Source organism: Camellia sinensis, chromosome 14, assembly GCF_055761805.1.
Source record: "Camellia sinensis isolate YWXY chromosome 14, ASM5576180v1, whole genome shotgun sequence".
Lineage (NCBI taxonomy): Eukaryota > Viridiplantae > Streptophyta > Magnoliopsida > Ericales > Theaceae > Camellia > Camellia sinensis.
This window is the reverse complement of record NC_138974.1, coordinates 32,899,392-33,043,570: the sequence shown is the minus strand read 5'-3', so window position 1 is coordinate 33,043,570 and position 144,179 is coordinate 32,899,392. Positions and strand designations below refer to the sequence as shown.

Genomic DNA, 144,179 nt, shown 5'->3' with positions numbered 1-144,179 from the left:
ACTTCAGGATGAAGTTGCCTACGTATCCCGAAGATGGGAATCAAGCCTTACGTAGTTCAGGCTTAGGTTCACTCGAGTATTTTCACTCTCTTTTTACGCTCTAACTTTTGCTAAGGTCGCCCTTTGCGGGTTTTCAACCTTGCGAGCTCAGTTTTTATATTTTCCAATTTTTTGTGCTCTAACTTTTGCCTAGGTCGCCCTTTCAGGTTTTCGGCCTAGCGAGCCTCTCAGGGGTAATATTTCTTCAACTTGTCCATGTTGATCAGTTGGGAAAATTCCAGACCATCTAGGTCCATCAGAACCACAGCTCCACCTGACCAAATAGCTTTAATGATGTAAGGACCAGTCCAATTGGGTCTGAACTTGCCCCTTGGGTCGTGGATAGGAGCTCGGTTGTCCTTGAGCACCAAATCTCTTTCCTTTAGATTCCTGGACTTAACTTTCTTGTTGAAAGCCCGGGCAATTCTGCGCTGATAACCTTGAACATGGTACAGTGCTTTCAGTCTTCTCTCATCAAAAAGCATGAGTTCCTTAAACTTGCTCTGCTGCCAATCTGTTTCGGCTATTTGACACTCAGCCAACACTCGTAATGATGGAACCTCAATCTCGATAGGTAGAACGGCCTCCATCCCATAAACCAATGAATACGGAGTCGCTCCGGTAGAAGTTCTGATTGACGTCCGGTAGCCCCACAGAGCAAAGGGCAGCTTATCTGGTCAATCCCGGTAGGTTTCCACCATCTTCTGCAGTATGTGTTTGATATTCTTGTTGGCGGCCTCGACCGCTCCGTCGGTTTGCGGCCGGTATGTGGATGACTTATGAAAAGCCACGTTGTATTTTTCCAACAAGCTAATCACTTCCTTCTTGAAGGGAACCATTATCTGAAACGACCTCGTTCGGGACCCCATAGCGACAGATGATGTTATTTCTGATAAACTTCGCAACGTGCGATGCCTTCAACACTGCATAAGACTGGGCCTCAACCCACTTTGTGAAATAATCTATCGCGACCAGGATGAACTCATGCCCATTCGACCCCTTCGGAGTGACAGCCCCGATCACATCAATTCCCCAAACTGAAAACGGCCATGGCGAAGTCATGTTGTACAGTTTCGACGGCGGGATATTCATGCGATTTGCATGGATCTAACATTTGTGGCATCGCCGAACAAAACTAACACAATCCTCCTCCATGGTGGACCAATAGTAACCCTGTCTGAGGATCTTCCGTGCTAACATTACTCCGTTCATGTGTGCATCGCATTCCCCTCCATGGATGGCTTCCATTAGATGTTTCGACTCTTCGGCATTAACACACAGCTTATGCATTCCCAGATGACCTCTCTTATACAGCTTGCCCCCACAGATGATGAACTGAACGGCCATTCTTCTGATTGCCCTTTTGTCTTTGGCGTTCACCCCTGGCAGGTATGTTTCCTTCTCCAAGAAATTCCAAATGTCGTAATACCAGGGGTTTTCGTCCTGAACCTCATCTATAGCAGCAATCGACTCGTAGGCAGGTGTAAATTTCTGGTCAATGATGACTGGACGCATCCGGATTCCAAATGGGATGTCTATCATGGAAGATAGAGTTGCTAAAGAATCTGCGAACCTGTTGTTCTCTCTTGGAAGATGAGCAAAGTTTAGCTTTTCAAACCGAGGAATTAACAAGTCCAAGGTCTGGTGATACATCATCATTTTTTCTTCTTTGACCTTCCAACCTCCTTTTGCTTGAGACACAACAAGGTTTGAATCCCCGATGACGTCCAACCGTCTTGCTCCTAGTTCCAGGGCCGCTTCTAGACTGGCAATGCATGCCTCATATTCTACTTCGTTGTTTGAGACTTTGAACCGGAGTTTGAAGGCTAGAGGGATGCGGGAATTGTCGGGTGCTATCAGCAACACTCCTATCCCATACCCGTACTGATTTGACGCTCCGTCAAAGTACATCGTCCAATACTCGTCGTCGATGTGCAAAATGGCTTCATCTGGGAATAAGTATTCAACTGCTTCACCTCCTTCCACTGGATGATCGGCTAAGAACTCTGCCACTGCTCTTCCCTTGATTGACTTGCGTGTCACATATTTCAGGTCGAATTCGGAGAGCAACAGCAACCAACGAGCTAGCCTACCTGTAAGTGCCGGTTTCTCGAAAAGGTATTTGATGGGATCCAGTCGTGAAACCAACATTACGGAGTAAGCTAGCAAGTAGTGCCGCAGCTTCCTAGTAGCCCATACCAAAGCTAAGCAAGCCTTCTCCAGCGGAGTGTAGCGGGTCTCGTAATCTAACATCTTCTTGCTTAGATAGTAGATGGCCCTCTCCACCTTATCCTCTGATTCTTGTGCAAGCATGCAGCCTATTGTAGTCTCAGTCACTGAAAGGTACAAAATCAACGGTTTCCCCGGCTGTGGTGGCGACAACAAGGGCGGGTTCTGTAAATATTTCTTGATCTGTTCAAAAGCAGCTTGGCATCGGCCGTCCCATTGGAATTTCTTTCCTTTCTTCAGGAGGCCAAAAAGTGGTTCACAGGTCAAGGTTAATTTCGAGATAAACCGTCTTATGAATTGCACTTTACCCAGAAAGTCTCGCACCTCCTTTTCAGTCCTTGGTGGTGGCATTTCTAAGATGGCCTTGATTTTTGAAGGGTCGACCTCGATGCCCCTTTGTGTAATCAGAAATCCCAGCATTTTTCTTGCTGTAACACCGAACGTACACTTCTGAGGATTTAGTCGCAACCGAAATTCTCTGATCCTTTGAAAGAACTTTTGCAAGGCGGTGTAGTGGCCCTTTCTTTCTTTGGACTTGACAATCATGTCGTCCACGTACACCTCAACCTCTTTGTGGATCATATCATGCAATATTGTAGTCGCGGCCCGTTGATATGTAGCTCCAGCATTCTTTAATCCAAACGGCATCACTCTGTAGCAGTAAGTCCCCCACGGGGTGGCGAAAGCAGTCTTTTCCCTGTCTTCTGGTGCCATCACTATCTGATTGTAACCTGAGAAGCCATCCATGAACGAAAGCAAAGCATGTCCCGCTGTGAAATCCACCAACTCATCAATATGCGGCAAGGGAAAGTCGTTTTTCGGACTAGCTCTGTTTAAATCCCTGAAATCCACGCACACCCGGTTCCTGCCATCCTTCTTCGGCACTGGAACGATGTTGGCCAACCAAGTCAGGTATTCGGACACCAGCAGGAAGCCTGCATCGATTTGCTTGGTGGCCTCTTCTTTAATCTTGAGAGCCCAGTCCGGGCGGATCCTTTTGAGTTTTTGTTTGACAGGTCGGGCCTCGGGGTCAAGGGGGATCCGGTGCTGTACAATCTCAGGATCGATCCCAGGCATGTCTTCGTAAGACCACGCGAAAACATCTTTGAAATCTTTTAATAAGGCGACTAAGCGCTCGCGTTCCTCCGAAGACAACGTGGACCCGATCTGGACCAGCTGCGGGTCCTCCTCAGTACCAATATTCACGGTAATGATTTCATCCATTAAGGGTTTGACAAATCTCTCATGCTCCTGCTCAATTAAACGTTGCAAAACCGGAGGAATTTCTTCCTCGTCGTTTTCATCAAAATTTTGAAAGTCTGAGTTTATGCAATAAATTAAGGGCACAGAAAAGTACTCAGAAACCACAGTTACTTGATTCTCATTAAGCACATCCAAATCGTCCGAATTCTCAGTTACAACAGACTCAAACGAGAAAGAATAAGACGACCTGGACATAACTGTGGCATCCGGGTTATCATCCCCAAGATTACCGGACTCAGACTCAGTCGAGCTGGAACCTGATTCCGATTCACAAGATTCGGTGGAATCAGATTCCGGCTCACTACCTGACCCGACGTTGCTGGACAAAAACCCCTCATCATACTGCCAAGTGAGAGAGGGTGCGATAGATGCATCCAAAATAGTTGCTGGTAGGCCCGCAGCCGTTTCATCCCCAATCACGGAAATCGAGAAGTTATCCCCCAAGCACTTATGGTCGATCGGTGGATCTGAGAGTAGACTTGCCAGCGCTACCCCCATTTCAATTTCAGCGCCTTCGGAATCCACTGCCTTACACTGCCCTATATCAGCTGATGGGTCTGTCTGCTCTTCGGCAATATCATCCCCGAGTAGTTGCAGGTCGAAGAAGCTCTCGAAACCTGGCACGCGCTTCTTCTCCTCGTTTAGCCACGGCTTTGGGAAGCCGCAAAACGGAAAGTCCTCCCCCTCCCTGACGAAACGTCCATTCAGGGTACCCCGAATGGGCCTATGCATTAATTCGAAAGGCTTCCCAGCCTGCTTTGCTCTGGCTCTTCCGGCGATTTCCTTACCCTTCCTTACCCAGTCCTCTTTGGTGGGCATATAACCCAAGCCAAAGGTATGAGGATTGTGTGGCACTTCGGCCAATGCTGCGACGCCCTTCCGGCCGCTCCTTCCTAATCCCATCCCGGGGATGTGTTGTAACTTGTTCATGAGGTAGACGGATTGAGCACTGACGTACACCCCCTCATTCACAGCCATAATATTCTGCACCACTCGAGCCTTAGCCAAAGTGAACCCTGATAAGAACACATTCTCAGTGCCATGCTCGATTTCCAAGACTGGTGTGGACACTTCTGGCGGCGGATGGATTGATGAATTCCCGAAGACAATAGCCACCCCCTTCCCGTGAGGGTACTTCAACATCTGATGTAAAGTGGAAGAGACTGCCTTTACTTGGTGCAACCACGGCCGCCCCAAGAGTAGATTGAAGGTTGCGGGAACGTCCAAGACATGGAATTCAATGTTGTGTTGTCCGGGACCAACCTGGGTTTGAATTTTGACAGTCCCCATCACTTCCCTGCTAGTATTATCATATGCTCTGATCACCTGAGTAGTCAGCACGAAGTCCGCGGGCTTCAACCCGATTGCATACGCTGTTCTGGCTGGGCAGACATTGATGGCGGACCCGGTATCAACAAGTACCACCGGTATCCACTTGTCTCTACATTCCATGGAAACGTAGAGGGGTTTGTTGTGATTTGTGCCCTCAGGTGGTAGTTCTTTGTCTGAAAAGGTTAATGCCGGGAACCTCCTCCCGGAAAAACCAGCCCAACCAGCTGTTCTGGTGTAGTATCTATAGAGAGTTTGGCGTTGTCCATGGCAAATAAGACAGCCTGTCTGTGTACTCACGACGCCATAAGCAGTCCCCAGATGGAGATGTCTGCTTGTATCTTCTTCAGTTGTTTTAGTACAGCTTCCTCTTCGATCTGCTTCTCTTTCTGTCTCTCGGCTTCTTTGTCCTTTCCAGATGCCTCGGGTTGGTCTAGGTGCGGGGGCTTGAAGTACTGCCCGCTTCTTGTCATGTGATCAACCTCATTGAGGTACTAGGTGTCGTCTGGTTGACTGCTTCCCCAGTCTTCGTCTGTGTGGGCAAGACATAAGTCATCGTCTTCCCACCACATTCCGTTGGCATTCAAAAGGCACCTGTCTAGCTCGGGCATGTTTGTACTCACAGCACTTTCAGCCTGCATGCTCACAGCATCCTCTGTTCTTGTGCCCACAGCACTTCCGATCCCCTCATGGATTTTGGCTTTCCCGGTTCTCTCAGAACCCTGTTGTTCTACCTGCGTCAGTGCAGTTTGTTGTTCAACTTTCCTTGCATTTACAATGCTTCTGTCCTGAGCGAAATTCTTTGTACCGGCGCTCTTCGGCAATGCATTCTGACTTTCGGGGTTCCGGCCATCACTGGTACTCTCGCCCTGCTTGGCCTTGTTCTGGTTGAAATTCTACAATGTCTGGTTGATCATCTAACCATCCGGTTACTTCTGCCGACTCCTCATATTCAAACCAGTTGACTGCTGCATCCCCTGATTCTTGGTCACTGAAGAACTGGACGTTGGCAAGGCTCTCTTCTACAGCCGTCAGATTGTCCGTTCCTTGTTCAAATCTGTCCTCCTGAATCACACATAGTTGTGCTTTTTCTGGCAGCCCTACACTTAGCTCAGATTGGCCCACTGACAGGATGTACTCACTTGGGTCGTAGGTTCCCCAGCAAAGTTTCCAGATTGCTCAAACCCTGTCTCGACCATTTCATCCTCCTCTGCAACCTCTGTTGCGTTGTCTTCCACAGTCGCCACCACTGGCTCAGGTTGGGTTGTAGAGATGTCTAATATGCACAAGAAGTCAGTGCAGTCGGGAAGGAGCATCTCCGGCTTAGGTAGATGGGTAGGAGTAATATAGATGCTAGGATCGTAAGACACGACCCCAGTCTGGATAAGATTGACTCTTTTGGGAGGTGGAACTTGGTTGTGTGTAGGGAGTGGATTGGTTGTGACGTTAGGTTTCTCTGGAGGTAGAATCACATTTTTGTCAACGAGGTCTTGAATCTCGTGACGCAGCCTGAAACATTGGTCAGTATCATGACCGTGCTGCTGGTGATATGCACAGTACTTGGCTGGGTTGTGAGAAGGTGGAAGTGGATTTGGTAATGGCCTCGGCTCCAGGGGTTTTAGATGCCCTTTTCTGATTAAGACCCCCAGAGCCTTAGACAAAGGCATGTACAGTGGGGTGAAGGTTCTTTGGCCTTTGGGCTGGTATTTAGTGGTTTGGGTATTACTTCCGGATGCACCGGAGAAGGGTGTGGCTGCCACGGGCCTTGGAAGGGGAGGGGGAATGGTGGCGACCATGCTGACCTCCGAAGCTCTTGCGGTTGCAGCGCCATTCGGGCCTGCGTTATTGTTGCGGTTAAATGTTCTCCGGGGTTGCTCCTTGTCCTGGTCAATCAGACCTTGCTTCATCGCATCCTCGATTTGTACCCCCATCTCATGTAGATCCGAAAAGGTGGGGAAGGGGAGTACAATCATCTTCTGCATCAATTTTGGTTGGAGGTTACGCACAATCATCTTGATTTGGTCCTTATCAGTGGGCCTCAAAGTCATCATCGATGCCTTTGCCCTCCACCGAGTTACGAAATCTGAGAAAGTCTCTTTAGGCTCCTGCCTCGCTGTTTCGAGATCATGAGTTGTAATCTCGATCTGGGTATTGTACGAGTACTGTGCGACAAAGGCCTCGACCATTTCATCCTAACTTCTTTTTACCTCATCTTCCAACTTCGCGTACCAGATAGCGGCAACACCCGACAGGGTTCGGCCGAACAGCGAAAGCTTTTGTGGTCGGGTTAGGCCCATTGGCCGCAGTATATCTGAGAATAACCGGAGGTGGACCATGGGATCCCCGGATCCGTCAAAACGATCAATCTGCGGCATCTTGAATCTATCTGGCAATGTTACGGCCACATCGGTATATCCGTCCTCGATATCCGGAATAGCCTTTACTCCTTGTGATTTCTTGAAAAGCTTCTCGAGCTTGCTCAGTTTCAGAGCTGTATGGTCTATTTCGAACTCGAAAGGAGAGTCCGGGTGGTTGGGTGTATGGGTCTTGGACAGTTGAGGCGGAAGCGGGGGCGGAGCTAGCCCCGTTGGAAGGTCTGTGTCCTCTTGGATGTTCTGGACATTGGGTAAGGTGTTCTGGGTGTTTGGCAGGGCATTCTGGACAGTAGGTGCCTGCTCGAGTAACGGGACCCCTGGTGGAGGAGGAACTTGATGTGAGGCAGATGCTGCATTTTGCTGTTGCAGTCTAGTGATTAGCTCGGCCTGCTGAGCCATGACTGTGGCCTGCTGTTTAGAGAACTCTGCTTGGCGGGCAGCGTCCTCCTGCATTTGTTTCATGCTCTCTTGGAGCTAGCGCATCATTTCTTCCATCCTGGCAGTATTCTACTGATCTTGCTGACTGACTGGTATGTGTATCTCTATGGCAGAAACTGACACCTCAACCCGGCTATTCCCTGCTAGGGTAAACCACTGCTCTGGTAGCCTTTGTTCAGACGCACTACGCCTTCTCGGCCTTCTCCTGACAACGGGGGGTAGAGAATGGAACACTGGCTGTCCGTCAATCAGATCCTCAGATCAATTGAGTCGACGACCTCTTGTCCAAAGTGCTTGGGGAATATCTACTGGGTCGGAAGCAATTGTGCTAAAACCCCATGTCCTAGCAGAAAGATAAATAAAGCAATAAAGAAATAAACAATCAGATAAATGAACAGTATAATAGCTAAAAATAAATACACAACACACGGCTGGGCATAACAACACACGGTCGATAAGCTGAATACACACTGTCCTCAAACACTGATCATTATCCCTAAATCGCTGTCCTCGAAAATTGAATCTCTGATACCCGTAGATAACTGATTCTCAAACACTAACTGATGCCCGCAGGCCTGGTGCCCAAACTCATAAACTGATACATGCATTTTCCCTGTAGAGACGCACTCCTACAACACATAACAGATAAGTGAGAGCCAAAACACCCTTATGTTGGGGTAGGGTTTCCCTGTCCTATTTTGTCAGGAGCTAGGGTTTCACTACGCACGCAGCGGTTTCAAACAACCTAAATCGGGTAAGCAACCTGTCCTAGCTTGGAATGGTCACTATGGATTCCGAATATGCACTAGGTCGAATGGTCAAAAGGGTGCCCCGGTAAAACCGGGGTTTGTGTTCCCATACTGGCAGAGCCCACAACCGGTCAGCCTTATGGTCATGTCTTGACAAGACAAGCCTCCGGCAAACCGTTCAGGAATAGCAGATGGCAAACTGTAGACACCCCATTTTTGACCGACCTTAAGACTCAGACGTCACCGATTGAGCGCTTGGTGATGTTGCATAATGTGCTCGTTCAGAAGTTTCAGAGTCGCGGCCGTAAGCCCTGCCTCCGGACTTCCGAACCCTTTTCTGTGCCTTGTCTCGGTTTGCGAACCAGACTCGGTTTTCTCTGTTTCTTTTCCTGAGGGGAGGGAGAGGTCCTGTAGACCATCTCTCAATGTCCGTAGGCTATATTTGGTGGCCGTAGGCCATTTTTCCCATTTCGGAGTCCGGTTCCCGGTTTTCGGAGCCGTCAGGCCGTGTGCCTCGGTTCGGGACCGCTTAACCATCTCCTATTGCTCTGATTTTTGGCATACATCTTATTTCATCCATTTTGAGGGACACTGGGGGCTGAGAAACCCACTTCGAGGTCGAATACAATTTTCGGTGCTTAACAGCCCATTTTCGGGACCCCGAACTGCGTGTTTTGGCCCCGGAACGTTCGTTTTGCAACGGTTTTTGTTCATTTTTGGCAGGTACCTCTGTTTTATCACAAGGAAGGTCACTGAAGGGTGGGAGGCCAGCAATTGTTGCAGCAACCAGTTATCTCTCCTTCGGGGCCTCCCGGCGCCCGTTTTTGCAACTTCCGGGCTAATGTTGAATACCTTAGAGCTAGCGTTGCCAACTTTCAACCACGTATCTATGATCTACACACCTGAGAGGCCCCTAAAAGTTCATGGCCGGCCATTAAGGTCACCTGACCCTTTTGACCCCTTTCTTCCGGGCTAATGTTGAACCTCTTGGACCTTTTTTCTTGAATTTTGAACCACATATCTGTGATGTACACACCTGAGAGGCCCCTAAAAGTTCATGGCCGGCCAGTAAGTCAACTTGACCCTTTTGACCCCCTCTTTCCGAGCCATTGTTGAACCCCTTGGGCCCACTTTCTTGGAATTTCAATTACATGGTTGTGTTGTACACACATAGGGCTACCTCCCCAATACCTGGCCGGCCAGAAAAGCTGGTTGACCCTTTTGACCCCTAGCCGGCCGGCTAGGGGGTGTGGCCGGCCGGCCACCTCCAGCAAAAGTGAGCGGCCGGCCGTGCTCTCCTCACTGTACCCTTTCCAGCTGTGGGGCAATATCCCCCAGATATTTTCTGTATCCGGGGGATATTTTGGGAGAGAGTTTTCCTCTCCATTTGACCCCCCTTTTACACCCCTTTCTTGACCATATAACCAGCTGAGGGTCTTCTTCATGAGGGTTAGAAAAATTCTTCTCCAAGGACAAACCCTAAACTCCATTGTCTTCATCTTCAATTCTTCAAAAAACCCTAAGTCTATAATCTTCATTCCTTCTACACCACCAAGCTCCACCACCACCATCTCATTTCCAGCAGCTAGGAGGGATTCTTGAAGGCTAAAGAAGCTGCAAATCAACCCAAGAAGTAACAAAAGCTTGGATCTTCAAGGGTAAGTTACACTTTGATCCTTTTGACCCTTTCCTTTGATCTATTTCTAAGCCTCATTTATTTTTGGTTTCAAGCTTCGGCCCTAACTGAAAAGGGCCATATTTTGAGCTCATATTCACTTCTCATTAAGGGCTCAACCTTGTTTGAGCCCTCCATAATATACTTGCTTCATTGACCATGTTGTATGTCATAATTTTGCATGCTATTTTTGACCCATGAGCAATTTATTTTCGAGCATGTTGTAAACTGATATGAGGCATATTTTGAGCCCCTCTTCAACATTGGAGAAGGGCTCAACATTGTTTGGTGTTTCCATATGTCACTTGTAGTTATATCCCCTATTTAGCCCCATTTTTGCATAGATTAATAGCCCTCTTGGCTTCTGTTTTTGGACCTTGGTCCGAACTGAAAGTGGTCTTATTTTGGCCTATACTTCATGTTTCATTCACACGTTTTTTCTATTTGGTGATTATTTTATACACTTCATGTTTTAGCACCTTTTGGGCCTTATTTTGCATCATATTTTTAGCATGTTTGTATACTGATTTTGAGGCTGCCATATACTGTAAATGTTCATATTTTTGGTCCATCTTCAGTGTTGTAGAAGGAAATTTTTCAGTTTGAGTTTTGCTTATACCACTTGCTTCATTACCCCTCTTTTGGCCCCTATTCTTGCATGCTATTTTCGCCATACCTATACTTGCTGTTTGGCCATGTTTATAACTGGAAAAGTGCTTATTTTGGGACTGTCTAGCTTCTGTCTTTGCATTGCATGTCCATGTTGTGCATGTTTAGTATGGCTATAGGCCATTTCGGATGCCTAATGTTGCATTTCGGGACATTTCCTTGCATTTCATATCATTTCGCTTCATTTCGGGATCGTTTTCCCCATATTTTGTTGCTGAAATTTCATTAGCATGCTTGCATATCATTTTTGCCATCTTTCCATGTCATTTTAGCATCGCCTCGGTTTGCGTGCCCGTGTGCACGCATTTCGAGGCACTCCATTTTTATCCGACGGCATCCGATGTGAGTGTGGCTGAGGCTCACTTATGTTGGTATAAGCCCATTTGTCATTTCCATGTCATTTTAGCATCGCCTCGGTTTGCGTGCCCGCGTGCACGCATTTCGAGGCACTCCATTTTTATCCGACGGCATCCGATGTGAGTGTGGCTGAGGCTCACTTATGTTGGTATAAGCCCATTTGTCATTTCCATGTCATTTTAGCATCGCCTCGGTTTGCGTGCCCGCGTGCACGCATTTTGAGGCACTCCATTTTCATCCGACGGCATCCGATGTGAGTGTGGCTGAGGCTCACTTATGTTGGTATAAGCTCATTTCTCATTTTCATTGTATCTGTCATCGCCTCAGTTTGCGTGCCCGTGTGCACGTACTTCGAGGCATCTCATTTTCATTGTATCTGGCATCGCCTCGGTTTGCGTGCCCGTGTGCACGTATTTCGAGGCATCTCATTTTCATTGCATCTGTCATCGCTTCGGTTTGCGTGCCCGTGTGCACGTATTTCGAGGCATCTCATTTTCATTGCATCTGTCATCGCCTCGGTTCACGTGCCTGTGTGCACGTACTTCGAGGCATCTCATTTTCATTGCATCTATCATCGCCTCAGTTTGCATGCCCGTGTGCACGCATTTCGAGGCATCTCATTTTCAGCATTCCATCATTGCCTCGGTTTGCGTGCCCGTGTGCACGCATTTCGAGGCATGTTATTCCATAGCATTGTGTATGTTAGGATTGTATATTAGTTGCATTTCATGCATACCATGCATATTGCATCATGTCCGGAATAGGAGTTAGCCCGGATACGGGAAACGAGGTACATTTCGTACTCCGAGTGACGGAATGTGTCTCAATTCCCCCAGTCACCGACACTCCGGATTACCCATGATGGAGTTAGGTTTTAGCTGTAGTTTCATGTGCATTCATCCTATATTGAGTTGTGCATTTCGACTCCTCGGCCATCATGCCTCGGTATGCGTGAATGGTGGCACGAGGATCGAGACATGCATATATTTGTGCAAATACATTGCTATGCCCCTTTCCTGCTCTCTGTTGCAGCAAAACGCAGAATCAGCAACTTTTTGAGGCTTGGCACGCATTTCAAGAAACAGGTGTAAACAGAGGCTAATTGGGGCATTCCGGTGGATTTCCGCGCAAGACAATCCGGACATGCATCATCCATCAGAAGCAAGACAGTCCCTGGCTTGCACGCCAGTTTATTTGCTTTCTAGTTAATTCATTAATTAATTAGAATTCTGTAATATTTTGGACTGTAATATTCTTTTATTTTGGGGACTGTAATATTTGGACTGTATTATTTATTTGGACCCTCCGAGTGAGGGCATAACTGTGATAAGTGTGGGTGAGTGTGATGTATGTCTTCCAACCCCACGTCTTTCTCCCTTTTATTTATCCGCTTTTGATGGTTAGATTAGGGCATATTTTAATTAGCATACAGTATGACAGCATATTTGCATCATTCATCTGTATTACATGCATCGGGCTCGGCGCATCATACTAACTGCATTGTATTTTCAATTCCAAATTGAATACATGTTAGTTGTAGCATTCCATATGCCATCTTAGAATAGCCGAGCCTGCTATAGTTGCATTTTTGCATGTGTTGCATTAGGCATTTTTGTATGTTTAGGATCATGCATGATTTCTAACATAGTTTCTGTTTTGGCTTGGAGTACTCGGTAAGTTCTATGCTTTAGCATCCTTGCATGCGTGTGAGTGACTGCCATGAATAGCATGCTTACCATGAGGCTATATGCTTATGTGATAAAACTGCCTGAATGCCTGTGGGTGAAGGTTGGGTTATTTGAATTGGAGCAAATCATTGACTGTGAGTTTTAAGCCCACTAGATAGTGGCAAAAATCATGTTTTCTAAGCCCACCTGAGGGTGGCAAATCCACGTCTTAGCCTACTTGCGAGTAGCACCATCAAACCATTTTCAAACAAACAAACATTGAAATGTTTTGTTCCAAATCAGGCGATCCAGTCTATACTTATATGCTGTGTGCATCACATAGTAACCTAGGCTAATAACCGGATTAAGAACTCACAATGTTTTCAAAAATTGATATCATGGTTAGTAGAGGCCGGTCTATGACCGGGCGAGCGGGGGTGCTCACGAAGTGACCTTCCCCAATCGTACCCAAGTTCCCGAGCCGAGGCAACTTTGGTGATGACGGACACGTGGCCTTTTGGCACCGAGTCAGGGTTTCCTAAATTTCCCAAAATAAAATATTTAGGTGGCGACTCTGTATCTGGCAAAGCAGTCCATGTTTGGCACTTCTTTCAAAAATCTGTTTTCTTAAAACGATTTGCCGGATTTGGACTCTTTGGTTCAGATTTAGAACCGTGACTATAAAGTCGAGTCCGAGCTGTAGCGAGGTCCCCCCGCGGGCTTGTTACAGTTTCTGGCGACTCTGCTGGGGATTTAGAGAACTTGACTCGAACTCATGATATCTGTTTTTGACTACACTTGTGTGATTCTTTGCATTGCATTTGCATTGGTGCGCCTAGGACACCGTGTTTGCCATCTGCTATTCCTGAACGGTTTGCCGGAGGCTTGTCTTGTCAAGGCATGACCATAAGGCTGACCGGTTGTGGGCTCTGCCAGTATGGGAACACAAACCCCGGTTTACCGGGGCACCCTCTTTGACCTTTCGACCTAGTGCATATTCGGATCCATAGTGACCATTCCAAATTAGGACAGGTTGCTTACCCGTTTATAGGTTGTTTGAAACCGCTGTGTGCATAGTGAAACCCTAGCTCCTGACAAAATAGGACAGGGAAACCCTACCCCAAACATAGGGGTGTTTTGGCTCTCACTTATCTGTTATGTGCTTTAGAGTGCGTCTCTACAGGAATGCATGTATCAGCATATGAGTTTGGGCAACAGGCCTGCGGGCATCAATTCAGTATTGTCAGTATCAGGCCTGCGGGCATCAGATCAGTATACAAGTTTGAGTATCAAGCCTGCGGGCATCAATTCAGAGTTGTCAGCATCAGGCCTGCGGGAACTTGGGTACGATTGGGGAAGGTCACTTCGTGAGCACCCCCGTTCCCCCGATCAAAGATCGGCCTCTACTAGCCATGATATCTATTTTTGAAAACATTATGTGTTCTTATTCCGGTTATCAGCCTAGATGTACTATGTAATGCGCACAGCATACAAGTATAGACTGGATCGTCTGAATTGGAACAAAACATTTCATGTTTATTTTTTTAATGTGGTTTGATGGTGCTACCCGCAAGTAGGCTAAGATGTGGATTTGCCATCCTCAGGTGGGCTTAGAAAAACATGATTTTGCCACTATCTAGTGGGCTTAAAACACACATTTGATGAATTGTTCCAATTCAAATAACCCAACCTTCACCCATAGGCATTCAGGCAGTTATATCACATAAGCATATAGCCTCATGGTAAGCATGCTATTCATGGCAGTCACTCACACGCATGCAAGGATGCTAAAGCATAAAACTTACCGAGTACTCCAAGCCAAAACAGAAGCTAATTAGAAATCCATGCATGATCCTAATTATGCGGAAATGCCTAATGCAACACATGCAAAAATGCAACTATAGTAGGCTCGACTATTCTAGACATGGCATATGAAATGCTACAGCTAACATGTATTCAACTTGGAATTGAAAATACAATGCAGTTAGTATGATGCGCAGAGCCCGATGCATGCAAGACAGATGAAATGAATACAAACATGCTATCATACTGTATGCTAATTGAAACATGCCCTAATCTAACCATCATAAGCGGGTAAATAAAAGGGAGAAAGACGTGGGGTTGGAAGACATACATCACACACACGCACACTTATTACAACATTGCCCTCGCACAGAGGGTCCGAATAAATAATATACAGTCCGGAATGAATATTACAGTCCAAATATATACAAAATCCTAATTAATTAACAAATTAAATTAGGAAAGCAATAAATTGGCATGCAAGCCAGGGACTGTCTCAACTCAGCTCCGGATGATGGATGATGCATGCTTGAGTTGCCTTGTGCGGAAATCCACTGTGATGCCCCAATTAGTCTCTGTTTGCAATTATTCTCGGGATGCGTGCCAAGCTTCGGAAGGCTGCTGATTCTTGATTTGCTGTAACAGAGAGCAAGAAAGGGGCATGGCAAAGTATTTTCACATATGTATGCATGACTACCCTTCAGGGAGTGTAGTCCTCGATTCTCGTGCCACCAATCACGCATCTCGATGCATGATGGCCGAGGAGTCTAATTGCATGACTCAATATGAAATGAATGCACATATGGACACAACGCTCGGGCTAACTCCTATCCCAAACACAGTGCAATATGCATGACATGCATGAATGCAACTAATATACAACCTAACATGCACAACGCTATGAAATGGCATACAGGATGCACGAGATAACATGGCATACACAATGCGCTGACATACAACCTAGCATACGCAATGCTATGGAATGAAATGGCATACACAATGCACAATGGGCTTACACCAACATGTCTGGACCTCGGCCACACTCAAATCAGTAGCCATTGGATGAAAATGAGACACTCGAGATGCGTGCACACGTGCACGCAAACCGAGGACTGAACCTAAGGCACAAATGTCACTCTAACAAAACATGGCAGGGCATGGAATATGGCATACAAGCATGCAAATTTCAGTACCGAAATACGATGCAAAAGAGCCCCGAAACATGGCAATATGGTACCCGATGCATGAAATGAGACCCGAAACGCAAAACTAGGCACACGCAATGGCCTATAGCTATACAAAGCATGCATTATTTGAAAATGAAGTGTAAGGACAGAATCAAGGCAGTCCCAAAACATGCATATTTCCAGTTTTAAGCAAGGCCAAAAAGTGAACACAAATAGGGCTAAGTTAGCATGCAAAAATAGCCCCATAAGAGAGATAATGAAGCAAGTAGCATCTTCTGGCCCTAAATGGCCAAGAGCCCTTCAACAAAGTTGAAGAGGGGCTCAAAATGAAGAACTTTTCAGTTTACAACAAGCCACGAAAACAAACACAAGTATGGCTAAACTATTGTGCAAGAAATGGGCCAAAAGGGAGACAAAGAAGCAAGTGATGGTTTCTGGCCTCAAACAGAGGAGGGTCCTTCAACAAAGTTGAAGAGGGACCGAAAATATGGTATTTTACAGTTAGTGACCAAACCCAAAACAGTGCACATGCAAGTTTAAAATACTATGCAAAATAAGGCCTAAAAAGAGGTTTAAACACAAAGAGCAAAAAGGGAGCTTCAAAAAGCAAAAGTCCCTTGATAAAACATGAATAGGGGGTCAAAAAAAGGCTATTTACAGTTTGGACCAGAGCCCAAAAATACAAGCACAAGGGGCTAACAAAACATGCAAAAATAAGGCCAAAAGAGGGATAAAGAGGCTAGTGACAAAATGAAGTCTCAAACAGTGAAGAGCCCTTCAACAATGTTGAAGAAGGACTCAAAATAATCCACTTTATAGTTTATAACCAAGCTCAAAACAGTTTAAAAATAGGCCTAAAATACTATGCAAGAAAGAGGCATACAAGAGAGGTAAAGAAGCAAGTGTAAAAAGGAAGCCTCAAACAGGGAGAGGCCCTTAAACAAACATGAAAAAGAGCTCAAAATAATGATATTTTCAGTTAGGGTCGGAGCCCAAATATGCAAGAAAGAGGAGCTAATATGTTGAGCAAAAATAGAGCCAAAGAGAGGGATACAAGACTTACCCTTGAAGACCAATGCTTCAACAACTCTTGGACCAAGTTTGGGAGCCCTTGGCCTCTGGAAATGGCCTTAAATCTACTGGAATGGAGTGTGGATTGGTTGGCTTGGAGATGGAGTAGAATGGATGTAGGATTTGAGAGGTTTTGAGGGTTGGAATGTAGAGAGAGAGAGATACAATGTAGGAGGCTTAAACCAAACTTTCTAACCCCTCAAATGGGAGCTGGAGGGCCTGGATATATAGGCAAAAGAGGGGGGAAAAAGGGGGGGAATGGAATTCAAGTTTCTCCCCAAAAGTTGGCCCCCCCGGATACAAAATCTGAGGAGAAACAGAGGGCATTTTTGTAAAGTACCTGGAGAGAGGATCATGGCCGGCCGGTTTCCTAGGGTTTAGGTGGCCAGTCGGCCTTCCCCATGGCCAGTCGGCCAAGGGTCAAAAGGGTCAATGAAGGTTAATGGCCGGCCATACCAAAAAGAAGGCCTCTCATGTGTGCACAACACAACCATGTGGTCAAAAACTGGACAGAATGAACCAGGAGAGAGAAAAGGCCACTTTTAGGAGGGGTTCAAAAGGGTCACACAATTGCTGGCTGGCCATATGATATTGGTGGCCTCCCAGGTGTGTACAACACAAATATGTGGTTTGGGGCAAGAAAAAGTGGCCTCAGGGTGGTCAACATTGGCTTTCAAGTGGGAAAAACGGGCGACGGAGGGCGACGGAGGAATAAAATAGTTTTTCAGAACAATTACTGGCCTCCCACCCTTCTACGACCTCCTTAGCAGTGAAAATAAGGTCTTCACCAAAAATGAGCCCAAACCGATGCAAAATGAAGGTTCGGGGGCCGAAACGCGCAGCCCGAGGCCCCGAAAACTGACTGTTAAGCACCGGAAGTGGTGTTCGACCACGAAGTTGGTCTCTCGAGCCACAGTGTCCCTCAAAAGGGAGCAAATAAGATGCATGCCAAAAATCAGAGTAAACGGAGGTGGTTAAGCGGTCCCGAACCGAGGCACACGGCCAACGGCTTCGAAAAACCAAAAACCGGACTCCAAACGGGCAAAATGGCCTACGACCACGAAACGTAGCCTACGGCCACTGAGAGATGATCTACGAGACCTCTCCCTCCCTTCGGGAAGAGAAAACAGAGAAAACAGAGCCTGGTTCGCAAACCGAGGCAAAGCATGAAAAAGTTCAGAAGTCCGGAGGCGAGGCTCGCAGCCGAGACTCTGAAACCTCTGAATGAGCATGATATGCAACATCACCAAGCGCTCAATCGGTGACGTCTGAGTCTTAAGGTCGGTCAAAAATGGGGTGTCTACATATACATTGTGTTGTGTGTGAGGAGATAGGGGATGCACTCCACGGTTGAGGGGAAGATAGGGAATGGACTCCTAAATCGGATTTTATTTGGGAGAAGATAGGGGATGAACTCCATTGATATAGCAAATCTGTGTATCATTTATGAAGTGTTTTAATGTGTTATTGATACAGCGAATCTGTGTATCATTTATGAAGTATGGAAGTGTTTTGATGTGATATTGATATAGCAAGTATGTGTATCTATTGTGAATTATAGAAGTGTTTTGATATGAGTTATAGTCTCATTAAATTATTGGCCAGGTTCTGAGCCTTATTCATAAATTGAGAACTGGATAAGAAATGGAAAATGGAATGAAACATGGACATATTTGTCATGGAATTGAAATGTGTTATAAGTTGGCATATATGAGTTAAACATTTATCGAATGCTAATGTTTTAGTTATTGCTCATATTATGTTTAGCATATCTCTACTGGGCGTTGGGTCACTCTATATGGGACATCATCTTTCAGGTTCAGGTATCGTGCCGCCTCCGCGGTCTTAGCTTGGATGGTTGTGGGAGTTGAAGGCTCTTGTTTATTTTTGTGTATTACATGTAAATCAAGCCAATGGCTTATTTTGTGTTTTGAGTTAGCACACTCTTTCTGTAACCAAGTGTCGACTTGTAAGTTGTAAGTCCGTAGGGCATTTACTTTTCATGTCAACATGTAATACTTTTGTAATGAATACTCTAATGAATGAAATGATGCTTTATTCTCTTATGTCTAAGCATGTTAAGATTGTATGATTTATGAGTTTATTTCGAGGGCGTTACAACTTCGTATCAGAGCGTTCCGGGTTTGAATACTTTGGGTACGTGGGAAGTGGTTAGTACCACAATGGGTTTGTCTCGCTTGTTAGAGACTTATGTATGACATTATGTGTTTATTTGATAACATGTTTATGTGACTATTTGGATATGAGATTTAGTTTCTAGGATGTTGATTGGATCCTTGGATTTCTGTGAGTCTTGTTGGAAAAGCACTTGATCAATGCTGTTTCTAACTGGAACTCTAGTAACGCCTCGGGACTATCATTATCCAGAAATGAAATTCGTAGGTGCTTATGTAATTATGTGCTTACGTGGAATGAATTACAATTGTCCAATGTATTAGGACGCGAGTGTTATAGCTTCGGCATAATTGTGAATGTGTTAATGTCTTCGTTACCTTTATTAGGATGTCAGGATGAGGACGAAGTGGTAAGTGTGGTAGGCGTGGTAGGCAGGAGATGCCTATATCGGATGAGATTCCGGCGCAGCAGGAGGGGGTTGGTCAAGCCAATGTCGCCGAGCCAGTAGGTCAGCAGGCTGTGGGCGCCTTAGCCCGCGAGATAGCAGGAGGTTTGAGGGAATCCATGGGCATTCTCAGAGCTGAGAATCAAGTCCTGGCCCAGGTTGTTGATGTAGGGCCTTTTTTTCTAAAGGAGGAGTTTTTCCGGTCAAATCCAGATAAGTTTGTCAGTGATTCGAAAGAGCCACTTAAGGCTGATGAGTGGTTGAAACAGATGACTAAGACGCTTGAGATGCTTGGCATCGAAGACAGGGCATTGAAGGTGACCTTGGCATCTTTCCAGCTTAAGGGGGATGCGGGTCAGTGGTGGAAGTTCATGAGGGGTCGTATTAGTGGCACATGGGAGGCCTTTGTAGATGTTTTCTAGGAGAAGTTCTTATCTCTAACTGTTAGGGAGAAGTTGAGGGACCAATTTTGTCAGCTTAAGCAGCTGAGTTCTTCAGTGGCCGAGTTTGAAGCTGCATTTACTAGTTTATCCAGGTTTGCACCTGAGCTTGTGGCGTCTGAAGAACGCCGTTGTCTAGAATTTGAGAAGAAGTTGAGGCACGGGCTCAAGATGAGAGTTTGGGGGTTTATGACCCGGGAGTATGGGCGCCTTGTGGATGCTGCAGCCCATATGGAGATTATGATGCAGGAGGAGGATGAGAGGATGAGAGGCTCCAAAAGGAGTCAGGATGGTCAGGGGGACGGTAGGAGGCAGAAGGGCTCTAACCCTCAGCAGTCCCAGGGTGCATTTGCTAGATCGACCTTTCCAGTGCCGAGTGCAGGCTCGAGGAGAGGTAGTCAGGGAGGCGTTACATGTTACAAGTGTAGTCAGCTGGGCCACAAGTCTCCAGCTTGCTCGTAGAGGGGAGGAGGTCAGAGAGCAGCTTCATCTTCGGCTCGAACTCAGAGCCAGAGTCAAGGTAGAGGCCAGCCGCTCTCTTGTTACTAGTGTGGTCAGGCGGGGCACCTGAAGAGGTTTTGCCTGCAGTTGGGTGCCACATCGGGTGCGTCTGGTTCTAGGCAGACGCAGAGTTTTCAGCCAGCACAATCAGTACAAGCCGCGAGGGCTAATCAGGGGGTTTCATCGTCTCAGTCTGTGCAGCAGTCTTTTGTTCCTAGGGGTGAGCAGGTAGATCAGGGACCTATAAGGCGTGTGTATGCTGTTATCGTGCAGGATCTAGTACCGGCTCCATCTGTTGTGAGAGGTACCTTTTTGTTTTGCAACTCTGTTGCCAATGTGTTGATTGATACGGGTGCATCTCATTCCTTTATATCTGCTGCATTTGCATCTGTTTTGGGGTTGGAGTTGGTACAGTTAGGATCTCTTATTTCTGTAGTATCACCTGTTAGGGGTGAATTGATTTTGAAACAAGGGTGTAGAGGGTGCGATATAGAGGTCGCCGACAACCAGCTTCCATTTTCTTTTGTAGTTATGGCTATGTCGGGTTTTGATGTTATTTTAGGTATGGACTGACTATCGTCATACCGGGCAGTTATTGATTGTTACCGCCAGAGGGTCACAGTATGTACCTTGAGCGGGGATTGTTTTCATTTCATGAGAGATCGAGTGGGTAGTGTGTTGCCACCGATGTATGATCCGCAAGGGCGGAGTGAGCTTAGTGGTCTTCTCGCTAGCTTTATGAGTGGTGAGTGTGATAAGACCCAGACTGTATTGTCGAGAGTGGTTTGTGAGTACTCAGATGTCTTTCCCGAGGATCTTGTGAGTTTGCCACCACATCGAGAGATCGAGTTCTCCACTGATTTAGTGCCCGACATGGCGCCGATTTCTATGGGACCTTATCGTTTTGCCCCAGTCGAGTTAAGTGAGCTGAAGATTCAACTTCAGGAGTTGCTAGATAAGGGTTTTGTCCGCCCTAGTGTTTCGCCGTAGGGAGCACCAGCCCTCTTTGTTAAAAAGAAAGATGGTGCCTTGAGACTTTGTATCGATTACCAGAAGTTGAATCGGGCTACGGTTAAGAATAAGTACCCTATGCCTCGTATTGACGATTTGTTTGATCAATTGAAGAGGTCCCGTTGTTTCTCTAAGATAGATTTGAGATCGGGTTACCACCAGTTGAGGGTCAGGGAGGAGGATATTCCGAAAATGGTATTCCGTACGCGGTATGGCTACTATGAGTTCTGGTAATGCCATTTGGGCTCACCAATGCACCGGCAGTATTTATGGATTTGATGAATCGGATCTTCCGGGAATTCTTAGATCGTTTTGTAGTCGTTTTCGTGGACGACATTCTGATTTATTCACCGTCTGAGGAGGAGCACGAGGAACACTTGAGAGTGGTGCTTGAGTTGCTTAGAGCCCATAGGCTGTATGCCAAGTTCGGGAAGTGTGAGTTCTGGCTAAGAGAGGTCAAATTCTTAGGCCACGTGGTTTCCGGGGAAGGGGTGTCTGTTGATACATCTAAGATTGAGGTAGTGCAAGATTGGGCACAGCCTAAGAGTGTTTTTGAGATCCGCAGTTTTCTGGGATTAGCTGGGTATTTTCGTCGGTTTGTGAAGGATTTCTCCAAACTAGCTTCGCCGTTGACTAGATTGACGCGGAAAGGGGTCAAATTCGTATGGAGTGAGACTTGTGAAAAGTCGTTCTAAGAGTTGAATGTTAGATTGACCACCGCTCCGGTTTTGATTATTCTAGAGATAGGGTTGGGTTATGCGGTTTATTGTGATGCCTCACGAGAGGGTTTGGGTTGTGTGTTGATGCAAGAGGGAAAAATGGTAGCCTATGGCTCGTGGCAGTTGAAAATACACGAGAGGAATTACCCTACGCATGACCTAGAATTAGTAGCAGTGATCTTTGCCTTGAAGATTTGGAGGCATTATCTGTATGGTGAGAGGTTCGAGGTGTTCTCAAACCATAAGAGTTTGAAGTACCTGTTTACATAGAGAAATTTGAATTTGAGGCAAAAGAGGTGGATGGAGTTCATCGAGGACTATGATTTCGAGTTGCACTATTACCCGGGAAAGGCCAATGTTGTGGCCAATGCCTTTAGTAGAAAATCCTTTAGTGATGTTGCTTGTATAGCCATCCGGGAGTGGGAGATGTTAGGTGCACTTGGCGAGTTTGATTTGCTTTTGGGCGAATCCGTTGAGGCTGCGGCCTTATTTTCTGTTGTTGCGCAGCCTACACTTGTGACTCGAGTGTTAGAGGCACAAAGAGGTGACCATAAGGTAGAATCCCTCCGAGAGAAGACCTCCAGTGGGAAGGTTGAAAAGGGTTTGGCTGTGTATCCCGACCTAAGTGTAAGATATCGAGACCGTTTGTTTGTGCCGGAGTCTTGCCGGGAGGAGGTACTCCAAGAGTTTCACCATTCACGTCTTGCGGTGCATCCGGGAGGCACTAAGATGTATCGTGATTTGGGTCGCCAGTTTTGGTGGCGGGGTATGAAGAAAGATGTGGCAGTGTTTGTGTCTAAGTGCCTTACTTGTCAGTAAGTGAAAGCCGGGCATCAGAGGCCAGCAGGTTTGTTGCAACCCTTGCCTATTGCCAAGTAGAAGTGGGAGCATGTCACTATGGACTTCGCTGTAGATCTTCCGAGGACTCAGCGGGGTAGTAATGCTGTTTGGGTGGTTGTAGACCGGTTGACTAAGTCAGCACACTTTATCCCTATGCGCGTGAAGGATTCGGTAGATCATCTTGCCGACTTGTATATCCGAGACATAGTAAGGTTGCACCCCAGTGTCAATTGTCTCAGATAGAGATCCACGTTTTACTGCTAGGTTATAGTAGAGTTTGCAGAGTGCCTTGGGCACTAGATTGACCTTTAGCACGGCTTATCATCCTCAGACTGACGAGCAGTCCGAGCGTACTATTCAGATCCTTGAGTATATGCTTCGAGGTTGTGTTCTTGACTTTAGTGGGTCGTGGGAAAGGCACTTGCCCTTGGTAGAGTTTTCCTACAACAACAGTTTCCAGTCGAGCATTGGTATGGCACTGTTTGAGGCCTTGTATGGCCGACCGTGTAGGTCTCCAGTATGTTAGGCTGAGGTGGGTGATACACCTTTTTTGGGCCCGGAATTGGTGAGGGAAACGACGGAGAAAGTTGAGCTTATCCGTAGGAGGTTTGTTATAGCCCAGAGTCGCCAAAAGAGTTATGCCGACCGTAGGAAGAGGCCTTTGGCATTTGAGGCGGGTGATCATGTTCTTCTGAAAATATCACCTAGGCGGGGTTTGATGAGGTTTGGGAAGAGTGGCAAGTTGTCCCCTCGGTCTATCGGTCCCTTTGAGATCCTTGAGAGGATTGGGGAGGTTGCTTATCGTTTAGCTTTACCACCACAGTTGTCCGGGGTACATGATGTGCTTCATGTTAATCTGAAGTACGAGCCAAATCTATCACATGTATTGGATTGGACCAATTTAGAGGTTGATGAGGATGCCTCGTATGAGGAGAGACCGGTTCGGGTTTTGGATAGGCGGGATCAAGTCTTGCGAGGCAAGACCATTTCCTTAGTGAAAGTTTTGTGGAAACATCACGGAATGGAAGAAGCCACTTGGGAACTTGAGTTGGAGGTCCATGAGAAATATCCGGACTTGTTTGTTAATGTGTAATCATGTATCGGTAATTTGGTAATATTGATGAACTTTAAGAGTATTGAATATGTCTTAAGTTATAAAACATTGTAAATGTTTCGGTTTATAGAAGTTTATTTTAACATTGCATATGTTAATTCTGTTTTAGAAGTGCAAATATAATATTGGCATTGAATATGTTTTGAAATGCATGTTAGAGATTATGTTGTAATTTGCCTCTGGGATAGAGATGGGATGACCAGTGATGGGTGAGGTTATGGAATGTTGGTTGGTAATGTTATTGAGAATTGAGGAAAACTTGTTTTTGAAAACTTGTATCTAATTTCGAGGACGAAATTCCTTAAGGGGGGAAGGTTATAGCGATCCCAGTTTTCCCTTCCTTTGTTTATTGTATTTCGAACTTGGTTCCGTGGTTATGTTGTTGTCTTATTCTCATTTTCATCCTTTACTCTTTGTATTTGAGTCTTGGGTTGTGTTGGGCAGGTTTGGAATAGTTTGTTGTGTTTAGAAACCAAAAGTTGATGCCCAGATTTTGGCATTCACGCTCGAGCGGGGCTTTTGATGCTCGAGCGGGCCCTTTGTTGTCGCTTATCCGCTCAAGCGGGCGTTTTGACACTCGAGCGTGAATATTCATCTCCCAGTATTTTCTCTGCAGGTCATCGTACGCTCGAGCGGGATTTTTGAAGGTTGAGCGGGACCTTCCGTTTTTGTTCCTTCGCTCAAGCGGGGAGTTTGACGCTCGAGCAAGGACCATGGTCTACAAAACTTCTGGAAATGTGCAATCGACGCTCGAGCAGCGCTTTTCACGCTCGAGCGTGAGTCTGTGTCTGACGCTCGAACGGGGAGTTCCACGCTCGTGCCGAATGACTTTTATATCAGTTCGAAAAGTGACATTTTGGATCACTTTTTGACTTTTTTCCTCTCTTCTACTTTTTCAAACCTCCATTGGAGAACACCTCACTTTAAAACTTCAACTTCTCTCTAGGGTTTGATCTAGTAGGAGTGATCTTCTATCCTTGGGCCTTTGTAAAAAGTGTGGAGCTTGTTGAGGGCTACATTTTGATCCGAAAATATTGGGGTTTGGAGCACTTTCAAATTTATTCATCTTCTCCTTTGGGCTTCGAATTTGAGATAGGGATAACTACTCATTTTTATGGTCTTTGACATAAACTATTGGTCATTTTGATGTAATGTTGAAGTTGGGTAATTTTGGGTGTTAGGGTTTCAAAATGAATAAAGAGGAGTTTGGTTCTTTTGACTCATAAATGTGTATCTTGGGTCCTAAAATGATGGTATTGATGTTGTTGATGATATATGGGACCTTTGGGTCATTGTAGAGAAAAGAGGAAGAAAGCCCTAAATTGTTGTATGAATTAATTTATATAATTAATTTGGAAATGTTATGGAAATATGGAATTGAATTGGAAATAATGAAATTGGCTCATTATAAGAGGGAATGGTGGAGTTGGATTTATTAATCGCTCACCTATGAAATTGTTGTCAAATTATCTGTTGATGCATTTATTATCTGTTTAGAAATAAATTGCTTTGGGCTATCGGTGGAGGATAGTCTTGATTGTTGTAGACAATGCATGATGATTAGGTGAATTAAAACTAATCAACTGATTACATCATCGAATATGACGGTTGGAATAATACATCAAATTTATGTATTGATTGCTTATGTATATGATGCGTGTTTATGTACATTGTGTTGTGTGGGAAGAAATAGGGGATGCACTCAACGGTTGAGGGGAAGATAGGGGATGGACTCCTAAACCGGATTTTATTTGGGAGGAGATAGGTGATAAACTCCATTGATACAGCAAATCTGTGTATCATTTATGAAGCATGGAAGTGTTTTAATGTGTTATTGATACAGCGAATCTGTGTATCATTTATGAAGTATGGAAGTGTTTTGATGTGGTATTGATACAGCAAGTATGTGTATCTATTGTGAATTATAGAAGTGTTTTGATATGAGTTACAGTCTCATTAAATTATTGGTTAGGTTCTGAGCCCTATTCATAAATTGAGAACTGGATAAGAAATGGAAAATGGAATTAAACATGGACATATTTGTCATGGAATTGAAATATGCTATAAGTTGGTATATATGAGTTAAACATTTATCGAATGGTAATGTTTTAGTTATTGCTCATATGTTTAGCATATCTCTACTGGGCGTTGGCTCACCCTATAGAGGACATCATCTTTCAGGTTCAGGTATCATGCCGCCTCCGAGGTCTTAGCTTGGATGGTTGTGGGAGTTGAAGGCTCTTGTTTATTTTTGTGTATTACATGTAAATCAAGCCAATGTCTTATTTTGTATTTTGTGTTAGTACTCTCTTTCTATAACCAAGTATCGACTTGGAAAGTTGTAAGCCCGTAGAGCATTTACTTTTCATGTCAACATGTAATACTTTTGTAATGAATACTCTGATGAATGAAATGATGCTTTATTCTCTTATGTCTAAGCATGTCAAGATTGTATGATTCATGGGTTTATTTCGAGGGCGTTACAACATGGCACTAAGTTAGAGATCAACCAACCTCCCTCTGCCCTATGCCTTCAATTTTAATAATTTTCATTGATTAAAAAAAACACCCTATTCTTAATACATTTGGTTCTTAGATTTAGTAGCTTGATCTGAAACCATTTTCATTTAACAAGAGGAGCAAAAAAAATATTGCAGATTGGAAGGCTTAACTTAATATAAATTAGAATCCTTTATATTTTCATATGGGTTTTTATGCCTTGAAGAAATGCAGCATTGCACTTGGGCCTTTTATTGATGTAATTGTGAGGTACTAATCATGTACTCTTATGTTCTGTATCAGTGAAAGGATTTTTTTTTTTTTTTTTTTTGGGTGATCAAAAGAAGAACTTGATTTCTCACTTGCAGATTTGGAGTTAGGTTGTTGATTTGATTAAGGTAGGGCTTGCTCTGAGTGTGTCCTACAAATTTGGACAGCTTGGTCGAGTGATGGCTTGGTATTGAATACAAAAACTGGAAAAAAAAATCTGGGAGTCTTTGTTTTTTGCAATTTTGCCAACTTCATTGAGAAAAAGAAATGGTCATTGTCATTTTTATCAATCAAATATTACATGAGAAAAGATGTTGGATTTAATTAGAGTTCACATGGCCTGCTGGGTTAAAGCAACTAATGACTACAGATTAATATATAGTTACTGATAATGAGCTATTGCTTAACGGTGAAGAGGTGAGGAGATAGTTTTGAAGCAAGCTAGGTTTGGTTTACGTGACTTTCTTTTCTCTTTTTTTTTTCATGCATTCAAGGAAAGTTATGCCTATGTTTTTTTGGTTGGTGCTTTATTGTTGCTACTTTGGTCTTTCAATAAGTGTTCGCATGTTGCCAACTTAGATGTGGTTGATTTAGTCAACCATTACAGTTGGGACTGGAGTTTGCTTATGGTTATACTCAGTTTATTATTGTCAACAAATTTTATTTATTTTTGCAAATAAAAAAAATTATATGCAAAGCAGCTTTTGTTGGATCATCCCATGTGAGCTCCCATTGGAGAACCCACTTTCTCCACCCAATGGAAGTGGCTCTCCCACTCTACCAACCCCACTAGAGAGTGGAAGAGGGTAGGTGGTGACCAATGAGGCTCTCCCTCTTTGGTGTATAAATAGAGGTTGAGGGGAGAGTTGAAAGTATCAGAAATTGAGTGTGAGAGCTGTGAGTTGAGTGAGTTTTATCTCCTCCTCTGTAATTGTATTTTTGCTCCATTTTAGTGATAATTCTCATTTCTGTCCGTGGATGTAGGCATTGGGCCGAACCACGTAAATATTGTGTTCTCTGTGTGTGTGAGATAATTTTCTGGGTGTCTTTGATCCTAACAAAGTGGTATCAGAGCCAAGTTGTACGTTTTTTCGGAAAAACAGAGCGTTATTTCGAAACTGCCCAGAAATCGTATTGCTCGAAATCACATTTTGAGCATACCAGGAGCAAGGACTCGACGAGAGGAGTCCAGAAACATAAAACAGACACCCAACAGAGGCCAGACGCGCTCTCACGCGCCCCTAGAAGTTGGCGCGTGAATCCCAGCCTCGTCACGCGCCGCACGCGCTTTCAGAGGTAGAAGACGCGTGAGTTCACGCTCCTCACGCGCCTCACGCGCTTTCAGAGGTAGACGACGCGTGATCTCACGCGTGACACGCGCCGCACGCGCGCGCACCAAGCCGCTCGAGCCGGAGCCGCGTTGACCGAGCCCGAGCCGCTGACCGAGTCGCTGACTGAGCCGCTGACGTCAGCCAGACGCCAGCCGAACCGGAGAAAAATCTGGTGCTTCTCAGGCGCACCAGATTCTGCCGATCTGAACCGTTAAAATTGTTTTGGCTTGATCTAAGCCAGTTGAGGTCCGATTTGGTTTTTATTTTGGCAATCCGAAGTGCTTTTCCAGCTAATTTGAGTAGTCCGGACTTCACAGCAAAGCCTGTTTTTCAAACAGAGATTATTTTCTGGATGATGGGGGAATCCACATCAGTTTCAGGGCCGATGATTCGGTTGAACGCTTCTAATTATGCGATATGGAAGCCGCGGATGGAGGACATCCTGTATTGTAGAGATTTGTTTGATCCTATAGCGCTAAAGGGGGTCAAACCAAATGGAGACAAAGATGTGGACTGGATAAAAAATAACCGGAAGACTGTCGGTCAAATCAGACAGTGGATTGACCACAGTGTGTTCCACCATGTTGCCCAAGAGACAGACGCCTATGCCCTATGGATGAAATTGGAGGGCATGTACCAGTCCAAGACCGCACGGAACAAAGCCTTGATAATGAGAAGGCTTATAAACCTGAAGCTGAAGAATGGTGTGTCTGTTGCTGAACACACCAGTGAATTCCACAGCCTTGTGAACCAGCTTGCATCTATCAAAATGGAGTTGGAGGATGAGATGCAAGCATTATTATTACTCAGTTCCTTACCAGACAGCTGGGAGACATTGGTGGTTTCTCTCAGTAATTCTGCACCCGAAGGGAAGCTGACCATGGGAATGGTCACAGACGCCTTATTCAACGAGGAGGCAAGGAAGAAAGAGATGGACGGAGAGCAGTCTCATGCCCTTGTCACAGAAAGTAGAGGCAGAGATAGAGAAAGGGGCAGAGGTAGAGGAAGAAGTAAAAGCAGAGGGCGTTCACAGTCCAGACAGGACAACACGAGGAGGTGTTTTTACTGTGATCAAGAGGATCACGTAATAAGAGATTGCCCGGAGAAGAAGGCGGACAGACAAGCCAAAGAGAAGGCTAAGGGACACGGAGGTCCCTCAACTACAGCAGTTGCAGTGCATTCCTCTGACGATGAAGAGGTGATGCTTACAGTCTCGTCAGAGTTGAAAACACCCGGCTGGATTTTGGATTCAGGGTGTACGTTCCACATATGTGCGAATAGGAAGCTTTTCTCCACTTACCGAAGAGTCAGCGGTAGCATTATCCGGATGGCCAACAACACAGTGAACAGAGTTGTCGGCATAGGGACAGTGCGATTCCTTACTAAGGATGGAAGAAAAGTAATTTTATCTGAGGTCCGACATGTGCCAGGAGTACGGAGGAATCTAATCTCCCTGAGTATGCTAGATCTAAAAGGAAATTATTTCTCATCTAGTGGCGGGGTTCTTCATGTACGCAAAGGTGATAGAGAAATGTTGCAAGGCAAATTGTGCAACAAACTGTACAGACTGGAAGGAGAAGTTTTGACAAAGATGAGTGTTGTCAAATGCCAGTCGAAGGGTACAAAGAGAGAACATACGCAACCAAAGCGTATGATTGAGCAAGGCTTTCATCAGGAATGGCGAAAACGGTGCACGGGAACGCAAGGAGGCAGTTCAAAGGTGCACAGATCTGAGCCAGTGAAGCCAATCTTGAAGAAAGTTCAGAGCAAAGAAACCAAGTCTGTAGAGACTATGCCAGTGAAGAAAAGAGTTTCTTTTGCTTCCGTGTTAGAGACATTTTGCAACCTCTCAAAAGATGCATGGAAAGGAGGGATGCAATCTCGAGTCGCAAAGTGAGCGTTGCAATGCACTCCAATAAGGGGGTGCGAGCACTATGCACGGAGTTGCATAGTGATACCTTGTACAGACCGATGGAAGTTGTCTTGGCAGAAGGGCTAACTGTCAAACATCAGTACGGACGTACAAGTGAGACTAAACCGAACATCAGGGATTGCAGCACAGACAACGGGCGTATGAGATCGCTGGGAAGTTGTTCTAAAGTGCAGAAAGCAAAGGCTGGTTGTTCAGAAATAAGCTCCGAGCAAGGAAAATTGAGGATATTGATGTGTCACACTCTGAAGTTTTCTAGTTGCTCCCGTGTTCATCATGCAAGGAGTTGCACGGTAATGCAAGGGTATCCCGAGTAGGGGGTGCAGGACATCCAATCAGGGGGTGTCAAGATATCTTGGTTGCGCAAGTTCAAGCATAGCAAGTGAAGATATCCGAGACAGGAAGCGTGGAAGAGATTTGTGGGAGATAGGAGCAGAGGCTCTCTCCAAATCAGAGAGTGGTGTGAGTTGAGTTGAGGATGTAGGATTCCCTCCTCCTCTTGTATCTCTGGTGTATTATCTCTAGCTTTCAGGGGATGCAATGTCTTAGTAAGGAGATGAAGATTCTGTTGGTCTTTTGGGCGTGACAAGATTAGCAGCAGTGTGTGGACTGGATCACCTCACATGAGTTGAGGGGGTGATTTGTTGGATCATCCCATGTGAGCTCCCATTGGAGAACCCACTTTCTCCACCCAATGGAAGTGGCTCTCCCACTCTACCAACCCCACTAGAGAGTGGAAGAGGGTAGGTGGTGACCAATGAGGCTCTCCCTCTTTGGTGTATAAATAGAGGTTGAGGGGAGAGTTGAAAGTATCAGAAATTGAGTGTGAGAGCTGTGAGTTGAGTGAGTTTTATCTCCTCCTCTGTAATTGTATTTTTGCTCCATTTTAGTGATAATTCTCATTTCTGTCCGTGGATGTAGGCATTGGGCCGAACCACGTAAATATTGTGTTCTCTGTGTGTGTGAGATAATTTTCTGGGTGTCTTTGATCCTAACAGCTTTGAAGGAGAAGAGGATCATGTAAGGTATGGTATGAAGGGAAGATGTTTACGGCTTTTTTTCCTCCATAGTTTCTTGTGTGTGTTTTTCTCATGTTTACAGGTGTTTTTTTAGCTTTATTCTCAGCTTCCATGTTAGTCATTATTTGCAGGACTTTATTTCACCTTCTAAATATATATTGTTTGGTTTAAAGAGCCATTGGTATGGTCAAAACTCTTGAGTGGTCAACAGTCTTATTAGGAGAGTAGCTAATGCAATCACCAACGTTGCTCATGAGAATAGCGACATTAAACCAGTGTTAGGTTTGTTATTTGCATTATTTTGAGTTGAATATCTACTATCATGCTATCTTTGTGACACTTTTGGTTGCACATCCAGAATTGCAGGAGGTGCCCTGTGAACCCTTGCCTTTAAGAATGATGAGAACAAATATCAGGTTGATGGGCGTTCTCTGATTTATGGAATTCATTTAGTGATTTTAATACAATTTTAATATTTCATGCAATTTATGTTTTGGAATTATAAAGAGGAAATTTCATTTTACCCCCATATTATACCTCAATGATCAATTCAACCCACATACTTCTTATAATTTCGATTTTACACCTAAACAATTGATTTTGGATCAATTTTACCCCTGCAGTTAACTGCCACTTATAATCAAGCTGAAGTTGCTAATGTGACATCGAAATTTTGTTTGAAATTTTATTTTGCCTCCTAAACTATCTAAAAAATATCAATTAGACCCCTACATATTGTTTAGGAGTCTAACTGATATTTTGGGGAGGGTTTGGGAGGTAAAATGAAATCACAAATGAAGATGGCAGCTCACGCAGGAGTGAAATTGATCTAAAATTGAATAGTTTTGGTGTCAAATTGAAATTATAAGAAGTATATGGGTTAAATTGATCATTGAGGTATACCAACAGTATCATCTTTATTAAAATCAAGTCCACCGCGGAGCCATTCATAAACTGCTCTGCTGTAAAATGATATTTCTTCAATTATAAATTTGCAGATTTTGAAATGCAATTCTCTACCTACTCTTAATCTAATGCTTCAGTTTGAGAATGTTGCCATGCATTATGAAACAGTTGACTCTCATCTTGATCTATGTTATTCGATCTTCTATTATACATATATTTTGGCATTTTTTGAACACTTCATATTGCCAAAACCCAGAAGCAATAATTGACCTCTGGATTTATCTGACAGGTTGGTGTCATTGGGAATATGGTGCATTCATCACCAAATATTAAGTTCTGCCTGCTGGACCTTTACAATCTGTTATTGGATTACTTAGGTGCCGATCTTTCGCGTAATTTGACTGTGCTGACTCATTTTTGTTTCATTGACTATATGTTTTTAGTTTGTTTGTTGTAGTTTATTCTGAACTTCCTTTGTAGAAATTATGTTTCAATTAATTTGTTGCCCTCTCCCACCATTCCCTCAATTTTTTGAGCTTATTAATTTTATGATTTCAATTACTCTTCCTGCTATTCAAAGAGCCAAAGGAAGGCAGCTTTGCTACTTGGGCAATTTGCTGCTACTGATTCAAACTGCAAGGTAGAATGAAATAGCCTTTCTAAATTAAAATTAGAATTGTAAATTTTTTTTAACTCAACCCTTTCCATTGGTATTCATTACTTGTATGGTTGTTTTTTTTTTTTTTTTTTTTTTCTCTCTTCTTGTTTTTGGCCCTATTGAAGTGTCACTGTTCCATTGTCCGCTCAAGAGCAGCTTTTCTTTCCCTTAAAATGCAACATTCAATCTTTCAAAGCGGCAACTCCCTGCGCTATCTTTGACATCTAATCTTCTCCGTACTCTACTAAGGATGGACGACTCTACTTATTTCCAGAGGTTACCAAGAGGAGATTTGCCAGGTAATAGAATTAGTGTTTTGGTAAAGGTATTTGAACACCAGCTTTTCAAACTACAAAATTAAAAACTCAAAAAAATTTCGAAATATTGATTTATGATTATGTATCAATTTTAAACAGTAAATAACAATCCCAATCAAACAATTAAAGACAAATCAACACAACGATTTAACGTGAAAAAATTACAATCGGAGCGTCTCCAATTGTGATAAAAAAAATATAGACAAAAGTTACAAAACAATCCACTAAGAAGACAAAAAGAAATTACACAAATATACCTTCAATTACCTAGCAAAGCAACGCCCAAATTGAATAGACCCTTATGTGTCTCTTCCATCAACGTTTTCACCTCGGAATTGTCTTACTCAACGTTGAATCCACAACACTAATGTCAAATCCACGACAATGAGTTACTCCGGAATCCACTAAAACTTCAGGCCCAAATTCTACGAAATCCACCGAAGAATAACTCTCTCTTTTGTGAATAAATGATAACAAACATCCGTTGTTTTCTTCTCCTTTTTTTTACTAATTATGATTAATGTGTTTGTTGTGATTAACGTTGTGGCGAATAAAGAAAATTGGCGTTGAAGAACAATCGAATTAGCATATATTTTTGTTTTCTACAATCGAATTAGCTAATACTTCTGTTTTCTAGGATGGAGGGTTTTCCTCTCTTTGGACAAGCCTTCTTTCTCTCTTTTTTTCTTTTCTTTTTCTCTTTTTTTTCCTTTTTCTTTTTCTCTTCTGACAGTAAGACACAGGAATAATCTAATGTCCTTTTGTTCTGCTACAGGGCGTTAATTAATTTATCATCAAGCATTAGACAATTCTTTGCCTTCGGACAGGAAAAAGAATAAGGAAAAGAAAAATAAATGTAAGATTCGAAACAGGGTATGCCAAAAAAAGCATATTGTACACACTGGCCCGGTTTGGGAAATAGTTTTTTTTTTTAAATTTTTTTTGATTAAAATAGTCAATAAAAATAAAATATGTTAAAATAATTAATAATATAAAATATCACATTTAAACTATTAGGAATTTTTTTTTTCCTCACAACTACTAAATTAACTATCATCCCAAATACAATTTTTTTAGCCAAACTAAAATAGACAAACAATAAAATAAAAATAAAAAAAACTAACTAAAATAACCAAATTCCCACATGGATAACAGTTTATGGAAAATTCTATGGTAGACCTCCATTTTGGTGTACGTTTCATGGATTACAGTTTATGGAAAATTCTACGGTAGACCTCCATTTTGGTGTATGTTTCATTTGTTCTGATTGTGACATTTGTGATAGTAAATAGAATAGAGAAAATATCATTTTACTTCCCAAATTTTTACGCGCTTTTCAATTTGATTCCAGACTTCAATTAATATCAATTTTGCACTAAAATTTTTGAATTTTGACCAATTTGACCCCAACCGTCACATTTCATCTACAATTGGACGAAATGTGCTTACGTGGCACTAAAATTCATTTAGAATTTCATTTTACTCCCCAAACTATACCTTAAAAATCAATTTGCCCCCAAATATAAAAAAATTAAAATAAATATTTAATAAATAATTTTTTATCTCAATAATAAAAAAATTAAATTTTAAGTAATATATACTTTGCAAAAAAATAATAAAAAAATATAAAATTCTCATTTAGAATTATCTTGAGACTATGAAGCATGGGTACTTCGACAAACATGTCATACCCGTATTAGATACTTACTGAATTTTGATTTTTTTTTTCCCACTCAAATTTAAAATTACTATTAGTCAATCAATTCTATTAAAATTAATTTGAGTAATAAACCAATTACAATTGCACGTGCGCATACACATAGAGTAGCCAAAAAAATTTCTGCTCAATAAGTTTCTTTAGGATCGACTCGAGATAATTTAAAACCTATGAAGCACATGTATGGTTATGAGTACTGGTATTGGTATAATATGAGTACGTCGACATGGTAAAATCTTAAAAAAAGTATGATATGGGTATGAGATTGTTTAACACGTTTATAAAAAAAATATTCGTATTTAATTTGAAATAATACAAAAATTGATTAAAGTGTTTAATTTGTTAAATCCAACATACAATTGACATTTAATGTCAAAAATACAGGTATAAAATAAACCAAAATTAAATATTATTATATTATAACTTAATTTTAAAACCATGCTAAGTACAAAATTAAAAATAAAAAAGAAGTTTAGTAAAAAGAATTTCATCTTTGTAATAGAAGAAAAATATTGTTTCGACTGAAATACGACATGGCTTGGATATTAAGAGGGGAGTTTGCGTTGAGTAAACGGGCCGAGTTAGTTAAGACTTGGGCCATGTCATTGGGTTATGCGACCGAGCTAGTGTAGCTAAGTGTGGTTTGGGCAGAGTTCCTAGGTCACGCAATTGGGTTAGCCCGAGATCTGAAAGTTGGATCGAGCTAGTTGTTAGGCTCGGGTCGTTAGCCAAGCTAGTAGTCATGCCTTCGATCGGGCTAGATGATCTTGATGTGCGCCGAGGTCAGGCAAGGTTTACCTCAACAAACAGGAAGCTTAAGTAAGCCAAGTATGGTGAACCGAGCTGGTTAATAAGCTCGGCCTTGAAGGTTAATCAAGATTGAGGCTAAGACAGACTGGGCTGTGCATACCTTGGTGTGAATTGCCACGTAACCCAACCAAAGTGCAGGAAAGAGATTTCGCCACCCATACGTGTCAATACCGTTAGGTTGTTTTATTGATGTTGTTTGGTAGTATTTGTGCATATACGTATAAAGAGACAAGAGAGGTAGTACGTCCACACGTCCAAGGAAGGACGAGCAAAGTAGTGCGCCCAGAAACTATATAAACTATGCGGTGCCTCCATACAAGAGGTCTGGAACTCTTGTTATCAGAGCTACCTGCATTTTGTCTCCTTTCTCTCTTTCTTCCTTTCCAAGTGTGCTAACTTGATCGTCGGAGAGATTTTCCAATAGCACACTTGCCGGATATCTCACCGTCACTTTATTCTCAGGTTGAACAACGTTATTCGGATCAACGCAGAGCTTGGGCCCAAGGAGTATGAAGAGCGATGAATATTTCTTCTCCGTACAATTGTCGTCATCTGTGAGAATCTTCGATAAACAAAATCTTGTCCTTCAAGCTTTTCTTATCACCTTCTATGGTGAAACAACGATGACGTTCCAAAGTCTATCATCGACGGCATCACTCCATAGTCAATCTGGCGTCGAGATGACTTGCCCGTCATTTTGATGATGGCTGGTTTGGAAACCTCCATGTGAGGACCTTCCAAAAATGCGCGAGACAAATGCGCAAGGAGTTCTGGGTGCTCATTTAGCCCGAAGAGATGTCGCCGACGGCGAGAATCACACACTCAGCACCTAGAAAGCAAGCTGAGAGACTAAGATACCATCATCAAGAAGATGACAATGGAGATGGAGGCCATGAAACGCCAGTTGAAGGGAAAGGACGTCACTAGAGTGGGAAACCACAATGAGCACGCCCAATCTCACCATTTTGGCAGTCGGAACAGACGACGAACTCCCTCACTCTCCGTTGCAAGGAGCTTCAGAGCTGCCAACTCCGTCACACTGACCGAAGTATCTCGCACTCAAGACAGCAGCTATCATCTTTCACGTCTGACAATGGCATCCAAATACTCTTATTCCGATCGTTCGAGAGATCTAAGACATGTGTTAAAAGAACGTGGTCATCGATGGGAGGCACAGAGGATGCTAGCACTGTAACGGTTGGCCCCCGAAGGACGAGCCAATGAAGAGGTCATAATGTTGCCACCACGCTTGGCGGAGCACGCACCACCAGACAAGAAGTTGGCGAGGCTGAGCGCCACCTCCTTTTCCAGAGAGATAGAGAATACACCGCTCCTCGCAGGTTTTCACTAGCCAAAGTTACTCTCTATGACGAAAAAATTGATCCGTACATGCACATGAGCCACTTCTGACAAGTTATGGCGGGACACAAGCACAATGATGCACTAATGTGCCTTATTTTCCCATCGAGTTTGGGTGAACTGGGCCAGAAATGGTTCAAGAGGTTGCCAAAGGAGAGTATCAAAAAGTGACAGTAGCTAACGGAGGCATTCGTGACTCGATTCAAAACCAACACCAAAACTTCCAAAGATGTCGACCACCTTTTGGAAATCAAGATAGAACCGGACAACTCATTAAAGGCATATAACGCCAAGTATTGGGAAACGTTCAACGAGATTTTTGATTGCCCAACAAGCCTAGCAATCATCCAATACAAACGTGGTCTCCCAATTAGACATAAACTCAGAGATTCGCTGACTATGAATCAGCTTACGACTATGGAGTTACTGATGCAGCTTATCAATTAGCATATCCGAGTTGAATATGGCGCAGCCGCAACTACCGTGAATGTAAATCTAGTGGCGACGGACAAAAGGGTTCCAGGAAAGGTCCACACGGTCAAACATGAGGCAAACCGTTTGAACAACTGTGAAAGAGAACAGGCCCGTGAACGATAAGAATCGCAACTCAGACCGGGCAAAACTACCCTTGTGATGCTACGGAGGATACAAAGAGGAAGCTGAATGCCCGAACAAGCATCACCACGGTCTTCAAAATTTCAATTTACCGCTGTAAATGCGCCCTTGGGCCTCGCTACAGTTCGGACTCAATTTGTGTCACGGTCCTGTAGCTAATCTCGCAGAGTGCAATGCAAGACCGATGAATCATCAAAGAGTCTAAATCCGGCAACTCGTTTTTGAAAATAGATGTTTTTGAAAGAAGTGCCAAACATGGACTGCTTTGCCAGATACAGAGTGGCCACCTAAATATTTATTTTGGGGAAATTTAGGAAACCCTGACTCATTGCCTAAGGCCATGTGTCCGTCATCACCAAAGTTGTCTTGGCTCGGAAACTTGGGTACGATTAGGGAAGGTCACTTCGTGAGCACCCCCGCTCGCCCGATCAAAGATCGGCCTCTACTAACCATGATATCTAATTTTGAAAACATTATGCGTTCTTATTCCAGTTATTAGCCTAGATTTACTATGTGATGCGCACAGCATACAAGTATAGACTAAATCGCCTGAATTGGAACAAAACATTTCATGTTTGTTTTTGAAAGTGGTTTGCTACTCGCAAGTAGGCTTAAAATGCAGATTTTTCCACCCTCGGGTGGGCTTAGAAAAGATGGTTTTGCCACTATCTAGTGGGCTTAAAACTCACAATTGATGAATTGTTCCAATCCAAATAACCCAGCCGTCACCCACAGGCATTCAGGCAGTTATATCACATAAGCAATTAGCCTCATGGCAATTATGCTATCATGGCAGTCACTCACACACATGCAAGGATGCTAAAGCATAAACACTTACCGAGTACTCCAAGCCAAAACAGAAACTAGTTAGAAATCAATGCATGATCCTAACTATACAGCAATGCCTAATGCAACATATGTAAAAATGCAACTACAATAGGCTCGGCTATTCTAAGAATGGCATATGAAATGCAACAATTGATACAAGTATTCAACTTGGAATTGAAATACAATGCAGTTAGTATGATGCGCCGAGTCCGGTGCATGCAAGACAGATGAATGGATGCAAACATGCGAGCATAAGTATGCTAATTGAAACATGTCCTAATCTAACCATCATAAGCTGATAAGTAAAAGGGAGAAAGACGTGGGGTTGGAAGATATGCATCACACACACGCACACTTATTACAGTTATGCCCTTGCTCGGAGGGTCCGAAAGAATAATACAGTCCGAATAAATAATTAAGCACTAATTAATTAACAAATTAACTAGGAAAGCAGTAAACTAGGTATGCAAATCCATGGACCGCCTCAGCTCTGTTCTGAATGATAAAAGATGCATGCTCGAGTCGCCTTCGTCGGAAAATTCCTTGCAATGCCCCGATTTACCTCTATTTGCAATTAATCCCGGAATGCTGTGCAAGGCTTTAGAAAGTTGCTGATTTCTGGTTTGCTGCAACAGAGAACAAGAAAGGGGGCATGGCAAAGTATTTTCACATATGTATACATGATTACTCTTCAGGGAGCGTAGTCCTCGATCCTCGTGCCACCAATTACGCATCTCGATGCATGATGGCCGAGGAGTCGAATTGCACAACTCGATGTGAAATGAATGCACATATGAATACAATAAGACCTAAACGCCATCATGGGTAATCCGGAGCGTCGGCGACCAGGAATTGAGACACGTTCCGTCACTTGGAGTACGAAACATCCCTTGTTTCCCGTGCTTGGGCTAACTCCTATCCCAAACACGATGCAAATGAGATGGCATACACAATGCAACTAACATACAACCTAGCATACGCAATACTCTGAAATGGCATACACAATGCTCAATGTAACATGGCATACACAATGCTCTAACATGCAACCTAGCATACGCAATGCTATGAATTGAAATGGCATAGACAATGCATGATGGACTTACACCAACATAAGTAAACCTCAGCCACACTCACATCAGTGGCCATTAGATGAAAATGAGGTAACCGAAATGCGTGCACACATGCACGAATACCAAGGACCGATCCTAAGGCACAACATGCAACTCTAACAAGGCATGGCAAAGGATGAAAGATTGCATTCAAACACGTAATTTTCAACACTGAAACATGATGCTAAATGGTCCCGAAGCATGGAAATATGGCACCCGATGCATGAAATAAGCTCCGAAATTCAAAACTAGGCGCATGTATTGACTTATAGATATGCAAAGAATGCATTATTTGACTATGAAGCACAAAGACAGAGCCAAGGTAGTCCCAAAACATGAACATTTCCAGTTCAAAGCATGGCCAAAAGGTGCTCACATGAAGGGCTAAGGCAACATGCAAGATTGGCTAGTAAGCATGAGTTGTATGGCATGTATATGAAACGTATGAAAACTCATCAAGACAGCCAAAATTAGTGAATAAAACATGCCAAAATACACCCAAATAATCACTGAAATGCAGCCAACATGTACAAAAATGAGGGGCTTCTTTGGAGGGCCATGCAAGGGGGTCGTTAAGCACATACAAGATAGACACTTAGCATGGAAAAACCAACTTTGGAAATCAAATATGAAAGCCCTAAAACTCACCAAATTGACCCTGAAATAGGTCTAGGAAACATGCAAAGAAAGGCTCCTTTGAAAGGCCTTGGATGGGATTGGTCTACACATGCAACATAGACATAAAATATGGCAAAATGGGCCTTGGACAGAGTCAAGGCAGACCTCAAAACCCTCAGAATAAGGCCTGAAATATGACTTCAATGCATGCAAAAAAGGGTCCCTTTGGAAGGCCAACAAGACCACCAAACAAGACAAGGAGAGAGGGAGTCACCCCCCTTTAATTTTGGCCCTCAAAAATACACCTAAGCCACTGAAAATCCATTGGATTTCAGTGGCTAAGAGGCCAAACCATGGCCAATGCAAGTGTTCTAATGCATAGCCCTAATCATGGAGATATGAAGCATGCATAGGGGTAAGATGATCCCAAATAGGGAAGAGAACTTAAACAAACTCAAAGAGGAGATCAAAACAAGACTTTTTCCAGTTTATATCAAACCTCGAAAGTAGTCACAAGTAGGGCTAAAACATGATGCAAAAATAGCCCTAAAAGAGAGATAGAGGGCAAGGGGTAGTAGAAGACCTCAAATATCAAAGAGCCCTTCAACAAAGTTGAAGAGGGGCTCAAAATAAGATACTTTAAAGTTTGGCTCGAAGCCCATAAATGCTCACAAATAAGGCTAATGTATCATGCAAAATAAGCCCTAAAAGAGAGATAAAGTACAAAGGGTGAGTAGAAGACCTCAAACGGAAAAAAGTTCTGGATCAAACATGAAGATGAGCTCAAAATAAGACTATTTTCAGTTCAAGTCGAAGCCCAAAAAAGTAAGAAAAAGGAGCTAAGATATCATGCAAAATAAAGCAAGAAAAGGGAAAATAGGGACTCACCCTTGTAGAGCTGACCCTCAGCAAGTTCTGGACCAAAAATATGACTCCCCAAGCTCTTCAAGTGACCTCCAAGGTGCTGGAATGGATGAGGGAGGAGATAGGCTATGAGGTGTAGGGTAATGGCCAAGACAAATGGGTGTTTGGAGGCTTGAAGTATAGATATAGGAGGTTGTATGTATAATTCCAGCCCAAAAGCTTCTAACCCTTGCAATGGAAGATGAGGGCTTCCTTTATAGAGAGAAGAGGCTAAAGCTTCTCTTAGAAGCTTAGAACCAAGATCAAAGATCCTCCATACACGTGCATGGAAGATGCAGTAAATGCCTCCCAGCTGGCACAGCTGGAACACACTCAGAGAGACAAAACTGGCCGACCAGTTCAAAAGGGTCAGGGTGGTCGGCCGACCACCTCCTCTGGTCGGCCGACCAGGTCAAAAGGTTCAGGTGGTCGGCCTGCCACCTTTTCTGGTCGACCTGCCACTTTTTCTGGTTTTTCAGGACAAAAAATTGGTCTACCGGAAAGAAAGGTGGTCGGCCAATGATTGGGAAGTCCAAAAGTGGTCGGCCAGGTGTCCAAAATGAAGCCCCGGAAGTTATATTTCCAATGGCGCAAACCTTGCATTAAAATTCCTCCTGTGCAAAAAGTTATGCCTGTTTTGGTGAAGCCGCGCAGATTTGGTCCAACCGGATTGATGCCCTATTTCAACCAACCATATCTCCCCCGTCCGGACTTGGGTTTAGGAGATTCTTGAGTGCAAAATGAAGCCCCGGAAGTCTTCTTTCCAACGGTGGTGGCCTTATAGCTTAAATCCAAGTGTATGGACCGATAAGCCTGATTTAGCGAGGACCGCTCGACTTTCTCTTAGCGATTCATGCCCATCCTCTTCCTCAACTAGGTTTCTTCTCTCCACTCTTCTTTTCTTCAAATCCAAACCCTGAACAAGGTGTTTTGAAAGATTTTTCAAAGATCTCATTTCTGTTTTGTTCATTTCCATTTTGCCCTTTCTCGGTTTACCAAAAAGCGCAACATTTGACAAAATGCGAGCCTCAGAACATCGTAAAAACTTATTTCAAAAACGTTTTGAAAGAGAGGGTTTTAAGGTCTAAAATCTTTTGATCAAGATTGTTTTGGTCCAAAAAAAAAGGGTATGAAGTTGAGATTTGACTCTCTCCTTGCCGAAGAAACTGAATCTTTCCCCTACACACCTTTCTCCACCATGTAAACCATTAGTCGCGTCCAAGTCTTAAGGCCGGTCAAAAATGGGGTGTCTACAACCGCGTACTTAACAAGATCTGTGACGAGGCATACGTCCGATGGTCGGCTAAGTTGGGAGATACACAAAGAGGCTTCAATTTGAGGTACCGTTGCACTTGTCATGATAAGTGAGGGCACCGTACGGAAGATTGCATGCCTTTGGAATTCTTGTTATCAAAGCTACCTAACTTTTGTCTCATTTCTCTCTTTCTTCTTCTCCAAGTGTGCTAACTTGATCGTCGGAAGGGTTTTCCGGCTACACACCCTTCAGGTAGCTCACGTCACTTTGTTCTCAGATTGAGCGATGTTATTTGGAGCAACACAAAGCTTGGGCCCAAGGAATACGGAGAGCGACGAATATTTCCTCCCCGTACAGATATATACTAGATATGTCTGGGTAGGCCAAAAATTAAGAAAGAAAAATTTGAGTACATATTTTATTTACCTAGTATGTATGCAAAAATATCATATGTTGGTAAGTATTCGGCATTGATATGACATGTTTGTCGAATTATCCATACTTCATAGTCTCAAGATAATTCTAAATGAGAATATATATATATATATATATATATTGCAAAGTATATATTATTTAAAATTTAATTTTTTCATTATTGAGATACAAAATTATTTATTAAATATTTAAATCTAATTTGGAGGGAAAATTGATTTTTAAGGTATAGTTTAGGGGGTAAAATGAAATTCCAAATGAATTTTGGTGTCACGTCAACACATTTCGTTCAATTATAGACGGAATGTGACGGTAAGGGTAAAATTAATCCAAATTTCAAAAGTTTGGGTGTAAAATTGATATTAATCGAAGACTGTAGGTTGAATTGAAAGATGCGTGAAAATTTGAGAGACAAAATGATATTTCCTAAAAAGAATAAAGCAAAGGTTTTGCAACAATAAAAGATAAAAAATTGTAAAGAAAGCAATCGTAAAGGCCATGAAAGAGATGAGCATGCAATGCAAAGACAAGAAGCTATAGGGTTATAGTAAGAGGAGAAGAAAAAAGCCACTCACAACTGTGAATCGTTGAAGAAGTTAAGTGGTAGTCTTGGAGTATTGTTTCATACTATTTATTAACATATACTTGTTCAATTGTCTCTTAAAAGGAGACAATAAAACGATTAGTCATACTGTTTCAAGTAATAAAATTCAAGTTCGAGCATTACATTAGCATGCCTCATGAGAAAAAAATAATTTTCGGAATCGTGAGGGAAAAGGATAGAGAAGTTCAGCTCTTTGCATTTGATTGATTGATGAAAGGACAAGAGAACTAATCACTCACAATTAATTGGATTGGTGCCAGAGCTAGGGACGAGATCGCTGGAATTGGGGCTGCAACCGGAGCATTATGGTTGGTTGGGTTAGGACTTTGGCCATTTTAATCATTTAGTCAATGGATAAAATTGTATTAAAAAAATAGGATGCTTAATTTTTGAGGTGCTCATAGCTACCCATTATTAGGGATGTAATTTTGGCCCGTGGCCCGCGGGCGGCCCGAAGCCTGCCCACGGCCCGAGGTGGGCCCGGCCTGTTTAGGCCCAGGCCCAAGCCCAGCCAGAGGCCTTGGGCTTGGGCTTGGGCCATCGCTTTGAAGCCTAGCCCGGTCCATGAGTCCGGCCCGCTTGGCCCCACCCATCGACCCGCTCAAAGGCCCGCCCCGAGGCCCAATGTTATTTTTAATGGAAAATAATAAAATTTTGGTGAAAAAAATAAAAAAAAATTAAAATTGTTTAGGCCTGCCCAAGCCTGCCCAAAACCCAAGCCCAAGCCCAGGGGCTTGGCCCGAGGCCCGGCCCATTGGCCCGCCCAAAGCCCGAATACCCCTGGGCCTGGGCCTAGGCCTAGTTTTCTGGCCCGTGGGCCGGTCCGGGCCGGTCCGATTTTTGACGAAAACCCGCAAGGCCCAACATGGGCAGGGCAGGGCCGGGCCATTACACCCCGCCCATTGTCCAATCTTGTGTATCCCACACCCTCCCCGTAGCCATAATTATCCCATATATATGAGTGAGTAATAGTCCAATGAGCTATTGAACTATTAAATTGACATTCAATTTTGCACTTAAACATGAGAATAATTTTTATATGTTGGACATAAAATTTTATCTCGTCCCTCAATTGCACCAAACGAACATCCCTCCCTTGTGCAGGAGATCATTATAAAACTAAAATTGTGTATGTAAATAGAGATGTAAATAAGCAAAAAGAAAATACTTATCATTGTCCTTATAATTTTATAAATACCACTTCCACATAATTCTTGTTACGAATTTTTTTGAAAAAAAAAAAAACAACAACAAATAAAATTACCTTGTTTGGTGTAGATAGTTTTTCAAAAAAAGGGGTTTCTGTTTTTTGTATTTTTTTTATTATTTTAAGTGAATTTTTTTTAATATTTTAAGTTTTATTTTTTTAACTTTTTAATTGCACATAATCGCAATGAACTTAAAAAGTAAAATATTTATAAATTTTTTTTAAAAAAATTCAATAAATACAAAAAACTAATATGTTTTCGTATTCTCATGTATTTATTAAAAATAAATTCACAAATATTTTACTTTCTTAGTACAATTAGGTTGAAAATTTGTATATATATATATATATATATATTAAATTTAAAAAAAAACACAAAAAATAAAAAATTTAATTTTAAGAAAACCAGTCTAAACCAAACAATTGGTACTATTTTCCTTGAATTAAATATAAAGATGAAAAGATCAATTGATGATTGCATTGGATTGATTCTGATCCAATCCCCAATGAAGAGAATCATGACGCACTTACCATCCTCTGTAGTCAAAGCAAAAGAAAAAGAAAAATGCCACATTAAGTAGTTGAAGGAAAGAATTAAAAAAGCAGAATTCTTTGTTTTCCTTGGCTATATATATAGATGTAGATGTAGATATGTGTGAGTGCATGTGTGTGATATGTCTATCTGCTGACTTAGCGAGTGAGCTAGATAGCTAGGTACATACAGTAGTCATATATAAAATTATCCGAGCCTCCTTAGGTGCTTGGGGAACAAATAAAAAATTAAACGAAGGCAATGGCGATGCAAGAGGATGAAAAGGATAGGATTATACAACAATTGTGGACAAGTGTGATGGCGGGTGAATGGGATAAGGTGGGGGACATATATCAGGAAAATCCTGACCAAAGGGTTCAAGGTGCGGCGATCACAATTTCGGGGGATACAGCTTTACATATGGCTGTCTATACAGACCGCGTGAAAACTGTGGAGAGGCTGATTAAAGCTCTGGGTGATGGTGTGAAGTTGGTCGATGATAAAGGGAACACTCCTCTTCATCACGCAGCGAAGATTGGGCAAGTGGAAATGTTCAAGCGCATTGCTCTTTTGAAGCCCGATCTTCTTGCTGATCGCAACACGGACGGTGAAACTCCTTTCCTCGTAGCAGCGCTCCATGGTCACGAAGAAGTCTTCAATATTTTTCGGATCATCTGCTTCTCTAAAGACGCAGACAACTTCACCATCTATTGCAGACGGAACAAAGATGGCAGAACTCCTCTTCACTGTTGCATCGATGGCGAATATTTTGGTAAATTTTATATAATAATAATAATAATAATACATTTACTTACAATACTCATCATCATAAAGGAAAATTATTAGATACTCCTGCAATATTATGTGTTCATACTCTTTTACAAATTATCATTCACTATGTCCCTCATATTTCTTAACCATTTAATACAAAATTATAATACCCCACATTTTTTTCAAATCATAATATTATAAAAACAGTTTTGTATTGCATGCATACGTAATTTATTGTTCAATGCAACAAATTTATTATTATTATTTTTTAATTAATTAATTAATCAGAGAAAGAATGATTCTTCCTTTGTATTACAGTCCAGTTTGGTACAATTTGAGCATAAAATTATAAATTAAATTGCGAATGACAGATTCACAAATAATCAAATTATAATTTGGACGGTTTTAACTTGTTAATTGATTGAAAATTAATCTTAAACAATTATCAAGTACGTACATAATATTTTTCGTATATATAACACTAACTAATTTTACATAATATTTTCATATATGTAACACTAATTTATAATAAATTTCATATCTCAAATATCTCTCAAAATGATTTTTACTTTGATATTTCATTAGAGATATATATAATAATAAAATATATATGTATTAATTATAACAAAGCGGGGCTGTTTTAAAGGCTATAATTCAAATTGCGGATCAAACTAACCCGCGGTTAGGGGGCAAATCGGTATGGCTTGGGTAGTTTTAATGAATTAGGTAATGTTTTGCACAATACTACTTAGGCTAAGTTTGGGAACTACCTAAAATAGTTAAAAAGTTACTAAAAAATGAATTCATCTCTCTATTTTTTTGCAGGTCTATTCATCAAAAATAAAAAAATCAACCAAAATAATTAATTCTCAAAACAATTCTATTGAGTCAATTTCCACTTCTTTGTAATTTCTCACCACCTATATTCCGGCATATTATTGTACTGTATGGGGTAAGTAACATTGATAAATTCTTATAATATTGCTATAATTACATTAACATTTTTAAAAGGTGAATGCATATCATATATAAAGATATAAAAATAAATAAGATAAAATTTATATTTTTTGTGTAATAAAAAATATCAATATCATTTTTATATCATTTCAATAATAAATTATTGATGAAAAAAATTAAATATTATATAAATAAAAACATTAAAAAGAGAGAGAAGAAGAGAGTTATTGGTGATGATGATGATGATGATGATGATGATGATGATGATGATGATATTATGCCTTTTGGTTAATTGCTTTGGCAGAATTCGCATATCAATTCGTGTCGCGTTTCCCCCAGTTTTTTGACGCTGTTGACGATCAAGGGGATTCCCCTCTCCATGTACTAGCCAGCAAGTACTCCGCATTCAAAAGTAGTAGTTCGCTTACTTGGTGGGAAAATTTCCTTTATAGCTGTAAGCAGTACCAACTTGCATTGTTTATTTTAAAATATATAAATTGTCATTATTTTTTCAGTGACAAATTAAAATATGAATAGGTTATTATTATGGATCGTTCTAATTTTAAAATATATATATTGTTATCCATTTTTCTAGTGACAAATTAAAATTTTGAATAGGTTATTACTATGAATCGATTTAATATTTTTTGAATAAAAATATATGAAATATGTGATAAAATAAATCATTCAGATTATTGAAAGAAAAAATATTGAGAGTTTTAAATTAAGAGTTCTAATAATTCTAATTAGTGTGCGGGTCTCATATGATGTGATATTTTAACTTTAGTTTTTTTTTTTTACTTTTTTTTTCACATCATTAATGCTCTTTTCAAATTCTCAAATTAAAAGAATGTGCTATCGAAGGAAGAATCTTGATGGGTCTCACGGACCTAAACAACATCCTTCCGTCACTAGATAAATGACCCCTTCCCTATATAAATTCTTCAAGTCATGTCTGAGAGTATAATAGAGCAATACTAGGTATCATGAAAAAATTTTCATGAAAATGATCATGAAAGATTTATGACCCTTGGATTACACTTAAAATAAAGCACCACACACTAATCAAGGTAATCCAAGGGTCATAATTCTTTCATGATCATTTTCATAAAAGTTTTTTCATGATCCCTAACTGTTCTCTAATATATTTATCTACACGTGTTCCCACTGGAGCAGATTAATAAGCATAATTTATTGAGTTATGGTAGGAATTCTAAATAAATTATCAAATTTTTTATCAAATCTCTCACATGCGTGTGTGATTTATTTGTGTGAGTCTCACACCCATGTGAGAGATTTAATAAAATATTTAGTAATTTATTTGGGATCCATAATATTTTCCTAATTTATTTATTTCTGCTTTGCAAGGTATACCAGATGAGAAACCAATGAAGTTGAGCGATCACAAATATGAGGAACTTGCCGACCATATTTTGCAAAGTAAGTCTAAAATTATATCTTTGCTAATTAATTAAAAAATGGACTAAACACATTTGATTTAATGGTAATTGGGGTGGGGGGGGGGGGGGGGGGGGTCGTACGTCTAGTGTTTGATAAACTAATTGTTAACATTTGAGCATACCAATAGGTTAAAAGTTGGTTTTTAAAAATTTTTTTAAAAAAAACATATAAAAAAAAGATATGGTATAAATCAAACAAAAACCAAAAAGTCAAATTAAGGACTTTTAGCCGAGTTGCTAAAACAAGCCTAATTTCTTTCTGTTTTGTATGGACTAGGTGGTGTTCAACGGAAGGAAAATGATACCCATCGTGGCACTAAAAAGTATTCAACTGGTAAGTATATATACCCATACGTATGGTATGATTGTTGTCATTGAAACAGAGGAACAAACGTTGCCATTTCATGTACCAATATTGTCGAATCATGATACGATTATGTATGTATAGATCATGTATGCATATTGGAAGATATGTTAACATATATAATTATAGATAAAAAAGAATTGCAAAAAATGAGCTAATAAATCATATAATCAATGATCAAATTGGTCAATAAAGTGTATATAAATTCAATCAAATTAGATTCATAATAGTAATTTATTTTTTTTTTGTAGCGAAAGAGTATGGAAGTTATTTTTTCTTACAAGTTTATTTAAAAGTAAGGGTACATTTTTTATAGATTTCTTCTCAAAAATTCTATTTTTAAGTGTTTATAAATTAAATATATCTGAAAATTATAAACATAATTAATTAAAAAATAAAAAAACTTAAAAATAATAGTCACTTAAACTTTTCTTTATCGTCTCCATTCCATATATTTAATAAAATATTTTCATTACATATTTAATAGTTATAAAATAAAAATACAAATTTATAATTGTAGTGGGTAAAAATCAATCCACTTGGCTGAGGCAGCGACGTGGTGGTTCCTCCTCTACTTCGGACTTGAAAATCACTCACAAAAAGGTAAAAGGTGGCTGGTTGGAGCAGTCTCGGGTCCCTCCGATGCCTAAATTAGTGACCAAATAGACAGAGGTGCAAGGTGACTAGAGTAGGGTTCAGATTCAGGTGATTGTGTACCTCAATTGTGCCAATTACCTCCCCTTTTATAGCGTGCTCCCATTAGCCGTTATGGGTTGTTAGGCTTCCCACCACTCCTCACGTCACCCTTTTCGTTAGGGGTCATGTCCCGCTTGGTGCGGATTTCTAGGAGTGTTGTGCTTGAAATATAGAAACATGGGTTTGACTAGGTCTATGTCCTCCTAAGGTGTGCTTTCTGACGCCTTGCTTTTGTTCTCAAACTTCCATGATCCATTCTGGTCCTGGACCCCTGATCCTGGACCTCTATACCAGACTCAAACCATCCAAGGCTGAATTTCCTACATTCTGGTGAAGTTGTCTTCTTGTTGTGCCTGCCAGTTTAGGAATTTCAATCCTGCCTTGGCTCGATTTATTTCAGCCTATTACAATTAGCCCCCAACTCCAACGCTTTTTTTCCTCTCCTGGATTCAAAAAGGCATTGGTGTTTACTTCTTTGGGGCGACTGCTAGAGTCCTAGCCCATAATTCTAGGACTTTAAGATAAGCATTTCAAATTTTCAAACGACAAATCCTTGTACCACCAAAACAGTGGGTGTTACTTCACTTGACACATTGCTACTGCTTCCAGCCACATGGCATCAGTCCATTAGGTTCAGACCGACACGTCTACAAAATGAAACAACAAATGCATCTGCAAAATGAAATGACTAACGCATCTATTTATAATCATTTCTGATGTTATAAATCTCCCCCTTTAAACCCTCCAGTACTCATCAATTTTTCCCAAGGAGATCAAGCGAGAAAGAACTCTGACTATTTCATCTTCCTTTCCGATGAGTTTCTGCTCCGATCTTTTGTTTCCAGTGACTGTAAGTCCCCTTTTATTTCTTTCTTGACTTCGATCTTTTTCTGGTTCCATTGGTAAATACCGTGCTCTTCTTGAATCTCTTCCTACCTTAGCCGCCTTCCGCGAGCGATATGGCAAAATTGACGATGTCCACGTCCCTTTGTGGAAGGACTCTGATAACCTTGAGGGTGGCCCAAACTATACCTGCATGCCACTCGTTGCTATTACTGAGGGAGGGTGAGGTTTCTCCTTAATCCCCTCTTAAGAGAATGCATGAGTTCTTGGTCTCTTGCCCCCTTTTAACTCTCTGCCAACATTTACAGAGTTGTTAATGGGGTTTATAAACTAAACCAAGCCTAGGGCACTCATCTTAGGCAAATGAAAATTTTGTATGTTTACGTGCTTACAGCCTATAACGCCAAGGCCTCTACTAAGGACCTAGAAACTGGGAATTTGAGAGCTCTCCCAATACTTGGCCTATGCCCAGAATCTTCGAAAGAGCAGGTTCCATTCGCCTATTTGTCTTCATTTTATTTGATTTGGATTTCTGACTCACTCTTGACTGTTTCTTCCCTCTCTTTCAAATCCCAACATTAACATTGTGAAACATCTCCATGAGTACGCCTTCCGTGTGGGAAGAGCTTGAGAAAGTCTAGAGCCTTCCTAAAGAAGAGAAGTCTGCCCCCAAGCTCCTTGGTTTCGAATCCACTACATCCCATCTTAAAGATGAGAAGAAGTCTTCTCAAGCTTCTTTTGAACAACAAAAGAGTTCTACCAGAGGCCCTAGATCCAGACGAACTTCTGAACATATCATTGATCTCATAGACCCATCCACGGATGTTGAGGTTGAAGACCTAGCAACTTCCTTTGCACGCCGTTCCTCTAAGACCTCTTGCACACCGTTCCTCTAAGACCTCAAAAACTACCACCCCCTTCTATCAAGAAGAAAAGAAAGTTGCAGAAGGTCGCAGAAATCCTTGCGATGAAACGTAAAGTGGGAGCAACCCTTTCTACTGCTGTCACCGCCGCTACTGGGGAGTATGTTACTCCTAAGTTTGTAAAATCAAAGTATTCTACCTTGGCCGCTAACATTCTTGTTACCAACCCAGAAGATCCTGCTGCCAAACATCCAAAAACACAAGATGGTAGCAAAACAGTGTCTTACGAGGTTCCTGTTGATCAGTTTAGGCCTCAAATGCTGCTTCTCAACTGCCATTATGTGTCCAAGAGTGATAGCCTCATGGAGGTTCCAAAACTAGGCTTTCGACCTTGCAAGGGGTTTACCTTTCCCAAGGACATGGCCTCCCTTCAGTCATTGGATGATGCTTCCTTGATTCGCATTGATATGGTCAGCACAGTAAGGGTGAGTCTTTTTGTACCACAACCCTTCTTGTTCCTTATATTATCTTAATTGGATTTCCTTAGCCATTTCTTCATTTGGCAGGCTATCTAGGTTTGTGACGAGAGTCAGTCCAGAATGGACTCTTACAAAGCTAAAGCTTGCATTCAATCTGTCAAGGCCTCTAGCGCCTTGAAATGTGCCATTGAGATGGACATGAAACTACACTTATGGCTGACTAGTTCCAAAAGTTTAAGGCTGGAAAATAAACTGTTGAGGATGCAACCTATTTGGCTAAAGCCCAACTTGAAGAAGCCTAGGAAAACCTGGTCTCTGCTCTCATTGCCAATGAACGCCAAAAAATGAGAAAAAAGAGAAACTAGAGAAATGCTGCAAAGACATTAACGAAAAATATCTATCGCAAATTTACAAGCTTCAAGACGATCTGTTTATTGGTGGTTGGAAAGCTGATCAGGTTAATGCTGAGATTACTCCTGACTCTTCTCAATACTCTGAACCAATCCTGCCCTAGAAGAAAGACTCGCCGCCAGTAAAGGAAGCTGAAGAGAAGGAATTTGAGGAGGAAAACCCTGAAGAGATGGAAGCTGTCCAAGATAAAAAGTACTCAAAATGCTACTGCCCCCGCTAGTGAGGTTAAACTTCCTGCCCCTGAACCTCAAAACAAAACCTCCTCTAATGCTCCATTTGTTCCTCCTGCCGCATAAATTCCTACCCTTGCTGAAGGCGGGGATATTAGAACTGTTTGTTCTAGAGTTGCTGAAGATGATGTCGCCAGGATGCCTGCTATGAAAGATTAAGAGACTTGTTTTTTCCACTTTTTATTTTTTCTTAACTTTGGCCTAGGAGTTTTGTATGGCCTAATCTATTTTGAAGTGATGCTGTTTTGGGACAATTTTTTATAAACAGTAATTTTTGTGTGCGTGTTTTTTGTCTAAGTATTTAATACTTTTCTAAATTCTTTTATGGGCTGAAATGGGTGTAAGGCACCCCGCTCACCCCTAGCTTGGTTGGATTTGAAAACGAAGGCAACCAAGTTATAAAAATTTGGCTAAGTAAAAATTTTATTTGGCTAAGTAAAAATTTTCTACAAATTTGGCTACCTTTGTAAATAAGAAGGTCTTCTTTCTTGGACTTTAGAAAAAAAAAATAAATAAATAAATCATTTATGTCCAAGAACCACAATCTGGGACAGGATTTGATTGCTTTTTTTACTCAAAACTGAACTACATTCCTAGGCAAGAAGGTCATCTTTCTTGGACTAAAAAAATAATTTTTTTTTTTTTTTTAAAGTCTAAGAACTTCAATCCAGAGCAGGATCGTCCTACTTTTCTGATTCAAAAACCTTTCTACAGTCCTGAATAGGAATGTTCCTATAAACACTTATCTTAAGTTTAAGAACAATAATCTAAAGCAGTATTTGCCTACTTTCATGGTCTAAGGAATTTTGGATGGTCTATTGTTGTACAAAAACATTGCTACGATCCAGGGCAAGATTGGATCCTGTACTAGATGGTCCTCTATTCTTGTACTCAAGCAATTGTCATAAATTGTACTTAAGTAAAGAACCAGTCAAAACAGAATTTGCAAATCAGAAGCTTCCATTAGAATTACGGATTTACAAATTATTCTTGAAACAAATTCTTAATGAAAATAAATCCTAAGGTTTACAGTGTTCCAAATATGAGGTACAACCTTGCCTTCCATGTCTTCTAAGTGATAAGCTCTACTTCCTCCCACTAAAATGATCTTGTATGGGCCTTCCCAATAAGGGCTTAATTTTCCATCAATTAGTTTCTTCTGAATGCCCAGAACTCTTTGTAGGACTAGATTTCCAAGTTGGAATTCCTTGGAGTGGACTTTCTTGTTGTACCCTTTTGAGAGCTGCTTTTGATAGTGCGTTAGTCTAACTAGAGCCTTTGCTCTCTTTTCCTCAACTAAATCCAAGTTGCAAGCCAGGGCCTGTTTATTCTGCATCTCTAAATTTCTAATCACATGGTAGGCAACCCAACTTCCAATGGAATAACAACTTCTGTTCCAAATGCCAAAGTGTAAGGCGTTTCACCTGTTGCTCTTTTGGGACTTGTACGGTAGGCCTAGAGGACATTGGAGAATTCGTCAACTATCTTCTTTTTAGCCATTGTAACGCTTCTTCATTCCATCAAGTACAATTTTGTTGGAGGCTTCTACTTGACCATTACTTTGAGGATAACAGGGAGTTGAAAACAAATTCTTTATTCCTAATCTTGAGCAGTAATTTTTGAAGAGGGTGCAATCGAATTACGTGCCATTATCAGAGATAAATGCGTGTGGTATGCCAAACTTGGTTATGATATTGCGCCAAGCGAAATTTTTGATTTCTTTGTCCTTGATTGTGATTAGTGGCTCAACTTTCACCCATTTGGTAAAATAATATATGGATACCAACGGGAATTTCTTACCTCCCGTGCCTTTCAGAAGTAGGCCTATCAAGTCCATTCCCCATTGGGCGAAAGGCCCAGGGCTAGTCAGCGAATGAAGATCAGTTGCCGGTTATTAAAAGAGAGAAACACTGACATTTATCACATTTTTTGACATACGCCTGACTATTCTTATGCATGAATGGTCACTAATAGCCCTAAGTTATTGCACGTTCTACTAAGGACTGCCCCCCCAGTGTGCATTCCATAAATTCCCTCATGTAGGTCATATAGGATATTTTCAACGAAGGCTAGATAGACATAGCATAAGTATGGACATGTAAAGGATTTTCTGTACAGAACTCATTTTTCTGAGATCCAGAATCTGGGTGCTCTTCTTTTGATCTTGTTGGCCTCTTTCCTTTCTTCTGGGAACTTTCCTTCCCTGATGTACTTGATGATTGGATCCATCCAACTGGGGCCATAACTAGTGCACAGAATTATTTGTAGGTCCTGCGCTGCTTGTGGCGAAGTGCTGGACTAAGTTAAGAATTCGATTGCAATTGTTCTAGCCTCTACCTTCTCTACTGCTGAGGCCAAAGTGGCCAGTGCATCAGCGTGGGTATTTTGTTCTTTGCCTATCTAGATAATCCTAAATTTTTAAAAAGACTTAATTGCATTCTGGACCTTGTTTAGATAAGCTTGCATCCTTTCGTCTCTGGCAATATACTTGCCAGTGAGTTAGTTGACCACTAATAGGAAGTCACAATGTATTGTGAGGTCTTGGACGTTGAGAAGTTTTGTGATCCTTAGTCCTGCAAAAAATGGCTTTATATTTTGCTTCGTTATTTGAGGCTTTGAATCCAAGACAGATTGTTTGTTCGTGCAAAATACCTTCAGGGAAAAGCAAGGCCACTCATGCTCTTGCCTCTTTTAGGTTTGACGCCCTATCCATGAAGAGTTTCCAGTTGTTTAGGTCCCTTACATATAACTTCTATGTTGAGTTATTATCCTGTCCTATCTGATCTTGTTGCCTAACTTCTATTGTGCTAATTCCAACTCTTGTTTCTCCAGTTGTAATTGTTCTGCTTGGGTTGCACCTTGTGGCTCCCTTAGTTCTATAGTTCATGACATATCAGTTATAGAACGCACTTAAGATTGTTCAATTGAGAACTCTGCGAGCCAAGACTTGAGCTTTGATAGCAGTTCTGGGCTAAAAAGCAATGTTGAATTCTCTCAATTCTACAGCCCACTTAGCAATGCACCTAGAAAATTTAGTCTTTTAAAAAATCCTTCACAAAGGATGTTGGGTTAGCACTGTGATGGAGTGGCCTTAGAAGTAATGCACAAGTTTCCTTGCAGCAGTCATCAAAGCTAGGGCTAACTTTTCTAAGGGTGAATATCTGGTTTCTGCACTGTTCGTAGTCTTGCTGGTGTAGTAGACTGACAGTTGGTAGCTTTCAACATTTCTGACCAAGACTGAGCTTATTGCATACCCTGACACTACTAAGTACAGGTACAACCTTTTACCTCGTTTTAGGTTTGATAGCAGAGGAGGTAAAATGAGGTACTGTTTTAATTCCTCCAACGCTTGATTGCACTGTTTATTCCAATCTACTTCCTTTCTTTTCTTGAGGAATTAGAAAAAGGGTTTGCAATCTGAGGAGTGGCTTATGAAGCGGTTAAGTGCTACTACCATCTCTGTCAACTTTTGCACTTCCTTGAGCTTGCGCGGTGGCTGTAAGTTGAGGATAGCTTTCATTTGTTAAGGGTTTGCTTCGATCCCCATTTTCATTACTAAATAGCCCATAAATTTTCCTGATTCAACACCAAAGGCACATTTAGCAGCATTCAGCTTTAATTTATAGGTCTTGAGGATATTAAATGTGGTCTCCAGATCCCTTAAAGTGTTCTGTTTCTAGTTTGCTTTTGATAACTATGTCATCAATGTAAATTTCCATGATTTTTTCTATCTGGTCAGAAAACATGGCAGTGACTAGTCATTGGTAGGTGGCTCTAACATTTTTGAGCCTAAAAGGTATCACCTTATGACAATACAGCCTTTGGGTAGTTATAAAAGTAGTGTTTTTCTGGTCTGGCTCATACATTGATATTTGAAGGTAGCCTCTATAGGCGTCCAGAAAGCTCATTCTAGCGTGCCAGAAGTTGCATCCACTAATTGGTCGATTCTTGGCAATGGAAAGCAATCTTTAGGGCAGGCTCCATTAAGGCTTGTAAAGTCTACACACACTTTCTGTTTTCCATTCTTTTCTTAACAACAACAGTGTTTGACAACCAAGTGGGATAGTGCACTTCTTTAATTGCCTTTGCGTCTAGAAGTCTCTCGACTTCCTCAACTACTGCCTCAACGTGATCTATGTATGACCTTCTACTTTTCTAGACTACTAGTTTATGCGTAGAATCAATGTTGAGATAGTGACTGATATTATTGGGGTCTACTCCTGGCATCTCATAAGGTATCCAAGCAAAGATCTCAATATTATGCATTAAAATTTTTAAAAGAAGTTCTTTATCTTGCTCGGATAAGGAAGATCCAAGCAGAAAGTATCGTGGGGTGAGATCTTATACGAGCAAGAAGTACTTTTCTGGATCGTGGGGTGAGATCTAGATTTTGTGAAGCTCCTCTACTACGCGTTCCTCTAGTTCTTTACCAATGCTTCCCAGGGTTTCTAAATCTAGAACTTTGACTGAGCAGACTCGTGTCTGGGCTAACTTGACTGCTTTTTGTCCCAAGGCCAGCATCACACAACACCGTGCAGCTACTTGGCCTCCCCGAATGGTCTCAATGTTTCATTTTTTGTTGAGAAATTTCAGGGCTTGATGAAATGTAAAAGGCACTACCCTGAACTGATGCAGCCATGGTCTGCCCATAATGGCGTTATATGGTGAGGGTACATTCACAACTAAGAAACACATTTCAAGACATACGAATCCTACTCTAACTGGTAATGTTACTTCTCCAATTGGCCACACAGGATTTGAATTGAAGCCTAAAAGCGGCAAGTCAACCTTCTTGAGATCCTATTCTTTAATACCCAGGTTTTGATAGAGTTTGTAGTACATGATTTCTACCATGCTTCCTTCATCCACTAATATTCTTTCCACCTCGAACCTGTCAAGATCCATCTTGATGATTAGAGCATCAAAATGAGGCTGGACCAGCCCTTATATGTCCTCTTCAGAAAATGAGATAACTAGACCCTTAGCTCTGGTCTTAACTCTTGGCCTTTTGTGCCCTAAGGAGTATTCTACCTTGTAAACCTCTCTAAGATGTGTTGTTTTCTGCATCTTTTCCCTAGCTTGTGCTATTCTGTCTGGATGCGCAACTCCGTGGATAATGTGGATCATCCCCCTTGGGTGTTCTGGTGTCACGTTGTTTCCTTATTGCTGATTGTTCTGCCCATTTTGTTGTTGTTCTCCCAGGAATTCATTCAAGCTTCCAACAGCTGCTAGCTCGTCCAAGTATGTATTGAATAAAAAATAGTCTTTTGTCTTGTGTCCCACATCATTATAGTAAGCACATTTTTCTCGTTGGTTTCGTGTTTTTGGATCTCTTTTCATTTTGGCTCACCATTTGAACTAGGGCTTATTCTTGATCTCTGGAAGTATTTGCCAAATTGGAAGCCTAAACACAGTTTGAATAACATAATCTGCGTCTTTCTTCTTGGTGGCCTGACTTTTGACTTCTTTTACCTCCTTGTGCTGAGTACCGATCTTTTGTGCCCTAGTTTGTGCGTTTCTCTGTCCTACAGACTTCTGATCTTCTTCTAGTTTACTGTACCGATCGATCTTGAGCTGCAAATCCACAACAATTTTGGACGGGATTTTAGTTAGCGACTACCACAGTTTTTCCTCTGGTAGAAGCCCTTGTCTGAAAGTTGAAATTGTCACCTTATCTAAACAATTCTCTTCTATCTCATGGAAAGTTTCCCAATAAAGCTGAGCATATTGTTTGATGGTCTGATCCTCCATTTTCTTTAATGCCATGAAGGTGTCCAGCCCCTTTGCCCTTTTACTGTTTGCTATAAACAGCTCAGTGAACTTATTTGCTAACTGCTTCCAACTATCAATAGACCCTACCTAGAGTTTGTCATACCAGGAACATGCTATTTTGCCCAAACTAAGAGCAAAAATTCTACACATAAGCGCTTTATTTTCGTTCCAGAGAGCCATGGCGTGGCAATAATGGCACAAGTGGTCTAGGGGGTCTAACCTCTCATCATAGAGTTCAAATTTTGGAATACTAAACTTTTTCAGTGGTTTTGCTGTGGAAATCCTTTTTGTGAATGGTGATACTAGCAGAACTAGTCTTCTATTAGTTGCCCTAAAGGCAATTCCCTCTGTGTGTTTCCGAACAGGGTTTTGGACCTTTGGGTCTGGCTGGGTGACTTTCTCAATTAGTCGCGTGGCTGTCCTACGTGGGTCCCTGTGGCTGGTAGCTTTATAGCTTGCAGTCTTGTAGCTTGGTCTGCTACGAAGATTAGTTTGACCTGAGATTTCTACAACCAACCTAGAGTGCAGCTTAGTCTGGTCCTGCGATGCCCTCTCCTGCCTCATATTATTGATAAATGCCCTCATATCTTCAATAGAAAAGTCTGAACTCTGGACAGGTCCTGACCTTTTAGGTCGTTTCCCCTGCACTATCTCCCTTCGGCGTAGAAAGGACCTCACATCATCTGAACAAGTGTAGTCCTCCAATTGGTGCTTCTTTCATTTAGAGGTGGTCTGACGACATCCTTCAAAGCAAGGCAGACTACTAGTCACATGGGTAGTTTCACCCGCCTTAAAGGTTAGGGCAAATCTTGGGTTCGCCTCTGTCCATGGCCTTTCTTTGGATTGTTGAGGGAGCCTTTTCCTATGGGGGGGTGCAAGCCTTTCTCATCTTGCCCCTAGTGCGCTAGTAATTAGTTTTGGGACTGTTTTAAGGTCCTGATCTAATCGGCCAATTCCTTCAGCTGTTGGTTCAAGAAGTTGATAGTTTGGTCACGACTAACCAATTCTTGTGCCCAATTATTGCTTTCGGAGTTCTCAATAGCGAGTAAGTTCCATTTCCATTGCTCACGTTGTTCTTGTGTCATTTCGACATTCAAGGGGCGCCTCTGTTGGCTTGGGAAAAAGTTGTCGTCATACTTTTCTTTGGTCAGTATGTTAGTGTCTTCTGCCGCCATTTGCAAACTAAATCTTAGCAGGTGGAACAAGGCTTCTTGCTATAGATTTTTCACAAACGACCCCAAATTGTGGTGGGTAAAAATCAATCCACTTGGCTGCTACGGCGACGCGGTGGTTCCTCTTCTACTTCGGACCTGAAAATCACTCACAAAAAGGTAAAGCGAGGCTAGCTGGAGCAGGTTGGGGTCCTTTTGATGCCTAAGTCAGTGACCAAATAGACAAAAGTGCAAGGTGATTAGAGTAGGGTTCAGATTCAAGTGGTTGTGTACCTCAATTATGCTAATTACCTCTCATTTTATAGCTTGCTTCCACTAGCCGTTGTAGGCTATTAGGCTTCTCTCCACTCCTCATGTCAACCCTTTTTTTCTTAGGGATCATGTTTCACCTGGTGCGGATTTTTAAGAGTTGGTTGTGCCTAAAATATAAGATCATATGTTTGACTAGGTCTATGTCCTCCTAAGGCATGTTTTCTGCCGGCTTGCTTTTGTCCTCAAACTCCCATGATTCATTCTAGACCTGGACCCCTAATCTTGGACCTCTATATCAGACTCAAACCATCCAGGGCTAAATCTCCTACCTTCTGATGAAGTTGTTTTTTTGTTGTGCCTGCCAGTTCAGGAATTCAATTCCTGCCTTGGCTCAATTTATTTCAGCCTCCCATATTATTATTTTAAATTGAAAAATAATAATTACACTCACAATTTAAATAAAGTAGCGGAACCTCCCCATTATAAATATACCATGAAAATTATCACAATTCTCACGATCACATTAACATCAACCGAAAGCACCATCATCTCCACCAGTAGCGGGTTGTGAAATTTTCGATATGGTAGTCATTTTCTCGATCAATCATAAATTACATATATATTATGAAAATTTCATCAAATTAAACATTCATTGGCTTTGTTTGGGAAGTTACTTATTTGATTTTTTAGTTATTTTAGCCTAGCTAAAATAGTTATATTTGGGAAGATGATTTTTTTGTAATTAATTTGATAGTTGTGAGGGAAAAAAAAAAATGATTATGAGTTGAATATAACATTATGTCTTATTAACTATTTTAACATATTTCATCTTTATGAACTATTTTAATTTTAAAAAAAAAACTAAAAAAGTAACTTGCCGAACAGGTAAATGAAAGTCTAAAATACAATCATAAATATGCCACAAAACTAACAATTATAAGAAAAACTCCAAAAAAATATCTATACACATAAATATTTATTTATGGAGAAATTTTATAATACACATTTTGTGGTTCTATGTTATGATCAATTTTGGTGTTTATAATGATTTTGTTATGACTTATTATGAATGTTATTTTGATTATAATCGAAAGATATTTGATTATGTGTTTGGTTATAACTCATTTTGGTATTAGTAATTTCTTATATATTATGGTTATTATTTTGGTTATAACCAAAAAAGTCTTTTGTTATGGTTTAAGTAGTATTTGATTATAATTCATTGTGTTTTTTTTTTTTAAATTATAACAAAAAATGATTTGGTTAAATTATATCCTGACAATAAATTTTCATGATTTAATCAAAAGAAACATTTTCAATTATGATTAAAAGAAACACAATACACAATTTTTTTGGGACATGTATCATATGTAATAATAATTTGTGATTTAATGTCATAATTTAAAAAATACAGTGAGTCATAATTAAATATCACTTGACGCTAACCAAACACCTCTTCAATCAAAATTAAAATAATAATTATAATGCGTCTTAACTAACAGTGAAATTATCATAACTAAAATAACAATCACAATAGGTCATAATTAAGTTATAATTAACGCCATAATAAATCAATTAAGTCATAACAAACAACACAATTATAGAACCAAATATTACAAAAGTCATAACTAGGCATATGATACACTTTGTTTTTTGAGGTGTGTGTATTATAAAATTTATCAAGTAAATAATATATTGTCATATAATTTGGTGATATAAAATGGTAAAAGAAAAATCAACAATGTATTCTAGTCTTCTATTTCTATTATGCCGAAACAATGATAAATAAACAAAGTAATGCTACAATGATCACGTTTGTATGTTGTAAAGGATTTATTATTTTATTTGTCATAATTATATTAATTGAACGAGTCCCACAATTTATGTGTATTACCAATATACTGATGTAAACACGGTACTTGTAGCATTACACAAATAAACAAGAGTAAATTATACTATCTTCTTCTAAAAATTAGAGAAAAATTATCAAATTCTATAGCTTCAACATAATTATATCAAATTTTCTTTTTTAAAAATTAAAGTGACCAAATTTATTATAAATGGTATGAAAACACAAACATAAACAAATTAAAATATATGTTTCAATATTAAAGTAATGACAACATTATTATTATTTTTTATCTATATGACTAATGAATTATTAATGAAAATAAAATTAGTTGTTACCTAAATTAAATTCTTAAGAGAGCCTAATATAATTATATCAAATTCATGGAAATAATTGTATTTTCTTTAAATTTTGGGAGTGATTAGTGTAATTTATCCAATAAAATAATTATTTATTTTTATTGTGTGAAAATTTACTTCCTTTGGTTTAGTTTTTAGAAACATTTTAATTAGGTTTTTTTTTTTAGTAAAAAGATTTTGTCTTTATTATATTTTTTAAATATTTTAACTATTTTTTAATGCCAAAAAAATTAAATATATTTATGAAAAAATGTGGGGAAAAAAATCATTAAAGACAATAAAAAAAAAAAGAAATGTCTTTTTTTTTTAATTTTATTTTTTCATTTCTAATGAAGTTTTTTATAATAAAAAAATTATAAATATTTTAAAAAATGATTAAAACATATTTTAAAAAATCAGTAAATACAAAATTAAATTAATTGTTAAAAATTATACCAAAGAATTGATTTTATTTAGCTGATATAGTAAAATGTCTTTCTTTTTTCTTTTTCTTTTTTTTCATATGAATATGGTACTGAACTAACTGACGACAGGCCCTGATCCGGAGAATCCTCGTCTGTCCGACGGTCGGTACGGAAAGAATTCTCAGCGTGGTCGTAAGAGTTTGTTCTTGATTCGGGTCAAGTCGGGTAAACCATATTCTGACTCTCATTTTGTTTTCTTCATATTTACGCAGGGTCGGCCCACTTATGAATGAAGCAAATTTATGAGTAGGGAAATTCTATAATACGTTCAAAATGTAACATTATTTGGTTATGGGGCCTTTGATTATATAATTTTGCCATTTGTGATAATTAATTTGCATATTGACGTGGTTAGGCCCACAAAGGTCATAGCCCACTATGAACAATCCAAACCCATCACTTAGAGCCCAACATATAACCCAACTGATGAGATCCTGAATAGCTGGAAGCCAACATGGCACGAAGAACCAATGATATTCAGACATGTGGCAGGTAAAGGACAAGTCACATCAGCAGACAAAGATCTGCAAAGTTATTGCTGCTGCACATCGCCATTAATGCAGCCCATCACAGCATTTATTACGATAACACCTCTCCGTCGAAACAGCACCCCCTCACCCTGAACAAAGTAAGCTACAGGATAGACTTTTGGCCAAGGTGGCAGGTCGGAAGGGACGGCGAAATGATTACCAAAAGATATAAGCAGACGTTGAAGACAAGAAGAATGTTAAGTTTTCTAATTCCAATTCATATCTCTACATTTCACTTCTCTCTCTCTCTAACTTGCTCGTTGGAAGGTTCGCTGGGGGACTACCCGTTCCCCGTTGAACTCCTGTGCAGGTTCTCAGGTGGGCTTGGCCATTCAGATATCGGTCGGAGAAGCGTGGACCAGTCCGACCCATTTCCTCTGGAACCCGTTGTATTGTAACTGTATTATCAGTTGGCGCCGTCTGTGGGAACGCTTTGCTTCTCGCGCCAATTGTGTTCACTGCCGCCGGAGACCTTGTTCTAATAACCCTCTCTCGTTACCCATCGAAGTGTATGGTCACAACTAGATCCATGGCTTCCCACCAAAATGCTGCCGACCACCAAGCCGACCCCCCCAATCCAAACAACCCACCACAATATTTCATCGAGCTTACCAACAGCATTAACCACATGACTGAGCAAAACCAAGCCCTGATTAATGCCCTACTCCAAAGAAACCTTCCTATGCCCCTCCCTACCACCTCCCAATATTCCTCACAACCACAAACAAGCCCCGAGCCATACTATCCCTCAGCCTAATCCACCCAACAGAGAAGGTTTGCAACCCCCTCCCCCAGGTATAAACCTGCCACCCTGGGGCCCACAACCATCGATCCCGGCACCAATCCTTAAAGGAGAGGCCAGCAGCGTCCAGCCCCCGTTGCCCTCCGAAGGTGACCACGTCCCTCTCTAGGACGCGGAACTCCGAGCCATGAAGCTCCAACTCCAACTCCAAGGGGTCATGCAGAACATTCAGCATAAACCCTCTACCACAGCAAACTCACCATTTGTCGCCTCCATCCGCGACAAACCTCTACCCCCCAAGTTCAAGATGCCCACCATCGACTCTTTTGACGATATGACGGACCCAGTCGACCATCTGGAGACCTACAGAACCCTCATGATCCTCCATGCATTCCCTGACGAGATCATGTGTCGAGTTTTCCCCGTGACACTGAAGGGCTCAGCTCGGCTGTGGTTTAGCCAGTTACCAGCAGACTCCGTCTCCACTTTCCAACATCTCAATGACTCCTTCCTCAACCATTTTATTGGAGCCCAGCGCCAGCGACGCCCGGCAACCCAACTCCTCAACATTCGACAGGCCGAGGGGGAGTTGCTACGCAATTTCGTTACCCGCTTCAACCCTAAGGCCCTGCAAGTAGCGAAAAATGATGACAAGGTAATCCTCACTGCTTTCATGGCCGGTCTGCAGTCATCCAACTTCTTGTTCTCCCTCTCTAAAAACCTCCCAACCTCCATGGCAGCCCTACTCTCCAAAGCCCAAAAATACATGAATGCTGAGGATTCCCTAACCGCCCGGCAAAGAAAAGAGAAAAGACTCAGAACTCAGAAACACTCAGTATAATAGCCAAACACCGCACTATACCGACCGACCCCCCCGAACCGACCGGTCGGCACCAGCTCGACCGCCTAGTCGATTCGAGCGGTACACACCTCTTAATTTCCCCATGGAACAAGTCCTCAATCAGATCCAGCGGGACTACCCCCTCCAATGGCCCCAACCTTCACGAACCCCTTCCAATCGAAAAGACCAATCCAAATATCGCCGTTTTCACCAGGACCATGGCCATAACACCGATGAGTGCATTAACCTCAAAGATCAGGTCGAGACCCTAATACGTTAGGGACGTCTTAGCCAGTTCACGGACACCTGCCTCAGCAGAGGCAAAGAACTGAGCCCCCCGAGACAACCGCCAGCGCAGGCCCCCCGGGCAGCCAACCCAACCTAACCAAGGCCATGATCGCCCTCCACAGCAACCTCAGCCGCCAGGCAACCCCCCTCCACCTGTTGGAGAAATCAGAGTCATTTCAGGCGGCCTTGCTTGTGGCGGACCATCCCGCTCGGCTCAGAGGGCAGAACTCAAAAAGATAAGGCAGGGCTCAAACAAAGCAGTTGCCACGGTCAACTGACCCTCCAAACAGTCCAAACAGTGGACCGAGCCTATCACCTTCACGGACGCCGACTGTACAGGCATCCGTTATCCACATGATGACCCTCTCGTCATTTCCACCCTCATCTCCAACTAAAAGGTCAGACAAGTTCTCATCGACAACGGCAGTTCTTCAGACATCATCTTTCTCAACTGCTTTCGTCAGCTCAAAATTGGGGAGGAAAGTCTGTCTCCTCTCCAAACCCCTTTGGTCGGTTTCACTGGCGAGCGGGTGACCTCCATCAGCTCCATCGATCTTCCCATCACAATCGGCGAGTACCCACGGCAGACTACAAAGTTGCTCACCTTCCTTGTTGTCGACTGTCCATCCGCCTACAACATCATCCTTGGCCGCACTGCCCTAAATGCCTTTCAAGCTATCACATTAACTTATCACCTTGCCATTAAGTTTCCCACCGATCTGGGAGTCGGGACTGTAAGAGGAGAGCAGACCGTAGCTAGGGAATGCTATGTCGCTTCACTCAAAGAAGTCAAGCTGAAGGAAGCCATGATCATTGAAGGACTGGACGCTCGGGATGAGGATGAACTGGTCAGAGGGAAACCTGTAGAAGAGCTCGTTGAGGTTCCCATCGATCCCACAAACCTAACGAAAACTGCCAAAATCGGCAGCCAACTGTCCCCCGAGCAAAGGCAGACCTTACTGCCCTCCTAATCGAGCACAACGACATATTCGCCTAGACCCACTCAGACATGCCAGGTATTGACCCCTCATTCATAACCCACCGCCTTAGCATTGAACTCCATTTCCGACCTTACTGCCAGAAGCAGGGCATTTTCCATCCGGAGCGCAATACTCTCATCGCCGCAGAGGTAGACAAACTCCTTGAGGCACAATTCATCAAGAACGTGGACTACCCTAGATGATTGTCAAACGTGGTCCTGGTCCGCAAGAACAATGGTAAATGGCGACTCTGTGTCGACTACTCAGATCTCAACCGAGCTTGCCCCAAAGACAGTTATCCTCTTCCTCGCATAGATCTGCTGGTCGACGCCACGGCCGGTCACCAAATGCTTAGCTTCATGGATGCTTTCTTTGGGTACAACCAAATTCTAATGCACCCATCTGATCAGAAACACACCTCCTTCATTACCGACCGAGGCACTTACCATTACCGTTTGATGCCATTTGGACTGAAAAATGCCGGGGCCACCTTCCAACGGTTGGTCAACGCCGTTTTCCATCATCAGATCGGTCGAAATATGGAAGTATATGTCGACGACATACTAGTCAAGAGCAAACTCTCCGCTGATCATCTGGCCGACCTACGAGAGACCTTCGCCACCCTACGAAAGTACCATATGAAGCTCAACCCGGAGAAGTGCGCCTTCGGCGTAGGATCTGGGAAGTTCTTGGGTTTCATGGTCAGTCAGCGGGGCATTGAAGCTAACCCTGAAAAGATCAAGGCCCTGATTGAAATGCAGTCACCCAGAATGGTTAAGGAAGTTCAGAGACTCACTGGCCGAGTTACCGCCCTCAACCGCTTCATTTCCCGCGCAACGGATAAGTGTCTCCCCTTCTTCAAAGTTCTTCGACAAACTTTTTAATGGACGACCGAGTCCGAAGAGGCTTTTCAGCAGTTGAAGCAATGCATGGCCAACCCCCCCTCATTTCTCAGGCAATCACTGGCTGTAACAACCCTCGTCACTGTTTACCAAATAACCACTGATTACTGTTAAACTGAAACTGATTATGACTGATACGTGAACTGAATAAACTACTGAACTGACTGACTGAAATTGAAACTGAATTGACTAAGTATGCCTGTTTTATTGTAATTCTATCTGTTTGGTTATTTGATTATCTGTTCGTGTCTTTGTGTTTAAACTGCTAATTGAAGGCCTTATCGGTGGCCGAACCGGAAACCGATTAGTGTTTTATGATCATCGTGATTTATGTGAATTTATGGCATATTTATCTGAAAATTGATTAGGTATGATTAAATTAGATTAAAATGAGTTAAATTGCATTGTTCTACTTATTCACAATTTTGCCATCCTTAGTGGCCACTACCTAGGACATTCTTGAGCCTTATTTCACTCAAACAAAAACATTTCTTCTTCCATTTCTTACACGCAACCGACCATAGAGAGAGAGAAGCTAGAAGAGTTGATTTCAACTTTTTTCATTGTGAATTGGCTTGAATCTTGGTAGAGTTGAAGGTTGATAGCAACATTGACCCATAATCCAAGACCTAAGGTAGATCATTGACCATCTTTATTGTGTATTTGAACTTATTCTTGCATAATTCTTGGGTCTTTAGTGATTTAAGGCATGAATTGGTTCATTAATGTTGAATTGGAACTCATTCCATGCATGCATGTTTGAATCGTTGAATTTGAGTTGATTCCATGGAGAATTGTCTCATGCATGCTCATGGTTATGTTAAGTCCACGTTTTCATCTTGTTTTTGGAACAATTGGGTCCTTAGAGCATCAAATTGAAGCTTTGAAATGGTTTTAATCCATGCATGTTTGCATGTTCTCCATATTCATGAAATTGGTTTGAATTGGATTTAGTTGAAACACCCTTGGGCTTTGATTTTACAATTGAGCTTTAGAATCATGTTAAAGTATGAGTTTTGATGTGTTTTCTGAAAAATTGGCCCAAGAGGATCGAAATTCATGGTTTAAAACTTGGTTTTGAGCTTGAGGTTCAAATCTGGAATTTCCAGAATTTGGACTCACGCTCGAGCGAGGTGACTGGCACTCGAGCGTGGAAATCGTGGTCCCAGCATTTTGTTTTGTTTTGAAGTCCGCTCGAGCGGAATAATTGACGCTCTAGCGGGACATTGTGTCTTATGCTCGAGCGGGTGTCGAACGCCCAATCAAGCGTGTTTTTCACCTATCCAGCACTTTTGCCTGTTTTGCAGAACGCTCGAGCGGGTAAGACTACGCTCGAGCGGAAGCCTTTGTCTGAATGTCCGCTCGAGCAGAGTAACCTACGCTCGAGCGTGACCCCTGTTTTCTGAAAATTTCGAAAATGCTTTTAAAGTGCATCTTTGCATCCTCATCTCATCCTAGGCATTATTAGGCCTAGTTTAAGGCATCTTAATGAGGACATAGATGTAGAACACACCGAGGCAAATTAGGGATTAAGTTATTATCTTTCCCAACTGTGTAGCTTAGTGTATGTTCAATCTGTAACTGTGTAGGGTTGGCTTTCCGAGGAGACGCGCTCTAGCTTTACTGTAGCCCAGAACTCTGTGAGTAACAACTGTGTAAAGATATGTTCAAAATGAATATCTTCAGAACAATCGAACTGTACTGCTTTTTGAACTGATACTGTTAATCGAATGAATGTATGTCCTATATTCTGAACTGTATTGTGGCATCCTTAGCAACTACTGTTTACTGCTACTGTTACAGAGATCTTTGTCGATTCCCTTGTTGGAACCACTACTGTTACTGATTGATGGCCATCATTTACTGTTCGGTCTTTTAAGATCTACTGTTTACTGTACTGTTATGCTAATGGATGTACCACATATGACTGTATCGACTGAACGACTGAAATACTGATTTAATGAACTGTTTTCATTACTGTAAGGACATTCATTCTTAACCCCTTTACGCATTGTGTTATTCACTGGGCTTTAGCTCACTGCTCATATATATATGTAGCTGTACAGGCACCAGACCACAGCTAGGAGCGTCGGGGTAAACTCCTGTTTTGTCGAGCCAACCTATATGCCTCAATGCGAGGTTTCGAGCCTGTCAAGTTACGGCTTAGGGGTGTTTTTAATTTCCCCGTCTGTTTCTGTATCTATTTCGTACGACTGTATAGACTGTACTGTACTGTTTAATAGGGATTAGGTCCCTGAATTGAATGATTGTATATATATACATACTGTTTTGTCTGACTGTATATATTTGAATGAAAAGTCTTTTTGCATACAGATTGTCACAGCTCATTGGACATTGTTTATTTACTGTATTGGCTTCCGCCAGCCCCTGTACTCTGTATTATTATATTACTGTTAAGCAGGCCTTCGGTAATCTCGGATTACTGGCCGGTTACGGTGCTAAACCCATAGGGGCGGGTTTGGGTCGTGACAGAGTGGTATCAGAGCGATACTTACCACGAGTTATACCACACACACGTGTCCAAATGAGCTATAGGGTGTCCTAGAAAAGTAGATAGGGCATCACATGAGCATGATAAGTGTGTGGCTATGACATGACTGAATGTATGCTAATGTGTTAATCTGTTTAAACAAATGACTGCCTATGTTAATAACTGTTGTAACTGCCTATAGTGAAATGGATAATGCGAGAACTGCAAATGAATCTGAAACCTCATCCTCTGAGGCAAGAATGGCAAGACTGGAAAGAATGATGGAATTAATAACTGAAAGACTGGACCAACAACAGAATCAACAGCTCCCACCTCCTCCTCCGGTACAGCCGGAACAGAATGCTAATGTTAATGATGGGGACATAATTGCTCTCACCCACAAGTTCAGCAAAATGAAACCGCCATCCTTTCAGGGAGGCCTTGAACCGTTAAAGGCTGAAGCATGGGTTCTTGAGACTGAAAAATTATTTTAGGTTTTTCCGTGCTCTGAAGCACATAAAGTGCTATTGGCCACCTTTACTCTGCAAGAAGAAGCCAGAAGGTGGTGGATGCTTATCCGTGATAACAACACCGTAATGTCGTGGGCTCAATTTAAAGGAGCCTTCTTCGAGAAGTATTTCCCTCAGTGTGTTAGGGATAGAAAGGTGACTGAATTTGAACAACTGAAACAAGGCACCATGTCGGTAGCTGAATATGAGACAAAATTTACTGAACTTGCCCATTATGCACCACATATGGTTGACACAGATTATAAGAAGGCCAGAAAGTTTGAAGGCGGCCTTAATGTTGCAATACTCGACAGAATAAATGTTCTGAAATTACCGAACTATGTAAATGTTCTTGACCGAGCCTTGATGGCTGAATCGAACATCGAAGCACTGAAAACTGAAACACCAGCGTCTGAATGGAGTGGTAAAAGGCAGGGTTTTAAATTCAAGAAAGGCAAGCATAACCCATTGAACAAGAAACAGAATATGGGGTCAACAACTAGCCCCAGCCAAGGAAGTGGTTTCATACCACCCTGTTCTGAGTGTGGCAAGAAGCACAAAGGGGTCTGTTATAAAATATCTGGAGCCTGTTACAGGTGTGGCAAGGTGGGCCACATGGTTAAAGACTGCCCCTCTGCTCCACAAACCAGTAGTAAAGCTGCACCAAGCGTGGCAGCCTCAACTGTTGCACCAAAATCGAACCCCAAAGTTACCGAAAAAAAGCCTATGAGGCAGGGCCGAGTGTTCGCCCTAGTACCAGGAGACGTGTAGAATACCGAGATCGTTGTGTCAGGTATTCTCTCTATTTGTACTCAAAATGCTTATGTACTGATTGATTTGGGGTCTACGCATTCATATGTGTCGCAAGCTTTTTCGCGAAAACTGAATAGACCATTAGAACCCATGAATTATCTGTTAGCTGTATCATCACCCATTGGGGGATCTATGACCTGTGCATATATGTACCCTGCTTGTGAAATTATTGTTGGAGATGCACATTTGTTTATTGACTTACTGCCTCTGAACATTGATCATTTTGATGTAATATTGGGAATGGACTGGTTAACGAAATACTATGCCACCATAGACTGCGTAATGAAACAAGTAGTTTTCCGTCTACCGGGTTTACCCAAATTTGTGTTTAATGGGGTTGGAGTAGTACCTCCTCCGTATTTGATTTCATTTGTGAAAGTTGTTAAATTGATTAGAAAGGGGTGTAAGGGATATCTGTGTTCTGTATTGACTGTATCTACTGATGATAATGCTAACGTGAACAGTATTCCTATAGTTAAAGAATTCCCAGATGTTTTCCCAGATAATCTGCCAGGGGATTTGACTGACAGAGAGATTGAATTTACCGTTGATGTGATTTCGGAAACGCAGCCAGTATCTAAAACTCTTTACCGAATGGCTCCAACTGAACTGAAAGAACTGAAAGTGCAACTGCAAGAACTGTTAGACAAAAAGTTCATCAGGCCCAGTACTTCACCATGGGGCGCTCCTGTTTTATTTGTGAAAAAGAAAGACGGCTCACTGAGACTGTGTATTGACAACCGTGAACTGAACAAGGTAACTGTGAAAAATAAATACCCATTACCGCGCATTGATGACTTATTTGATCAGTTACAGGGTGCCCAAGTGTTCTCTAAGATCGACCTCAGATCAGGATACCATCAGTTGAAAGTTAAACCAGAGGACATTGACAAAACTGCTTTTCGAACGAGGTATGGACATTACGAATTTTTAGTTATGCCTTTCGGAGTTACCAATGCACCTGCTGCATTTATGGACCTCATGAACAGAATCTTTAAACCATACCTTGATGACTTTATTGTAGTATTCATTGATGACATACTGATTTACTCCAAAAGTATAGAAGAACATGAACATCATCTGAGACTTGCCCTACAGACCCTAAGAGAACAGAAACTTTATGCTAAACTGTCTAAATGCGAATTTTGGCTTGATCATGTTATGTTTTTGGGGCATGTTGTTAGTAAAGATGGAATTTCTGTTGATCCACAGAAAATCGAAGCTGTAGTAAACTGGCCTAGACCAACAAATGTGACAGAAGTCCGAAGCTTTTTGGGTTTGGCTGGATATTACAGAAGATTTGTCAAAGATTTCTCCAAAATCGCCTTACCGTTGACTCAACTGACACAGAAGGGGATATCATTTGACTGGACTGACCAAAGGGAATCTGCTTTCCAGGAGTTGAAAACTCGACTTGCGACTGCACCGGTTCTTACCCTACCTTCAGGTACGGATGGTTATACTGTATTTAGTGATGCTTCTCATAAGGGTTTGGGATGTGTTTTAATGCAGAATGGGAGAGTTATTGCTTATGCTTCCCGACAACTGAGACCGTATGAAAAGAACTACCCGACCCATGATCTGGAACTTGCTGCAATAGTATTTGCACTGAAAATCTGGCGTCACTAACTGTATGGGGCGACATGTGAAGTATATACCGACCATAAGAGTCTGAAATATTTCTTCACACAGAAAGAACTGAACATGAGACAGCGGAGATGGCTAGAACTGATTAAAGACTATGACCTACAGATTTTGTACCATCCGGGGAAAGCCAACACCGTTGCCGATGCACTGAGCCGGAAATCGATTGGAAATTTAGCCTGTTTGCTAACCGGGCAAAAGGAATTGCTTTGTGACCTTGAAAAATCTGAAATTGAAATCGTTTTACGAGAACAAGGTGGAACCTTAGCTGCTATTTCTGCTCAACCAGCATTGATTGAAGAGATTAAAGAGAAACAGCAACTGGATGACTTCTTGAAGAAGATCATCGAAGAAAGGGAAACTAAACCCAGACCGGGTTTTAAATTTGAAAGTAATGTACTGAAATTTCAAGAAAGACTATGTGTACCAAATGATTCTGAATTGAAAAGAAGAGTTCTGCAAGAGGGCCACAATTCAAAATTTTCTATCTATCCAGAGAATACGAAAATGTACCAAGACCTTAAACTAAATTTCTGGTGGCCGGGAATGAAGAAAGAAATTGCTGATTTTGTATCGAAATGTCTTCACTGCCAACAAGTTAAAGCCGAACATCAACGACCCGCAGGCTTATTGTAGCCCTTACCTATACCGGAGTGGAAATGGGAACATATCACCATGGATTTTATTGTGGGATTGCCTCGTTCCAGTAAATGTATGGACTCAATTTGGGTTATTGTTGATAGACTGACTAAATCTGCTCACTTCTTACCTGTTAAGACAATTTATAATGCGGACAAATTGGCTATGCTCTCTATTGATGAAATTGTTAGACTGCATGGAGTGCCTGTGTCCATTGTTTCTGACAGGGATTCGAAGTTTACATCGAGATTTTGACAAAGCTTACAGACTGCATTGGGTACTGAATTGAGACTGAGTAGTGCCTATCATCCTCAAACAGATGGTCAATCAGAAAGGACCATCCAGACTCTGGAGGATTTACTGAGAATGTGTGTCCTTGATTTTCAGGGAAACTGGGAAAGTCATTTGCCCTTAGCTGAATTCGCCTACAACAACAGCTATCATTCAAGTATTGGTATGGCGCCTTTCGAGGCACTGTATGGAAGAAAATGTAGATCTCTGATTTTCTGGGCAGAAGTTGGAGATGGGCATTTGCATGGGCCCGAGATTGTATACAAAACAACTGAGAAAGTGAAACTGATACAACAGAGACTGAAAACCGCACAGAGCAGGCAGAAAAGTTATGCTGATGTCAGAAGACGGGATAGGGAATATGAAGTGGGTGATCATGTGTTTGTGAAAGTGACACCGATGAAAGGCCAGACTCGTTTTGGAGTCAAAGGCAAGTTAGCACCGAGATACGTCGGACCATATGAGATTATTGAGAAAATCAATCCAGTGGCGTATCAGGTTGCGCTTCCTCCTGAAATGGAGCATATGCACAACGTCTTCCACATTTCTATGTTGAGGGACTACCTCCGGGATCCTTTCCATGTAATAGAGCCTACTCGTGTAGTGCTGAGTGATAACTACACTTACGAGGAACGGCCTATTCAGATTGTAAACAGACGGATCAAGAAATTGAGAAACAAAGAGATTCCGTTAGTGAAAGTTGACTGGAAAAACCACGGTGGCGTGTATGCCACTTGGAAGAGGGAAGATGACATGGCTAAAAGATATCCTGAACTGTTTCCACTGAATCCTGTTTTCTTCCAAAACGAAGGTAACTCGAGTTTAGAGGACTAAACTCCTTTTAAGGAGGGGAGACTGTAACAACCCTCGTCACTGTTTACCGAATAACCACTGATTACTGTTAAACTGAAACTGATTATGACTGATACGTGAACTGAATAAACTACTGAACTGACTGACTGAAATTGAAACTGAATTGACTAAGTATGCCTGTTTTATTGTAATTCTATCTGTTTGGTTATTTGATTATCTGTTCGTGTCTTTGTGTTTAAACTGCTAATTGAAGGCCTTATCGGTGGCCGAACCGGAAACCGATTAGTGTTTTATGATCATCGTGATTTATGTGAATTTATGGCATATTTATCTGAAAATTGATTAGGTATGATTAAATTAGATTAAAATGAGTTAAATTGCATTGTTCTACTTATTCACAATTTTGCCATCCTTAGTGGCCACTACCTAGGACATTCTTGAGCCTTATTTCACTCAAACAAAAACATTTCTTCTTCCGTTTCTTGCACACAACCGACCATAGAGAGAGAGAAGCTAGAAGAGTTGATTTCAACTTGTTTCATTGTGAATTGGCTTGAATCTTGGTAGAGTTGAAGGTTGATAGCAACATTGACCCATAATCCAAGACCTAAGGTAGATCACTGACCTTCTTTATTGTGTATTTGAACTTATTCTTGCATAATTCTTGGGTCTTTAGTGATTTAAGGCATGAATTGGTTCATTAAGGTTGAATTGGAACTCATTTCATGCATGCATGTTTGAATTGTTGAATTTGAGTTGATTCCATGGAGAATTGTCTCATGCATGCTCATGGTTATGTTAAGTCCACGTTTTTATCTTGTTTTTGGAACAATTGGCTCCTTAGAGCATCAAATTGAAGCTTTGAAATGGTTTTAATCCATGCATGTTTGCATGTTCTCCATATTCATGAAATTGGTTTGAATTGGATTTAGTTGAAACACCCTTGGGCTTTGATTTTATAATTGAGCTTTAGAATCATGTTAAAGTATGAGTTTTGATGTGTTTTCTGAAAAATTGGCCCAAGAGGATCGAAATTCATGGCCTTGGAAAAATTATCCACTGTTGGAAAAATTATCCTTGGCCTTGGTCACTGCTTCCCGACGACTCCGTCCTTACTTCCAAGCCCATTCCATAGTGGTCATCACCGACCAACCTTTGAAGAAGGTAATGCAGCAACCAAAGCTCTCTAGCAGACTCATGCAATGGTCAGTGGAACTCAGCCAATTTGACATTTCCTACCGACCTCGAACAGTAATTAAGGGGCAGGCTGTCGCCGATTTCATCCTGGAGTTCACTAATCCTACCCCAACCACGGCCACTCCACCCCCACCAACCCCTACCGAGCCAGAGGACCCTCATTCTTGGACTCTCAATGTCGATGGATCATCCCGTAGAGAAGGCAGCGGGGCTGGCCTCATCCTCACTGCCCCTGGGGGTGGTTATTTCAAATGTGCTTTCCGTTTCTTGTTCGATGCCAGTAACAATGAGGCCGAATATGAGGCATTGATAGCGGGGCTCTGCCTAGCCAGGGACATTGGTGTCAGCCACATCCGGGTGTTCAGTGACTCCCAGCTCATTGCCGGACAAATTACAGGGGAATTCGATGCAAAGGAGGACACAATGCGGGCTTATAGGGATATTGACCTTCCCCTTGTTCGCCTTTTCAATACCTTCCACATCCAGTACATTCCTCGGGCGAAAAACTCAAAGGCAGACGAAATGGCTCAGTTGGCTTCTGCAGACCAGTCCGACCTCAGTCATGGTGTCCGTCTCGAGTACCTAGCCCACCCTGCCATTTCTCCCGATCAGCAAGAAGTACAGTTCCTCCAGAATGAGCCCATCCCTTGGGCATCGGACATCTTTCTATTTTTTACAACGGGAGAACTTCCAAATGACCAACATCAAGCCACCAAAGTTAAGGCCCGGTCGTCCAATTACATCCTCGTTAGTGGTGTCTTGTACAAACGTGGTTTTTCACGCCCGTATCTGCGATGCCTCAGTCCAGCTCAAGCAACCTATGTGATGCGAGAAATCTGTGAGGGTATCTGCGATAATCATTCAGGCGGTCGGTCCCTAGCCCACAAAATACTTCGCACTGGATATTTCTGGCCTACCGTCAACCAAGATGCGACCGACTTCGTGCTCAAATGTGATAAATGTCAACGCTTCGCCAACATCTCCCATGCTCCTCCCACCGAGTTGATCACACTTTGCAGTCCTTATCCGTTCGCCAAATGGGGGATTGATTTAGTTGGTCCACTTCCCACCGGCCAAGGCCAGACCAAATTCGTGATTGTCGCCATTGATTACTTCACAAAGTGGGTAGAAGCAGAACCCCTTGCCACCATTACCGAACGGAACACAACCAAATTCATCTGGCAGTCGATCGTATGCAGGTTTAGCATCCCTCAAGCCATCGTCTCCGACAACGGCAAACAATTTGACAACACCAAGTACAGCAAGTTCTGTGCAGACCTCCAGATCTAACCCTGTTTCTCCTCCCCAGGTCATCCCAAAGTCAATGGCCAAGTCGAGATCACCAACCGTTCTCTTCTGAAGATCATCAAAACTAAGCTAGAAGCTGCTAAGGACTTTGGGCTGAGGAATTACCGAATGTACTCTGGGCTTACCGTACTACCGCTCGAACTCCTACTGGGGAGACCCCCTTTCGCTTAACATACGGCGCTAAGGCGGTCATCCCAGTGGAAGTCGGTCTGCCTACCCCAAGGGTTTTACACCCGAACCCAAAACTGGCTGAAGAGCTCCATCGGGCTGATCTTGACCAAATTGAAGAGCTCAGAGAAACCACTGCTGTCAGACTGGCCTCCTACCAACAGAAAATAAGAACACACTACAACCGCAGAGTCCGACCAAGGGAGTTCGCCGTAGGGGACCTTGTCTTACGCAAAGCAACCCTCGCCACCAAGAATCCGGCTGAGGGCAAGCTGGCAGCCAAATGGGAAAGACCTTACGTTGTTAAAGCCAGACCTCGCCCAAGCACTTACCGACTTCAGGACATGGAAGGTCGAGACCTCCCCCATCCTTGAAAAGCTGAGCATTTGAAGCACTATTTTCAATAAAACTTGTATTTTTGTATTGTCCAATTGATGTATGTTCTTTCTGACAATCTGCACACCTGAATGTTCTCATTTTCTCCACATATGGTGTAAAATTATGATCCAATGGGCTACACTTTACTGACAACAAGCTTATATCTCAAATATCTGCATGATCTTTCAAATAACACTTTGATTGCAGCCTCAGCCAGACTGAGCATCAAAGCCTCAGACAGACCGAGCATGCAAAGCCTCAGCCAAACTGAGCATAAAAGCCTCGGCCAGACCGAGCATGCAAAACCTCAGCCAGACCGAGCACCAAACGCCTCCTCCAGACCGAGCGACAAAAAGCCTCAGCCAGACTGAGCACCAAAAACCTCAGCCAGACTAAACACCAAAAGCCTTGGCCAGACCGAGTCGTTAAAAGCCTCAGCCAGACTGAGCACAAAAAGCCTCAGCCAGACTGAGCATCAAAAGCCTCGGCTAGACCAAGTCGTTAAAAGCCTCAGCCAGACTGAGCACCAAAAGCCTCAACCAGACTGAGCACCAAAAGCCTCAGCCAAACTAAGCACCAAATCTCTCAGCCAGACTGAGCACCAAAAGCCTCGGCCAGCCTGAGCATGACAAGCCTCAGCCAGGCTGAGCGTAAACTCCTCGGTCAGCGCAAAGCTGAGTTACTTCAAGCCACTGAATTATTTGCAGAGTCAGTGAATCATAGCTTAACCCCAACTGGGCAGGCATACAGAGCTCGGTCAAGGCCATTCAAGCAAACCTCATACTTGTGGCATTCGTAGACACACTTAGTCAAAATTCCAGGTCCATGTTTTTACACCTTACTTGGTCAAATTCCAAACTAATCTTTTATTTACCAACACTCTTGCAACTTGATCTACAACTCCATTTTTGGGCATAATTTGAAACTTCACATCTTTGACATTCTTACCAACACTCTTTTATTTTCTTATTTATCAACATTTGCAAGTCAGCCTCTTTCTTTACAAGTTAAGCCTAACTTTAATAAACCACTCTCATTCATTTTAGCAGTGTGGCAAACACACACCTGGAATTTTATTCCATTTTAAACTTCACTCTGCACTGAGTTTTTAATACAAGTTCAACTTCAATTTACATTAAGATTCTCACAACGATTTATACACAAGCTTTACACACAAACCACCATTCTCATTCATTTCAGATGCGCAAGCAACAACAATCGAATGAAAACACAATTGAAATTTTATTTATTCACAAACTTGTACATTAGTTCACTACAACATTTCAAAAAATAATAATAATAATAATAATAATAATAAGAAAAATTATTCCTCCTCACTGGAAACGAGGTCTTCTTCTTCAATACCCTCATCCAGGGGGGTCTGGGCCATATCGTCTTCGTCAATTTTTACACTACTGAGGTCTAAGTCTGGGAACAGCTCTTCAGCTTTACGTTTGAACATTTTCCAGCCACTGTCCCAGAACTCAGCCATTTCGTGCTTATAGAAGTCTGACCGCTGGAAGCTCTCAATAACTTCTGCCTCAGTCCTGCCCCCAGCGGTCGTTCTCGACGAGCCCGCCCCCCCAGACACCTCCCTCGCCACGCTGCTGGCGACCGCAGCATCGATCGCCATCTGAAATTCAACAGACCCCTTGAATTGTTCTATTGTTGCGACATACAGATCGGGGTATGCTGCCCTTTCAGAGGCTGCCTTGGTCCTCTCTTCCTCCAACTCCTTCCGCAGGCTTGCCTTTTCAGAGGTCGTCTTGGCCCTCTCTTCCTCCAACTCTTTCTGCAGGCTCGCCCTCTCCTCCATTGCCTTAGCACGCTCGTCTTCCAGCTCCTTCTGCAGCCCAGCAATCTTCACGTCTGCTTCATCATTTTCTTTGATTTGCTAGGCGCGCAGTTCTTCATTGCTGGTTATAGCCTCTTCATGCAGCTCAATGGCGACCGCGTAGGCCCTTTGAGCCTCCCCTAGCTTCTTCTGCTCGCCAGCCAGCTGGAACTCGAGCGACACAACCTGGCGGCGTTCGTCTTCTAGCTCCAACTTGATCGTGATCAGCTCAGCTTGGGCTCGGTCGGCAACATTGCGGTGAACAATGGCCAACACTTACATCTTTTTAGCTTTTTTAACTTCCTGCCAACCTCTGGAGCACGCGCTTCGTGCTGCCTTCTTCCACCCTGCACTCTCCCTTTTGAAGTTTGCAAGTTGAGCCTTGGCCCCATCTGACTTGACCTTTGTAGTCGCCGCCTTTCTCAGCAGAGCCCCAGCTAAGGTGGTTACCTCGATTTGGACAGAGCATAACCCCCTTAGCAGCTCAGCCTCATTGAACCTGGCCACCGAGCGAACGGCTGCATCATCCACTATCCCCACAAAGCGATCTGCAGTTGCCCTGGCTGGGCCTTCTTCTCCCTCTAGTCACCCAGACACAGCGCGGGCATGGTAGATAGCAGTCGTCAACCTGACCCCCCCCTTGGGGCGCAGCACCCCTCTGGGGCTGTTCCTCTACCCTTGGCTCAGGGCCAGTTGCCCCACCCTCTACTTGAACTTCTTGGGCGATCTCCACCACTACTGGGACGACCTCCACCACCTTTGAAGTGACCTCCACCATTCCTGAGGCAACCACCCTTCTTGGGGCCTCCCTCACTTCCTCCTCCTCTGCCTTCTGGGCCATGGGGGTCTCCTCTGCCGTCATCTCCTTCCTCCTCTTCAAGGTAGGCTCTCCCTCACTCCTCCTCACCTTTCTTTTCTTCTTCCCCACACTGCCCATCTCCTTGGCCCTCTGTTTCAAAGGATCAATCGGGGCAGTCGTGGCTCAGATTCACCCAAGTCTTTTTCCCCCAACAATTTTGGGCGCGGTCGGATCCTCTCCCGCGCGATTGGCTTCTGCGGTCGGTCTTCCTGCGCCTCCTTGAACTTACTGGCTTTGGCAAGGATGGCCATATCCTCAGCCTATTGCGCTTTCCTCCTCGCCTCTAGTTCAGCCTGTCCCAGATCTCCAACACTCGGCTGAGGGCCCAATCCCGCTGCAAACAAGGCTGAAGGTTGAACGAGTTCGTCCCACCTGACTCCCTCCTTATGCCTTCACCTTTTTTATCCTCTCCTCTGTTGTCGCCCCCAGTTTTGGCTCCACAGATTTAGTGGGCACTCTCCATACCATGCGCACCCCAACCCCTCCATTCGCGGACACGTAAAACCACCGCGGCCTCTAACACTTAATGGATGACGGCAGCCCCGTCACCAAACCCCTCCATGCTGGCGCCTGCAACGTCACCCAAGTCTTTTGCTGTCCTGAGGCCTTATAACACGCGAAAAATTCGTCCACCGTCATAGTCGCCCCTTCAGTCGCCTTCAACCACGCGCTTGCACAGGCTAACATAATCTTCCACGGGTTGGGCATTAGTTGCCCCGGTGCTACCTCCAACTGGTTTAGGACATCAACCACCACCTGCGGAAGCGGCAGCCTCAGTCCTCCTTTCAATGCTTCCTCATACAGGGCAAACTCCCCCGGCCGGGCGTCGGATGGCCTCTCCGTTGACGACGGCAACAGTAACTCTATTTCAGCGGGAACCTGGTATTTTTCACGCATAACCTCCAAGTCCGCCGCAGTAACCGTTGATTTGTCAGCCTTCGTATGCCAGTGATCTGGTTCCGCCTCGCTGATTGGCTTCGAAGCCACTATCATGGTGGAAGAATGTGATTGTACCACCGGCTCCCCTACCCTCTCCACTTGTCTCTCTGTCCGGTACTGCTCCGCCAGCTCCACTGCGTCGTCATCTCCAAACGGATCAACCCTGGCGGTTCCAGCTTCTTCTTGAGCCATCTCTGTGGTGTGCCTACGAATAGCTTCGGAAGCGGGTGTAAGAAAATTCAAGAAATGTTGCAGAGGTGTATCGTCAGCAACAAAAGAGTTAACACTTGGAATGTTTTGATTTTTTGCAAAGAAGTAGGTAAATCGAATAATACCAAAAGCCCAAGGCTTGCCCGTATTCCAAGGGTCACAATTAATTTTCGCCAGCTTGAAAACTTTTCAAAACATCTGCCAAAATTGTCTTTTCAACACCCATCATGACCTATCGTTTCATTTCTGGCCCAACGCCCAATCTCCCTCCCCACGAGATGCTGCCACGTGTACGATCACGATTCACTGCCACCTCCCCTTACCCTGTCTTTTCCACTTCAAGTCATCACGTAACACACCGCCTCTTGAGCCCCGCGCCCCCCCACCTCAACCTTCACGGTCAGTCCTCCTCAAGGTTAGCCCTCCCACTCGGCCACCCTTCACGGTCGGTCCTCCTCATTGTCGGCCCATCCACTCAACCACCCTTCGCGGTCGGTCCTCCTCATGGTCGGCCCATCCACTCGGCCACCCTTCGGGGTCGGTTCTCCTTATGGTCGGACCTCCTACTCGGCCACCCTTCACGGTCGGTCCTCCTCATGGTCGGACCTCTCACTCGGCCACCCTTCGCAATCGGTCCTCCTCATGGTTGGTCCTTCCACTCAGCCCCCTTCGCGGTCGGTCCCCCTCATCTTCTCCATTAGTATTCCCTTCGTTGGGCTAAAGCTGCACTTGGGAATGGAGGACTACTGACGTGGTTAGACCCACAAAGGTCATAGCCCATTATGAACAACCAAAACCCATCACTTAAAGCCCAACACATAACCCAACTGATGAGATCCTGAACAGCTGGAAACCAACATGGCACGAAGAACTAATGATATTCAGACATGTGGCAGGTAAAGGACAAGCCACATCAGCAGACAAAGATCTGCAAAGTTATTGCCCTGCACATCGCCATTAATGCAGCCCATCACAGTATTTATTACGACAACACCTCTCCGTCGAAACAGCACCCCCTCACCCTGAACAAGGTAAGCTACAGCATAGACTTTCGGCCAAGGTGGCAGGTCGGAAGGGACAGCGACATGATTACCAAAGGATATAAGCAGACGTTGAAGACAAGAAGAAGGTTAAGTTTTCTATTTCCAATTCATATCTCTGCATTTCACTTCTCTCTCTCTCTAACTTTCTCGTCGGAGGGTTCGCTGGGGGACTACCCGTTCCCCGTTGAACTCCTGTGCAGGTTCTCAGGTGGGCTTGGCCATTCAGATATCGGTCGGAGAAGCGTGGACCAGTCTGACCCATTCCCTCTGGAACCCGTTGTATCGTAACTGTATTATCACATATAATGGGCAAAAGTCAATTGTTTCTTTACAACTGACCATGTGTTTGCTCATTTAATTCAACTCCTTCTGGTTGAATTATAATTAATTAGAATTTAATTGAACTAATGATAGACATTATAAATTATGTATATTAGAGAGGAGAGAGAAAAAATAACAAAAAAGAATATCAGCAATGCTAGGTATCATGAAAAATCTTTCATGAAAGTTTTGTAATCCTTGGATTACACTTAGAATAAAGCACCACACACTAATCAAGATAATCCAAGAATCATAAATCTTTCATGATCATTTTCATGAAATTTTTTCATGATCCCTAACTTTACTCAAAGAATATAGGATTTAAGGGTATTATACTCATTTTGCATTTATAGTTAACGGTATTAATGGTTGCACTTTAATCCAAAATCATATTGGGAACATCTTGGTTATATTTGAACGATAAAGGGATAAATTGCTCTGGCCTCAAACTATAATGGGGTAAAATTAATTTAACCCAATTTAATTTTATCATTTTAAATTTAAGAAAAAGGAAAATTTGGTCTAACATTCTTCTCCAAGTTTTAGTAATGGAAGAGGTTCACAATAATTTTTTTTTTTTTTTTTGTAGTCTACGGTCCCTCACCAACACACCTATATATAACACCCACTCTCTCATTCTCTCTCATCTCTCTTCTTGCACCAAACCTCTTGCTCTCCTAGAACTTGATCGGAAAATTCATCTTCCTCCATTGAAAACCCTATATAAATCCTCAAAATTTGGATTATGAAATCAAATACTCATCAAATTATCTTCCAAACCTACCAAGAACAGATATATATATATATATATATATATACACAAACCAGAGTAGTCACAGCTAAATCTACAACAGTAGTTGCTGCTAAATCTACAACAGTAGTTGGGTCCTAAAAGCACTAAACTCACTAGAATTGGCAGCAAATTAATGTTGGAAAAAAAAATAAGAAAAAGAAGAAGAATGGTAGCAACAGCAACAACGGTGATAGAAAGAACCACCGCACAACGCCACTGTCAACAGTAGTATCGGACTGCATGAAACGGTGGTTCCAAAAGGCCAGAGGCAGCGACTTCTCTGGTGAGTTTGTTGAAGGAATCGCCGACGCCATCGATATGGGATATGGAGATGTAGTCCAAGTGGACAGCGCTGATTCCGTCGAAAAGGCAGCTCAAGAAGTCAAAACTAGGGCTGAGTTAGTAACAATTGCGAGTGTGAAAGACTTGCGGAGGTAAATATAGGCTCAGGTTTAGTAAGAATGGTTGTAGAAGAAGAATAATAATAGACAGAAGAGAGGTTCTTTCATGTTAAGGTTAAGGTTTGGATTGATGATAGCATATGGCCATTATTATGGCGATTATGGTTATGGTAACAATACTAGTCTACATATATTAGTAAACCAGTTCAATTTTCTCTGGATTTTAATTTTCTCTAGTTAAATATATCTGTAGACTAATTCAATTTTCTCTGGGTTTAAATTTTCTTTGATTTGGTCAAAATATAGAAAAAATTGTGAGCAAATCAGAGAAAATTGGTCAAAACACACAGAAATTTATGAGCAATCAAAGAAATTTCAATTTAGAGAAATTTCAAAATACAGAGAAAATTAGATAAATTGAACAAACTAGAGAAATTTCTCTGAATCAAAATTTCTCTGGAAAAATTTTGAAGGACTCCAACCACTATAAAAATATTGCATGTCTTTTATCTTATAAAATTTTAATGTAAGGGACCTTAAAAAAAATTTCCCAAAGAAAAAAGGTTATCAAATTAATTTATATTTTCAAAAGTTCTACTAGGACAGTTCTTAAGAATTTTAAGTAAAAATTATATAAAAACTTTCTTGTGTGTATGGAGATAATAGGAATATTTTTCATTAATAGAGAAAGATATGAAAAGTCCATCAAGTTGGCTTTTATAAAAATATCATTATCATATCATCCTAATTAATAATTTTAGGGTGATGGATCCATAAATCACAAAAGAGAAACTTGTGAATGAATTAGTCCTAACTTTATTTTAATGAATATGGAAGTCCCATTGAATGGAAATGACACATTTGCCCATGTGGTTTACTAGATTAACCACGTTTGGAAAATACACTAGCCACGTTTGGAAAAAAAAAATACGTTAAGAACTTTTTTATTTGTTATATAATAGCCACGTTTGGAAAATACACTAAGGGTCACATTTAGAAAATACACTAGTCATATTTCACGTTTAGAAAAAAATACACTAAGGACTTTTTTATTTGTTCTGTATTAGTCACGTTTAGAAAATACACTAGCAACGTTTGAAAAATACACTAAGGGTTTTTTTATTTGTTCTGTATTAACCTTGTTTAGAAGAAAAAAAATACTAGTCACGTTTGGAAAAAGTACACTAAAGGTTTTTTTATTTGTTCTATGTTAGCCACGTTTGGAAAATACACTAGCCATGTCTAAAAAAAGTACACTAAAAGCTTTTTTATTTGTTCTGTAAGCCATGTTTGGAAAATGTAACATATTCCAAAAAAAAAAATAATAAGTCTGACATGGATAGGCCCACAAGGCACACGGCCCACGGTAAACCACCCCGAACCCAGTGCTTGGGGCCAATGGCACAACCCGGTTGCTTGGGTGACAAGGCCCAGAACAGCTGGAGGCCACCTAGACATGAAGGGCCAACGGCATTTAGGCACACGGCAGGTGGGACACGGGCCACATCAGCAGACAAAGATCTGCAGAGTTATTATCACAACACATCACCATTAATGCAACCCATCACAGCATTTATTACAACAGCACTCCCCGCCGGAACAGAGCCTCCATCACCCTAAACAAGATGAGCTATGGCACAGGCTTTCGGCGGAAAAAGCACGTCACAAGAGACAGGAAAAATGATGACCAAAGGATATAAGCAAGGATAAGAGGAAAAAAAGAAGGTTAGGTTGCTCTCTCTCTTGATCTCTCGATACACAGTCTTTTCATACTCTGCTCTTCTAATTCTTGCACCGGAGGGTTCACTGGGGGACTACTCCGTTCCCCCCCTGAACTTGCTTGCAGGTCATCTGACGGAGCCAGCCTTCCTGAGCCGGAGTCTGGAGAACCTGGGCCGGTCCGACCCATCCACCCGGGAATCGATACATCATCAGTTGGCGCCGTCTGTGGGAAATTACTGGTTTATTCGCGCGGTAGTTGTGTTCACTACCGCCGGAGCCCCCCCTTCTCACTATCACCTCTCCTTTTTGCCCATCTAGGTGCATGGTCACGACTAGGTCCATGGCTTCTCACCACAATGCCTCCGGCCACCAAACAGACCCCTCCCACCCAATCAATCCACCACAATACATCATCGAGCTCACCAACAGCATTAACCGCATGGCCGAGCAAAACCAGGCCCTGATCAATGCGTTACTCCAAAGAAACCCCCCCGTTCCACCTCCAAACGTTCCCCCCAACCAAGGAACAGCCCCAGACCATCCCGCTCCACAGCCCCCTCCACCTAACCCAGAAGGTTCGCAGCACCTTCCTCCCCAACATGAAAACATACCACCTCCACGCCCGCCGGTTGCAGTACTGACCCCTGAGGGGGAAGCTAGCAGCGTCCAGCCTCCATTGGCCGACCATGGCGACACCACCCCCCTCTGGGACGCTGAAATCCGAGCTATGAAACTCCAACTACAAGGGGTCATGCAGAACATCCAGCACAAGCCCTCGGCCACCGCCAACTCACCTTTTGTTGCCTCCATCCGCGACAAACCATTGCCTGCCAAATTCAAGATGCCTACCATTGACTCCTTCGATGGCACGACGGACCCAGTCGACCATCTGGAAACCTACCGCACCCTCATGGTCCTCCATGCCTTTCCTGATGAGATCATGTGCCGAGCTTTTCCAGTGACACTAAAGGGATCAGCTCGGCTGTGGTTTAGCCAGCTACCGGCGGAGTCCGTCTCCGCCTTTCAACACCTCAGTGACTCCTTCCTGAGCCATTTTATTGGAGCCCAGCGTCAGAGGCGCCCGGCCACCCAGCTCCTTAACATTCGTCAGACAGAGGGGGAGTCGCTCCGCAGCTTTGTCACCCGTTTCAATACCGAAGCCCTTCAAGTAGCAGAAAATGACGACAAGGTCATCCTCACCGCCTTTATGGCCGGCCTGCGGTCGTCTGACTTCCTCTTCTCCCTCTCCAAAAACCCCCCAACCACCATGGCAACCCTACTATCCAAAGCTCAGAAATACATGAATGCTGAAGATTCCCTGGCCGCTCGACAAGAGCCAACCCCTAAAAATCCGACTCCCAGAGAGAAGAGGAAAGACTCCGAGCCCAGAACCGCCCAGTATAATGACCACCCCCCCCGAACTGACCGATCGATTCCGACCCGACCGCCCGGTCGGTTCGAGCGGTACACCCCTCTCAACTCCCCTATGGATCACGTCCTAAACCAGATCCAGCGGGATTACCCCCTCAAATGGCCCCTACCGTCCCGAAGCCCTTCCACCCGGAAAGATCAGTCCAAATACTGCCGTTTCCACCAAGACCATGGCCATACCACCGACGAGTGCATTAACCTCAAAGACCAGATCGAGACCTTCATCCGCCAGGGCCGTCTCAGCCGATTCACAGACCCCCGTCCCCCACAGCGACAAAGAACTGACCATCCCAGGAACAATCGCCGACGCACACCGCCCCGCAATCCAGACCCACCAAACGAAGGCCGCGATCGCCCCCCACCACAGCCTCGACCTCCGGGCAATCCCCCCCCACCAGTCGGCGAAATTAGAGTCATTTCAGGAGGCCTTGCTTGCGGGGGGCCATCCCGCTCCGCCCAGAAGGCAGAACTCAGAAAAATCAGACAAGGCTCAGACAAAGCAGTAATGACGGTGGACCGACCTCCCAAACAGTCAAAACAATGGATCGAACCCATCACCTTCACTGATACCGACTGTGCCGGAGTCCGTTACCCACACGATGACCCCCTTGTCATTTCCGCCATCCTCTCCAACTACAAAGTCAGACGAGTCCTCATAGACAACGGCAGCTCTTCGGACATCATCTTCCTCAATTGCTTCCGCCAACTCAAGGTTGGGGAAGAGAGCCTGTCCCCTCTCCAAACCCCTCTGGTCGGCTTCACCGGAGACCGAGTGACCTCCATCGGCTCCATCGATCTGCCTATCACCATCGGTGAGCACCCGCGGCAGACCACTAAGCTGCTCACCTTCCTCGTGGTCGACTGCCCCTCCGCTTACAACATCATCCTTGGCCGCACAGCCCTAAATACCTTCCAAGCCATCACTTCCACATACCATCTGGCCCTGAAATTTCCCACCGACCTCGGCGTCGGAACCGTCAAAGGCGAACAAACCACAGCCAGGGAGTGTTATGTTGCCTCACTCAAAGAATTCAAGCTAAAAGAGGCCATGATCATCGAAGGGCTTGACGTCCGAGACGAGGACGAGCTGGTCAGAGGTGAACCTGTAGAGGAACTTGTTGAAGTCAACATTGATCCCACCAATTCAATCAGAACCGCCAAGATCGGCAGCCAATTACCCGCTCAAGCCAAGGCCGACCTTACTGCCCTCTTAACCGAGCACAGAGATGTATTCGCCTGGACTCATTCTGACATGCCAGGCATCGACCCCTCCTTCATAACCCATCGCCTTAGCATCGAACCCCATTTTCGACCCCACCGCCAGAAACAGCGCATCTTCCATCCGGAGCGCAACACCCTTATAGCCGCCGAAGTTAACAAGCTCCTCGAGGCCCAATTCATCAGAAATGTGGACTATCCTAGGTGGTTGTCCAATGTGGTCCTCGTCCGAAAACACAATGGCAAATGGCGGCTTTGTGTCGACTACTCGGACTTGAACCGAGCATGTCCTAAAGACAGTTACCCCCTCCCTCGCATAGATCTGTTGGTCGACGCCACCGCCGGTCATCAAATGCTCAGCTTCATGGATGCCTTCTCTGGGTACAACCAAATCCTAATGCACACATCCGACCAGGAGCACACATCATTTATTACCGACCGCGGTACTTACCATTATCGGGTAATGCCGTTCGGATTGAAGAATGCTGGGGCCACTTATCAGCGGCTGGTTAACACCATCTTCCATCACCAAATAGGCCGGAATATGGAAGTCTACGTCGACGACATGCTAGTCAAAAGCAAATACTCCTCCGACCACCTCACTGATTTACGAGAAACCTTCACCACCCTGCGTAAGTACCAGATGAAGCTCAACCCAGAGAAGTGCGCGTTCGGTGTAGGATCTGGCAAATTTTTGGGCTTTATGGTCAGCCAACGCGGCATCGAAGCTAACCCTGAGAAGATCAAAGCCTTGGTCGAGATGCAGTCACCTCGGACGGTCAAAGAAGTTCAGAGGCTCACCGGCCGAGTGGCAGCCCTTAACCGCTTCATATCCCGCGCGACAGATAAGTGCTTGCCCTTCTTTAAAGTCCTTCGGCAGACCTTTGAATGGACAACTGAGTCCGAAGAGGCCTTCCAACAGTTAAAGCAATGCATGGCTAACCCCCCCCTTCTCTCTCAAGCAATCACGGGAGAGCCTCTCTTTCTCTACCTAGCAGTATCAGAAACCGCAGTCAGTGCGGCTCTCCTCCGAGAAGATGGCTCAGTCCAACGACCGGTCTATTACATTAGCCGAGCTCTCAGGGGCGCGGAACAGAACTACCCCTTGCTGGAAAAACTATCCCTGGCCTTGGTCATTGCCTCTAGACGACTCCGCCCATACTTCCAAGCCCACTCCATAGTGGTCCTCACCGACCAGCCCCTGAAGAAGGTCATGCAGCAACCGGAACTCTCAGGCAGATTGATGCAGTGGTCAGTAGAACTCAGCCAGTTTGACATCTCTTACCGACCTCGGACAGCAATCAAAGGGCAAGCTATAGCTGATTTCATCATGGAATTCACTAAACCGACCCCGACCACCACACCCCCGCCCTTACCAACTCTAACAGAGCCAGAAGACCCTCATTCCTGGACCCTCAATGTCGATGGGTCGTCCCGAAGAGAAGGAAGCGGTGCCGGCATCATCCTCACCTCTCCTGAAGGCGGTCACTTCAAATGTGCCCTCCGTTTCCTGTTTGAAGCAAGCAACAATGAAGCCGAATATGAGGCATTATTAGCAGGACTCCGCCTCGCCAAGGACATAGGGGTCAGCCACCTCCGAGTCTTCAGCGACTCCCAACTCGTCGTCGGTCAAATGACGGGGGATTTTGACGCCAAGGACGATACAATGCGAGCCTACAGAGACCTGGCACTCCCTCTTGCTCGCCTCTTCAATACCTTCCACATCAAACATATTCCTCGGGCAGACAACTCCAAAGCAGACGAAATGGCTCAGCTGGCTTCAGCTGACCATCCTACTCTCAGCCATGACGTCCGCATAGAATACCTACACCACCCGGCCGTTTCACCGAGTCTACAAGCTATACAACACATTCAAAATGAACCTATCCCATGGGCATCCGACATCCTCATATTCCTGACCACAGGAGCACTCCCAGAAGACCAGCAGCAGGCTTCCAAAGTCCGATCCCGAGCGTCCAATTACGTCATCATCGACGACATATTGTACAAACGCGGTTTCTCCCGGCCATACCTACGCTGCCTCAATCCAGCGCAAGCAACTTACGTAATGCAGGAAATCCATGAGGGGATTTGTGGCAATCACTCAGGAGGCAGGTCCCTTGCCCAGAAGGTACTCCGTACTGGGTATTTTTGGCCAACGCTCAGTCAGGATACGACTGATTTCGTGCTCAAATGCGACAAATGCCAACGCTTCGCCAACATCCCTCATGCTCCTCCTACAGAGTTAATCACACTCTGCAGTCCTTACCCGTTTGCCAAATGGGGGATTGACCTGGTCGGTCCCTTTCCCACCGGTCGAGGTCAGACCAAATTCGCAATCGTTGCCATCGATTACTTCACCAAGTGGGTCGAAGCTGAACCCCTTGCCACAATCACCGAGCGGAACACAACCAGGTTTATCTGGCAATCGATCATTTGCCGATTTGGCATCCCTCAAGCCATCATCTCTGACAATGGCAAACAATTCGATAACGCGAAGTACAGAAAATTTTGTGCAGATCTCCAGATCCAACCGTGCTTCTCCTCCCCCGGTCACCCCCAGGCAAACGGCCAAGTTGAAGTCACCAACCGTTCCCTTCTCAAAATCATCAAAACCAAGCTCGAAGCTGCTAAAGGCCTTTGGGCCGAGGAACTGCCCAATGTACTCTGGGCTTACCGAACCACTGCTCGCACCCCCACCGGCGAAACCCCTTTTCGTTTAACATATGGCGCTGAGGCGGTTATCCCGGTAGAGGTCGGCCTCCCCACTCCTAGGGTTTTACACCCGGATCTGGCCTCAGCCGAAGAGCTCCATCGAACACACCTCGATCTAATCGAAGAGCTCAGAGAAACCGCTGCTGTCAGATTGGCTTCTTACCAGCAGAAAATGAGAACACACTACAACCGCCGAGTCCGACCTCGAGAATTCTCCGTCGGGGATCTTGTCTTACGAGAAGTGACTCTCGCCACAAAGAATCCAGCCGAGGGCAAACTGGCAGCCAAATGGGAGGGCCCCTACATCGTCAAAGCCCGACCACGACCAGGCACTTACCGACTCCAAGACATGGAAGGCCGAGACCTGCCCCATCCCTGGAATGCAGAACATCTGAAGCGTTACTATCAATAAGTTCATATTTTTATATTACCAATATTGTTGTATTCCCCTTTTCTTTATATATAAAGCAAATTCCGATTGCAGATCTACACTGTCATAATTCAAATGTTTGTATGACGATCCCAGCAACTCAAAACTTCACAACCTCGGCCAACCTCAGCACTTCAAAGCCTCGGCCAGTCCGAGCACTTCAAAGCCTCGGCCAGACCGAGCACTCAAAGCCTCGGCCAGACCGAGCACTCAAAGCCTCGGCCAGTCCGAGCACCTCAAAGCCTCGGCCAGTCCGAGCACCTCAAAGCCTCGGCCAGTCCGACCACTTCAAAGCCTCGGCCAGACCGAGCACTCAAAGCCTCGGCCAGACCGAGCACTCAAAGCCTCGGCCAGACCGAGCACTCAAAGCCTCGGCCAGTCCGAGCACCTCAAAGCCTCGGCCAGTCCGACCACCTCAAAGCCTCGGCCAGTCCGACCACCTCAAAGCCTCGGCCAGTCCGACCACTTCAAAGCCTCGGCCAGACCGAGCACTCAAAGCCTCGGCCAGACCGAGCACTCAAAGCCTCGGCCAGACCGAGCACTCAAAGCCTCGGCCAGACCGAGCACTCAAAGCCTCGGCCAGTCCGAGCACCTCAAAGCCTCGGCCAGACCGAGCACTCAAAGCCTCGGCCAGACCGAGCACGTCAGAGCCTCGGCCAGACCAAGCACTTCAAAGCCCCAGCTAGACTGAACACTCGACCCAGCACTCCAAAACCAAACAAGGCTACATCTTTTCACACTTGGTCACATTTTTAAACTTCCCCACAACACTTACTTACTCTTACCTTCATGTTTACACTCTCACTCGCCCGTTTTGAAACCTCCTCATAACACTTACCTTTTTCACATTCACTTTCAAATTTACACTTAACTGTCTAGCTACTACTTGTAACTTACCCTTTACCCTCATTTGTGGACTTTTACTGCACAAAATTTCTTACTCATTTTTACCGCACAAGGTTTTTATTCACTTTTGCTGCACAAATAGTCAGCTGCCAACAGACACAAAATAACATTCGTACACAAATTCATCTTAACCAAACTCTTCACGTATTTATTCATTCACTCATAGAATTACAATGTAAAAAAAAAAAAAAAAAAAAAAAAAAACAATGCACAAAAATTACAATGTATACACTTAACCAAACCCCACAGAACACGCCCAGCTCTTCTTCTTCTTGGCTACTCTTCCTCGCTGGATGCTAAATCCTCTTCTTCAACGCCTTCGTCCAGGGGGGTCTGGGCCACATCATCTTCGCCGATTGTCACACTACTCAGGTCCAAGTCTGGAAACAGCTCCTCAGCTCTACGCTTGAACATTTTCCAACCACTGTCCCAGTACTCGGCCATTTCATGCTTATAGCAGTCGGACTGCTGGAAGCTTTCAATCACCTCTGATTCTGTCCTACCTCCAGCAGTCTTCCTTGACGGGCCCAACCCCCCAGGCTCTTGACCAGCCAGACTCCTGGCGACAGCAGCATCCACCTCCATTTGAAATTCGGAGGACCCTTTATACTGCTCCACTGCTGCGACGCATAGATCAGGGTAGGCCGCCTTTTCAGACGCCGCCTTCGCCCTCTCCTCGTCCAGCTCCCTTTGCAGAGCCACCCTTCCAGCGGCTGCCGTCATCCTCTCCTCTTCCATCCCCTTCCTCAGACCCTCTAGCTCCGCCGCCATCTTCACCTTCTCCATCTCCCATTCCCTCAGAAGCCTCCCCTTGTCCTCCTCTGCTCTGGTGCGCTCCTCCCCCAGCTCCTTCAGCAGGTCTCCAATTCTGGAGTCCGCTTCATCCTTCTGCCTGACCAGCTCTTCATTGCTGGTCATAGCCTCCTCATGCCTCTCGACCGCCACCGCGCAGGCCTTCTCGGACTCTTCCAATTTTTTGTGCTCACCAGCCAGTTGGAACTCCAGTGACACAACCTTACGACGTGTGTCCTCCAGTTCCAACTTGACTGCTGGCAGGTCGGCATAGGCAGTCTCCCAGTCGGCACTATCCTCCCTCAACTTGGCCAGCTGGACCCTGACCTCCTCAGCCTTCAACTTGGCGGCCCCAGCTTTCCTGAGAAGAGCCCCCGCTAAGGTAGTCACCTCTATTTGGGCGGAGCATAACCCCCTCAGCAGGTCGGCCTCACTATACCCAGATGCCGCGCGCAGAGCTCCTTCGTCCACAATCCTCACCAGGCGGTCGGCTCCCGCCCTGGCTGGGCCTTCTTCTCCCTCCATCCTCCCAGCTACCGCGCGCGCATGATAAATAGCCGTGGCCACACGAACCCCCCCTTCCTGGGGGTCGGGCCTCCCCTGAACCTGTTCCCTCCCGCTCGGCGCCGCCTCCCCCACCCCAGCCTCCGCTTGTACTGGTGGACCCACCTCCACAACCTCCACCGTTGGGATGATCTCCACTTCCTCTGGGGCGTCCTTTGCCGCAGACTCCTCTGCATCCGTTGGGGCCACCTTCGCCCTCTTGGCCCCAGACTCCTCTGCAGCCTCCTCTGGAGCCCCCCTCTTCTTCTTCTCCTTCTTTTTCTTCATGACCGTCACAACCCCTCTGGCCTTTTCCTTTATAGGGTCTACAGGCGGCGGAAGCGGCTCAAAGCTACCCAAGTCTTTTTCCCCCAAAGGCCTAGGGCGCGGTCGGATCCTCTCCCGCGAGAGCGGTTCAGCCGGTCGGCCCCTCTGCGCCTCTATCAACTTCGCGGCCTTGGCCATAATGGCTCGATCCTCCATCTCCTGTACTCTTCTCCTCTCTTCCAACTCCCCCCGGTCGAGGTCTCCACCTTTCGGCCGCGGTCCCAACCCCGCCTCAAACAGTGCTGACGGCTGGACAAGATCGTCCCATCTGGCTTTCTCTCTCTCTCTCCACTCCCTCACTTTCTTCACCCTCTCTTCCGCCACCACCCCTAGCCTAGACTCCATCGACCGATTTGGCACCTTCCACATGGTGCGCACCCCCATCCCCCCATTAACTGACACGAAAAACCACCGTGGCCGCCACCCCTTGATCGACGTAGGCAGCCCCGCCACCAACACCCTGCCCATCACTGCTTGTAGGGTGACCCACGTTTCTTGCTGCCCCGACGCTTTGTAACATGAGAAGAACTCGTCGATCGTCATGGCCTCTCCTCCATTCGCCTTAGGCCACGCACTCGCACAAGCCATCAGAATCTTCCACGCATTGGGCATCAACTGCCCCGGCGCTACCTCCAGGCGATTTAGCACATCAACCACCACTTGAGGCAATGGCAGCCTCAGCCCCCCTTTCAGCGCCTCCTCGTACAGGGAAAACTCCCCTGGCTTCACCATAGACGGCCTTTCCTCTGACGTCGGCAACCGTAAATCTACCTCCGCCGGAATCTGGTATCGCCCCCTAATCGCCTCCAAATCCGCCACCGTGAGCGTGGATCTGTCCGCCTTAGTGTGCCACTGCCCCGACTCCACCTGGTTTAATGGCTTTGGGGCCAATATCAAGTCCGATGCCTCTGCCCTGTACTGCGCTGCTAACTCCTCCCCATCATCGTCCCCCAACGGGTCTACCCTCACGTTAACTACTCCTTCTTGTGCCATTTCTAGGGCTTGCTCACAAAACACTTCTGACGCAACCACAAGAAAGTTGAGAGAATGCTACACAGATATGTCGCACACCGTGCAAGAGTTGGATATTTTGAGTTCTTGTCCCACGGTAGGTAAAACGCATTATACCTAAAACCTACGGTTTTGCCCGTATTCCACGGATCCACATTAATTTTCACCCGTTTCAAAACCTTTCAAATCAACCGCCAAAACCGCCTTTTCAAAACCCCCCCTGACCTATCGCTTCATTTCCTGCCCCAACGCTTCATCTTCCCCCACGACACTGCCACGTGTATGGCCACGATGCACTGTCCCCTACCCTTACCCTGTCTTTTCCATTTTCACATCAGCACATTTTAGAACCCCACGCCCCCCTGGTCGGCACACCTCACGGTCGACCCCCGCCGCTCGGCCACCCTCGTGGTCGGCCCACCTCACGGCCGACCCCTCCCGCTCGGCTACCCTCATGATCGGCACGTCTCACGGTCGACCCCTGCCGCTCGGCCACCCTCGTAGTCGGCCCACCTCACGGCCGACCCCTCCCGCGCGGCTACCCTCATGATCGGCACGTCTCACGGTCGACCCCTGCCGCTCGGCCACCCTCGTGGTCGCCCCGCCTCACGGCCGACCTCTCCCGCTCGGCCACCTTCCAGTCGGCCTCTCCACCCGTTTCACACTTCTCTCCCTTCTCACTATTCCCTTCGTTGGTCTAAAGCTGCACTCGGAAATGGGGGACTACTGACATGGATAGGCCCACAAGGCACACGGCCCACGGTAAACCACCCCGAACCCAGTGCTTGGGGCCAATGGCACAACCCGGTTGCTTGGGTGACAAGGCCCAGAACAGCTGGAGGCCACCTAGACATGAAGGGCCAACGGCATTTAGGCACACGGCAGGTGGGACACGGGCCACATCAGCAGACAAAGATCTGCAGAGTTATTATCACAACACATCACCATTAATGCAACCCATCACAGCATTTATTACAACAGCACTCCCCGCCGGAACAGAGCCTTCATCACCCTAAACAAGATGAGCTATGGCACAGGCTTTCGGCGGAAAAAGCACGTCACAAGAGACAGGAAAAATGATGACCAAAGGATATAAGCAAGGATAAGAGGAAAAAAAGAAGGTTAGGTTGCTCTCTCTCTTGATCTCTCGATACACAGTCTTTTCATACTCTGCTCTTCTAATTCTTGCACCGGAGGGTTCACTGGGGGACTACTCCGTTCCCCCCCTGAACTTGCTTGCAGGTCATCTGACGGAGCCAGCCTTCCTGAGCCGGAGTCTGGAGAACCTGGGCCGGTCCGACCCATCCACCCGGGAATCGATACATCATCAAAGTCCAACGGGGCAAAAACGTCTTAACGTGACACAATAATATATTAAATAGAATCTCATATAAAATATTTCCAAATAAACCGGGTTTACTAGTCTATAAAAAAAATTAAAAAATAATAATAATAAAAAGAGGATTTCATGATATATAGATTTCTAAAATAGGAGTTTCAAATAATTTTCTCATAATTTTATATAAAAGATTTGTAACAAGAGGGAAGTACCATTAAATTTTAAATAGTGATCTTATAAATTGTTTGGTTTTTCTTTTTTTTTCTTATAGACCCAAAGGTCTCATTTTAGTGTGAATTACATAAAGATCCAAGCAAAAACGCGTGTGTGTTATGTATTAAGAGACAAATGTGAGTTTTGTCATAATGTTGAAATTACTAAATGTAATGCTTCAAAAAAAATTTCTTAGTGTACTTTTTCTAAACGTAATGTTTCAATATAACACTAAAAAAATATAATATTTCAATGTAGCACATTAAAAAAAAATTTAGTATACATTTCTCAAACGTAAGAACGTAACATTTTAAAAAAATACCTTAGTGTACTTTTCTCAAACAAACGACATAACATTCTAAAAAAACTCCTTAATATACTTTTTTCAAACGTAATACTCCAATCAATGTAACACACAAATATTTCTTAGTGTGTTTTTTCCAAACGTAACACTCCAATGTAACGCCAACTTGTCTTCCTAGTTTATTTTTTGGCGGCTGGTTGGCAACCAAGCCTCTGATGCACATTGCAATTTCAATACATACTTGTGTTAGTTTCAATCTCCAGCAACCAATCAGCTACAACATCTGTCGTGAGCGTCAAATCTCAACCTTTCGCTCCTTCAATCTAGATTTGAATATCTGAATTTTTATAATCAAAATCTATTTATTTATTTTGTGCTTTCACACTCTCCCTCAGTTCTCTCCCTTTCAAACTCACATATCTCTCTTAAAACCTATTTGAGTTTGAGGGAGAATAACATACCTATGTCATGATGAGAATAGTGATACGATATGTGAAACATCCAAGTTGTCCCTTGGTGCACCACCTAAGTCGCTCCCTGACGTACCTTATCATAAGCCACCCTTTGATGTACTTTTTCATCGATTGTCATCACTGTTCAATACCACGTCATAAATTACGTGTGTATCACGTCTGCTGATTCAACATTCGTTCCTGTTCAAGCGCCTCCCAAAGCCTATCACATCAATCGCTCCCAAGGCCACTTTCGCGATGAACACGTCGCCCCTCTCACGGTGAACACGCTGTTCAACGTCGCCTCCTAAGGCTCCTCTCACTATGAACATGCTGTTCAACATCGCCTCCTAAGGCTCCTCTTATGGTGAACATGCTACTCAATCGCCCCTAACAGGCCTTTATCATTTGCCCTAGTAACAAAATTTTCCCAATCATCGCCTCTAACAAGCCCTTATCGTTTGCCCTAGCAGTAGACTCTTCTCAATTGCCCCTAACAGGCTCTTTCATTTGCCGTACACAATAAACTCTCATTTATATTTTGTTTTCTTCTTCCAAACTCAAATTAGTTTATCTATCTGAGTTTGAGGGAGACTGTTAAAGCATATCTAGTATGTATTATTGTTCATATTTGTTAGATTTACATATTTTTGTAAGTTTCCTTATTTTCATGGTCTCTTCGTTAACACTCCATATAAGATTCATATATAGGACACCTCTTGTAATAATTAAAGAAAGCACCATTCAACATTATTCAATACACAGATATTCTCTTTTTTGTCTTTTTTTTTTATAATTATCTCAAGAAACATTATTACAATTCTGTTAATAATTAAATTATTTCTCTATTTGGTTAGGAGTTAAGCTGATAAATAATTTGTTCCCAAAATACTTGGTGGCCATGAAACAAAAGCACGCGTGGTCTGTTCACATCAAGGATTTACTGGTTGAGATTGCTGCGAAAAAAGATTATCGTTATATATCTAACGGAAGCCGCCCCAAAAGAGATTTTTTAAATCTGCAAAACCAGGATCCTGATTCCTTCTACAAAAGTTTAAGCGACTCAGTATCAGATTTGAACAAGCAGTCGGACAGCATCCAAGGTACATTATTCCTTCTTCAATTTTCTCTCAAAAATGTTGTTCTCAAAAAAAAATTATAAAATATTTTGCATAATATTTACATGAGTGTGAAATTTACAGGATCTCATATTGTTGTGGGAATTGAATAATAATTATTTTAAATCAATTTTATAGAATAAAATTAAAAGCAAAACAGATTCTAAAACATAGGTTTTTACAATTCAATAAAATTATATATACATAAATAGAATAAGTAAAAGATAAAGAAAATGGTTCAGAAAATAGTATGTGTGATTGTCAGAGGCACACCAAAGACGTTGTCCTAAAGTCGTTATGCGCTCCCTCCGTACAAGTTTTAACGATCACAAATGACTCTAAGATACAATCCAAAAATTTTATTATTTGGAACAGACACACCCTTTGGTATCTGTTTGGAACAGACGCGCCCTTTGTTTTGAAACCAAATACTTATTTAAAATTCAAACATTTAAGATATTGAAAGAAATATATAAATAAATAAATAAATACAAATAAAAATAATATAAAATAAAATACAAAAAAATACAAATAAAGTTTTGAAACTTTTAAGAAATTTTCAACACATATATGGTATATGAATCTCACAGGAATCATCTCAGTACTATTAATTTTTATATTACTCTTTTTGTCATTTTGTTGATTCTATTTTGAGCCTAGAACAATAATTCAAATTGTTCATCTCCTAAACCTGATAGTAAAGATTTTATGTGTAAAATAAATCAATTTTATTTGATATCAATGAATAGATAAATAAATTGATTTTTATTTTATAAAATAAATAGTTTAAGTTTAAATTCATAGTTTGTAGTCCATTTTAAAAAATAAATGTAATTTGTTCATTTGTCTCAGTGATGTCTAACGAAATTTTGTTTTTTTGCACAATTCATATTTACTGTTGGATTTAAAAGATAAACAATTTATATAATCATTTATAGGCCTGAAATAAAACTCACAAAATAAAGAAAAATGCTTGGGAGCACTAATTAGTGCTCCCACTAATTAGGTGGCAGTGGGTCTCGCCATTAATGATGTGATGTTTTGCTCTTGAAGTTGTATTTTTTTTTTTTTTTACTTTTTTAATACATTAGTGCTATTAATGGTGATATTTTTAGTGGGATGAATCATTGTTGTAAAATAAAATATCAAAAAATATAAAGAATAGTAATATGAAGAGAAATCATTCCCAAATCTACTCTTTCTTCTGTCATTTTTGGGATCCGTAAAACTACTCTTTCTTGTGTCATTTTTTTTTGGCAAGATCATAGACGTGGCAAGGTTACTTAAATCTAGTGACGAGTAGAATACACCAAAAAAAAAAAAAAAAACTCGCATCACATTATTTAAAATAATTCATCACATTATTTAAAATAATTGTATCTGATTTTATAATTAATTGTTGTGTTGTTTAATTTTGTCCTAAGTATTTATTCACATTCTAAGGAAAAGTATTCATACTTTTCAGTCAAATATTAAGAAGTCTTATCAACATTTCTTATGTTCAATAAGTTAAACTTATAAAAATTTTGTTTAAATAAATCCTAAATTTAATATAAAAAATTATTCACTCTTTTTATAACATATAATTACACAATGATATGAATCATTAAAATAGATACTATAGAATACATGACAATAGATATTTATTTGAAATATATATAATCGTTTTTTTTTTTAAATCAAACCAAATGCCCTGAATTGATATGCTAGTACCCTGAGTGTTGACATGTTATATGTCATTATTTTTTTTGAAATTTAAAATTTAAAATATTATAATTATTATTTTATGAGCATTACTTTTTAATATTAAAAATTATACTCAATTTTCAAATTGAGTGATGTGCTAATCAATTATGATATTAAAAGTAACAATCTCTCTTATATTTTTTTTAATTATCAACCAATCATATTACGTGTGTATCATTAAATCTAAAAAGTAGACTTATATATCATTTTTCTTATTTGTCAAAAAGTCAAAAATCCAATCGCACTACTTTTTCTATTTTTTATAAAAAAATTTAAAAATCAATTAATATAACCAATTTTCAAACCAACTCTAAAATTCGATGAAGCTCTGTGACTAGAGTTGTCGTGCTTCTCGCAATTATTTCAAAATGACGTCATTTTGGCCTTTTTTTTTTTTTTTTTTTAATTTTTTCCCGTTTTGCATTTCTCCCATTTTTGCCTTTCTCTCATTTGTTCTAGAACCCTAACTCCTCTTTGAGAGAGAGACGAACAAAGAAGGACGGAGGAAGCGAGGGCAAAACACAGAGGAGGGCTGTCGACGATGACTCCAGCGGCGACAAGGTCATTCTCAAGATCGGCTCTCAAAGGGAAAAAGAAAACCCTAAACCTGTTTGGTTTCCATCAAACCCAGGAACAAAGATAACTTATTATTGAGTATTTTACTATATTTGTTTTCGAATTAAATGAAAATGGACAAGAAAATAAGAAAATCTTGGAAAGAAAAAATAGAGGACCTTTGTTGATAAACTAAAAGAATTGAGTGTGAAATAGTTGGAGAGAGAGAGAGAGAGAGAGAGAGAGAGAGAGAGAGAGAAAGTGAAAGACAGGTAGGCCACCTTGCTTTTATAAAAGAGCCATGGACTTCAAAAGAGGACATCATCTTGATATCTTACAAGTTACATCAAAGAAAATGGATCTGGGAAGTTTCTTAAAAAAATTTCATTGTTGTTTCGTTTTGGGGGTTGGTTTGATCATTGAAGAGGTATATTTAACGTCTTATCCAGCTCAAGCTCGCCGCCACCACTGTTGCTGCCGTCGCCCCCACCGCCGCTCACTGTCCCTCTTCGTCTCTCTGTGTTGTTAGGTTATGGTCTCTCAAACATTTGAGTGATAAGAGAGAAAAAAGAAGACTGGAAAAAAAAAGTCTAAAACGGCGTCATTTTAGAAAAATCGCAGGAAGCACCACAGATTAACACGATATAGGATCCGGACTAGTGTGACTGTGTCCCGTGGTCATAAAGACCGAGTAAGAATTTGGTGTATCTCTATTCTGACCAACCACTGCAAGTTTCATCGTTAAAGAGCACTTGCTGTATGTCTTAATCGCCATTGACGAAAAGGAATTCGGAGGTTGGCTTTGGAGAGAGACCACGCAAAGTAGTGCCACATATATTCTCTCTGTGAAGTTTTTTTTTTATGAACTAAAAAAAAAAAATTTGAGGTATCATCACGGCGTCCGTGGTCCAAGTTTTGGGATAATCAATTACCGGCTTAATTTGACCCAATTCATAAGAAGGGACTCACCACTGAGGTACCAATGGAGCTTAATCACACGTACGAGCCTAAGTTTCGAGTGAAGTACAAGCGAGATCTCCGAAGAGAGCCAACTGCGAAGCAACAGAATTTGCCCTACCAGGAATCGAACCTGGGTCACGCCTATGAAGAGGGATTCCTTCTCCACTAGGCCACACCCCCGGTGGTTTTCTCCATGAAGTTTGAGAAATAGAGTTTTGATATCAGCTTTTTAAAATTAAAAACCTTGGGGATAAAATTGTTAAAATTAGAATTGAAATGACTAAGGCCTCGTTTGGGGATTTAGATATTTTATTTGATTTTTTAACTTTATTATGAGATGAAAAAAAGTTGTACTTTGGGATGATTTGTAAAAAAATTTGTAGTTGAATATATGATTATAAAAAAAAAAACTGATTAATGTGTAAAATGTGACATTTTATCTTATTTTCTTTATTAACTATTTTAGCTTCAACCCTTGTTCCAAACAAGGCCTAAAATGATATCAAAATCATAGTTTAATGATCACAAATATAATTAATCCTAACCAAAATATATCCAATTATAGCGATAGAAGGTTAATATAGAATATAAATATATATATATATATATGAAATATTTTTTTTGGCAAAGTATTGAATATTTGTGTTTTTTGCTTCAGAGACGCCAATATTAATTGCAGCAAAGAATGGTATCAGTGAACTACTAGAATCTATGCTCAAGCATTTGCCAGTGGCCATACATGATATGAATTCAGACGGAAAGAATTTGATACTCTTAGCAGTGGAAAACAGGCAACCCCATGTCTTCAAAATGTTGCAAGATAACAAAAATTTCACGAAGGCTTTGTTGAACTGCGTGGACAATAAAAGAAACAATGCATTGCATCATGCTGCAATGCTCCCAACTCATCGAACATGGGATGCTCCAGATGCTGTGCTTCAAATGCAATGGGAACTCAAGTGGTACGAGGTACGAACATGTCTGATCTACTATATGTTCATTGTATCTACTTTTATAGAGTGATGATGATATATATGTTGGAGATCTATGATCCCACCCAAGACCTTTCAAAAATTATACCAAGTAGAAAAACAACAAACACTGTAACGTCCCGAAATAAATACAATAGCCCATCCACAACATTAATAAATAACAACAATGATAAAGTAATTATCTTCCATAAAGTCTAATTAAATTTACAAAAGAGTAACATATGCAGTTATACATTCACAAGCCTAATCCTGAATCTATAGCATATGTTACATGATAGTATGAACATCCAATAAATAAGAAATGCCCTAAAGACTTACAGTTTTCCAAAACAGTGCTTGGTTACAACAAAATAGATTTAAATCTAATATAGTTAATGCCCTAGGCTTGTACAAATAAATACAACAAAATGAACAAAATGAAGCCCTTACTTTCAAGTCTTCCTAAGCTATTGCCTTGGCGAAGGCATATCATTAGCACTTGAAAATAGTTTTCCCACATAGGATGATCCAAAGCCCAGTACAAATAATCCAACACAGTATATGAATCTTAACAAAGATATAATGGTGAAATTCATATGTAATACTCGTGACAAAACATTTTATATCTCTTCCAAAACTATGCAATGCCAAGTTCATGCCACAATTCAAGAATCATTTCCGTTACATTAGAAAATAGGGTAGTGAATCACAACTCAAGGAATCTCTAAACAAGTATCACATTTTACGGAAATTTCATCCGCGGAAAACCGTAAACCGGTACCAATGTAAACGTTGGCTATACAAGCGCTACTATTTCCATTTTACGGATATTTCATCTCGGGATCGACACCCATGTATATGCACGGTTTTTAGGACTTTCAACATGGACACACAGGCCAACTTATTTGATGTAATAACAATTTTCTCCCAGATTCACCTGTTTTTCTCAAGACAATATACATTTGTCCATGTATTAAATGTATAACAATGCCAATGCAAATGCATGATAAATTAGTTTTCAATTCTCTTAATTCTCATACAATTTCTATAACAATCATAGATATTCTCTACCGATAGTCCAAAATAAATATCTCTAAACAATTAGATAATTTCAATAAAGATAAACCTTCTAAATTTCAAGATGTGAGTGATAATACATATCCAACTCCACCATCCTCATCCATAACAATTCAATTTCATCATTTCAATATCAATTCCATATATCGATACAAAATCAACATTTGAGATTTCTAGGGCATAAACCCTCTTTCCTTTGTAAACCATTTTCCCAAGGTAAAAACCCATCACTTCATCATATCTCATTAATAAACATCTATCCACAACCATTCCCAATAAATCATTTGAAAACCCCTCCTTTTGATTTCTAATTAAAACCCAAGATTGTTCAAAAATTCACTTTTTCACAATGTTGTTTTATAAAAACAAATAACAGTTAAAACTCATAAGGAAGTGTAGAGAATCCTACCTCAAGCTTAGGAGGTAGAAGAGAGAAACTTAAAAAAAAAAAAAAAAAAAAAAAAAAAAAAAAAAAAAAAAAAAAAACTCAATGTCAATGAAATCACGAACCACTTGGGTCAAAATGAAGCTCTTGACATAATTTACAATCTATTTCAAAGAACCAAGATGAAAAGGTACCTCTAGGTGAGTAGATCTAAAGATTTCAATGAGAAAAAATGAGTTTTGAGAGAAAAATAGAGAAGTCACGGGTGAGGAGGGAAAAGAGAAATAACCAATGAGAGAAAAATGCTTTTGGGCCCATTTATAGTAACTAGGTATTAATAGAAAAATAGCTCCAAAGTCAAATGAAAAGAACAAGTCAAAAATCTCCAAAAGGTAGGGCCCAAGTCGAACAAAAATCTAGAAATAACTCACAGGGATCAACCCTCGAGACAGTGGTATCGACCCTCAAGAAAAAAAGCTGAGACACTAATATTTTGCAGCAAACGAGGGTCAACCATCGGAACTAGTGGTGTCAACCCTATTTTTCAGTAGGCAACCCAGAACAAAACAACGCTAGAAGGGACGACCCACCAAGGCTAGTGTCGACCCCAGAGGCCAAAACAGAACAAGTATTGACACCACTATGATCGGTGTCGACCCCAAATTTCAGTAGCCACACCAAGAGCATAGCAACAAGGTGGTGTCGACACTACCAAGACTAGTGTCGACCCCAAGAGCAGAACAAAACAAAGAAAATAAGGCAGTGTCGACACCACCAAGCAAAGTCTCGACCCTTGAAGCCAAAACCCAACAAGAAAAGAGGGAAGGACAACTATTACAAATATGATTTCCAGGATTCAAAAGCAATAAATGGGTCAGGTGGAGACACAATATTTAACGTGATTCGACCCAATGCATACATTCACAGGAGAGAAACCATTTTCATTATATAATGGAGATTACAAAGAGATTACAATAGAGTAGAAGACTACTCTCACTCAACTCCCACTGAGCTCCCCCTCTCACACAAATGAAGCTCCCCTTTCTCACACAGAAGGACTTTCTATCTCACTCTCACATTTTCCCTCTTTGGTTTTCTTACACTTAGCTCACTCTTGAGCCTCTCTATTTATGCACTGAGGAGAGAAGAAGCTGGCCGACACTATCCCACAAATCACTCAAGATTTGTTGTACCAAATCCGACGCCTCTTATAGTTGCCCTCATGCGCCGCACTCCACCGAATTTTGTGCCGAATTCAATGTCGTCTTCCTTGACTTGTTCATCTGTGTGCATCACTCCTCACATGGAGCTCAATGAATCACCCCTCACATGGAGTGATATCTAACAAATCACCCCCTCAACCCACGTGAGGTGATCCATTGCAAAAATTGATACCAATCTTGTCATGCTCGAAAATCCAACGTAGTCTGCATCTCCTTACTGAGACATTTTCATCCCTTGAAGCTAGAGATAATACACCGAAAAAAATACGACTTACAAGAGGAAGAGGAGAGAATCCTACATCCTCACTCAACTCACACCATTCTCTGATTTTCTCTTAGAGAGAGTCATCTGCTCCTATCTCCCACAGATCTTTTCTACACTTCCTGTCTCGGATGTCTTCACTTGTTATGCTTGAACTTGCATAACCAAGATATCTGACACCCCCTGATTAGATGCCCTGCACTTCTTTTAGTGCTTAACGACATTGCAGCTCCTTTTTGGAATGCCACTAACTTGTCATGCATCATAATGCACGATCAACCATTGGAGCAACAGAAAACTAGTCTTTTGTCCCATTAACATCCTCGGTTTTCTTTGCTCAGAGCTTTAATCTGAACTATCAGTCTTTGCCCTCTGCAGTCTAAACAACCTTCTAGCGTTCTTATATACTCGTTGTCTGTGCTTTTGCAATCCTTAATATGTTGTTCAGTAATAGATTGATGGTTTAACAGTAACTCCACCTGTCAAAGCATCGTCAGCTATGCAACACTTTACATAGTGCTCGCACCCATGGCTTCTGGTCTCCCTGTGTTAGAGCTCACCTAAGAGGTTCGCATCAACTCTATCCTCCATTGCCATGGAACTAAAAACTACCATACAAAAAAGAGACTTGCCACTCCTTGGCATGCACTCTTGCGTTGTTTCAATTTCTCTGTCTAGAGGTTCCTGTGAACTTTAAACAACTTGTTGCTGCACACTCTACCAGCGCCTCTTCTGCACTATACATTTGCACTTACCACGACACTCTTGCGTACCCATCTGTACTTTTGTACCCCTATGTTTGCGCCTAGTATGCTCCTTTGTAACTATTGTTCTACTCGTCCACATCTCTACCAATAGTGTCTTTTGTTTGACAGTAACTCCAATTGTAACAACATTTTCACAGCCTATATTGGTAGTCAATTATCTATCACGTTGATGAGTGGACTTCTCTTTTGATTGAATCAGGTCTCCCGATCAACTTCGGAGATAATCCGCAGTGTTCCACAACATCTAGCAACCTTCCTCCAATTATTGAAGACTAGAAGGGTGCACACACTACATATGTGTAATATATTATTATTCAAATTTGAAACTGCTATGGCAGTTGAAGAACGTGTGTAAGTGTAGGGGAAAAAAAATTTATTATTATTATTCAATTTAGAAGTGGCAGATGTTTTAGGAGACCAAATTTAAGCCTCACTTAATATAATAGTATAGATGACAAACTCACACTTTTGGCAATCTTCAAAAAACGTTCAGAATCTCACTATTCTGACCTTGCAGTTGTGTCTGGAATAGTCCGTTTAGCTAGGACCAACCTTCTTTGCACTTTCGAGCATCTTATTGAAAAATTTCCTCAAAAGCTAGGCCACACCACAATTTTTAGAAAAATCTGGGCCCCCATTACAATTTTCCAGAACTCTAGAGAATATTCTGTTAACTCAAGGAACATTTTTTTTTTCCACCATCTGACGCGTGTCAGATGACATCATCACCACGTCTAGCTGACATCATCCTCCAAGACCTTGCCTGAGTCGGGTCAACCCACCATCTTGATCTAATGTCGTCATCCGAGTCAGACCCTCCTAGTTGAATTCAAGTCAGACGCTCTGCATTAGTGCTGCATTATCCTCCACTTAAAGAAATATTTTTTAAGAATGCAGCTTGGGGGTTTCAAGCCCCTGACCAAGTAGTACCACAACACTTTATCCATTCTACTAGGGCCACACCCTGTCTCATGTTTTCCTCATCTAATATTTAAACACTACGGCTTTGGTGAACAGTAGTTTTCTTCAACCTCTCGCTGCGCGTGTGGCATGTGTCCGAGAGTGGTCTTCACTCGCCATTTTCAGAGGGTGTGTGAGATCCACCCGATCTCCGTTTGGACTTGTTTTTCTAGGTCTGGATTTCTCTCATCAAGACTTTTCTCTGAATGTGCTCAAAACTTGATTTTGAGCAACTTGATTTTTTTGTTATTTCAGAAAAACACTCTGTTTTTCACTAGCTCGCTTTAATACCAATTGTTGGGGATTTGAAATCCCGCCCAAGACCTTCCAGAAATCGTACCAAGCAGAAAAACAACACACACCTAAGAAGACACAATATTTAACGTGGTTCAGCCCAATGCATATGTCCACAAGAGAGAAATCATATTCACTATATAATGGAAATTATAAAAAGATTACAATGGAGGAGAAGACCACTCTCATTCAACTTCCACTGAGCTCCCCCTTTCACATAAGGAGCTCCCCTCTCTCTCACAGAAGGACTCTCTGTCTCATTCTCATATCTTCTCACTCTCTAGTTTTCTCACACTTAGCTTACTTCTAAGTCTCTCTATTTATGCATTGATGAGAGAAAAAACTGGCCAACACTATTCCGCAAATCACTCCAGATTTACTGTACCAAATCTGGCACCTCTAAGTTGCCTTCATGAGCTGTACTCCATCGAATTCAGTGTCGTCTTCCTTGACTTCTTCATCCGCGTGCACCGCTCCTCACATGGCTCAACGGATCACTCCTTACATGAGGTGATATCCAACGATTCATTGCTTGGGCCTCTTTCTCGTCCATCATCTAGATTAAATTGGAGAATGTTGTCTGGACCCATGAGATTTATTATGGTTTTCGTTTCGATAATCCGAATCATTAATTTTGTTAGGTATTGCGTGTATATCATCCCTATAACAAATTAAGTCAATTCCATAGTTATAAACCATTTATTTTATCGCATTTGTACCAAAAATAATGAATGATTTATTTTTAAGAATACAATGACTATTAATTTTTTTAAGATAAACTCGACAAAATAAAGGGGTTTTAATTATCGAATAGACCTTTTTTTTTTTCTTTTTAATGACATCACAAAACTAGATAAAATGAGCAATTCAAATCACCAAAATCAAAACCAAAACCAAAACCAAAACTAAATCCAAATCCAAGAACCCCCACAAACCTAAACAGCAACCAACCCTCGTTGATTATTCAACTGATCGACTTTTCACGGTGTCTCAATAAAATCATTCATTATTGCTGAAACTTGATATAAAGTTTTATTGCAAGTTATTCAAATGATACATGGAGCTTAAGGCTTCGTTTGGCATGATTGCTTGGGCTAATTTAGTCATATAAGACAAAATTAGCTATTTTAGTCAAATAGGACAAAATATCACATCCAATCTATAATCATTTCATTTTTTCTCTTACAAAAGTTAAAAAAGTCAAAAAACTTATCTCAAACGAGGCTTTTTAGCCCTAGACTAAAAATAACCAAAAAGCTAAAAAAACTAAAAAGTCAACTCATATCTCAAACGAAGGCTAACACATGCGCGCGATGGAATTATATAAATCGTATTATAAATAATAGTAATTAGAAAAAAAAAATATAAGTTTTATCATTTTAACATAATTATTTTTTTAATTATAATAAGACTAAAATGACCAAAATTATTAAAGTGGGTGTAAAGACATAAAGATAAACAAAATAAAATATACATTTTAATATAAAAGAGTTAAAAAAAAATTATTTTACATCTATATATCTAACGGATTACTGATGAAAATTAAGGTAAATGTTATGCAAATTAAAATTTTAAAAGAGTCCAATATAATTATATCAAATTTGTATAAGTTAATATATTTTTAACACTCAAGTGTTTGTTCATGATCGCTTGTGTTATTGTATAAATCCATATCAAAGAACAATTTTGATAATTTATTATTGCATAAAAGTGTATTTTTTTTCCAAATTATTGTATTAAATTAAAATTTATAACAAATGATAGTTGTAATTTCTAGTATTATAGGACCAATTCATATTTTAAACAAATCTCATGGGTGCATTTTTAATTTGCTAAAAAATAAAATATTTATATTTCATAATTGACCAAGAATGTTTGTGTAATTATGAAAAAATCTTCACTCAAATTAGTACCACCAATATTGGTTAATATTACCAAAGAAAAGAGTAAAATGGAAAAATCAACATATAAGTCACCATTAGTAAATTATACAAAATTAAAAGGCAAAATAGGAAAAAAAAGACAAGCCATAAACAAGAAAGAGCTTCTTACATATCTATATATATAAGAATCGTTTAGCTGCTTGAGGTTCGTCTTTTCTTTTCGATTTTACCCTTTCATTTTGAATAATTACTTAATTGTGGCCTATATGTTGAGTGAAGGTTTTTTCGTAGTTACGCAAACATTGTTGGTCAATTATGCAACAGGTTTTTTTCATAATTACGTATACATTCTTGGTCAATTATGAAACATAATTTTTTATTTTTTAATAAATTATAAATACACCTATAAAGTTTGTTTAAAATATGAATCGGTCCTATAACACTAAAATTACAGTTGTTATAAATTTTAATTTAACACAATATTCAAGAAAAAAAAATAAACAAACAAACTACTCTCCTATGTAATTGTACGAGCAAGAAATAATCTTCTCGTATAATCCTGTTGATCAAGTCCGCACTCCTCCAAACGTCGTCGTTTTACTCCCTGAAAAAACAAACGTGAGCTAGCCGGCGGGTGTGTGCCGGATACCTCTCCGATGCCTAAGTCAGAAAAATAGATAAATAGGCAAAAGCTCTGTGTATTCGAGTATCAAAGTTGTGTTACCTCTCCATAGGTGATGTTATGAGCTTTTATAGGTTCCGCGTGGCACAATCCTAGTAGGACTCTTACTCCTCCATGCAGAGTCCTCCTAGGAATCACATTCCTGAAAGATAATGCTTATCCTTCAACACCCCCCTCACTGCTTAAACCAAGTGAGATGATTTTACCATGGTTGGATGTCAATACGACCGAGATAACATGGCCATGCTAAAGCCGCAGACTAGGCCGAGCTCCCACTACCTCGGTTCTTCCTTTCACAGCGTATACCTCGGTTTGACATACTCAACTGGGTTGTCCGAGACCGCACTAACCACAACGAGCTTGGACCGAGCTAACCAATAGCAAGGTTCTGAGGAAAGCTCAACATACTTCGGCTCAATATGGTATGACCGAGCTTAACTGTTACCGCTATGAGTGTGGTGACCGAGCTAACGGCAGAGCTCTCTTGGACCGAGCTAACTATCTACTCTGACCGTGGCGACCATGATTATTCTTGGACCGAGCTAACACCTGGACTACGGTCCACTTACTAAGCCTTTCTTACTATGGCTCATATAACGGCCCATTACCCAACTTGGCCCAATTTACTCATAAATTACCCTCTCAATTGCCCCTTAATTCCATCTGCGCAGCATGATAGGGATTACCTGTTACCAACTGAGCTAAAACTTTAGCCTCCTAACCGAGCTAAAAACTTTAGCATTCCAACCGAGCTAAATTCACACCAGGCTACTTTAACACGCTCGGTCAAAACGTCTCTTTAGTTGTTGTACTGAACTGCTTCCCATTCCATGGTCACGTGGCAAACTGTTATTGGCTCAGCGTAACTGTCACGCCGTCTTCGTACTTCATGTATTTTGAACAGTCCCGCCTTTTTGTCCTTCCCTCTACACAAAACACCTCTTCGTTTTGAATCATTCATGTCATTCATCTCCTTCTCTCTCTCTCTGAACCTCCATTTTCCCCAAACATAGTGTCTAAAAAGAGCTTTCTCTCAAGGCTTTGATCTTCTTCAGCTTGTCTTCAAACTTGTAAGTAGCCCAATCTTATTCCCTTTTTGTTGATTTTGCATTTGCTTTGTAATACATAACACACGTATTGGTACGTTTTTCAAAACACACGCCACTTTCACTTTCAATTTTCTGGGAAAACCTTGTGATAGAACCACTGCATTCATGAATAGTGTAAAAAAAAAACACTGTCTTTGATCCAAGATCACACCCCAACCGAACTAGGATATTGTTTGTATTAGGTGCAAGCCTAACCATACCTAACAACTGAACTAAAACTTCACGCCATACTTGAAGTTTCCATAGGTTAGGTACCTTTAGCTTCATCTAACCGAGCAATCGAACCGTACTAGGTTTGCGCATACCGTACTTAGAAAACCTTAACTTCCAACCGAGCTATAACTTTGTGGCTAAACTAGCTTCCTTAGTACTGCCCCAAAGGCTCAACCGGGCTAAAAAGCCCCTTGCTCAAACCGGGCTAAAAACTGATAGCATCTTGCGTAGCCGAGCTAGGACTTTATTTATTTTGCCTTTGTCTCTTTTAGCACGGTCCAACGATCTGTGCTTAACACCTTTCTTTTTTCACTTTGCAGACTTAGGCTGCTAGGCACTCCCTTGAACGGTCGACCGAGCTACTGAGCGTCCTTTCAAGACCGAGCTAATTCTCCACTTATTTATTGATAATTTAATAATCAATGGGTAAATATAGGTTCTTAGTAAACTCACCAGGGGCCATAGCCGAATTCCGTAAGGACTTCCAAATTCCGGATGATGTCCACCTTTCACTAGCCGAACTAGACACCGTCTCCTGGGGAAAACAAGGCTTTGTCCCTTTTAACGTTATTTCCATCGTAGAGTGCGGTCTGCGATTCCCTGTACAACCCATACTTTGTGAATTTCTCAGACAAACCAAGCTTTACCCTACCCAACTTTCCACCAATTCTTATCGCATAATAAACGGCATTGCCGAGCTAAACCGCCGGGCTGGCCTTAATCTCGGTCTAGTCGAGCTTTTCCATCAATACCCCATAGGATCGGCCGAAGATGGCTGGGTCTACTATTTAAGAATAAGGTGCCGGCGTGAAAAAATAATAAAGAATACCCCGGATAAAAACGTGAATGATGATGATTTCTTTTGGGTATCTGGGAATTTTGAAGACCATCAAGCCCAGATCCCTGGTCACAAAATAAATTGGAACAAGGGTGTAGCAGGTAGGGTTACCTCGGCTTTATTGCATGCTTTTCTTTACCTTGGTTTTCACTTTATGAACCGAACTAACTGTTGTCTTCCTTCATACAGATTTGAACTTTCTTAAGTCCCAATACAACTACCCTAACCTGAACGTTCTTTGAGCCGCACTCCGATATCCAAACCGAAGCTGGACCGAGCTACTGAATTTTGAGCCGACCTACCGATATAGCGGAAAACGAAAGACCGAGGTAACTGACTTTTTGTTAGAAGGTTGTGGCCCTTCCATCCCATCAACCCTCATCATCCCGTCCAAACAAGCGTGCTCAGACTTCCACAATCGAGCCACGCCTTGTTGATGAAGAAGATCTCATCCTTCCGCCAAGCCCTCCACCGAGCCCATAACCGGAGCGCTCTGACCGAGCTAGCTCTTTCAAATGGGCTCCAAAGATCACTTTTCAGAACCGTGCTATACGGGATACTGATTCAGTGGTCGCTCAAAAAGACCACCTAATGGTATTCAATTTGGCCAAGAGTGTTTGCCTTCCACCCGACATGGAGCAACATGACCACCTAACCGAGTTGAAGGCCCTTCGCTCGTCCACAAAATCCATGGTGCTGGTAAGTAGCTCCTTTGCTTATTTTTCAAATTCTTACAACTTTTTGCTCGGTTGTACTTAAAAAGTTTCTTTCTATCCTTTTGCAGGCCATACAGAAGAACCACATCGCTCACAAGCGAGTGTTGGAACTTCGAAAAACCACCAGGCAGGCCATGGCCGAGGCTAATGAAAACATCGCCGAGCTACAAACCGAGAATGGTCGCCTGACCGGTCTTGTTAGCTCGGCTAAAGCAGACAAGCAAAAGGCTGCGGCCGTGATAAAAGATAAATATCTGGGGAGCTAGCCAAGCTTGAAGGAAAAAAGAACACCGAAATAACAAAGCTCGAGAAGAAGCTAGAGGATGCGGAGGACCATGGTTTCAAAGAAGGCGAAGCCCTGTACATCAAGCAATGTGAAGCTGCGAAGGACCTGTTCTTTAAATGCGGATGGAGGGGGGCTGTGGCACAGCTCGGTCATGGGCCTGAGACCGAGGTCTTCAATCCTCCTCCATATTTCATACCGAGCTCACTGGCGGAGTATGCTGCTACCGTTCAGCAACAATTTCTGGAGGAGGAAGATGAAGATGAAACTCTAGAGGACAACACTCAATTCGGTCTTAGGTCTACCTCCCCAACTCCAGAGGTCTCCATCCCACCTTTGCCAAATATGGCCGATGTTGTGATTTCAACCGAGCTTAACCAGAGCGTGGTTACCACAACCGAGCTACCTCTGGGTGAAGACCGGGTGGTTTTAGATGCTGATTTAGATGATCTGTTTGCTTGACTTACGTATTTTTCTTCTTTTTTGCTATTTTGGAAAGAAATTGTAACCGGGCTGAGGCCCCTCCTTTTGTACTTGATTTGAATCTTCAATGAAATCTTCTTTGTTAGAACTGTTGTTTCGGTTTACTCTTATGATTGCCTTTACTTTTCAAAAGTATTCTGAATGTAGTATAACTTTTTCCAGCCGAGGTAAATATCTCGGTTTTAGCTTTGCAATCTGACTGGCCATACCTGCCAACCTCTTTAGCCTTGATCCTTATCTCGGCTAAAGAACAATAAGCGTTGGTTTTTCCAGCCAACCACTTTTCAGCCTAGATCCTTACTCCGGCTGAAGAGTACTAAGTGTTGGTTTTTCCAGCTAACCTCTTCAGCCTAGATCTTTATCTCGGCTGGAGAACAATAAGTGTTGGTTTTTCCAGCCAACCACTCTTCAGCCTAGATCCTTACTTCGGCTAAGGAGTACTAGGTGTTGGTTTTTCCAACCAACCTCTTCAGCGTAGATCCTTATCTCGGCTGAAGAACAATAAGTGTTGATTTTTTCAGCCAACCTCTAAGTTGGTTATTCCTACTATCTAGAGTAAAGTGTTTGGTTATTCCGACCAAACGTCCTGCAGCCTGGATCCTTATCCTGGGCTTAGGAGGGGTGTTGGTTTTTCTAGCCAACCTCTAAGTTGGTTATTCCTGCCAACCTAGAGTAAAGTGTTTGGTTATTCCGACCAAACGTCCTACAGCTTGAATCCTTATCCTAAGCTTAGGAGGGGTGTTGGTTTTTCCAGCCAACCTCTAAGTCGGTTATTCCTGCCAACCTAGAGTAAAGTGTTTGGTTATTCCGACCAAACGTTCTGCAGCCTGGATCCTTAGCCTGGGCTTAGCTGAAGAGAGTGCAAAGTTGGTTATTCCGGTCAACTATACTTACAATGCGCCTAACTCACTAAAACACTCTTTTACAGAAGGAAACAACTATACTGAAAAGAAGCTACTTGTTTTATTGAGAAAGAAAAAATTACAAATATTTGAAAGAATAAGCTAAAAATAAAATAGTTTGAGATTGGCAGTATTCCATGGCCTGGGAATGGTTTTGCCGTCCTCGTCTTCCAAGTGGTATGCCCCTTTTCCTGCTAATCCAACCACCTTGTAAAGTCCTTCCCAATTAGGCCCTAATTTGCCATCTCCGGGTACCAGGGTGTTCCCCATTACTTTGCGCAGTACCCAATCTCCGATCTTGAATTGCCTTGGATGTACGGTCTTGTTGTATTTCCTGGATAACTCCTGTTGGTATGAGGCGATATGAACCAGTGCTCTTTCTCTTCTTTCTTCTGCAAGGTCGAGCTCTAATGCGATGGCTTCTCCATTTAAGTCTAGATCAAAATTTTCGCTTCGAATGGTGGGAAGGCCAACTTCCAGTGGGATTACTATTTCCATGCCGTAGGCTAAGGAGAATGGTGTTTCTCCCGTTGATCGTCGAGGTGTGGTATGGTAAACCCATAAAACATGAGGAAGCTCCTCGGCCCACTTTTCTTTTGCTTTTTCTAACCTTTTCTTCAATCCATCCAAGATAACTTTGTTTGATGCTTCTGCCTGGCCATTTGCTTGGGGATATGCTGGGGTAGAGTTGTAGAATTCTATCTTGTATTCCTCACAAAACCCTCTAAAGATTTTGCCGTCGAACTGAGTGCTGTTGTCTGATATTAGCGCTTTGGGTATGCCGAACCGAGTGATGATATTTTTCCAGACAAAATTCTTCACATCTTTCTCCTTTATTGATGCTAGTGCTTCTGCTTCCACCCACTTTGTGAAGTAGTCTGTTGCTGCGAAGAAGAACTTTCTGTTGTCGGGTTCTGTCGGAAGTGGTCCGACTATGTCTAAGCCCCACATTGCGAAGGGCCATGGACTAGTTAAAGGTAGAAGCTCTCTGGCTGGCTGATGTATTTGGTGTGCGAACTTCTGACATTTCTCGCACTTCTTGACATACTTCTCCGAATCTGCTTACATGTCAGGCCACCAATATCCCTGCGAAATTGCTCTGTAAGCCAACGATCTTCCCCCTTGGTGGCTTCTCCATACGCCTTCGTGAATTTCGAACAAGAATGCTTCCACTTTGCTGGGGTGGACACACTTTAGGTAAGGTCCTGTGAAAGATTTCTTATACAATGCCATTGATGGGGAAAACCAAAAGCGCTATGACTTTGCTCTTATTTTGTTGGCCTCTTTCTTTTCTTCCGGTAAGATGCCGTCTTTTAGGAACAATATGATGGGATCAATCCACGAAGGGCCTAGTTCGGCACAACATACCTCTTCTACTTCAGGTTCTTCAATGCTTGGTCTTGGTAGGTAGTCAATCAGTAATGGATGAGGGATGGAGGTATCTGCCACTGAAGCAAAGCCAGCTAGTTCATCTGCTCTACTATTTTCTTCCCTGCCGATCTGCTCTATCTGTACTACTTCAAATTTCTTGATCTCTTTTCTGACTAACTCTTGGTACTTAGCCATCCTGTCATCCTTTGCCTCATAGTCACCTGAAATTTGTTTTACCCCCAACTGTGAGTCACTGTAAACCATTACCTCGGTGGCCTTCATGTAGGATGCTGATTTTAAGCCGGCCAGAAGCGCTTCATATTCTGTTTCATTGTTTGATACTAGGAAGCCAAGGTTGACTTCTTGCTCTACCACTAGGCCATCTGGTGAGATGAGGACTATGCCTAGCCCTGCACCGTGCCTGTTGGACGCTCCATCCACGAAGAGCTTCCACATCTCTCCAACAAACAGTTTCTAGCAAGTGGAGGGATTAAATGATGCCTTAGGATCAAGAATGTTGTTGGTGTTTTCTTCTAGGTCCATGCTTGCTGTTTGCCCCTCACTATCTGATTGTACTAAGTTTTTATTTATTGGTGAGTCTTGGCTTGGTGTAGCATGGTTTGCTTCTTCCTCCCTTACTTTACTCTGGTCTGCCTTAGGGTCTGACTGGGTAACCTGCACCAGGGGTTGCACTATTCCGGCGTCAACTTCCAACCCTAGTTCGGTTATATCAGTCAAGTCGACTAGGCAGATATGATGACTTCCTGGGGTGAATTCTGCGACAAAGTCTACCAAAGCTTGGGCTTTTATTGCTGTTTTGGGTTGAAACTTGATGTCAAACTGTCCCAATTCTACTGCCCACTTCAAGATTCGCCCAGAAAAGTTCGCCCTCTCAAACAAAGCTTTTAATGGAAAGGCTGTGAGGACGATTATGGTGTGGGCGTGAAAGTAGTGCGATAACTTCCTTGAGTCCATCATCAAGGCTAAGACCAGTTTTTCCAATGGTAAGTACCTGGTTTCAGTGCCCAGCAATGTCTTGCTGACATAAAAGATGGACAGATGTTGGATTCCTTCCGCTCGGACCAATACTGCGCTTATTGTGTGCTATGAGACTGCCAGGTACATAAATAGTTCTTCTCCAGGTATTGGGGTCACTAGCAGCGGTGGAGAAGACATGTATTCCTTCAAACTTTCTAGGGTGCAGTCGCATTCTTCATTCCACTCAAACTTGGTCTTTAGTGCTTAAAAGAATGGTCGACATCTGTCTGACGACCGACTTATGAACCGGTTTAGTGCGGCTGCCATACCGGTGAGATACTGTACTTCTTTTACTGAGTTGGGCCTCTCTAGATCTTGAATTGCTTTAATCTGAGAAGGGTCTGCCTCTATACCTCGGTTAGTCACCAGGAAGCCTAGGAACTTGCCAGATCCTATGCCAAACGCACACTTGGATGCATTAAGGCGTAGTTTGTGCTTCTTCAGGATCTGAAACATCTCATCCAGGTCCCTTAGATGGTCATTCTTATCCTTACTCTTGACCACCATGTCGTCGATGTAAGCTTCCATTGTTCTACCTAACAATGGTTCGAACATCTTGGTGACCATCCGTTAGAATGTTGCCCCTGCGTTCTTAAGGCCAAAGGGCATGATCTTGTAACAATATAGTCCTCTTGGCATGGTAAAAGATGTAACCTCCTGGTCTGGCTCATACATGGCGATCTGATGGTACCCTCTGTACACATCAAGAAAGCTAAGACGGTTGTGTCCTGCCGTCAGATCTACCAGTTGGTCTATCCATGGTAAAGGAAAGTTGTCCCTTGGGCATGCCTTGTTGACTATCTTGTAGTCCACGCAGACACGCCATTTTCCATTCTTCTTAGGTACCACTACTGTATTGGAGATCCATCTGGGGTAGTGTACCTCTCTGATAGCTCCTGCTTGTAGCAGGTTTTCCACTTCTTCCGCCACTATCTCGGCATGGTGGAGTGCCGATCTGCGAGTGCGCTATATAATTGGTCTGGCAGTTGGGTGAACATTCAATTGGTGACATATGAAGCTTGGGTCAATGCCTGGAATGTCATATGGTGTCCAGGCAAACACTTCGATGTTAGAGGTCAAGAATTCCATGACCTCTATTCTCTCAGTGCTGGACATAGATGAGCCAAGCAAAAAGAACTTATCCGGGTTCTTTTCATCTATTCTTACCTGTACCAAGTCTTTCACTGCCTTTTGTTCAGCGGCTTTGCCAACATCCGTAAACAATTCATTACTCTCGGGCTCTTCCACCATCTGAACGAACCCCTTGGCAGCTCGGTTGCCATTTACTGTGACGAAGCATTGCTTGAACATAATTTGGTCTCCATAGACTTCTTCAATTACCCAGCTTCGTTAGGGAATTGCATTACTTGATGGTAGGTTGATGCTACTGCTCTTATGGCATGCAGCCATGTCCTTCCCAAGATTATGTTGTAAGTGGAGGGCACTTTCAATACCCAGAATTCCACTTGTTTAGTCATGTTTCCTGCTCTGACTGGGAGAATTATCTTGCCGACTGGCCATTCTGGCATTGTGTTGAACCCGATCAGGGGAGATACGGCAGGTGCCAAGTCTTTGTCCTTCAATTTCAGCTGTTTGAAGGTTTCGTAGTACATTATCCCGCACGAGCTTCCTTGGTCGATCAAAATCCGTTTGATGTCGTAATCCATGACGTGGAGTGTGACGACCAGTGCGTCATTGTGAGGGCAATATATCCTTACCAAGTCTTTGTCTGAGAAAGACATGACGTTCGTGACCTCTGTTTTCCCCTTTTTAATGGTAGACTGTGCACTCAATACCTCCCTTAAGTGCTCAGCTTTCTTTATCATGCCCCTGAGCTCACATACTAGCTCAGGTTCGAATACCCCATGTATTACGTTTATCACACCTTGAGGTGGAGTGTCATTTGGCGTTCCGTCTGGGTGATCGTGGTTTTGGGGGGTTGGTTGCGTCCCTCCTTCTATGTACCGGTCCAGGTGACCGGCTGCCACTAACTCCTCTAGATGCTGTCTCAATGGCGTGCAATTTTCAGTGCGATGCCCCTTTTCCTTATAGAAGGTGCACCATGATCTTTCGTCGTAGTTTTTTTGTGCTTATCCCAGTTTAGCTGGCCATCTGACAAAAGGTTCATCACGTATCTCACTGAGAATTCGGTAGATTGGTTTCTTGAATACCATGGTAAAGGCAGTGCGGACTCTCAACCATCTTTTATCTCGGTCCTCTTTATTGTCTCGCCTACCTCGTCCATTCTTGGTTGGACGTTCTACCGCGTTCACTCTTGCCGTAGTCTTCTTATCTGGCACTGCTGTTGTATCAGATTTTGCTTTAGCACGGGCGCCATCCTCCTCCACCTGAATATGTTGGTGCACTCTCTCCATCAAGGCTTCCATCGTGAGGGGTGGCGTCATAGTAATTGAATCCCTCAACCTGTTTCCGACTGGAAGTCCTCTTTTGTATTGTGCGATGGCGAGATTGGCGGGGCAGTCCCCTATCTGGTTGAATGTCTCCCAGTAACGGCTGTTGTAGGATCTCAATGTTTCCTTGTCGCCCATGTCAATGGAGAGTAGCTGATCGATCTCCACTGGGGTCTTGGTGTTCGTTCTGAACCTTGTCACGAACGCCTCTGCCAATTGTGCCCAGGAGGCTATGCTGCCTTCTGGTAGCCTTTCGAACCAGGTTAAACCTAGGTCGCCAAGGCTGGATGGGAATAGGATGCACATCAAAGCCTCGTTCCGCCGGTATACTGCCATGACCTGGTGAAAGTGGCTTAGGTGCATATAGGGGTCTGTCTTCCCCTCGTACGTGGTAAATTTGGGCTGGATGAAGCCTGAGGGTAATGGTGCGTTTTCAATCGCCGGAACGAACGGCGAGCTATGTAGTCTTGCCAATGCTTTATCTGTTGGTTCGTAGGCAAGGTGCGGTATTGGCATTCCAACCTCGACGCTTCCATGCGTCCGAAGAGCCAACCGCTGAAGGGCTGAAGCTCTGTGCGGGTCGCGTGCCCTGGCATCCTCCTTCCGTCATGCCCTTTCTTCAAGCACAATCTGTAAGTCGGACGATTTAGGCAACTCCATTTGCCTGGACGATGTCTGGTGCGTATGTGAGGGCCGATAGGTGCTTCCCTCAGTATAAGACCTCGATGATCTCGTTCTATCAGGCCTGGAATAACGAGTTCTGGAAGTCCTTAATTGAGTGTCGCCTGTTCTGAGGCTCCTACTCTCTACTTGCGATGGCGTGGTATGTCTACCACGATCTTTAGAGTGACGAGGGGGCGTATTGCTTTTACGCCCCTCTCCTATAGCCACCTCTTTCCCTTTTATCTGGCGCTTCATTAATTCCATGTCTGCCGCCATCTTCCTGATTAACTCGTCCTGCTCCTTTACCCGATCCTCCAAAACTTGAGGGTCGATCCTCCGCCTCTGTCTATCAGGACTTGATGCGCGACGGGGGCTGTTACCCCACTTTCCCCTTGTATCCCTCCGGGATCTGCCATAGGAAGGATGAAGGGCAAACCTTCGCGCCTCCCACCTCCCTCTGGGGTTTGCCTGTCAATGGCGGACTGTGGCAAATCTTCATTGTGTACCATTGCATCTAATCTAGCGAGGAACACTTTGATCAAGAGGTTTTGTTCTTTCTGTGATTCCCACAGACGGCGCCAATTTTACGAGCAAGAAATAATCTTCTCGTATAATCCTGTTGATCAAGTTCGCGCCTCTCCAAACGTCGTCGTTTTACTTCCTGAAAACACAAACGTGAGCTAGCCGGCGGGTGTGTGCCGAATACCTCTCCGATGCCTAAGTCAGAAAAATAGATAAATAGGCAAAAGCTCTGTGTATTCGAGTGTCAAAGTTGTGTTACCTCTCCATAGGTGATGTTATGAGCTTTTATAGGTTCCGCGTGGCACAATCCTAGTAAGACTCTTACTCCTCCATGCAGAGTCCTCCTAGGAATCACATTCCTGAAAGATAATGCTTATCCTTCAACACCCCCCCTCACTGCTTAAACCAAGTGAGATGATTTTACCATGGTTGGATGTCAATACGACCGAGATAACATGGCCATGCTAAAGCCGCAGACTAGGCTAAGCTCCCACTACCTCGGTTCTTCCTTTCACTGCGTGTACCTCGGTTTGACATACTCAACTGGATTGTCTGAGACCGCACTAACCACAACGAGCTTGGACCGAGCTAACCAATAGCAAGGTTCTGAGGAAAGCTCAACATACTTCGGCTCAATATGGTATGACCGAGCTTAACTGTTACCGCTATGAGTGTGGTGACCAAGCTAACGGCAGAGCTCTCTTGGACCGGGCTAACTATCTACTCTGACCGTGGCGACCATGATTATTCCTGGACTGAGCTAACCCTTGCTAGGTCACTTCCATACCTGGACCAATCTAACACTTGGACTACAGTCCACTTACTAAGCCTTTCTTACTATGGCTCATATAACGGCCTATTACCCAACTTGGCCCAATTTACTCATAAATTACCCTCTCAGTAATAATAAATTATCAAAAATATTTATCATATCATTAAAAATTGTTAATTAACTTAATGATTTATTTATTAACAAAATGGTTAACTAAAAAATATTTTTTATATCATTAAAAATTGTTAATTTATTTAATGATTTACTTATTAATAAAATTGATCATTTATTATACGAGTATGATTTATTTATTAATAAAATTAGTCAATTGTATATATGTGTATTTTCTTTTGCTTTTTTATTAGTTCAGTGACTTATCTAAGTAGTTTTTTTTAGATGGGAGAATTATCTTAATGTTTGTTTTATATTTTTCTGTTGAGAAAAAATACACACCATAATTTATTTATTTTTTTATAAATTCGAAAGAAATGTTAAAGACTTATAAATTCACCCAAAATGATATAGTAATAGAATTGGAGTTGATATCATTGGGTATATAATAAATCAAAAAATAATACATATCATACCACATAATTATATCATATATTTAATAATTTATTCTATTCAATTTCATACAACAATATTTTAATTTTTAAAAAATTATCAAAATACAAAATTTAAATATACTGTAATAATAGATATGGTAATAGAATTGGAGTCTACATTATTAGGTTATAACAAATCAAAAAATTATACATACCATACTACATAATTCTATTATATATATCTAATGATTTATTCTATTTAATTTCATAGAATAATATTTTAATTTTAAAAAAATTATCAAAATATAAAATTTAAATATATTATAATAATAGCTCATACCCTGCACAGGCTTCTTAAACTAGTGTAGATATATATGTGGGCAAATTACACACCCATGAATTCTTAGAGTTTCTCTTGTTAATTTAGTCAAATTAATAACTATCCTAACAAAATTAGAATGAAATCAAATATAGAAAAAATTATATTAATAATCTTTACATTTTGTTCTTGTGCAATTCTAGTCCATATAATTTTAATTGGCTTGATTTTGATCTTTAATTTATGATTTTGTTTTAATTTGGTCCAATTGATTATTATTGTTAGTGTTTTTTGATGAAAAATATGCATATAAACGTTATATGTTATGTTTTTATAGGAAAAATTATAAATTTATTCAACTCAATAAGTTAATCTCAACTAATTTAGTGATCATTTTCCTTCAAAAATTGTAGTCAGTATTATCAATTAGACTAAATTAATACAAAATCTAAAAAGGCAAATTACACCATTGGTCCCTACATTTTATCCTTTGTACCATTTTGGTCTCTCCACATTGGCTCAATTTTAATTTTGACCCTTAATTTTAAATTTTGTATCAATTTAGTCCAATTGATGATGTCATTAATATTTTTTATGGAAAATAATCCCTAATTAGTTAAGTTTAATTCACTGAGTTTAGTAAATTTATAATTTTACTCTAAAAAATGACATATGCCACTTACATGCATATTTTTCATCAAAAAATGCTAAGAGTTATAATCAATTAGACCAAATTGAAACAAAATCATAAATTTAGGGTCAAAATCAAGCCAATTGAAATTATAGAGACTAAAATGACAAAAGGACCAAAATATAGGGACTATTGTTGCAATTTGTCCAATCTAAAAGTAAGGGTAAAAATCAAGCTAATTAAAATTATAAAAACCAAAATGACACAATCGGCAAAATGTAAGGACTATCAATGCAATTTATCTAGTAATATATATTCACTCTCTTCAAAGTGATTGGGGGGATTAATGTCCAATTTAAAATGGTTCATTCAATTTTAAATGAACAATTGTCTTTCATTTTTTGTATAATTTCATAGTAGGTGTTATCAATTTGACTAAATTAACTCTATTAATGCACAAAATTGATGACATTGAAATTAGAAGGCTGAATTTAAAATTAAAAAAACAAAAAACAAAACTACAGAGATCACAAGGTGTAATTTAGATGTATCATATGAAGAATCATCATCATCATCAACAACAACAAAACAAAACTAATTCAAACAACAAAACAAAACTAATTCAAAAATGGAGATTCCAAATTTTCTATTAAAATTTTATAACCCTAGCATTAATTCCTCAAACTTTTTTTTTTTTAAATTAGTGAAAAGGAAATTTTTATTAATGAAAATGCACGTACAAGACAGTGTTATCAATAAAAAAGATGAACGTAAAAAGTATCATTGTAAAATTAAACAAAAAAACTAAATTGAAACAATAAAGCAAAACACAATCATATAATAGCAAAAAATAAATAAAAAAACAAGTAGGTGAGGAAGCAAGCAAAACAATTTTAAAATGTCAGAGATCACAAGGTGTAATTCAGATGTATCATATGAAGAATCATCATCAACAACAACAACAAAACTAAACTAATTTTAAAAGGTCAGAAATCTCAAATTTTTTATTAAAATTTTATAACCCTATCATTAATTCCTCAAACTTTTTTTTTTTAATTAGTAAAAAAAATTTATTGATGAAAATATATGTACAAAACAAGTGTTATATATGAATAAAAAAAATGAATGTAAAAAGTATCATTGTAAAATTAAACAAAACAACTAGATTGAAACAGTAAAGTAAACACCACCATATACTAGCACAAAAAAACCACGTAGGTGAGGAAGCAACCAAAACAATTAATAAACCAAAACGGAAGACAAGTAATGCATGTTATGTAATTATGCAGTATATTAAGGCGGCGGTGCCAAATCATTTGTCGGCTTACCGAAACGATGAGGGGAAGAACCCAGAGGATATCTTCATGGAGACACATAGTGATCTTGCGAAAAATGATAAGGAGTGGCTACAGAAAACCTCAGAATCATGCACCCTGGTTGCAACACTGATCGCAACGGTGGCCTTCGGCACGTCGGCGAGCTTGCCTGGTGACATCAAGTCGAGAACAATTATGAATTCCCAAGAGGCCTTGATGTTGAAGGTCTTTGGCATCGCATCACTCCTGGCGCTCTTCTTTTCACTGACAGCAACGATCATGTTCCTTTCCATCCTAACTTCTCGACACCAGCCCACCGATTTCAGAAAGGGCCTGCCCCTAAAGCTCCAGTTTGGTTTGGCGGCACTCTTCATGTCCTTTCCTTCCATGCTCACATGTTTCTGCGCAGGACATTTCTTCATCCTCAAAGATGTACTACATAACGTAAAGGCCTCCAAAATCGCTGAATTTTTAGCCGTGCTTGTACCAGTGTCAGTTTTCGCCATAGCCCAATTTCCACTCTACTTTAAGCTGATGTTGGCTACAATTTTTAAGAGGGTACCTGAACGTGCCTTCATGCTCACTAACACTATCCAAGATAGCCGCAGCAGACCAAGAGAGGCCATGCAACCCCCAGAGTATTCGAGAGTTACTTCTGTAAAAGAACAAGCACTTGTAGCTGGGTCTCCTTCTCCAGAGATCGTTAGAGAGTTAATCAGCTCAGTACCTCAAAATGAACTCCTGGACTCGATGAAAACTGCTAGCTCCAGCTTCAACGCTTCCCAGTTCCCAGCCTAACTGCTATGACTACCCAACCCATTAATTAATTGTGTTATATATATTTATGTCCCTGTGTGTTTGTGTGTTTTCTCTTCTTTGTTTGCCAACTTATTCCTTTGAGTGATTTTGATTTTCCATATTCTCTGTATTATTAATAAGTGACCAACCAAAAGATATGTTTGTATCTTATTAAATTGGTCTTGGCTTGTAAAAAATTGCCAATTGAATTGGCAACTTAATTTATCTGCGTTGTTACAGCTTTATCTCTATCTCGACAAGTATTCTCTTGAAATAATAATAATAATAATAATAAATTTTAATTAATGAGATATTTTATTAATTTATAATATTTATGAATATATATTTTATTTTTATAATTCTTTAATGGACTAAATTTGTTTGAATTAAATAATTTAGGAATTGAATCGATAGTTTATAAACTAAATAGACTCGGGTGATTAATCGGTAGTCCGGTAGTATGGTAACGCGGTGTTTCATGGTGTGGGGATATATTTTCTGAGTACCAACACGTGGCAAGGTGACGCCGAGGTTTCAGCCGAGGTGCCACGTGTCCTGGTCGTGACGCCGAGGTGATCTCGGCAAGGCCGAGGTTATCTCCGAAGATATCAGAATCTGAAATAAGTAGATAAGGGACAAGAGTCCTAGAATGAGAGAAGACTTCAGCTTATATTAAAATAAGACTCTTAGAGAGTTTATCCTAATCTTACTAGGAGTCCAAGATTAGCAGTAATCTTAAGTCCATAGAAGTCAGGCTTCTATTGGGACTAGGTTTATGTTGGCTATAAAAGAGAGGCACCCCCATGGGTCTAAGGTATGCTTTTGATATTCAAGCTTGTGAGTTTAGTACTTGATTTATCTTTGAGAGATATACTGACTTGATCGTCGAAGTGCCCCCGGGTGGTCGAAACCACCGTGGGATTTTTATATTTCTGTTGCAGGTTAGCCAGGTGCCATCTATTCTGCCAGTGCTCTCCAGCTGGTTACTAAGCGGGCAGTGTGGACGGAAAATCACCCACACACATGGTAATAGTTTTGGTGGAAAATGTCTAACGATTTGTATTGAGTGATTGAAGAATATAAGAGATATAATGAATGGTAATTTGTGAGAAGTAAAGCCATGTGATACTTTAGAATTATTGTACATTTTTCTTGATTGTATGTACTTTAATAATTGAGTAGACTCAATCAATATTTCAGAAACTAAATAGATAATTTGGCGGTCATTCTATTTGAACCCAAAAATTATCTCATATGCCCAACTCAAATTTTAAATTTTAATTCTTATTATATCCTAATGTGAATTTGTTAATAAAGACAATACATGTTAAATTTTAAAATAAAATATCATTTTTTTCTCATAATACATCCTAATCAATTATACTTATCTTTCATATTCAAATCTATTCATCTTCTTTCCCAAGTTTTAATTATTTTCTCTTCTTCTTCTTTCTCACTATAAAACTCTAATACACTCCATCAAAACTCACCATTATCATCAACATCATTGTTTTTTATTATATTATTACTTGCAAATAGAAGAAAATTTAAACAAAATTAAACAATAGATGAGAATAATAATCAAAAAAAATTTTGAAGTAACCCATCAAAAAGGATGTTAGTATTCACATAAATATCAAAATACAATTATTGATTTTTGTGTTCTTTTTTACATAAAAACGAATATTCAGTCTGTTTTTCGTTATTATTGTTCGGACTTTCAGAACTGAACAAATTCACTTTGTTCGATTCTAGAAATCTGAATACGAAGTTCACCATCTCCTTCTCCTTCTCTATTCTCTTTCGCCAATGCTGCCTTTGCCGGTTGTGTTCTCCGTATGTATGTAAATAAAAAAAAGATTTTTCAAAAGTAATTTGAATTTTTTTAATTTGTTTTATAAGATAATTGTTGAAAAGTCCAAAGTAAGAAAGTTATAAGGCATTAGGTCCAGTAGATATTTTTTATTGATGAGAGGTCCACCCTTTGTGAAACAATTTGATGATTAGTCTTTTTGTTGATTTTAAAGGACATTTTGTTTCCAATTTTATCCTTAATTTATCTATTGAAGTTTTTTTTTTATCTATTAGCTTTCATTGACTATATGTTCAAAAATATTTCCTATCTATTCAAATTTTTCCCTATCTGTTCAAAATTTTTCTTATCTATTCAATTTTTTCCCTTTATCTGTTCAAATTTTATTATTTGTTCAAATTTATCTGTCCAAATATTATTATCTGTTCAATTCTTTCAATGGATTCTAATTATCTGTTCAAATATTATTATCTGTTCAATTTTTTCACTGCATTCTATTTATCTGTTCAAGTCTTTGTTATTGAAATACAACAAAGCCACTATCTGTTCAAAATAGCAAAACAAAACATATCTCTCCTCAGGAATTTTCTATCCTAGGAACCAAACAACATAAAATCCATACTTGGAGAAATGTAACAAATACTGTTAAAATTCACAAACTTATTTTTGTTATCTGCTAAAATTTTCCACCACCAATATTCAAATATAACACAAATATACATAAAGAGTGAGGGAGAGAGAGAGAGAGAGGGAGGTACTATCTGTCAACTTCAACACCATCTTCAAGGGTAAAAAAAAATTCAAAAACAGATGAAACTAAACTAAATAGAGCTGACGTACTCTAAATAACTAATCAACAGCAGTTTAGTAACCCTCATCCCTACCCCTACTCGCAAATCAACAATCCATCACCATCTCTTCCATTACAATCAAACAATTCCACAGCTTCTCCTACAAAATCAATACTCAATTTGTAATCACATCAAAGATATATAAAAATAAATATGTATATATGTGTGATATGCTTCTTACTTTATTTACATATTCACAAGAAGCGATCGCATCTCTGAAATAGGGAAATTGCAAAGGAATCAACTCTTGAGAAGCACAGAGAAGCATTGATGTAGCGATTATTGATGGTTTAGATTCTAAAAATTTGATTTATGTGGTTAAAACAAGCATTAAAATCGAATTTCAAGCTATTTTTTTGTATATAGCAAGAATTGAGAATATAATTGATTATCGTAATGCGATTTGAAGACGATCTCTAAAGCTCGGTCTTTGAGTAATTGAGTCGATGCTGGATCTTTGAGCTCCAATAGGGGCAGGAAAACATATAGAAAATGAGAATGGCCATTGATTCCTGAATTTGTGAGAAACATTAAAAAGCCACACAAATCTAAAAGAACGAAATGAGATCTTGACGAAGTTCAAGTTGCGAAGTTAAAATGTCATGGTTTTGATAAAACCAAACATGTTTGTTGATTTGTGAAATCGAGCTTCATATGAAGACAATAACACAAAAACCTCTTTAATTTCAACAAAATAGCTTTGAAATCATCGCAACATTGATGAAATTCAAATTGACATTGTAAGAGGGGTTAATTTGAGCCCACTAAATTAATTAAGCCCAATTGGAAAGCCCAAAATTAATGGATCCAGAGAAATTATTGCCAAATAGGCCCAAGTGAAATCAATTGAACGGGCTCACAAGAAGGCCAACAAATTGGGCCGAGGAAGACCCATCAAGCAGATATCTCTAAAGAGAGTCCAACAAGCCCATCCGAGAAGGCCCAAATCATATCGGCGTCCAAGGAGATTAACTGTTGCTTTCAAAAGAGATGAAACCCTCGGAGGAGATCCATTCTCCGAAGTATTTGCTTAGTTTTGAAAGGGTTCGAAATCACGAACCTAGAGACCTATTTGAGCTCGAACTCGAAAGAGTTCAGATCCACGAACCTAGAGATCCGAAGAGCTTGGTTTCGAACGAATTCGGACGTAATCTAGAAGCTGCTCCATTAATAAGTCCCAGAACACTTGCGGACTCAAAACTTTCCAGGATCTACGCACCAGAACCATGGACGTAATGGAGTTCGAACAAAAGACCCGATCCCAAGGACAATGAGTGAAGATAAACTCACTTTTCGGTCAAACTAGCATATACCCAGGTTGAAGTGGCACGATCTAAGGGATTCTTGAGACTTAGCAATATTTGCAGCAGGGCGTTCTCTTGAACTATCCCTGACCCTTCTGCAATAGGGCGTCCTCTAGGACTACCCCTGACCCTTTGGGATAATTGGGGATCATTGGTTAGGTGTGGCTAAGAAGAAGGGTTTGCCCAGAGGTTAATCTTCTCTTCGGGATTTTCTTCATCCACGGAAATGTCACCTCCTTGGACAAGGTAGTTAGAGGAAATATTCCCCATGTGGGCTCCATCCTATATCATGAAGTGTCTATAAATAGCACCCAACCATACCTTTACAAGGGATAGATTTTTGAGAGACAACTCTAGGGAAAGAACTAATTTCTCTTTTCTATATCAACCTTGAAAGTGAAAGTGAGAAATCTGTGGGAGAGTCTTGTCATTATTCTCTTTCTAACTACTTTGCCTTCTTTTTCACCCAATCTCTTATCTCCATCCTCTCTTTGTTTTTGTGTTTTAGTTGTAACTGTTGAAGAATCTAAGATTGCGTCTAGTAGAGTTTTGTAAATATGATTTGAGAGTATGAGTTGTATTTTGAGTTTGTGAGTTGTAAAATTATGATTTGGGTGTAGAAAATTTGTTTGGTTATAGTTTTTGAAAAGAGTGTTGAATTGAGTGTGGAACTGAGTTTTGAAAGTTTGATTTGGCATGTGAAGTAAAAAAAATTTGTTTGGTTATGAGTTTTGGAAAGAATTTTCAAAACTTAATTCAAATATTATGACTCATAACAAAACACACTACTTTCACACTATTGAAAATTCTTATCAACACTCATAACCAAACTCTTTTTAAAATTCAATTAAAAAAAATTATTATTAACAGAAAACAACATTAATCAATTTTTTAATTGAAAATACTACAAAGGAAATAATTTTTTTTTCAAAATAAATATTCAAAAAATTTAAATCATAAATATTTAAATAATTTAAATAATCTAAAAAAATTAATAAGTAAAAAATTAAAATAAATATTCAAAAAATTTAAATCGTAAAAATTTAAATAATTTAAATATTCAAAAATTTTAAATAATTTAAAATGTTAATATTTTAAATTTAAAAATAACTCTACACTCAAATCGTAACCAAACACATAAAACAAAACTCAATTAAGAAATTATTTTTAAAACTCATAACTAAACACATAACTCGAAATTCCATACTACTTTCACAATTCTACACTCAAATCGTAACCAAATACATAACAAAAAAAATTAAAATATTTAAAAATATTTTTATAAAATAGAGTTTGAATTTATTTTTATAAAATATTTTAAAATTTAAAAAATTAAAACCGTAATATTTTAAAATTAAAATATTTAAAAATATTCAAAAAATTAAAAAAATCGTAACATATTTAAATATTAAAATATTTAAAATTTTAACAAAATTAAAATATTTAAAAAATTAAAATATTAATTTGAATTGAGTTTTGAAAAAAGTTTTGAATTATGTATTTGGTTATGAGTTTTGTAAAGTAATAATTATATTTTGAATTGAGTTTTAAGAAATTGGTGTAAAATTATGATTTGAAAACTCCAAACAAATAACACACTCAAATCAATAGGTAAAATTATATTTTGAGTGACTTACCAAATGGAGCCTAAGTCACTTATCGTCTCTAGAAATCTTGAATCTTCTTCAAAGATCTTCGAAAGTCTTCAAAATTTTTAGGGGGATGCACCAATAAATCCCAAATTAATAACTTATGCACTGTTTAATCCTAAAAGTTTTCTTATAGACTGAAAGGTCCCATTACAATGTTAATAACATCAGATACAATGTTAATAACATCAGAGTCATGTTACAAACATTGGATTTCAAACATCTAATGTTCACCAAATTTCAATAATGTTTAAAAATATAGGATGAAAAACATCTAATGTTCATCAGATTTCAATAAATTTTGAAATTATAGAATGAAACATCAGATCATTTACATCATTCACATCATGTTGATGTAAAAATGGGACTAAATGGAGCATAAGAAAACTTTTAGGACTAAATGGTTCAACGTTTCAAAAACTAGGACTTATGAATAAATTTTCCAAATTTTTAACAACATTCTTGAACCCTCTCGCATAGAAACAGATGAGGAATTCACAAAATCTTCTTCCATTGTTACTCGATATTCACACTTTAAAAATTATTAAAACTAAAGAAGATTGAATAAAACGAGTCGAAAAGAACTCAATACGCTGAGATTTCGAAACTTGAAGCAAAGAGTGAATGCAGAACACTTCGTAACATACGATTTATACTTTTCAACAAGAAAATCCAAAAATCACTCTTCCAAACCTAACATACAATGAAAGATCTAGAACCAGAAATCATATCCATACAATTATACAGAGAGATATATGAGTGAGAGTAAATAAGAGGAAAACATACCGACTGTTTAGGAATCGTTCAATGGACTGTTGTGTTATTCGAAGCCATCGTAGCAGAGCTTTAATGGCGTCTTACAGACAAAATGCCACAGAGAGAGAGAGAGAGAGTACAGATGAAGCGAAAGGACGAAGGTTGAGTAGAAGAGAGAGGCCCTCTTCAATATCGTACCGCCTACACATACACAATTAGACTTATGACGGTTGTTCGTGATCGTTGAAGACATGAGGTGGAGGCGAGGAACAACAGCGATCTCAGTTGAGAGAGAGAGAGAGAGAGAGAGAGAGAGAGATTCACTCAGATCTGAAGTTGCGCACTGCGAGAGATGACGACGACGACCAAAGATCGTCTCTAGAATGGGCGGGACGGGGCGGCAGAGCTTTGGTTCAACGACGGCAAAGCTACAGATCTCACAATCTGGTTCAAAGACAGTGGAGCTATGGGGCTCTAGTTCAATGACGAGGAGCATTGACGAAAAAGCGCGGAGGAGCAACGCTGGAGAAGTAGCGGCGGAAGAGCATAGACAGAGGGGAAATTATTTAATATTTCGGAGCAATTCATGTCAATACTCCTTAATCAATTATCGTTTAATATATCCTTTATCTTCTTTATTAACTTAACACAATACTTTATTTACCTTTTTTTTTTTTCATTAATCATAATATTATGAAATATTACGTATCTATACCTAATATTACTAAATAATTATCTGAGAGAAAATTTGAGAGGGGGGAGTCAGGGTTTGAAGAGAAAGACCAAGAGGGCGTAACTATTATGATGGAATGGAAACGTGTATATGATATATATATATATAAGGATATTTTAGACATTTTGCTAAGATTTATTCTTTTAATTAAAATATTTCAACTCTTAGATTTTGATAAAATAAAATTGAGATTTGTATTTATGGACCGAATGCCCTTGTTTTATTTGGGTGTATCTCGCAGGGTAATTTGAGGAAAAAAATAAGATGCGCTGAAAATAAATTATAATCTTAAACAATTTAATAATATATGCTAAGAAATTGAACTCACTTAAATATAAATAAGATTTCTCCTAATTTAGTAATGGGGGATTCTATTTATACCCAAAAAATTATTAAGTACTCACAATTTCTATGTATATCCTATTTAATTATTTAAAATTTTATGTTACTCTCATTACACTTTATTATTTTTTTCAAATTATCCTCAAGGTAAACCAAATAATAAATAATAAACAAACTAAAAAAACTAAATTATTTCAAAAAATTTCAATACATAAAATAATTCTCAAATATAGTATAAAAAAAAAATCAAACTTATAAGCACATAAGCACATAAGGATTATAAATACAAAAAAAAATTAAACTTTTACATAAGCATTATAAAACTTTTCAATACAAATAAATAAATAAATTACATTATAAATTATCCATAAGAATACTCATGGAAAAGTAAAAACCAAATTTGTAAGCACTTGAGCATCATACACTAACAAGAAATAGTAGTTCTCAAATAATGTACTATTTAAATGACAAAATAAGAACAACTCCAATAATATGTTATTGTTAATCTAACTACTGAGTCCTTTACTTTTTGTCAAAAAAACGATATAGAAAATAATTGCTCTACAAAAATTGTGAAACTCCTTTATATAAATACTTATCTCTTTTTTGTTCAAACTTTCTTCAGGGTTTAGAGTTTTAAAATAATAAAAATCAATGATTTTGATGATGACGGTGAGTTTTGGTAAGATGTATTAGGGTTTTGGAAAAAGGAAGGACAAAAGAAATTTCTTAGAAAAGAAGATATAGAGATTTATATCATAAAAAAAAATTAATTTAAAATTTAATACGTATTATTTTTATTAATAAATTCATATTAAGATATAATAAAAATCGAAATTTATAAATTTAAATTAAACGTATTGAAATATATTTTGGATGAATTCCGTTAGTAATGGTTTAGAATAGAACCGAGTAGACTCATAAAAAAGCCATAGGCCCAAACGCAGTAATGAACCAATTCGAAAAAGGAAATTAAATCTTGGGTTGGGCCGGCCACATTCGCCCTAAACAAACCCAAGCCCCACCCCTCAAATCAAGCCAGCATTCCACGTGTGTATCACGTGACACAAGCCCTCCATATAGAGAGGAGTACTGCTTAGTCATCTTGAATAAATTATCAAATATTTACACGAGCGTGAGATCTGTGTGAGTTTTACATAGTGTGGATGTTATATCTGTGTGAGTATTTGATAGAATTTTGGTAATTTATATGAAAATTCTAGCATTTTTGAAATAAATAATTAAAATCATCATCATATAAAGGGCAAATTACACTTTTATCCCCTCAATTATCATTCTTTTTATTATCTTATTCCCTCAAATTAAAAATTGATATAATCTACCCTTGCATCTTTTAAAAGTTTTTCAATCTAATCTTTATGTCTTTATTATGTAAACAAAATAAACGAAAAAAGTACATATAATGTATACATGTCATATTTTTAACAAATCTTTAAGAGCATTTTCATCATAAATATGACATATGTAAATTACATGCACATTTTTTAGCCTGTTTTGTTAATAGAATGGAGACATAAAGATTAGATTAAAAATCTTCAGAAGATAAAAAGGGTACATCGTATCAATTTTTTGTTTAAGGGGGTAAAGTGCAAAATATTAATTGTTGAGAGTAGGAGTGAGTATGGTCCGGATCAGACTGGTTTGAGATGAAACTAGAACTAATATGTGAATTACCGTTTCATAAAAATTAATACCAATTCAAACTATTTAAACAATGGAATCAATCTAAACTAAACTATTTAAATACGGATCAGTTCGGTTTGAAAACACGATTTCACACAATAAAAATCATGTAATATTGTTCTAAAAACATTCATCATGTAACAAAATATGGATTCATCATCTAACAAATAAATATAAGTTCAACATAAGCAAATATAACTCTCATTTAACAAACATTTTGTTATGACGATAATAGTTACAAAATTATGCTAAATAATTTATAATAAAAAAAAAAAAGTAACAAAAACAGCAGCACAACACAAGAGCGACAGCAACCCAAATCAATTTGTAATATTAATAAATTTATTATTGATAGTTAGTGGTAGTCCTTTGAGAGCAGTGCCTCTTTCTTTTCTCCAAAGGGTTCCTTATTTGGGTTTTATATATAAAAGATTGGGATTGTATGTAATAGGGTGTATGGTATAATGGTAGGGTAGGATAGTAAATGGTCCGGATCGGATTTAATTTGGAACCATATATCATAATTCGAAACTGATTCGTAAACAACGGATTACTAATTTTTCAAACCAATTCAGAATCGCAGATTAGAAATCAAACCAAACTTGCCGAATTGGACTAAGTCGGTTCAAATTCTGGATTTTTTTGGTTCAGTTACTCACCTCTAGTTGAGGGGGGTAAAGTGTAATTTGCCTTTATATAAATGATATGACTAAAAAAATGGGATAATTTCATATTTTTTGAGTTATAACTAAAAAAAATTTAAAAAAATCATAACCAAACACAAAAAAGTCATAATCAAAATCACAAAATAATGTCATAATTAAAAAAAAAATTGGTCATAACTAAAAAAGAAGGTAGCGTAACTAATGGTGCATATGATATGAGGGGTGAATAATAGAATTCTTTGTTGTTTGGAATGCAAGGTTTGGACTAAATCATATATATATATTTAACGTTTTTTTCTTTTTTATGTGACACATTCTAAGAACTCACTTTTTTTAATAATAATAAAAAATAAAAATAAAAATAAAATAACCCAGATCAACATGCATTTTCCATCATATATATACTATTAAAAATAGTATTTTTTCTATTTTTAGGTGGCCTATTATAAGGGCTTACTTTCTTTATAAGTGAGCCATATCAACATATATTTTCTTAATTACATATAGAATTCTACACAAATTCAAACTTAATTTAAATTATGTTAACTTTACCTATTTTTTATGGATTCTATTTGACAAATATTTCTTTTTCATATATTTTTCATGATAAATTGAGATAATCCACAAACCCAAAGTAGTATTTTTTTTATGCATAGGTACCATATTATAAGGGCTTACTTTTTTCTAAGAAAGTTACATCAGCATGTATTTTTTTAATTATATATAGAGTTCTACACAAATTCAAACTTAATTTAAATTATGCTAATTTTACCTATTTTATATAAATTTTATTTGACAAATATTTCTTTTTCATATATTTTTTTTGATAAATTGAGATAATTCACAAACTCAATACTAATTTTGCGTTTCACGTTTTTCTTCTTAATTTCTTTCAAGTGTATTAATATATTTTTTTAATGCTTTTTTTTTTCTTTCTTATTTTCTCGTGCATTATTCTATACCCAATACCAATTGTATATTATGGATTTGTTATTTAAATTTTATAGTGATTCTATATATAAAATTATACTTTATTTTCTATATTATTTTATATAATCACAACTCACGGGAGAAAAAATCTACACAATAATGACACTCTCGAGGAACCTCTAAAGTTTAGATTTATTATTTGAGTTACTTTTTCAATTGTTAAATAGTAAGTTCTTTTATATTTTGATATCATATTACTGATGATTAATCACTTCAAATACTCAGATGTATTTATCATTTGGACTTTTTCATTATTTATTTATTTTGGTTTAGATGTTATTATGTGATTCTTTCTTAATTAGTCATTGTTGAATTTCTTTTTTATAGTTGATATTTTAATTTAATTAAGAGTATTTATTTTATAATCTTATAATTTAATATATATATATATATATGTATTATATAAATTATTATATGATAATCCAAATACAACATATTTATATTTAATTTTTAAAATAAATTTTATACAATTTCTATTTCTACATATTTTTATTTTTCAAATGAATATAAAAGAAATTAAATAGTTAGAATTACATTTAATTTTATGTTACTAATTCTTTTTGTAATTTAACTATTATTTTCAATATCAAAATGAGTATTTATTTTACTATTTTATAATTTAATATATATCATACAAAATTATTATATGATAATTTTACTTTTATAATACGGTAGAACTAAAATTATCAAAATATACAAATAATTTAACTAAAATTAATATATATAAGTATTCAAATAACAATTTTGTAGAACGATAGCGCTAACATTATCAAAATAAATAATTAAAATCATACTTTAATTTTAATTTTAATTTTAACTTAAATTAAAATTATTCTTTTATAACACACATTGTACCATCAAATATTTTTTTTTAAAAAAAATAACAATAACATGTGCATTACACGAGTCAACTACTAGTTTACATATAAAGTTCTAACCAAACTCAATTTCAATCACAATAATCAATTTTATATGAACTCTATTTGAGAAATACTTATGTTTTATATATTTTTCATTATGTATTTAGTTTTGTCATTATCATATTTTTTTTATATAGTTGATATTTTAATTTAATTATTATAATATTTGAAAAAAAAATTATCTCGATATACAAATAAATAAATAAATAAGACAGAATATGCTTAATTATATGCATCACACGGATCAAATTAATTTTTTATACTTGTATTTTTTGTCTATCTTATTGATGTCTTAATATTAATTTAAATTTAATTTTTTATTTAACATGAAATTATTTATTACAAAATATTTATATTTAATTTAAATTTTATATATTTATATACAATATGTATGAATAATTCAAAAGAATATTAAAAAAAAATCAATACTCTACATTATATATATTTTTCTTAATCCAATCACAATATATTTATATTTAATTTTTAAATATATTTTGTGTAGTTATATTTCAACATATTTTTATTTTATAAATAAATATACAAATAAAATTAAATAATTAGAATCACTTTTAATTTTATATTACTAATTCTCTTTTTAATTAACTATTATTTTCAATATCAAAATAAGTGTTTATTTTACTATCTTATAATTTAATATACATCATATAAAATCATTATATATAAGTATCAAAATAAAATTGTCATTAAAAAATTTTAAAAAAATTAAAATTAACTAAAATTATTAAAATAAACAAATAATTTATAGCACAATAGAACTAAAATTATCAAGATAAATAAATAATTTAACTAAATAATTTATAGTATTCAAGTTTTTTATATAATGATAACGCTAAGATTATTAAAATAAATAATTTTATTTTAAATTAAAATTAATATTATTTTTTTGTAATCCATATCATAGTATAAAATATCATTACATTAATTAAAGTGGTATCAATGAAATTGTAGAGGATATTCTAGATGAATTTCCTTCGGCTATACATGATGTGAACTCAGAGGCAGTGGCGAAGCCACCGTGTGACAAGGGGGTCACGTGCCCCCGAATTTTTTTTTTTTTTTTTTTTACATATTTATATAATAAAATTGTAAACAAAAATAATATTTAGAATAAAATGTCAAGGACATTTTTAAATTTATGAAAATAGTAATGATTGTTTTATTGAAAATGAAGTGACTACAACAAATTATATTTTTATGTATGAAAATTTTATGAAAAAATCTCAATATAAAGATAATATCTATTATTATTGATATGTAAATATAATTAATCTCACTATATATATGTAAAAATTACTAGAGTATTAGTTATATTTGCATGCAGAGTTTACCCTTCATTTGTTATTTTACTATTGTTTGGTGATATCATATGTCAATAACGACGTGATATCACTATTATATGAAATTTTTACTCAAATTTTGAAAAAAATTGATTTATCTTACCATTACATAATTTATATTAAAACTTAAATATATGACTTTTTTACATTGTCCATGATACACTAGTTACACGTAATACTTTCTTTTCGATTTTACTTTAAATTAATTGTAAAATTTTATGTGAAATACTTTTATAATAATTTATTTAAGTTTTTGTACTTGATATTAATTCAAAAATTATTATTATCTTCTTATTATTACACTACAAGAATTTTCATTTTTGGCGACGAAATTTGGTGACTAAAAGAAATTTAGTCGCCAAAAATATCACTTTTGGCGACTAAAAAAAATATTGGTCGGCAATGGTTTAGGATGTAGCTACTGAAATTTTTTAGTCGGGAAATATTACTTATTGGCAACTAAATTTATTTTTAGTCGGCAAAATGTTACTTTTGGCGACTAAAAAGTATATTGGTCGCTGTTTGTCTAAATTTTAGGCTACTAAATCCTTTTTTAGTCGTCGTATATTATTTGTTGCCGACAAAAGAAATGTTAGTCACTAAAAAATGGCATATTTTTATGGTTACTCTTTGGCGACCAAAAGATTTTGTGGACAAATGTTACTTTTTTCCGACCAAAAGGAAAATTAGTCGCCAATAAGCGTTCATTTGCCGACTAAACAATAAAATTAGTCGGCAAGGTTCAAAGTTTTTAGAGCCAAAACAGTTTTTAGAGCGCCAAATACCAAATTCATTTTGCCCGCCCCTTTCTCTGTTACAGAAAACAACATTCAAATCTCTCACATACACAGACTGTCCTTCACCAAACCTCACTGAGAATCACCTCACTGCAGCCCACCATACGGAGGACATCGCCATGGCCATAGCCACCACCACCGCCACCGCTGCAAATCACCACCACCACAGCCACAGATCACAGGTTCTCTCTCTCTCTCTCTCTCGCGAGGGCACGCGTTCACTCTCAGTTTGTCCATGTCTCTCTTTCTTTCTCTCCAGCTCTCTCACTCACAGTCTCTCTCTGTTTATATCTTTCTTTATGTGTGTGTGTACGTGTGTGTGTGTCTCTCTCTCTCTCTCTCTCTCCCCCTTCCTCTATTTCCCTCCTTTCTGATTCTTGCTTTAGGGTTCTATATGCTTGATTCAGTTAAATTTCATGTTGATTTCTAAAATGGGTTTGGTTGAAGGACATTCTACTCTGTTTCCCCCTTTTCTGATTGGTTGAAGGACATTTTAGGGTTTCTAAAATGTGACTTCAAAGAGTTTATTAGAACCTAAGGAGAGTTAAATCTGAGATCTGTGCATATTTGTAAAATAACATTCATTGATGATGATTCTATGTGCTACTCATTAATATACCTAAGAATTGCTATATTGACAATTTTTTATTTTTTTAGTTTTTAATTGGTCAAACTGTGAAGGATATTACGGTTGCTGATCTTGCTCCAACTCAACCTATAAGGTTGGGGCCTGAACTCACTTCTCGGTTTTCTACTATGAGATTCTAAATGCATTAGAGAAAGCTTGTAGCATGGCTAAACAGATTTGTTCCATTCCTTTCACATGTAGAAATACATGACTTGCTTCTTTATTTTTTCTTAGTTCCAAAAGTATGTCCATGAATTGATGGCAGCCACTGTATGTCCATGTATATATTCACTTTACCTCCGTTATTAGGATCACCTATTCTTTATGTGCAACTATCAAGCAGTGTTCATTATATAAACTTCATAATTTGATGGGTACATAAACATGTATTGGGCGTTGCAAAAAAGCCTTAGCCATGAATGGACATTAACTCTCGTGATGATGAAATGGAACCTTGTGATAATTTTGGTTAGTTTTAATTGTTTATTTCTAGACTTTTTTGAATCTTGTTAACTTTGTAAAAACCAATTGCAAATTTAAGTCGATGTCTGATTTGATAAATTATACGTTCTTAATTGATTATGTTGCATAGCACTTATGGAAGGGATGAAGAGTAAATTGCAATGAAATTCTCAATTTCAAGTGCAAATGTGGGTTTTCTAAAGAGCAAGTTATGTTTGGGCTAATGTTATAGTGGATTCATGAATTTGCCAGTGCAGACTCATGTTTTGTTGAATAATAGGGTTCATTTTCACTCTATTTAAGATATAATATATATAACTTAAAAAATATGTGAACACATGTACATTACAGATTCATAGTAGATTTAAACTACCAACATAAAGTACATGTTCTGCAAATTACAAAGATTTAAGAAACAGTGGATTTAATGACAGATTTTTTATGAAGTTTAGAAGAATGAAATTGCAACTATGAATACTTTGAGTATATTTGTGGCACATGTAGGATATGCATTTAACTCGGTTCCAATTTGAGTATGGATGTGAATTAATCATGTCAATGGACTCAGAGGCCTACCGGACTTTTGAATAGGCTATAGGCCGCATCTGTAAAGTTCGGGTTGAAAAATTTTTGAACAGACTTTTGGAAATCCATTGTTTTTGTATGTAATATTTAATTTAGATAGATTATACTTGGTTGGTGTTGATGTAGATTTATATGATAATGAAATGAGTAATATTATTTATAATGGATTTAGATGATAATTGATAGATGTATTATTCTGTATATTTACAGGTTACAGGTTGCATTGATAATGGACTGCATATAATTTACAAATTAATTAAAAATATTCAATTTATGCATTTTAAAAAAATTAATAAATTGCTTTTGGCGACTAAACATTTAGTAGCCAAAAAATAAAAAGAGAACTTATTGGCTACTAAATAGTTAGCAGCCAAAAAAAGAAGAAATTTTTGGCGACTAAAAAATTAGTAGCCGAAAAGGAGTACCAGGATTTTAGCGATCAAAAAATTGGTAGCAAAAAAGGAGTCATGATTTTAGCGACTAAATATTTTAGTCGCTAAAACAAAAAAAACATATTTATTGAAAACTTCCAATCACTTACTTTCGGCGACTAAAGAAAATTAGTCGCCAATACCTTTCCTTTTGGCAACTAATTGTTTAGTAGCCAATTTAGGACTTTCGGCGACTAAATATTTTTTAGTCCCCAATACCTTCCCCGACGATCTTTCCGCGACCAAGACGGCGACCAAACTATTTAGTCGGGAAAACGCTTCGGCGACTAAAAATCTGACTTTTGGCGACTAAAATTTTAGTCGTCAAAAATACAATTTCTTGTAGTGTTAGTTATGGAAAAAAAAAATTTAATGTTGCAACCAAGAAATGCCCTTTTTGATTTAATTTTTTGGCTTCACCACGGCTTACAGGGAAAGAATTTGATACTTTTGACAGTGGAAAACAGACAACCTCAAATCCACCAACCGTTAATAAAAAGAAATGATGACGAAAATATAAAAGATCTGTTCCTCGGTTTGGATAATGAAGGAAACAGTGCATTACATCTTGCTGCAATGCTTAAAACCTATCAACCTTGCTTGCTCCGAATGCTGTACTTCAAATGCAATGGGAAATCAAGTGGTTTGAGGTAAGAAACATGTTTAGATGATGTATGTTTGGCTTTTACCTATGTAATTGTTATATATTTCATAATATAGTTGGAGAGAAGCCTAATCCAAATTATCAAATTCGTCCTTTTTTTCACAAAACATGAAACTAGTGGGATAGGGCTCTGGATTTGGAGACATGGGGAGGGATCATTTAATGTGTCCAAATAATTAACGCCCATTTTTTAATGTCCTTACTTGATACAGAAATAAGGATTGGAGAATAAAATGCATTTAAATTGAAACATTAGGACCACATAATGAAACTCAAGTGAAACTATAAAGACTATTGGTGAATGAAAAAAATCTTAGAACTCTAAAAGAAGAGTTCTAAAATAGCATTAATTTGACTTTTTTTTTGTTATGTTGTCTTTTTTTTCTTTTTTTCTTTTTTTCTTTTTTTCTTAGGTGTATTGCCACACTAAAAAAAATTAAGGTTTTAGAAATTAAAATTTAGGGACAAAATTATTTTTTAAGGACTAAATATTTTTTTTTGCAAAAAGTGTCATTATTATATTTTTAGCAATAAAAATTAAACATTAGTGATGAATTATTATCTTTTTGATACCAAATTTTTTGTCTCAAAAAATAAATCATTTTGAGACCAAATTATTTTGTCCGTAAAAGTGTATTTATTAGTGACATTTTTAAAATTTTGTCGCTAAAAGCTTTATTTTTGACTTTTTAGAACGATCTTTTTGCGGCAATCCTCACAACAATAGAAATTGGTCCCTAAATGTCTTTTACAACAAAATTTTTACTTTTAGAAATCAAAAAAATTGGTCTCTAAAACTCTTATACGTTGTAGTGCCAACTCAAAAGAGCTGCTTTTAGAGCAGCTAGAGCTCTTTATCATACCTGATTGGTGAAATTTATATATGCAAAGTTTTTTTTTTTTTTTATCAAAATATTTATGTAAGTATATTTTTACGACAATTCAACATGATATATATAACATAGATTTGCAATTGATCTCCATTGTAGTACATAAATGAGGAAATGCCAGAACATTTATTGGGACAGCAAAACTGTTGGACAATATTCACTTAATTTAAATAAATTAAATTCTGTTGTGTACTAAACAACAACCAGAATATAAAGAAATAAAGGAAACGAGAGAATTTGTTTGATTATAAAAATCAAACTCGAAATAAGAATAAATAAATAAAAACAGATTTTATTTTGTTACAAAAACAAAATTAAAATCTGATTTAAATAAATAATAATAACACTGAAAATAAATTAAATAACTTACTTGATTTAATTTCTTCGAATTATAATCTGATCAAGCCCAGTGTTTGACACTGTGTCCTTAAGACAGATTCGTCCTCTCCACGGTGCTTTCAGAATTTGGACGTCTATCTCCCAGGATAAAATGATCTACCACAAACAATAGCAGCACTACAAATTGTTTTCCTTACGAACACACTAAATGTTTACACTCTTTCACACAAAAATAAAATGCAGCAAAATGAAGAATAGAATTTGCCGAGGTGAAATACGAAATTTCTGGATGTAATGAATGTAAAACATCAAATGAGAGTGGTCCTATTTATAGATGTAAAGGTGGCTCTTGGTTTTGAATTGAACAGGTATGAAACCTGTTGGTTTTGAATTCAAACAGATTTGAATCTGTTGGGTTATATTTCAAACAGATAACAAAAACGGGAAGGGCCCTGTTTGGGTGTGCAATAATACTAGACTGGTTTATTTCGGGAAAGGCCCTGTTTGGATGTACAGTAAAACCAAACCAGTTTAATTTTGAATTATGGATTTTATTTTACCAAAAATAAAATTAAATTCAAATGTTTTTGACCCAAAAAGATTAATATTAGGCCGAACAAGCCCTGCCCAACCACACACCACGCACCCGCGCCCAAGCCCAGCCCAGCCCGCCCGACCGGACGGACAGCGGCGGCGACGCGCGCGCGTGTGGTGATTTTTGGGTCCAATGGGTCTAGCCCATTTTGTCCATAATCTCTCCCTCTAAAACACTTGGGTACCCCTTGGGGCACACCCCAAGTATCAAACCCATGCCTTATAAACCTTTCAAAACTTCCCACAAAATCAATGTGGGACAAGCCTTATTCAAACCTTTAAGGTTTTTCCACCAAAACTCCATTTCCATGGAGCACACTTTGGCTTCAATTTCTCATTCACTCGGTAATGGTTTTAAGCAACCAAATATACCACGTGAATCACAACGCAGCATAGAACGCGTTACCACTTTGACCCGTGTAAATCGATGCACGGGGCCCACCTAAAAAATAGACCAAACTTAGGAAAAAATTCTGGTTTTACCCCAGAATTTTATAACCATTTCCAACAATCCCCCACATGAATGGAATTTGATGACAACGGAAATGCAACAATATGCAGACTTTAACAAAAGAGTATAAGTCGAAAATATCTTGCATCAGGATAGGTAGCTTTCGGTGTTGAACCTTCCCTAGTGATAACCTATCGGACTTACTGGCTAACCAATAAACGCGATGCCTTGAATTGTTCAGCCGTTTGTGTAAGCCAAAACAATAGATTTCACACAAAATATCTTCTAACACATTGTGGTTCTCACTGTTGTGTTCATTTTGGCCTTGAACGCTCCTGGTTTTCATGAGTGTTTCTAGAGAATTTAGCTTCTTTCATTCTCATAGAACCGGCCTCAGTTCGACACTCATATAGGTGATCTTATTGTGAGTAACTCTTTATAGTCGTCTTGATTTCCTGCCTCAATCAAGATATAAGTAATCATTAAAAGCAAAGCTTATCCTTATACCCCTGCATACAACATATGTTGCAGATATCACTCTCACCATAAGAATGGGTAGGGAATTTTAATCCCTTGGTGATTTCTGACGAGCCATACATAACTTAGTTGTCCTTTTGAACTTAGTTCTTGGGATCTCCAGTCATATAAGTAGGGTTACCATTATAACGACTCTTATGTAATAGGCTTTAATCTCATCCCCTTTGATGAACTATACACTAGCTCTTTTATCAAACCTTTTGTTAACGAATCCGCAATATTCTCTTTAGATTTTGTATAATCTATAGAGATTATTCCATTTGACAACAACTGCCTAACGGTATTATGTCGACGACGAATATGTCGTGACTTACCGTTATATATATGATTCTGTGCCCTGCCTATTGCAGATTGACTATCACAATGAATGCAAATAGCTGGCACAGGTTTTGGCCACATTGGAATGTCTTCTAAGAAGTGACGAAGCCATTCTGCTTCTTCTCCTGCTTTGTCTAAAGCAATGAACTCGGATTCGATTGTAGATCGTGTGATGCATGTTTGTTTCGTGGATTTCCAAGAAACAGCAACGCCTCCCAGAGTAAAGACATATCTACTTGTGGATTTTGAATCTTTAGTATCCGATATCCAATTTGCATCACAATAACCTTCCAGTACTGTTGGATATTGAGTAAAGTTCAAACCATGATC

General features: G+C 40.5%; 2 protein-coding genes and 1 long non-coding RNA gene across 4 annotated transcripts; 2 read left to right on the top strand and 1 right to left on the bottom strand.

The window, feature by feature from the left end:
- Positions 1–45,101: 45,101 nt before the first annotated feature.
- LOC145807545 (uncharacterized) lies at positions 45,102–124,200 on the top strand. Of its 2 annotated transcripts, none has more exons than XM_082905957.1 (8): positions 45,102–45,748; positions 47,009–47,158; positions 48,073–48,144; positions 48,442–48,498; positions 61,988–62,083; positions 97,113–97,358; positions 101,314–101,603; positions 123,244–124,200. In XM_082905957.1, the coding sequence occupies exons 1-8, from the start codon at positions 45,238–45,240 to the stop codon at positions 124,066–124,068; spliced, it is 2,247 nt and encodes a 748-aa protein (XP_082762083.1). In that variant the 5' UTR covers positions 45,102–45,237; the 3' UTR covers positions 124,069–124,200. The 2 variants fall into 2 exon arrangements, with proteins under 2 accessions (XP_082762083.1, XP_082762081.1); XM_082905955.1 differs by having other exon boundaries at positions 101,293–101,603.
- Positions 84,189–90,455, top strand: LOC145807858 (uncharacterized). Its single transcript, XM_082906826.1, has 4 exons — positions 84,189–84,577; positions 84,699–86,988; positions 88,969–89,354; positions 90,423–90,455. The coding sequence occupies exons 2-4, from the start codon at positions 84,897–84,899 to the stop codon at positions 90,453–90,455; spliced, it is 2,511 nt and encodes an 836-aa protein (XP_082762952.1). The 5' UTR covers positions 84,189–84,577; positions 84,699–84,896.
- A 2,304-nt stretch (positions 124,201–126,504) lies between the features above and the next one.
- Positions 126,505–130,979, bottom strand: LOC145807389 (uncharacterized). Its single transcript, XR_014350449.1, has 2 exons — positions 130,472–130,979; positions 126,505–126,832 (listed from the first exon to the last, which is right to left on the bottom strand). It is a non-coding gene; the product is annotated as an uncharacterized LOC145807389 (long non-coding RNA).
- Positions 130,980–144,179: the final 13,200 nt, after the last annotated feature.

Bases quoted from the DNA above. Each gene is read 5' to 3' on its own strand.
- LOC145807545 (XM_082905955.1), top strand. From the start codon at position 45,238: ATGGCGATGCAAGAGGATGAAAAGGATAGGATTATACAACAATTGTGG. The intron at 45,749-47,008 runs GTAAATTTTATA...TTGCTTTGGCAG, and splicing joins CATCGATGGCGAATATTTTG to AATTCGCATATCAATTCGTG. The intron at 97,359-101,292 runs GTACATTATTCC...TTTTTGCTTCAG, and splicing joins GCAGTCGGACAGCATCCAAG to AGACGCCAATATTAATTGCA.
- LOC145807858 (XM_082906826.1), top strand. From the start codon at position 84,897: ATGGTCACGACTAGGTCCATGGCTTCTCACCACAATGCCTCCGGCCAC. The intron at 86,989-88,968 runs GCGAACAAACCA...TTCCTCGGGCAG, and splicing joins CGGCGTCGGAACCGTCAAAG to ACAACTCCAAAGCAGACGAA. The intron at 89,355-90,422 runs GTACTCCGTACT...TTCCGATTGCAG, and splicing joins GCAGGTCCCTTGCCCAGAAG to ATCTACACTGTCATAATTCA.